This window comes from Euleptes europaea, chromosome 14 (assembly GCF_029931775.1).
Source record: "Euleptes europaea isolate rEulEur1 chromosome 14, rEulEur1.hap1, whole genome shotgun sequence".
In the NCBI taxonomy this organism is placed as follows: domain Eukaryota; kingdom Metazoa; phylum Chordata; class Lepidosauria; order Squamata; family Sphaerodactylidae; genus Euleptes; species Euleptes europaea.
In genome coordinates, this window is record NC_079325.1 from 12,400,895 (window position 1) to 12,543,805 (window position 142,911).

Consider the following 142,911-nt stretch of genomic DNA (forward strand, 5'->3'; position numbering starts at 1 on the left):
ACTCAGACCAGCAGCGGCTCTCCAGGGTCTCAGGCTGAGATCTTTCACATCGCCTACTTGTCTAATCCCTTTAACTGGAGACGCCGAGGATTGAACCAGGGACCTTCTGCATGCCAAGCAGAGGCTCTACCACTGAGCCACAGCCCCTCCCCAAAAATGCTTGATCTGACAATTCCCACATCTCAAGCTGTTTTTGAGGGTCTTTGAATAGGCCAGGGCAATGTTTAGGGTTGCCAACTTCCAGGTGGTAGCTGGAGATCTCTCACTATTACAACTGATCTCCAGGCGACAGAGATCAGTTCACCTGGAGAAAATGGCCACTTTGGCAATTGGACTCAATGGCACTGAAGTCATTCGCCTCTCCAAACCCTGCCCTCCCCAGGTTCCACTTCCCAAATCTCCAGGTATTTCCCACCCTGGAGCCGGCAACCCTAGCAATGTGTTTTTGCTGTGTTTCTAAAACTTTGCCCCGAAACATCAGTGCCCCAACAAATAAATGCTTAGGATGAATTGCACCAACTGTTGTGCTACAGCAGTGTGGCAAAGCATGGCATTACTTTGGCATTTCAGTGACATTCTGACGGCATTGCAGGCTGATATGCTTAGGATGCCAGCACACAGTCTAATAGAGTTGCAGAGAGAATGTCTCATTGACTCCCAATGGTTTGCTACAAGCAAATTATCCTGTGTCTTAAACCCCTTTTGACAAGTCTCTTGACATTCCATTCTCTAAAGAAAAATATATATTCCACAGACCTTTTCAGCAATTTCTCTGCTTTCCAGACTGTTATTGTTGGTAGGGTGGGTGCAGCCAGCTCCTAAGCATTTGGAAGTAACTCCCACTGAGTTACTGGGATTTCAGCTGACTGTAGGTAGGATCACAACCTTATCCTCATCCTCATTACCACTAACATCCAGATCTATGGTAGGCTCAAAATGCCTGTCAACACCCAGTGGAACATGTGGGTTCTTATCCATAACATGAACATGGGAAAGAGGAAACGAATCATTTAACATTTGAACGTTGGAGGTGTTCAGATTTACCTCTACTATGGTTTTTAGTTAACCTTGGGATTGGATCCTGTAGCTTTGGTTTCAGTTTAACCAGCTGCTGGATTTTATTATTCTGAAAGCATCTTTGAAATTTCACCCAGTATTGAACAGTAACAGAAGCATGTGTAAACTGATATGCTGGGATCTGGTGAGTATAAAATTGAAGAAGAAAACGTTCATGATATAGAGGTCCAGGTAAGCGTTCCACACGTCTTGAGATCAATAGCAAATGGGCTCATTTTGAGAAAAAAAGGCTAGGTGATTACTAGCCCAGCATTTGGAGGACCAATTAATGTGTCTTCCTTGATAGGGAAAGATGTTTAACCTTATCCTGAGTTCAGCTCCTTGTAAATTCCATTGCTTTCTGTTCAAATGTTGCCTGTACTGTGAATTGTCTCCATGATGTTAAGCAAGCCAATGTCTCTCAGCTTCTGAACCTGATCTGCAATACGGGGACAAGAATTTTGACCTACCTACCGTACAAGGTAGTTGTAGGGATTACTGAGGTACAGTATTTGAAGGGCTCCATATTTATTATTATTTATTTACTCAATTTATATTTGTTGAATTGCTGCAAATACTCTAACACCCTCTCTAGATGATTATGACACTAAAATTATTATATTGAAAACATGAGCTTCTCTCATCTGAAGTGGGTGCTCAGTGCCCACACACCTTCTGGGGTGCGCAATGTCAGAAGGGGAACATCACTTCTCACTATATATCCTTTATGTCCAGAAGGGGAGCATCACTTCTCACTATATATCCTTTATGTCCAGAGGATTTTCAGTGATGCTCATCCGAATGAAATGCATGGCTCTACGGCACCTTATAAAGTAGGTTCTTCATCCTTCCTCTGCCTCGGAAATCCCTGGAGATTTGGGGGCAAAGCCTGGGGAAGAAAGAAATGTGATGCCAAAGAGCAGGAGTCCCCAACATGGTGCTAGTGGGCATCGTGGTGCCTGCTGACACCTTTCCGGGCACATGTCAAGTATTTTTAGAAAGTGGGAAGGGTTGCCAGCGCCGGATTGCGAAATACTTGGAGATTTTGGGGTCTGGAGAGGGAAGGGACTTCAATGCCATAGAGTCTAATTGCCAAAGCAGCCATTTGCTCCAAGTGAACTGATCTCTATCACCTGGAGAGCAGTTGTAATAGCAGGAGATCACCAGCCATCACTTGTAGGATGGCAACCCTAGGGAGGGGCCTGGTGGGGCTTTTGGCTAGCAAGGCTTCTGATTGGCCATTAAAGATTTGATTGGCTGTCCAGATGTTTAAAAACATTGCTTTGACAACAGCTGCCACCACAGCACAAGGATCTTCACTGTGTGACCGAAGGTAAGCTGCGGCAGCCATTTTATGGCTGGCTCCACCTTAGGGCTGACAACCTCAAGGTGGTGGCGAGAGATCTCCTGCTATTCCAACTGATCTCTAGGCGATAGAAATCAGTTCCCCTGGAGAAAATGGCCACTTTGGCAATTGGACTCTATGGCACTGAAGTCCCTCCCCTCTCCATACCCCGCCCTCCTCAGACTCCACTCCCTAAATCTCCAGGTATTTCCCATCCCGGAGCTGGCAACCCTACTACACCTCCTATGGCAGCTATTCTGTTGCAGCCATTTTGTGGCTGTGCCCACCACGCTGGGCCAGATTTCCAAAGATGCCCTCAGGCTCAAAAAGTTTGGGGATCCCTGCCATAGAGTCTGTCCTCCTCAGCAGCCATTTCTTCCAGGGAATACCGGCCTCTTTAATCTGGAAATCAGTCGTAAACCCTGGAGAACTCCAGGCCCCAGTTGTGTTCAAAGTCCAGGCATGGGAGGGAAATGGGCATACTTTATCTGGACCTAGGGTTGCCAACCTCCAGGTATTCTAGAAAAAACACAAGACCTATGCTGACAAGAACTGAGTAGATAAGAACAACAGCACGTGGCTCAATCACAATAAATACAACTAGAAAAATGTATGGTACAAAAACATTTGTTCATGTTCATATAATAACCAAAAAAATAGTAAACATCAAACCAAATACACCAAAGCAATATTTCAAAAGGAATTCAAGTTCATTCCCAGTTCATAGGAGAATCCAATGTAAAGTTCATAAACCAAAAAGAGTCAAACCCGACTTCCATGAAGAAAAACTCCTATGAAACCCAACTTTCCCACGATGGCCGTGCTTCAGACCGACCGTCTCTCCGGGGAGAATGCAAGGAAGGCTCCAATAATAAATCAAAAGACGACACTTCTAGATAAGTGGTCGTTTCGCCTGATTGGCTTCTTCAGTTGTACTTAATATCCATAAATTCTTCAGTTATACTTAATGTCCATAAATCATATTTTTTCACGGGGCATGTAGCCTCCCATAATATTGTTGACCTGATATGGTTCAAGACCCAAGGTTCCTTATTCCTACTGAGAGGTTATGCAACATTTTTCTAGTTGTATTTATTGTGATTGAGCCACGTGCTGTTGTTCTTAACCTCCAGGTATTAGCTGGAGATCTCCTGCTATTACAATTCATCTCCAGCCGATAGACATCAGTTCCCTTGGAGAAAATGGCTGCTTTGGCCATTGGCCTCTATGGCATTTAAGTCCCTCCCCTCCCCAAACCTCGCCCTCCTCAGGCTCCGCCCCAAAAACCTCCCACCGGTGGTGAAGAGGGACCTGGCAACCCTAGCTGGACCCAGGATTCCAGAGAGAGCAGCCATACATGCTGCAAGACCAGTAGTATGATCAAGACCAGTTTATTCATGTTTTATCAGAAATAACATTAAAACTTTTATTTCATGACTCATGAGATAGTGTGTGAGGAGGGTGTGTATGTGTGTGAGGGGTAGGGTCGTCAGGGAGCTGGAACCGGCAGGCAATTGCTCGCCAATCCAGCAGGTTGCTCGGAGCAGCGTCACATGCATGTGCAACGTGCTTACGTTACTGCCAGGTTTACTTCTGGAAACACTGCATCGTGACCATTTTGTATCAACCCGGGTATGTACTATAAGATGACTGGGGGGGAAATGAAGAAAAAATATATAAGTTGAAAGCAGTTTGACTATAAAATAAATAATTATTCAAAAAGAAGAATTTTTTGGCTACTTACATTCCAAGTGAACTTTGTGCCTTTGATATAAGAATGTTACTAAAATATGTTTTGAATTGTAAAAGCACATATCTGAAGAATGCAGGTTAAATATTTCTTTCTATATAAAAGAACCCCCAAATAGAGCTATTGGAGTAACAAAGGCAAATGCATATTATCAAAACAAGGCCAAATCATAAAAATCCCTTATAATCTACATGCCTGTAGATTACATCACCATTGAAAAAATCCAGGTTCATCTCGCCTCTGCAATGGCAAGTCATTTGCTTGCAGTCTGTTGAGCTGTGTGATAAGGAAACCTGGATTCAAATCCCTGCTTCTCCCCGCTGAACTTGGTTTCAGGTCCCTGTTCAGCTGTGGAATTTACAACATGTCATGTCATTCATTATCTCAGACTAATCTCTCCCCCAGGAATGTTGCAAAGGAAAAAGGAGATGACCCCTGTGTCTCCTGAGCTCCGGATACAAATGTAATAAATTATAATGAGTGCTGAAATGTTTAATCCAACTGAAAAAACAACAACTGTTGATGGACCAAAAAATGTGGCTTCAATGAATTAGGCACAGATTAAAATAAATACAAGTATTCATAAACATTGAAATTGGAAAGCACCATCTTCAAAGAGGCATTTTCCTCCTCTTCTCTCTTACAGGGCTTCTTTGGTAACCCAGCCGGGTTTGACGCTTTCACGTAACCACAAAAAGCATGCATTTTTTTCACCATCTGTGACTCTAAGAGATCCATCAATTTTTAATTAGATTAACTAAGCTTTAATAATATTTTACAGAGCTTTAAAATGATTTTTTTACAAGGAGAGCCAGCGTGGGATAGTGGTTAAGAGTGTGGAACTAGGCTTAGGGAGCCCCAGGTTCAGATACCCACTTTGCCATGGAAGGTTGCTGGGTGACCCTGGGGCAGTTACACACTCTCAGCCTAACCAACCTCACAGGGTTGTTGGGAGATAAAATGGAGAAGGGGAGAATGTTGTGTAGGGTCCCTATTGGGAAGAAAAGGGGGTATAAATGCAGTCAATTTAAAAAAATTATAAGGACTATCAAAATAATTGTGTAGCCCCCCTCTAACGTTATGTCTCATGACTATGCATTACATCACTTTTCGGGCTTTAACTCACATCCCTCCAAGGTAGGCTATAATCTCTTCCTCTCTATCTTATAAAGGTTTAGAGTCCAGGAGCACCTTAAAGACTAACAAAAATATTTTCTGGTAGGGTATGAGCTTTCGTGAGCCACAGCTCACTTTTTCAGATACAGCTAGAATATGAATCCATCTGTCTTTAAGTAGAGGAGAGTGAATTCAGACAAGCATTAGTATGTAAATGTTAACAGTATGTAAATGTGAATAGCAGGCGTGATGGGATTAGGTGTGGTCTGCAGAAGAGTCTGTGATGTCCAGGGGAGAGATGGGTGTGGAGAAATCAGCATTGGTAAATGAGCCATGAATGCACGGTCTTTATTCAGCCCAGATAAATGCATTGACTTTAGTTTGAATATCAACTGTAATTCAGCAGTTTCTCTTTCCAATCTCCCTTTGAAATTCCTTTGTAAGAGAATTATAAAGGCTTGCCAACCTCCAGGTTGAATTGCGCCCTTGAATTGTTTGAATTTTGTTGAGGTGTTGAAAACTCTGTACCAAGGTATGTCAGGCTGATTGTAATGAATTTGAACTTGAATTGTATTATCTTTTAACAGCAATAATTACCTATGAATATTTACAGTATTTATTATATTTATGTAGGAGCTTTGTCTCCCGATATCTGAACGGTGTGCTGATGAAGCCGCCTATGCGGCGGTGAAAACGTTCAGTAAATCCGGACTGCGTTTCATACAACTAGATTCGATTTCTCCACCTTGAATCGATCATTCCCACGCTTGGAGCCTCTGGGACTTGCTAAACAATAACGTTGAAAGCGTTTTTGAAGACTCTTCGTGAGCCACTTAGTAATTTTCCTTATTGTTGTTTAGTGGTGATTGTTGTTTGTTCGGTTGTTGTCTTGCACTATTTTTAACTTGCACTAAATTGTGTTTGCATATACACGTCGTGTTGGTACTCATTTTCTCCCCATTTCCTTGCAGTACCAAGTGCCTCTTTTTCTCAGCAACCTCCAGGTGATGGCTGGAGATCTCCCGCTATTACAACTGATCTCCAGGCCACAGAGATCAGTTCGCCTGGAGAAAATGGCCACTTTGGCAATAGGACTCTATGGCATTGAAGTCCTTCCCACCGACCCCCTGCTCAGGCTCCATCCCCTAAAATCTCCAGGTATTTCCCAACCTGGAGCTGGCAATCCTATGTCGGATTCTGAGAAAAGTGACTTCTGCTATGAAAGCGAGAAAGTACTCAAAATTAAACCAGCGTGGGATTGTTTTCGGTTTCTTGTACCAAACCCCCTGAGCATGCCAATTTATGCAAATCAGTCCCCCTGATGCAAAGACACATCCTTTAGCTCTCCGCACGCGCCCATACGTCACCGCCCCTCCAAGCTCTGCGCAATGTGCGCTTCTGGCAAGAAGCCTCCGTTCCCGTTCCCCTTGCCCCCGATTGGACGGCGTGGAAGGGTGGGCGTGCCCTGCGTAACAGAGAGCGAGGGAGAGAAGGCGGGCCTCGCCCACCTCCCCTCGCGGGGATTGGCCGAGAGGGCTGTCTGCCTTTTCTCCTCCCCGCCTCTCCGTTCTTTCGGGGTCTTTCCCTCCGCTTTCCGACCGGCTCTCGGGATGATAGGCGGGGCTTGGGGGAGAGGCCCCGCCCCTTCCTCCCGGGCCCCGCCCACGAAAGCTCTCCCTGGGAACGCCGCGGAGGCTGGCGCGGCAGTTGCTCCTTGGGCGGCGGCGGAGACGGTCGGCAGGGAGAAGCGCGCGGGCAGGATGGCGGCGACGGGCAGCGGGTGGCTGGGGATGGCGCTGCTGCTGCTGCTGCTGGCGGCGCTCACCGGCCCGGGGGCTGCGCTGGCCGGCTACATCGAGGTAAGGCTGCGTCCCCCGGGGTGGACGGGGGTGGCCTTGATGCAAAAAAAGGGGGGGCCGAGTAGCAAACAACCCGCGGCCCCCATTTTCTCCTCCCACTGGTTGGGCGATGGCCCCGGGGAATCTCAAGTCTTGGGGTCTGCTTTGATGCAGCTGAGCATCTTTACCTGGGCTTCCTTTTGCACGGTTCCTCCCGCTGTGCAATTTTGCTAGTGCAATTTCACTAGTGCAATTTCGCTAGTGCAATTTTGCTAGTGCAATTGCCAGTGCAATTTTGCTAGTGCAATTGCCAGTGCAATTTTGCTAGTGCAATTGCCAGTGCAATTTTGCTAGTGCAATTGCCAGTGCAATTTTGCCAGTGCACAGTGATAGTATATAGTGATAGTAGAAAAGAGCAAGAGTCCAGTAGCACCTTAAAGACTAACAAAAATATTTTCTGGCAGGGTGTGAGCTTTACATATAGTGGTGTTCTAGTCTTACAGCGCAGTGCCCTTATTCTAGCCCTCCAGTCTTGTTGTTATACTGCCTGTCGTTACTGGGGCATTTATTATTGCAAGCCCCTCTTTACTCGCCGTGTAAAAGGGTGATCGCCAGCAGGGGCTGGTGGTTACTGTCATGTTTATGATCGCAGCCATGATCTTTTGCTGCTTTTGCATAAGCGGCGTGGCAGCGGCCGAGGTGATGCTGCCCGGGGTGTGGGACCGCCGCAGTATTGTTCTCTCGGCATGGTGTTGTGATGTCTGCCGGTGGAGGTGGCGATGGTCGTGGTGCGCCAGCCACCGGAGTGGCGTCCTTGGTTGTCTTGGGTCGAGCATCGCCGCCCCAAGCTCGGGCACGCGGTGTTGGGAGCACCTGTCGGGTCGCACTGGGTAAGGAAAGCCTTTTGGCAACTTGGAGGCCAGCCCCACTGAGTTCCCTGGGGTGTTTACCCAGACCTTGGTCTGTTCGGAGGCGCGTGGCAGGTATGCTGTCTTGGTAATCTGGAAAGACCAGGGAGGAGTATTGTTCCTTGTCGCAGATCTGTCGAGCATCAAGCCGGGCTTTGATGGAAGGTAATGTTTTTTAACAGGCAAAGTAACCCAAGATTTATATAAGAAAAGCCTGCAGGTTCCCCCCTCCCCCAACATTTGGATTCTCAGGAGCTGTTCTCTCTCCCCCCCCCCCACACACACACCAAAAAAGAAGCAAGTCCTTCAAACATTGTGCCTAATGCTTGGATTGTGTCCAAATGCTTACATTAACTGTTTTCAGTATCAGTTCCCTGTTCTCTGTTGCCTGCCTATGCAAGTTTTTTCTCATCTGTCCTTCGCCTTTTGTGACTTGCTACTTTTCAACTCCTTGGGATTGCCTTTCTAGATCTCTTCCCCCCCTCCCCCCCAAAAAAATTCCTTTGCTCCCACTCTGCTTCTTCCTCTCTGTCCTCTATTTGCTATCTTCCCCCCTCCCCTCATCTTGAGCACGCGCACTCTCTTTCTCTCTCCCCTTTCTTGCAGTGTTTTTCCAGCAACATCACCTTGGACTGGAAATGTTCAGTTAGAGGTGTCTGACCTCCCCCCCACAAGCCCCTTCTTGCTCCCCCTACTCCCTGAAGGCGGAGGGCATGTGCCTCCTTCACCACCCTTAGTCCATCAATCTCTTACCTCCTCTGGCTGTCATGATGACAGATTCTGAGAGTGTGGGGGAGTGACCCACATGCAGACTTGACACTGGGATTTCTGCGGCGTGGTGGGGAAATTTTCCAAATCAGAAGGCCCCTTTCTCATTTGCCGTTTTGGGTACGCATTTGCTGGTGTTGATTTTTTTTATGTGGAAAGTACCGTCCTTCTATAGCTTCAAAAAAAAAAAAAAGCCCTCAGCTCTGGCCAGAACTGGTGAGAAAAAAATATTATGGCACTGACGGGTGTGTCAGGTTGGATTCCTTCCTGTGCCTCCCTGGGCACTGTAGTTTTCCACTTTCCTTAGGGCTTAAATGGCTTCAGTTCTCTTGATCTGCAAGCTGCCCCCCACCCCACCCCTGTAAACTGCTCGCTTTTAGAGTCTTGTGTTTGACGCCAAACTGAGCCAGTGTGTGTTTTCTTTCTTCTTCTGGTATGTGATTTAATGCGTTGTTTCCCAAAGGGAGTGGCAGAGTTTCATTTGTTACCTCTGAATTTGTGACAGCAGTGTTTAACCAAAGATTGGTATGTCTAGCCTGCTCCTCCTTATACCAGCGCCGTTTTACAGCTAGGACTTGGTTATGTTTGTGAAGGCAGTTTAGTGCTCTCAAAGTATGTAGGGCTTCTTACTTGTTTGGGAAAGGGCTGGCAGTGTGTACTTGAATCAAGCTGGGTTTCTGCCTGACCTTTCTAGAATAAAACCAACCAAATGATTTCAGTTAGAGCTCAAGACGATGGTAGGCTAGGAATTCAGATCACCTAGGAATTTGGATCACCGTGTTTTGGAGTTAACCGTCTGGGTCTTTTGTTTTACCTCTCTCTGTGTGTGCATAGATATGTATGAGCTCCGACCTCTGCATTCTTGGCACAGTAACAAGAAATGTGAGTGTCAGATGGGCCTGGGAGCGTAGGTTGGAAGGCAACTTTGTAGAGAAAAGCATCAGTTTCATCAAGGCTGCCTCATCCTCCTGATCGATCCTGACTAAATCTTCCATTTAAAAGCAGTTCATTGCAATGTCTTCAAGCTTTTTTCAGAGCATTATGGGTGCATGGGTAATTCTTAAATGTTTGCTTTCTCTAATAAATGCACAGGTTTTCAAACTAAGCCCACAATAACAGAAGAATTCCTGTAGATTGCTTTTTTTTTTTTGGCTGAGAAAGGGATGGGGAATGTAATGTGTAGGTCATTCTTGGAGCTAAACCTGCTTTGTTCGAATTGAGGCGTGTGCACCTGTCATGAGCATAGTTCCTCAGCTACACGTTTCCGTCATTATTTCTATCCTTATAGCATCCCTGTAGGAGGTAATTAAAAAAAAGATCTTGCAAACTACCTGGGAATTGCCTTCTTCGTTTTATTCTTGAGTAAAAGCGTGATGCATGCCTGCATTGATTTTGTCCTTTGGTATTCTGCCAGATTGCTGTGACCATATTTTCATTAAACATTAGAGGATTAGTTCAGTTCACAGAACTGTTCAGCTTCATGAATTGGTTTGTAACGTGATGGCAGTTCCGTGACAATAAGCGCTCTTGAATAACCTGTCTGAAATCGTGCTGCCAGGTTGGTAGCAGGGTTCATTGAGGCTGGGGTGAAGGATTCCACCGAAAGCCCCTCTCGGATTACTTGGCACGGGCATGTTGATGGAGAATTTGAGTATTGCTTCCTGATGATAGGATTAATCCCTTGCACCTGTTAGAATATCTTCCAGCTGTAGGGTGCACTTCCTTTCTCATATCTTGGACAAGTTCAGCTGCCTCTACGTATCCTGTCTGCAAGATTCTTCATAAATTAGTAGCGAGCCTCCCTTTTTCTTTCAGTGCTCGTCTGGGTCAAGCAAGGCAGTGTGTTTGGGGAGACCTCTAAATTTCAGGGATTTATTGATTGCATGGTTGTGGCAGGGGTGGAGGCTAGTCGGAGTTCTGCTGTCTAAGCCTGCCATTTTGTATGGATAGTTTGTAATTGGCTACGCTACTAAGTTCTAGCCTCCAGTTGCAATTTTAGTTGTGAAAAGGAAAGGGAGAAAATGCAGCAGTGGTTGTGAAAATCTGCAGGGGAAGTAACATTTCCTAATATTTCTTTATGCCTACTTACATGTCTCGTGTAAAATAATGTAACTTTGCCGTTGAGAAAAGACAATATAGTCCTTTAGTTGATTTGGTGTATATCCATTAGGTGGATTTTCTTTCACTTGATTAACCAGTCTCTGTCCCCAGAAAACCCGGTAATCTGATTACTACAACATGTCTGTTTCTAGTTTGGAAGTGCATATATCTGAAGTTTAATGTGAATCAGATTCTGAATAGATCATTAAGGGGGAACGTCAAAAGTAATTTAACCTCTATTATGTGATCATTTTGGTGTGGTGAGGAACTGATCCTCTGACTCTGTATAGTTCTGCTTTAATTGGCCTTGCAGTAAATAGTTAAGGTAGGGTGAGTTCTATGCAGTTTTATCAAGGCTTCTTTAAGTCAAGTCTTTTGGGATAGAAAGTACATTATAATTGTGTGGAGCCTTGATTAGGAACTCCCTTTCCTGGAGGGCCATGTTATTGTGAGTACAGGTGGTGGATCTAGCCTCTGCTGCCTGCTAGAGAGGAGGCCTGTTATCACAGTTTCTACTTCTCCTTGTACCTATGAGATGGTAGTTAAGGGGCAACTAAGGGACTGGATTTGACCCAGCATTGCATACAAATGGGCAGTTTATTTGTTTTGAGTGATTTGTGTTTTTCCTTGCTTGTGTTTAAAGGTATTTAAAAAATTATACAACCACTAAAAACACAGTGAAAGCATCAGCTTAATCCAGACTGTTTCAAAAAGCCACAATAAAAAGCATCTTGCTGTCCAGAAAATTAAGAATCTGTTTTTAACCTCTTTTGGGAGACATTTTATTACATTGGACCAGCTAATGGACAGGTGTCCTCCCTTGCCTTTTTGTCCTCACAAGAAATTGTACCTTATTGAGAAAGTATAATCTGCTGATTTTCACCACAGTTGGTGTATAGCTTCAGATGGAGAAAGGTGGCCTTTGGGGTTTGTCTGTGTGAGGCCATGAAATATTTTAATAGGTTAATTGTTGCAGCTTGAATTGAATTTAGAAGCAAGCTGGTAACCAGTGCCGTTAGTGTAGAGCCAGACAAATGTTTGTGAAGTCCAGCCTCAGGGCTTTTCTGGATGCTTGAGTTACTCCAGATGTTCTTGGGAGTTGATCCACAAGCACTGGAATCGGTTTGGGCATGGCTGTTCTGCAAGTGTGCCCTCTGTGCATTTTCACAGCTGTGGAGTCAGTTTATTTTCTTCTGCACGTGCCTTCAATAATGAGGATTTTAAAGGGAGGGTACATCCGTCATTGGTTGCATCACAACACGCCCTTTAAAAAAAAAAGCACTAAAATATCAATAGCATTGTAACAACAGGCTTGTGTATGTGCCATCAAGTCAGAGCTAACTTATGGCGACCCTGTAGGGTTTTCAAGATGAGACGTTTGGTGATGGTTTGCCATTGCCTGCCTCTGTGTGTGCTGAGAGAGTTCTGTGAGAGAACCGAGACTGGCCCAAGGTTACCCAGCAGGCATCATATGGAGGAGTGGGGAATCGAACCCGGTTCTCCAGATGAGTCTGCTGCTCTTAACCATTACATCATGCGGCCTCTAAATAGGCTTAGCTTCTCTGAATTCCCAGCTTCCATTTTTAAAAAAATCTCCAGCCCCTAACCTCATGGAGATATGCCTTTTTCCTTATATGTCCATGAGGGAAGGAGATAGACTTTCTTTAAAAAAAAAAATGCTGGGAATTCAGAGAACCCCGTAATCCTATTGTTCCAGTGATAATATTTTAGTGCCATTTTTAAAAAAGAAAAAGAAATCACTCATATTCGTGGTGGTGGTTGTTTGACCATCACAGTCCAATAGTCAAAGAATGGGCTGGAGGTAGGTGGGTGGGAGTGAGTGGAACAAAGAAAACCCGGGAAAAAGCTGACTCAATCAGCTGCAAGAAAAACATTGGGGTTAAAGTGGTCTCAAAAGATCAAGGGGGAGGGGGACAAAAACCCAAAGTGAAAACTAAAGGCCCAAAAATGCATGTGGGGAATCAGGATCAACTGAAGCAGTATGAGGCCTCAACTGAGAGAAAAAAAACCCCATGGGGAAAAAGCCCTCAGTTAAAGAGGTGTGATGGTATTCTGCAGTAATGCCAGATGGCTGTAACTTCTTTTGCACGTTAATGTGCCCATAGAGAATCTAGGTCTCTTATTTGTTTAAATGGAAATTTCTTCTTTTGTATGGTTATTAGCACTGATGCAGGAATAGATAAAGTGAACTATAACTGTATGTTGTTTACCAGCTTGGGCTAATATGTTTGCCTACCCTGAGATAGGTTACACTGAAGCTAATCTTTCTGTTAATGGTGCCTTTGAAGGGGTCAGGCTCAAATGGGTGATTTAGAGCTGCAGTTTCAGTTGTGAATTTGTAGCTTCCTTATGCATACTCTATCAAAGCGCCTACACCGTTTAATTTAACACATGGTCTCTGATCTCTGCAAGCTCAAAGTAATGCTAGGTTCCAGATTAGATACAGCCGGCCATGAATCAAAAACAATGAAACTGTTCTCAACAAGGCTTATTTTGACTTTGCTTGTTGCTGCATGCAAGCAATTTGTCTGGAAGAAATAAAACTGGTTGCACTTAAATGTAAATAATTTGGAATTATAATTTTTATTCTGGTGTTCAAGAGTTTTGTGGTATTTACTTAACTTGTTTCAATAAGTTCCTCTGGGGTCCAATTAGAATTGTTCCAACTTATTGAACAGCCATCCTTGTATTAAAAAGGAGTTGCTTTCTTTGAAAGGCATCCTACAGGTAGTAAAGGCAGGAGCTGGATATCTTGCCGAAATATCGTTTTGATGCAATATCACATTTTGTTGAAATGTCTACTTCCCAGCGTTAATGTCTTCTAAACATGCAATTTGTTTATAGCCCTTAGCTATACACTTTATGCATTCAACCTCTTTATAGAAGACAACTCATTGTGCTCAATTGCTCAATATGTTTTGAGTCAGTAACTTTACCCTTGAAGTCCTATAAGCAGCATATAGCTGCAGTGTGTTGCTTCATTAGTTCCATTTCCCTGTGTGTATTAATTTTAGCCCCATTCTTAAACTATTTCCTTTCACATCTTTTTGTCTTCGGCACACCTTTTTCAGATCATGAAATAGAATACATATTGAGTAGACCATTCTCTATAAATATTTTTGTCAGATTATATTTTCTCAAGCACTTTAATTCTGCTTCAGTGCAGTATTGTGAAATGCTAGCCGGAAAAAGCTGTATTTCCATATCTGCAGGTGTATTAAGACTCCAGTTCTTATCGCACCTAGTTCTAGATGTTTGTTTAAATATTTAGCAGAAAGAAAAGAACATTTAACGCTAAGGTTGACATTAATGGTCTTGTTAATTCTCCTGTGCCTAGAAATGAGAGGTTACTCAATGTAAAGTACCAGCAAATTTAAATCATCCTGAAATTTATATATCAGTTGCCCTAATGTGAGCTGGTGGGAATTTCTTCCCATTTGGACAGTTACCCAGCAAAAGTTGGCCATGACTAAGTTTTGTGTATTGTTTTGATTGGGTCTTAGTTCTTTAGACTAAAAAAACAACTAGATACAACTTTCTGCCTAAAATAAGATTGGCCGCCTTGATCGTGCATAAAACAGCAGGCCTTTGAACACATGAAGCTGCCTTATACTGAATCAGACCCTTGGTCCATCAAAGTCAGTATTGACTACTCAGACCGGCAGCGGCTCTCCAGGGTCTCAGGCAGAGGTCTTTCACATCACCCACCTACCTAGTCCCTTTAACTGGAGATGCCGGGGATTGAACCTGGGACCTTCTGCATGCCAAGCAGATGCTCTACCACTGAGCCACGGTCCCTCCCCTAGAAACTAGTTGAACCAAGAGGTTGCTGCTGTAGTTCTTCTCTAGAAAGTATGTGTGCCAAGTTAAGGTTTATTTTATGCTGTTACAGCATAACATAGCATAGAAGGTTAGCAGCGAGAGACCACTTCACCAAATCAAGGCTGTTCTTAGGAGATCACTTTTGCCTATTAAGGGAAATATACGTTTGCGGAAATAAGACTTGCTGGTGACCTTCTTTGGGGCTTGAGGGTTACACTGCTAGTCCCCTTCGCTCTCAAGGTGGCTCTATAAGAACACTTATTGCTGACGGGGCTTAGGCAGAATCTGAAGTGAAAAAGAATGACAGGGACTAGTAGGGTTTACTTGTGGAAGATTCTTTGAATTTTTCACCTGGTCTTTTACTAGTGTAAACTGGACTGGGGAGCTAACTAACTTGGGGGTGTGATTTATGGAGTCTGCTGTTCAGAATGGTTTCCTTGATAAGACTGACTTGTAACTTATGAGTCTGTATCTGAGGGGGAGTGATAGAGGCTACCTCTACTATCTTTTTTTAAAAAATAGCCTGCCTCCCATATCTCTGTTGGGTAGGCAGGCACAGCTGTGTTTTAAAGTACTACCACTTAATGAAGGTTAGTATATATTTGGCAGGAAGGGTTTTTTTTATTTTATTTTTTTGCTGCTGCCTCTAAAGAGACGACTTTTGGTTAGGAAATGCCCGCAGTTGAAGAATGCACTAGGATGCTGTACAAATACATCTTTTTTTGGTCGTGTTTAGCTCGGCTGAGCTGTTCAGTTCAGTACTCGTTGGCCAACTATTTCAGGGATGTATTTGAGTTATTTGTATTGCTTCCCTGACTGCTGTCTAAAATTTGGCCTGCTCACTGTGACCTTTACAATACATTGAAATGTTTCCCTTCAGATAATTAATATAACGCTACCTGTGAACTTTGCTTTGTTAAAAATACAGTTAGCTTATATACTCATTCAGAATTTTATGTAGTATCTCATGCCTTCTGTGGTAGTATAAATGTGTTTTTTCTGTACTGAATCCTTAACATAATATGAAAAAATAAGGTCTATTTCAAATTACTATATAGGTTGAATTTGAGGTTTGTGTTATATCCATTGGACTTCAGTGGAACTGAAAATTGGAGTTGGGAAGCAAAATCCTGGTTAAGAAAGATCATAAACAACTTCAAACAGAACGTTGGTAACCATTCGTTTCAGATACATTCCAGTGCTATATCAAACTACTATGCCAATATATAGGTAATACTTACAGCACAATCCTAAAGAGAGTTGCACCAGTCTAAGCCCATTCATTTCAATGGGCTTAGACTGGAGTAACTAGGTTTAGGATTGCACTATTAATCGCCAAGTCCCATGTGTTCCCATTTTGGAAAATGATAGCTTGGATTCAGAGTCGGCCATGTCACCGTTAGTGGCATCTCTATGATGATAAACATGTTATGTTTAGAACTAGAAACTTGGAAATCTTGGCATGCAAACTAACTTTTCTAGTTGTAGAGGGAAGCACAAGAACATGTTAGCAATATTTCATGGTCTAAGCTTACATTGCAACAACTAAAATGTGTTATGGTTTCAAATCTCCGGATATTTTGAGCATAATGGGTGATGGGCTGTTCATTTTTATCTCCTTAGTAACCGTACCAGGGCTTGTCTTCATTTAGCTGTTTGTATTCCTTTTATGTGCTATAAATACAGGGGGGAAATGCTATTCTAAACAGTGCCTGAAAGTGACTGAATGTGGTGGCCAAGAGACTGATTTTCAATGTGACCAGTATGATTTGGTGATAGCAAGAAGGTTTCTTTTTTTAAAAGCTAGGGTCCATGATTGCCATGTTGTGTGTGTGTACATGTTGTTGACTTAGTAGAAAAAAATAGAGTAGATGTGTATATTTCCCCATATTTTGTTTTTTATATTCCTTGGTGTAGCATTTGGGCTGGTGTGGAAGATCTTAGTATGTAACCAGGGCTCTTTTGAACTATTATTTTTTAATGTGATTGCTGAGCTAAGCTCTGTCTCCTGATTTTGTTCTATCCTAGGTGTCCTTCACCATTTACATTTTGGGCTTCAGGTGATCACCAGAGATGCAATTCTTATAGTGCAAACATACATAGAGTGAGTTACTGCAGCCTAACCCCAATTTAAATTATTAGGCGAGAATAAGGTTGAGGAAAGGTTGAAGGAGCTGGGTATGTTTAGCCTGAAAAGGAGAAGACTGAGAGGGGATATGATAACCATTTTCAAGTACTTGAAGGGCTGTCATATAGAGGATGGTGCCAAGTTGTTTTTGGTTGCCCCAGAAGGTTGGACCAGAACCAACGGGGTAAAATTAAATCAGAAGAGTTTCCATCTAGACATTAGGAAGAATTTCCTAACAGAGCGGTTCCTCAGTGGAACAGGCTTCCTCGGGAGGTGGTAAGCTCTCCTTCCCTGGAGGTTTTTTAAGCAGAGGCTAGATAGCTATCTGTCAGCAATGCTGGTTCTTTGAACTTAGGCAGTTCATGAGAGGGAGGGCATCTTGACCATCTTCTGGGCACTGGGGGTGTGTGGGGGACGTAGTTGTGAATTTCTTGCATTGTGCAGGGGGTTGGACTAGATGACCCTGGTGGTCCCTTCCAACTTTATGATTCTATGAGTAACACTGTGTAGTGTTGCGTTGCAGATCTGTTAAATGTGAATATCCTGGGGATACACAAAGTAATGGCATTGCTGTATCCTGCACAATTCTTACCAAAATAAGGATTGGTTGCTTACCTGTAACTGGTGTTCTTCGAGTGGTCATCTGTGTAGTGGTCACCAATGGGATCTAGTGCACATAGAGGCCCTGTTCAGAAACAAAACCTTTTCAGCATGAGTTCCTCCATGTACTTCAGTGGCAAACGCAAGCTGTGTTGCCGTATGCTGTACAACTGTTATTAAAATAATCATTTTGTGTTGAAATTAACATGGTACTCTTGGTAACAGTTTAAGTGCAACCATTGTGCATAGTCCAGGTGCTGAAACTTCAGACAATTTATTCTTATACTTGACACTGAAACTCAAATGTTTTTAGTCAGCAGATTGCTCCCCGCCTATACAAAACAATTCAGTTTAGTACGATGTTTCCTTCCTTGGCTCTGGGGAAAAAATAATTAACGTTATTCACCATTTTCCTAGCCATGGGCTGAAAGAGATGTAGAGTTCAGCAGTGTTCTAACCAATTTGCCCTCCAGATCAACTCATTAATTTAGTCAATGTGCGGAGTCAGCACACTGACGTCTGGGTCTTCTTGAAAATATGAATTATAACTGGTATGTTGCTGTATTTCATTCTTTTTAAATGCGATAATTCTGTTGTATGCATTTTTGGGAAAGCATGAGTGCTTCCTGTATTTGAATGGAGATTATTTTTCTAATTCATTCATGAATAGCTTCCCTATGCAGTTTTTAAGTAGCTAGGAAGCAGTTCATGTGTATAGAACATGCGAACATTCAGGTGCTGTTAACACTGCTTTTAGAGTTTATATTCCAAGATCACACGCTTGGATGAACTCCAGGGGGATTTTTTCAGGCCTTGCAGTGAGAGAAGAAACTCAACTTGGAAATGGAATCAGACACAGCTATTAGCCATTCTTATCTGTTTCACCACTTTATTAAGATACCTGGAATGGTTAACAGATTTTGTGCTGTGCCTGAATGAAGAATTGTGATGAAGCTAATCCAGCAATTTCTTTGTAACCGAATAGCTCAGTAATCTTTGACTGCAGTGCTGACCTGGCATGATATGACTACAGTTAATAGTTTCGTCGGTTTTGAAGAACAAAGCAAAGCAAATTCGGCTGGTTGTCCCCTGCTTAGAGTGGAGGCAGGCTGGGAGCGTTTTAGTGACTAATCTTCATTACTCTTCAGCAGGGGGAAGTAAGAGAACAATTGGACAGATAGAAAATATGAGCCGATTCTGAAAAATAGGAGGACAAATGCTAGATTCCTGGGAGGGGGCCCCTTACGTGCTTTTCTGTGGTGCATCCTCCTTCTCTTGGTTGTTGATTTGAGCAGTTAAGTAAGAAACCCCTCCTAATTGGGATGGGCCATCAATACACATGAAGCTGCCTTATACTGAATCAGACCCTTGGTCCAACAAAGTCAGTATTGTCTACTCAGACCGGCAGCGGCTCTCCAGGGTCTCAGGCAGAGGTCTTTCACATCACCCACCTACCTAGTCCCTTTAACTGGAGATGCCGGGGATTGAACCTGGGACCTTCTGCATGCCAAGCAGATGCTCTACCACTGAGCCCTATTTAGTCCATGTGGGAAGGTATCACCAAGCCCTGAACATTGCCTAGTTACTGATGCCAGCTTAACCTGTTAATGAGGCAAATCCATGGCCAGTTACACTTTACTGGAGGGAAGGCAGCATGGTATAGCCTGATTTCAGAAGTTAGGCAGGGTCGGTGCTTGAAAGGGTGACCACCAAGGAAGGCTCTGCAGAGAAAGGCAATAGCAAACCTGCTCTGCTTCTCACGTGCCTTGCTGGGGTCGCCATAAGTCAGCTGCGCCTTGATGACACTTTACACACACACACCCAACGCTTCACTGGTGGAGGAAACCCATCTCTTAACCCCATCCAAAGCCCCTTTAAACTCCTTATTTGGGAATTAGAATGGGGGGCGGGTACACTGAGAGTCGAGTAGTTTTTATATATCTGGTCTTGATCAACCAATTCCTTAACAATTTCATGGAGTTACTTGCTGCTATTATTTGGGTCAGCTTGACCTAGTTTTCTGCTGCATCTCACAGCACATGCCAGTGTAGTGTGGTGTAGTGGTTAAAGTACTGAACTAGGATCTGGGAGACCCAGGTTTGAGTCTCCACTCTGCCATGGAAGCTTACTGGGTGACCTCAGGCTAAGAGTGAATGGCCCAACCTACTTAGCGCTTTTGTGCGAATAAAATAGAGGAAGGAAGAACTGTGTTGTAAGTCGCTTTGGGGCCCTGTTGGGGAGAAAAGAAGGATTTAAATACCTAAGTATGAATATAACGTTCTGGAGATGGGAAGAGAGAGGTAGAATGATAAGCTGAAAACAACTTTCATACAAAGGATCAATACATATACAATGGTCTTGGAGTAACATATGTGTACATTAATGTGGGGGATCCCATAACAATGTGACAGTTGCTCGAGAGTTAAATAGACTGAGATACCTTGGCTAATTGAAGAAGAAGAGTTGGTCTTTATATGCCGACTTTCTCCACCACTTAAGGAAGACTCAGACCTGCTTACAATCACCTTCCCTTCCCCTTCCCACAACAGACACCCTGTGAGGTAGGTGGCGCTGAGAGAGCTCTAAGAGAGCTGTGACTAGCCCAAGGTCACCCAGCAGGCTTAGTGTGGAGGAGTGGGGAATCAAACCTGGTTCTCTAGATCAGAGTCCACTGGTCTTAACCACTACACTACACCACTAATTGGATGGTTTTGAGTCAGCATCTTGCCCTGGCTTCTTTCTCTAGAATCTGAGCCCTAGTTTGTGTAATTAGACAGTTGTTTCATTCATTGAAGACTAACCAGGTGCAGGGGACCTGAGGTAGCTGATGACTCCTCTTCTAGAAGCCCAGGCCAAGAAGTTCATACTTTGGGTCTCGATGAGATAACTAGTAGCCTGAGAGAGTTCAGCTGTGGTAAGTCCCTTTCTCCACTCTCATAGGATCTTCCTGAAAGACTTGTGTGTCCCGAGAGAAAGAAGCTCAAGCAAAGAGGGCTCGTACCATCAACTCCAAGAGGATTTATTCTCTTTAATTGCTTTGTGTTTCAGTATTTTATATTGAGCTTCTGCCAAATGGCTGTAATTAAAAGTAATAAATATTGCCAGGCATCTAGACTGTATTAGGATCACAATTTTGTAGTAAGACTGCAATTCAAAGGGGCAAAAGGTCTTTGAATAAAAATCTAGGTAGTTTCCTTATTGCTGTATAATTGTGTTGAGACTAGAAGTACGGAGGTTAAAACCGGCTTGGAATCTGTTCCAGAAAGCAGATTTCCATTTTTTATCATGTTGGTAACTAAGTACTGATGCAATTTGCCCTAGAGGAAATAATTAAGAGATCTCAAAGAAGGGGTGGGGTGTACATAGGGAGTCCAAAAATTAAATAAATCACATGAAGCAGATTTACATAGCAATTACTTTGTAATCAGTACAAAAGTGCTGGCTGTAGACGCCTATACAAATGGCTTTTCCGGAACCCAAGAAAACCTAGTTAAGCTGGCAAGGACCAGATCTTCCTTTGCCAGACACTATAAATTACTTCTTAATTTTTATAATGCCATTAAGCAGCTTTTCAAAGCAGAGATCTGTATTGCCCTTTGGAAAACCTACTGATAAAAGTTTCAAGAAGTTATTTTAGGTATAATGTGGCATTTTAATGAAATAGAAGTGCATGCTTATGGTGCAATGTGGCAGAAATGCTACTGGAGGAAGTATCGCAATATAAAAATGTAGTTCCAGTATTGAACTTGCTGACAGTAAAACTACAAATTCAAGTCTCTTGACACTAATAGTCATATTCCAGTGGTATTCTGGCAAGTTATCCTATGAACTGCAAATCTGATATTGTTAATAAAGCTGTTTTTGTTTGCCTGTGTTGAAATGAACCTCTCTTCCATACAAACATAACTTCCTTGTTAGGACCAAGAAGATGATGAAGAAGAGATGGTTTTTATATGCCGAGTTTCTCTACCTTTTAAGAAGAATCAAACCAGATTACAGTCTCCTTCCCTTCCCCACAACAGACACCCTGTGAGGTAGTGGGGCTGAGAGAGCTCTTAATAGAACTGTGACTAGCCCAAGGTCACCTAGGAGGCTTCAAATGTAGGAGTGGGGAAACCAACCTGGTTCACCAGATTAGAGTCTGCAGCTCATGTTGAGTGGGGAATCACACCCAATTCTCCAGATTAGAGTCTACCACTCTCAGCCACTACACCACGCTGGCTCCATGCTGATTTCCACATTATAACCTTTCGTGTGTCTCAGCCACCCCTTTTCTGTATTCTGCTGCAAGTGGAATTAAAATAGTGGTTCCATATGGAATTGAAATGGGGATTCCAGACAGCACTTAATAAAGTTCTATATTCTCCATACAAATCCATCGCCCACAGGCAGAATCCTACTACATGTCTAAAGTCTCCTTTAGTAAAAACTTGGCTTTCTTCCAGCAATTTCTTATTTGTTCCATTGTTTTCAAGCAAAATTAACTGCTTCCTGTTTTCTGGGGGCTCCGTCAGTTGTCATGAATAAATGCCTGATGATCAGTCGTTGGTAAAGAAGGGAAAGGGGGTTGACTTTTTTCCCCTAAGCCAAAATTGCTACTCTTTTTTTAAAAAAAATGTTTGTTATTGATAACTAGTGTGGAGTAGTGAGTGTTTAACTAGGATCTGGGAGACCCAGCTTAATCCCTACTCCACCATGGAAGCATGCTGGGTGACCTTGGGCCAGTCACACACTCTCAGCTTAACCTACCTCATTGAGTTTGTTATGAGGATAAGCCAGCATGTTGTGGTGGTTTGGAGCGGTGTAGTCTGTTCTGGAGAACCGGGTTTGATTCCCCACTCCTCCACATGAGCGGTGGAGGCTAATCTGGTGAACTGGATTTGTTGCCCCACTCCTACACATGAAGCCAGCTGGGTGAACTTGGACTAGTCCCAGCTCTCTTCGAGCTCTCTCAGCCCCACCTACCTCACAGGTTGTCTGCTGTGGGGAGGGGAAGGGGAGGTGATTGTAAGCCGGTTTGATCCTTCCTTAAGTGGTAGAGATAGTCGGCATATGAAAACCAACTCTTCTTCTTCTTTGCATCTCCACCAGGGAGAAAGGTGGGATAGAAATGAAATAAATAAATGTTGTTATAACACTGTTATGCAATGATGATCATTTTAAAATGAGGAATCATTAACTTGGGCTGGCTGCAGTGTTTAAAAACTCCTCTCCTTCTGCCCTCTCCATAAGAGCTAGTAAGCATTTACTGAAGATTGCTGAAAGAATGTGCCAGCCCTGAGAAAACAGGAAGTAATTAAACTGGAGGGAGAAGAGGTAGATTTTTTAAAACGGGACAGTGGCCCAGGAAAGTCTTAATAGCAGTTTGTGTGGGACAGTGTAATACTACAATTGTGTTTTAAGTAAAAAGAAATTGCTACGAGTGAGGTCAAGACAGGAGAGCAGCACAAATACTAGAATTAGTAGGTTGACTGCAGCATTATCAGAATAGTCTGAAAAACTATGTGACCGAATCATAGCAATTGCAAATTACAAGTGACTAGTGTGGAACCAGCTTGAGTTACAACCAGGGCTTTTTTTTGGGGGGGGGGGGTCCCTCTTGACTTTGATCACTATGCTATCTAGGAATTTGGTTTTTCAACTGAACCGGGCATTCCGTGGATGTATGTCTTAAGCATCCAATCACATAGAAAAGCTTGAAAATACAGGGTTTTACTTAGAACATTTTGGTCCCATGTTTAAGTCTGACCACTCTTGACATTCACCCAGGGAACCTATGTAATCAGATCCCTTTCATTACTGTCTTTTAGCTTTTCTTTGTTCCAGAATTTTCTCCCTCTATTTGTGCAGGATGGTGTGGTATAGCCTGATGCTGTCAGATCTCGGAAACTGAGCAAGATTGGTCCTTGGATGGGAGACCACTAAGGAAGCCTTTGCAGAGGCAGGCAGTGGCAAACCACCTCTGCTTAATAATTTGCCTTGAAAACCCTACTTATGGGGTGACCATAAATTGGCTGTGACTTGGTGACACTTTACACACACACGCACACTCTTGTGCTTCTTCAGCTGTTGGATACTTCCACTTCGATGTCCCCTCACCCTATCAAATGAAACAAATACTTCATATCATGCTTTGTTTCGGACAACTCTGTCCTTGACTTTTTTAATCTCTTCCTGCTTAATCTTCCATTGTCACCCCACAGCTGCATCACTTCTATCCAAGTCTCTGCCAGCAAATTCATCCACCTCTCTGATGTTGACAGAACCACAAATGTTACCCCTTTAAATTACTAGGTCGGCACAAGTTCTTCATCCTTGCCATAAGCCCTCGATGGCCTCCTTTCCACCATCTCTGTTCTCATCTTCCAGTACATCCCTTTCGGCCTGCTCCTCCCTCAAGGAACTCTGCCCTTTCTTATGCTCCCCTTTATATGTAGACCTACTTGTCAAAGCTTGGGGAAAGCTGCACTGCTTTCACATGAACATATGAAGCTGCCTTATACTGAATCAGACCTTTAGTCCATCAAAGGTAGGGAAGGAGATTGTAAGTCGATTTGAGACTCTTTAAAGGCAGAGAAAATCAAGTTATAAAAACAATCTCTTCCTTCTCCTTCTCTTCCTTCTCCTTCTGGTATGTCTGCTGACAGGGGCATATCAGAACATTATGTTTGGTACCCATGGCTGGATCTCTGCCCAAGCAAGCCAGTGGTGTAGGAGAAGGCAACAAGCATGGCTTGGGTCTTTCACTGCCAACCAGACTGTTACAGCCATCTACAAATTTTCTCTGACTTATATTAACATTAGTCTGCTTACCATGTAGATAGTTGAAATCACTCTTTAGTACATAGTCTATTTTTGCTGCTATTTGAATATGTTTTACATTTAAAAATTGTTCTTACTATCTTACTTATGTCATCCCAAGTATATCCCCCTAGCATTGCCTTTTTGGCTGTTTCAGTCCAGACGGTTCGTTGTGTTCCATTTTTTAAATTGCTGACCAAGACTACCAATACGTCTCCTCTTACACTGCCTGTATTCTCTCACTGTTTAACATGCTAACTGTAGCTTACAGAGCTATTTGTAGAGAACATAGGATCATTGAGATATTTGAGGTTATGTTTACTCTAAGAGTGCGTTATGCACTCTTTCATGTGCTGGTGGTTTCAGGGATCAGACTGCTAGCAAAGATATATTTAGTTTATATATTATGATTGTCATTGACCAGTAGCCATGAATGCATTGAGTACAGAGCCTTCGCTAAGCTGAGAATTTCCTTCTGTCTGTGAAGAAGGAACTGGAGGTCAAAAATATTTGTTTTAGGAAGAAGGAAGGGATCCCTGAGGAGTACATCTTCCCACAACTTAGCCTGCACAAAATCTGCCTAAAAAGAGCTCAGTTCTATCGCAATGCAAGCTGCACCAGTAACTAACTATAAGGGGAGTTAGTGAAATCAGTTGTGAATTTCAGAGCATTGGAACTGATTTGGGGTGGGTGGGAAGGGAGAGATAAAAAATGATAGTTGCCTGTATTAGTTTAGTGACAGAAACTGGGTTGAATACTGTCTCTCTTTTGTTGCCTCTTAGTTTGAACATATTTTTATCATTGTTTGTGCTAGTTAAAACTGAATTTGATTTGGGTTTGGTTTGCTCTCTTATTTTCCACCTCACGGCCTAGATGCACTAAGCATTCAAATTCAAAATATTGTCGAAGGCTTTCATGGTCAGAGTTAATTGGTTCTTGTAGGTTATCCAGGCTGTGTGACTGTGGTCTTGGTATTTTATACCAAGACCACAGTCGCACAGCCTAGATAACCTACAAGAACCATTCAAATTCAGTTTGTCAGACTTCGGTCCTTTTAAACCATAAATATGAGGCAATTTTGCCCGTGTACCTCAGCAGTCTCAGAAGTCCAGAGAGGACCAGGCCACTTCCAGCTTTTGAGGTCCCTGGTTATAATAAAAATATCCAAAATGTGATGCACATAAAAACAGCTTGTGAAGTTTGTCACATTCCCCCCAAAAACTAAATTTGAGGCCCCCACTGGACTTGAGGTCCAAGCCATATGGCCTTTCTGCCTACCCTGTCATGTACCACATGCATATGTATGGGTATTGCTCTAGGAACATGAGTAATTAAGTGTTGGGTGGGATTGGGTGGAGCAGATGTATTGGGAAGGATTGGTTCCTTTTAACAGGAAGGAAGAAGATGGCAAATCTTTTGAATGCTGCGCGTGAACATTTTTTGGAATTCCTAGTTTGTCTGAGTTTCCTGGAAGAAGAAGCCCGGTTGACAGACAACTTCTGAGAGCTTCATTTGATGGCTGAATGTGCAGCCCTTGATAATATCAAATGCATACTGGCTCATAACATATATACAGAATTTAAAGCGATGTTATCTTTCTGCTTGAGATTTTGCCTCTTCGGAACCTACATGGCAAGAGATGTGATTAGAATGAAGCTATCAGCAAGGGAAACCGCTTTGAACAGAAGCAGAGAATATCCGCTGCCCCCTCTGCTCATCTTCTTTAAGAGGAATTAAGGACTGCTCGTAAAAAAGTGTTGTCTGAAACTTGCTTTGAGTGGTCTTGTAAAATGTTCAGTTATATTTGGAGAAGGAGGAGCTATAATCATTTTCAGTCAAGCGCATAACTAGGAAACTGAGGTAATCTCTCTGGTTTCTTTCCTGACTCACACCCATAATTCCTGTGGGAAAGCAGCAATTTGTCATACTATGATAGTAATTACACTGGTTAGGGAAATGAGGACAGGTGGATGCTAATCCATTCTGAGCAATTATGGAGACCTTGAGTCTATCCCGTGGTTTTGAGGCTTAAGCTAATTCAGCCAGCAAAATTTGTCTAGTTTATTTAAATGCATGCACATCTCAAAATCTTACTGAAGTAACAAATGCTTCAATAAACAAACAAAAAAGCAAGTTTAAGGGAAAGGAGGCAACTAGAAGCATCTGACCCTGTTCTGAGAAGGGGTGGCAAAGTAGATGATTAATACAAGAATCAGTATATCAGTATGGTTCAAATTCAGTTTCTGCCAAAACTAGGAAAGCAGATTTCCTCTGAGCTAGATTTCAGGGAGAATGACATGTTTGCCCATAATTCAATGAGTGTGCCTTTATAGTAGACCTAACTGCTAAAACACTTGTATGTTCTTTAAGAGCACTGGTTTATCTGCTCTGTCTGGCAGATTTTTTGCCCAATGTTTTGAGTATGACCATGAAGCTTAATAAAATAGAACCAGTGAGAGAAAAACGGGGCTACGGTTTTCACAAAGTCACAATCTGAAACCTAAAAATCCTTGGGGGCTGTTGGGTTTGTCTAAGGTCTTCCTTATGGTTACAAATGAAGAAAAATCAAAGAATAAACGGTAGCGCTGCTTCCAAAGGTTTTTATAGCTGGCAAACTTTGGGCCTGTGAAGGGTTACTTCCCCCTCAAGGATCTCTAACCTCTTAAGAGCCTAAGGAGGTGAATTCCTTCTTTTCTTTTTTTTTGTTTTAACCAATGCACAGCTGCTGTTTATATTCTGTACCTCCTAGGACATAGCCGGCCCTCACTGTGTGGCTTTTGTCTTCCCTCTGTCATGGTCTCTGACATAATTATGGTATTTTGTGTACATGTGCAGAATTAATTCCATGTAGAGCTTGAACACAACATACAAACTCTGAACCACAAACTGCAGAGGTTTGTGTAATGAAGAGCCTGGCAACAGCTTGCAAAATGCAAATGTCCTTAGAACAGGCTGACTGAATTCTCTCAAGGTCTGAATTCTTTCAAGAGCTAACTAATTTACCCTGGTCTTGTCCTTGAAGGGAGAAGAACAGAGTCATTCTTCACTATCTGCCAGAAAGGTGCATCTGAAATTACCCTTCCTGATTCAGCTGCCAGCTGTCAGCTGCTCATATCTCAAGAGCAGAAAAGTCCTGCTATCCTCAGACCTTGAGAAGGTCTGCTTAAAAACCTCAAGGCTATAAGTGCAGTAAGCTTCTTGCTTTCTGTAACCTTGCTGAAGGCTATTCCCTACTGACCAGATGGTTACATGTTACAATGTGAGCAATAATTGTGTTTTATGATTTATATAGTTATATATTGTATTGTAGATTTCTAAATAGTCTCATTTAATGCGTATTGTACTGACAATGAGAATGGTATTAAAATTGAGTGTATGGAGTGATCATGGAGCTCAGAAATGATTGTTTATACTTTAAGCAAAATAGACTGAAAGGAAGCCCATATTTGGCCATGGGGAGAAGCTAATAACCTGAACAGCTGCAACTAAGACATTATTGCACTGCTCATGTTATCTGAAAGTGGGGAGGAAGATATCCCTCCTGATGGTAAAATCAACACTCTTAATGAGTCTGAAACAGTATAAATACAGCCACATTAAGCCCAGAGAATCAGAACCTTCCAAAGGCTCTCAAGAAAAGGCTGACTGGTATGTATGGCTTAAATACATTATTCTAGACTTTATGAATTAGATACTTTGAACTGAATCAGAATAATTTGACTGTTATATTTTAGAAGTTGGATTTTAAAACTGAATAGTATGTAAGACTTGCTTGCTTTTACTTCAGACATTGTAAATACGTACATTGTGCTTTGACAAGAGTTTTTATAGAAGTGTTAAAGACTTTATAATCTGCATTTACACATATTTTACTAGAAGTATATCAATAAAAAGACTTGCTTTTAAAAAGTAGGTAAAGTTGTTGAGTCCTGCTTACTCGATGACTGGCTGAATAAGATAACTTCACTTCTCAGTAAGTGATACATTCTAAGAGCCTGTCATCTGAACAGCACGACCCACTTCACCTCTTTCTTTCTTTGTTAATTTATAAAGTTGTATTTTCCCATATGCATGCGTGTGTAGACTACTACCTTGTCCGTACCTTGACATTGTGCTTTCATGGCTGCTCCATGAACACAAATTATTAGGAACAGTGAATGCAGTGATTGATTTTGTTCTTTACATGAATTTAGCTTGGGTGGGAGCGCAGATCTGCCTTGGTACTGGCTGTGGTCATTATCTCTGTGGTAGCTCTCACTATAGAAATTTGAAAGGAAACGGAATTAAAGCAAGCCGGGAACTACTTTGCTTAGAGGTGCCATTTAAATTCAGAAGCCAGTATGGGTTAGTATTATCGGCTTGCACCAGATCTGATTTGCAGACAATAATACTTCCTGCCTTGGACCTTTGCCAGTGTGCATTATTGTAATTATCAGCATTTTAAAAAAATAAAGCAGTGAAGCTAGGATGAGATGCTTGTCTATTGCTTGCTGTGTCAGACATTAATTAGTCTTCCTGAGTTCAAGCCACCACGCTGCTGAATAAAAGCAGGAAGAAGTAGGGAAAAACAAAGCATGAAACACAATCTGATGAATAAATACAAAATTATTTTTGCATCAGCAGTGTAAATTTACAATATAACTCTAAAATCAGGTCTGTTTGAAGTTTTCTACTTGTCTCTTCCTACTCTGATAAAAGGTATGCTTCTGGAGGCACTCCACTGGTGGCATGAGTCCAAAAATGAACCTTGTTATTCTGTAAAAGAAGAAGAGGAGGAGTTGGTTTTTGTACCCTACCTTTAAGGAGTCTCAAACTGGCTTACAATCACTTTCCCTTCCTCTTCCCACAACAGACATCTTGTGAGGTAGGTGGGGCTGAGAGCAATCTGAGAGAACTGTGACTGGTCCAAGGTCACCCAGCAGGCTTCATGTGGAGCAGTGGGGAAACAAACTCGGTTCTCTAGAGTCCACTGCTCTTAAGCACTACACCACTCTGGCTACCGTATGAGTATACTGTGAGAACTTAGAAGAGCACAATCGTGAGACTTCTTTGAACCGAAGAAGAGCCCTGCTGGATCATACTAGTTGTCCATCTAATCTAGCATCCTCTTCCACTCAGTGGCCAACCAGTTGCTCTGGAGGACTAGCAATCATGGTCATCTAAGGCTTTCCCTGCATGTTGCTTCCTAGCACTGGCATTCAAAGGCTTACTGTTTCTGAATGTGGAAGTTCACTTTCGTTGTCATGGCTACTAACTGTTGAGTAAAAAAGTGCTTCTTTTAGTCCATCCTGGACCAGTTGTCTATCAACTTTGTGGTTTGTTGCTGAGTTCTAGTACTATGGGAGAGGGAGAAAAAGTTTTGTTAGGTAAGCATTTTAATGTTGTCAAGTGCCAATCTACCCTAGAGAATAGGGAAACTTGCAGTCATATGGAAATACAATGTCCATTGTTGAAATACGTGGCTATAATGATTATTACGAGATGGGACAAATTACTGATAGGCCTCGATGAATTTACTTTGGCATTTTCCAGCCTTTCAGGGCTTTGTATTTTAATGATCAATATTTTCTAATTATTGCTACTACAAAACCTAAATCATAAACTCTTCCGTTTCTTATAATTTTATTAAAGCTGTGGCAAAACTGTTGTAGTATATAAAGTGCAGAATAACCATGCTTGTCACCACCACAACCAAAAGCCTAATCCTACCTAACTTCTCCCCCAATTTCTCATAACTTCATTATTTTCTTTAAAAGGCCTTTTTTATTGAATACTGAAGCCAGTCTAGAAAGCAATTTGTTAAGAAATTAATTCATCTACCACCACTGAATGGGGTAAAGGTAACATATAAACAAGCAGTGACAATAGCTTCATGCACATGTGTTTTTCTGTGTCATATAGCAAAACCTATTCTGATGTGAAAAAAAAGCTTTGTGTTTCTACTGAGGATTACTGGGAGCTACTACAATAAAATCACTTCTGAAAATACTAGGTGCTACAATGAAATTTCTAGGCACCATGTTCTAAAGTGCATACACACGATCCTTTAAGCCAAAAAACAATTTTCCTAAGAATGAGTTCTTCATACCGCAAGGAGTGAATTTCATCAGTGTCATCCCTAGTATATTGAAGTCAGATAAGATACAAAGTCCTGTTGTTGGTTTAGTTAGCTTCAGAATTGCCCTAGATCAACACTCTTATGTGCTAAGTACTGAGCTAGGATGGAAATTCATGGCTTGTTCTGTAGACCAATGTTGCCTGTAGAGCACCTTGCAGATGCAGACATGCCACATGATGAAGAGTCTCACTGAAACTGTGGTTAGTGCCTCCCTAATTTATCTGCAATGTTGCTTCATAAATCTAGGCTCTTTCTTGATACTTCAGGAGAAACACCAGGGATGAATTCTTTTACCTGCAGCTTACATGAAGATTGATCATAAAAGCTGACTCTTCTCAGTTCTCACAAACAGCTGTGTCGGATTTTAAGCCTGCTGCCTACTTAAGGGACTATTTTTGAGATTAGTAGTATTTGATATAAATTTTTTATCATGGCCTTCCTTTAAGGAGCTGAGAGTGGCATATGTACTTCTCCTCTCCTCCATTTTATCTTTCCAGCAGCCCTGTGATATGACAGAAAAATGGGCCCAAGACCGCCCATTAAGTTTCATGGCAAGTTTGGGTTTAACTGGACCTAGCGCAGCACCCTGACCCCCATGCTAGTATCTCTACCTACTATTTTCCCATGCAAATTTGATCTTTCTCTGGCCTGTATGCCAAGAGACTGAAATTTCACTTTCGGTATAAAATGGATGGATTATTGCAGTGTGTGTGTGTGTGTGTGTTTGTGTTTTTTTTTGCAGGAGATTCTAGGTAAGAGGATTACTTTCGGAGGTTCATAGTAGAATCTCTGGATTTGTGAAGCAGTTTTGAAAAGAAATACCCTTTAACTGGCAGAACTGTTACTACATCCTGGTAGGGTTGTCCAGTTACATTTCTCATATGAAGCTGCAGGTATTAGAATCATAGAGTTGGAAGGGACCACCAGGGTAATCTAGTCCAACCCCTTGCACAAACAGGAGATTCCCAACTACACCCCCACACCCTCAATGCAATACTTCATGCCCAGAAAATGGCCAAGGTGCCCTCCCTCTCATGATCTGCCTAAGGTCATGATCTGCCTGTTGTTCAGAGTGGCACAGAAAAAAACACATGGAACTGTTGTGGAGTTCATATGGTAACTTATAGGGAAAAATTCTTACCAGGAATCTCAGCAGTTTAGTTAGATTCGAGTCTACTGCAGCTTAGAGACCAAAAAGATTTTCAGGATATGAGCTTTCAGGAGTCCGAGTTCCTGCCATTAGGTACCTTAGATCCTTGGAAGCTCATACCCTGAAAATCTTGTTTGTCTCTAAAGTGCTCCTGGACTTGAACCTAGCTCTTCTACTGCAGACCAACATCAGCCTTCTGAAACAGAGTAGGATAGGTGTTGGCAGAATCGCCGGTAGAAAGGATCTTCTGCCTTTTGAATTGCTTAGCAGTATAGATGAGTCTGCTGGCCCAATATCAGCTCCATAGTCAAATGCATATTTTTAATGCTCCAGATGGCATTCTGCTACCAAATTATCCTGTGTAAATTGCCCTGTATTTAATAACCTATTCCTGGATCAAGCAGTTCTATGCTTAAGTGGTTGCCATGTGATCTGCTTTCTGTTAGAACCAGTAGCCTCAGTCTTCTCAGTTCATGCTGCGGTTAACAGGATGTGACATCTAGTGTTTGCTTTGACAAATCCTCTTTTGTGTCTCCTGGGTGAATTTGAATCCAAGTCAGTTCTGTTTGGAGTACATGTAACAGAGAAACAATACATGGAGATCTAGGATGCTCATTGTCTAACCTAACAGCTTGTTCATACAGCATATTGCATTCAGAGGTCCCCCATTATTTTCTCTGCTTGGGTTTTGCTTCAGAGTAGTCTGAGATCAGCTTGACTAATAGAAGCAGAGGGTGATCAAGATTATTGTACTTGTGAAACTCTAGTAAAAATTCAGGCTACAGAGTTTGACACTTAGCAGAAAAGTTGCTATCAGGGAAAATTTTGAATTGCTGTTCTCAAGAAGCTACGCCATTCTAGTTCAACACAGCAACAAAAACCCCTACTTAAACTTTTAACAATATTGGGGGAAGTGAGGACACCCTCCTTTAGCATCTGAGTTTCTCTCTTGGTTCCTAGAAGCTTTGCTTTCTTCACAGGGTTGGTTTATGAAGATTCACATCTAAATGCACTTGATTGGAGATTGAGCTCTGAATTAAGAGACAGCAGTCCAATTCATATGTAGCAAACCAACAAACCATGGTTTGTTCTTGGGGGAACAAGCCATGGAAGTGCTCTCCTCCTTTTGTTCACGGCTTGGAAGTCAAAGACTTCAGCATTACCAACATGCTGTAGTTTATAATTTCATCTGATTTTTACTGAATGGCAAACAGTGGGCTGCTTACATGCAAGAATTTGAATAGCTAGATTAATTCTTGGCTTGAATTCTGGCTTTTAGATATTAGATATATGCCAGAATTTGAATAGCTAGATTAATTCTTGGCTTGAATTCTGGCCTTTAGATATTGAATAACTGAACGTAAAAAAAAAGGGGAATGTACAGCAGACAGAGCCTGTGCCTTTATCCTCAGTGCAATGAAATATGGTCAGATAATTCTTCTGGTGTGAATGAGTCAAATAACTCTTCCTGAAGGTTAGGGAATATTATAGAAGTGGCCAGGGTGAATGAAAATTTATTTTTTAAAGTAACAAAAATATACTTAAAATTTAAATTGGATTTTAAAAATACAGCTCCAGCTATGCTAGGTTTCTCTCCTTAAAATAGCCTTATTTAAAATTAAATCTCTTAAAACTGAATTTTTGACTTTGTTGTGAATGCATGAAAGGTTGCTTGTGAAGAAACACTGGTGTTGGAAACAACTTCACCGAGCATGTAGCACAATAGTTCATGTACTTACGGCTTGATACTAGGGCCAGGCACTGGCAACTTACCCCAGAAAGCCAGTGATCTACCTGGATGACCTTTTATGTATAGGCACGAAGGATATAAGAACATAAGACAGGCCATGCTGGATCAGACCAAGGCCCAGCAGTCTGTTTACACAGTGGCCAACCAGGTGCCTCTAAGAAGCCCACAAACAAGATGACTGCAGCAGCATTATCCTGCCTGTGTTTCACAGCTCCTAATATATTTGGCATGCTCCTCTGATCCTGGAGAGAATAGGTATGCATCATGACTAGTAGATCATCGCCCTATCCTCCACAAACATGTCAACTCCCCTCTTAAAGCCTTCCAAGTTGGCAGCCATCACCATATCCTGGGGCAGGGAGTTCCACAATTTAACCATGTGTTGTGTGAAGAAATACTTCCTTTTATCAGTTTTGAATCTCCCACCCTTCAGCTTCAGCAGATGACTCGGTGTTCTAGTATTACAAGAGAGGTAGAAAAGCTTCTCCCTGTCCACTCTCTATACCATGCCTAATTGTATAGACCTCTATCATATCTCCCCTTACCTGACTTTTTTCTAAGCTAAAGAGCCCTAAATGTTTTAACCGCTCCTCATAGGGCAATTGCTCTAGCCCCCTGATCATTTTGGTTGCTCTTTTCTGCACCTTCTCAAGCTTCAATATCCTTTTTTAAATGTGGTGACCAGAACTGTACACAGTATTCCAAGTGTGTTCTCACCATAGATTTGTACAAGGGCGGTATGATAGCAGCAGTTTTCTCCTCTATTCCTTGTCCAGCATGGAATTTGCCTTTATAGCAGCCGCACACTAGGTTGACATCTTCCATCAAGCTATCCATGCCACCTGATTTGGGCAATTTGGTTCAGTATACCAACCTTCTATCTTGTGGAAAATAATGTACTGGTCAGTAGCTGCTGTCCGCCTTTGCTGTTGTTTGGGTGCTGGCTTTTTTCTTTTTTGAGGGATGGACATGGATGGTTCTGTAACAGAAAGGACAGACTAAATCAGTTATCATTTGGGAAAAAGAAGCATCTTCTAGTATTGATTCTGACAAGCACCTTTCTAAAGAGCCCTGTCATGGCTGTAAGTGGTAAAAGAGACCCTATTAGAAGACATGACCTGTTGTCTAAGAATGTATCCTATATAATTATGTAAAACTAAAAACATTAATTTGTATATTTACAAAACTGGCCATTCTCAAATTTTAGAAAGGCTCTCCATTTTTCAATAACTGTCCTGTGGTTATAGTATCCATTTAGTAGGATCTGACCTGCATGCCTTCCCCTGTCAAGTCACATCTGACTTATGGCAACCCCTGGTAGTGTTTTCAAGGCAAGCGATGTTCAGAGGTGGTTTGCCATTGCCTGCCTCCACGTCACAGCCCTGGTACTCCTTGGAGGTCGCCCATCCAAATACTTGCTAAAGTCGACCCTGCTTACCTTCGGAGATCTGACAAGATCAGGGTACCCTGGGCTATCCAGGTCAGGGCTGACTTGCATTTTTAGGAAGCATCTTAACGGTAGATGGAATATTTTGAGTTAAACTGTTGATTTGCCTTTTTCTTGGTGATACAAATTGCTAATTTAAATTTTTGAACCAGCCTAGCATGTAACTGGTCAGTCAGTGAAAGATTTATCTTTCATTGCTGAACACTACAAGTCTAATTTTTGCTGCAGGCAGCTTTACGGCCTAATTGTGCTGAAATACTGTAAAGCCAGAGAGCCGAAAAAGAAAAGGCTAAACTGAATTAAGCTTTCCTTACTCACTCAGCCCGGTCTTTCTCATGTTAAATTCCTTGCCTTGTAATTTAAATTGATTTTGTGCACCAAGGACAGCCTATGATGAATTCAGCATTAAAGGGACTGCTTTCAAGCACCAACTTTTCTCAGCCATCATCATTACCAGGGATAACCTAATTGACCTCCTTTTGAGCTTACTGGAAGGCTGTACTGCATCCACAATTACAAGAGCTGTGCTTGCACAGATTTCCCTAATAAAAAACGAAACCGGTTTGGGGATTAAAAGTTGTCACTGTGAATATTAGAATCATAAAGTTGGAAGGGACCACCAGGGTCATCTAGTCCGACCCCTGCACAACGCAGGAAATTCACAACTACCTCCCCCCTCACACCCTCAGTGACCCCTACTCCATGCCCAGAAGTTGGCCAAGATGCCCCCCCTCTCATCGTCTGCTTAAGGTCATATGATCAGCATTGCTGGCAGATGGCCATCTAAAGGTGTAAAGGTCCTCTGTGCAAGCACCGTGTCATTCCTGAGGAACTGCTCTAACTGTTAGGAAAGTCTTCCTGATGTGTAGACGGAAACTCTTTTGGTTTAATTGTACATCACTAAACCCACAGGAATGGACAATGCTTGCACACTACACTTGGTGGGTAGTGGTGAGAATTTCTTTTTTTAAAGTGTTGAACGTTTAAAACCACAACTGTATATAATAACTCATGTAAAAAGTCTAGTAATGAATTCACCTGATTGGCTGTACAGGTCAAATCAAAACCCAAGTTAAAACTCGTACTTGTCTCTGATACAATGGTGGAGGTAGAGTTGCCAACCTCCAGGTGGTGGCTGGAGATCTCACACTATTACAATTGATCTCCAGATGACAGAGATCAGTTCACCTGGAGAAAAATAGCCACTTTGGAAGGTGGACTCAATGGCATTATACCCCAGTAGAAGTCCCTCCCCAAACCCTGCACTCCTCAGGCTCCACCCTCAAAATCTCCAGGTATTTCCCAACATGGAACTGGCAATCTTAGGTTGAGGGCTTATTGCAGTCACCAGTCTGATATGGAATTAGTTCAAGTGATGCTACAGAGAGCAACAGCGAAACTGAGGTTCCCCGGTGACTTCTGTGGAAGAGATCTGAATTATCCTGAAATAGATGGGTGAACAACTATATCCATGGCATATCATGCATAGTTCTTTGGGTGTGATAAAATTACTGTGATAACAGTTTTCAGTGCCAGTGTGGTATAATGGTTAAGAGTGTCGGAGTAGTATCTGGAAGACCCAGGTTTGAATCTCCACTTGTGCCTTGGAAACTTGCTGGGTGACCTTGGGCATCTTCCTTCAAGGAGATCAGGGCAGTATACTTCTCTTCTCCTTCACTTTATCCTCACAACGTTCCTGTGAGGTATATTATGCAGAAAGTGTGTGACTGGCCCAAGGTAATCCAGTGAGCTTCATGGTAGAGTGTGTGTATTAACCCAGCTCTCCCAGATCCTAGTTCAACACTCTAACTATGCTGGCAGAAGAATAATGCTGAACGATTTTAGTGCACATGAGACACCAGTTTTTATCTTTGTCATTTTTTCATCTGGAGTTGCATGCTTAAGAAAAGAAACCTGTAAGCAGCCTGGCTGGAGTGCGAGAAAATAATTGATATTCAGATCTTGTGTATGATGCAGACTTCTGTAACGCTGGACACACAATACGACTTTACTCCTATCGCTTTGATTTAGGAGCTTTGTGGCTGATAATTCCATCCAATCTTTCTTTCGGTAAATAACATCTTGAGAGCAAGTTAGCCAACCCACTTGTGAATACGAACCTAAAATGTCACTATGGCAACCTCTCTCTCTGGTGACACACAAACTATTTGAACAATCTGAGGGTGTGTGTGTGTGTGTGTGTTACCTTTCCCTGGGTATCTGTGGAGATAAGCTGAGGAGATGGCAGAAATGCTAACACTTCAGCATTAATGTTTGAGCCCTGCATCAGCTTGACTTGAAGATGTGTGTTTGAAGAAGGCTCAGACTGTTTGTTGGAAGAATGTCTAGTGGGAAGCTGTAGGATTAGCAGTGCCTCTGCTTAGTTTCTGGCGTATACGGTTGTTAGTACCGCCAAAGAAACAAACCGCGGTGCCTAAAACTGGTTCTTCAACATAGGCCTTGCAACTTCTCTCCAAACCCTGAAACTCAGAAGCCCGAGACTATTTTTTGCATAATGCATCATCTGTGAGGGCCAAGGTTAACATTCCAGACGCTCCCCGCTGGCACCGAACCCGGTTCCACCCTCTTTCTGAAACGTTTTATTTGCTTGTTAACCTATTCCTTGGAATATAGGCATTCGCGTTTGCCCTCTTGAGTAATTCTAGGCTTTTCAAGGCCTCGTAACTAAAATGTATGGCGTAGATAAAGATCACTTAATGAAATTCTGAACCAAAGTCGGTGGACTCAGCCGCATATTTTTAGTCGTTAAGTGCAATTTTTGTCAGCTATAAACTGATTCTTTTTAATGGAGGAACTGCAGAAACTCAGAGGTTACGCACTCTTTTGTGTTTCTGTCACTTCATAGTAATACTGCTAAAGCACCTTTCAACCACTTCATGCTAAGTGGATTGATAAAAATTAGACAGGATATTCCCAGTGATAAAAATTAAACGGGATATTCTCGGTGAGTACATTTGATCTACAGCAGGGGCACTCAAGTTTTGAAAGTGGGGACTGCTTAAGTCATAGGGATGGCTAAAAATAAAAGCTTTGCATCTCCCCAGTTGGTACGAAACTGTGACTTTGTGTTCAAAGGAAGGGAGAGAACAGTTATGTGAGAATTGCAAAGAAAAAGACCCCAAAGGATCACCACACACAGGGAAGTAGTCTTTGCTACTCCCTGTTGTAAATGAAAAGCAGCACAGTTAGGGTAAGTTTGGAGTAACGGACAGCCCATTGCTGAGGTTTGGGCTGAAAGTGGTGTGGAGGCAGCGTGAACCCAGCGCCAGCGTAAGTACCCACTTATCATGGAATAAGGGGCACTTACGTCAGGACCTAAATCATGGAAAAGAACTGTGGCATCGCTGTTTTCAATAGGGCTATTTTCCCCGTTTTCGCAAATTTAGGTTTTAAAGGGGGTATTTTTTGCCTTGCAGGGGGCTGGGAAACTTCTCTGGTGGCCCCCTGCCACTGCAAGGCTCTGGAATGGGCTGATAGGGTTTGGCAAATCCCAGGTGCCAGTGTGCCATGGTACCTAGAAATTTCATTGTGGCAACTAGGATTTCCAGCAATTATTTACTGTTGTGTCAATCAGTAGAAGTAAAAAGCTTATTTATCATTCCATAACAGAATGCATTTTTATGTCATACAACAAAACATAGGCATGAAGAGTTTGTCACTGTCTATATGTTAACTAACAGTGATCGATCAGTTCACTTCTCACCCAGTTGCTTCCTATACTAGATCCAGTATTTAAATGGAGCTTTTTAAAGCAATAGCGTTATGAGAAATTGGGGGAGAAGTTAGAGGTTAGTGTTTTTTGTTGTGGTAGTGGTGACAACTAGTTACCCCATATTTTATTTATCGTAGCTGTCGTAGCTGTAAAAAAATTATGAGAAGCAGTGAAGAGTTGAGGATTTTGTGGTAGCAATAATGAAAAAAATAATTAAAAATAAATGTGGCTCCCAAATGTTTTGGGTGGCTCCGAAGAAAGTTTGTCAAGGCCTGTCCTAACATAGGCATATGGAGGGCGCGCGTGAATATATAAGTATATATAATTTTCCTTCTTAAGTAGTTAAGAAGTCCCACCTTTCACTTTGAGCATGGGATTGGCCTTTTCATAGGCTGAAAACATTTGATCACGTGATTAGTCAAGCCTTTTAAAGCATTCACTTTCTCGTAACAAAACAGATGTGTCGTTCTTCAACAGGTTTCATATTAGTGCTAATTAAAGATGTTGTGAAACAATGACAAATGGTAATTAATTATTTTACTTCCCTTTTAGCAATGTTTAAGATAAATGAACGGTTCACTACACAGGACACCAGGGACAGCCTGCAGTTTCAGAATCAAAAATAAAATTAGACAAAGTAAAATGATAGCAACTATTCAAAGGCATTGCTGCTAAGTAGGCAAATTCCTCTTGGCCACCTGCGGTAATTGCAAGCATTTCCAAACAGGAAGCAAAGTTTTGCTATGGTGCTAGGTCGGCCGTAACTGCTGTGGGGCATGGGTCACGCAGCCTTTGAAAACAAATTGTACTTTTTTGACGAAGTATATACAGTGATGGTTTTGGCTTCGTGGAATATATGACAATATTTGACTTTGGTCAGATGTACTTAGTTGATAATATTTGGCATGTCAGTTAACTGGTGTACCAGCTTTACTGTGGAAAAAAATAAAGCCAGCATGGACTGTCACACCTGAAAACCATTTTTTGGCATGCCCACTCTTGTGGCTTGTATGTCCACACCTTGACAATGCTCTCAGGGGGATAGGGCGCTCCTTATCCCAGTAATGACAGGGCTGGCTTATTGAGGCGAAAGGCGTTTTATGTCAGTTATGCTTCGTTTAAGTAAAGGTAAAAGTCCCCTGTGCAAGCACCGGGTCATTCCTGACCCATGGGGTGACGTCACATCCCGACGTTTCCAAGGCAGACTTTGTTTACGGGGTGGTTTGCCAGTGCCTTCCCCAGTTGTCTACACTTTACCCCTAGCAAGCTGGGTACTCATTTTACTGACCTCGGAAGGAGGGAAGGCTGAGTCAACCTTGAGCCGGCTACCTGAAACTGACTTCTGTTGGGATCGAACTCAGGTCGTGAGCAGAGCTTTTGACTGCAGTCCTGCAGCTTAACACTCTGCGCCACGGGCCTTCATATGCTTCGTTTAAGTCAGTAATATTCTTCTGGTTTCTGAGAGAATGAAGTCATTGAAAAATATCTGTGCCTGTCATGTAGCCTGTACACCAAGCTGTACTCGTTACGGCTGTAGTTATGCAGCGCCTCAGCCCCTAGTCACGTTAACATAGAGAGTTTCTGGAGACCATTAATTACCTTTTGGTCCTAACATCACGCTTCCAAGATTATAACCGGATCCATAGCTTACTCATATATCACTATGTGGTCTTGTGCTAGTATACTGTAGTGCTAGAGTTAAAAGAAATATATTTGAATCAAATGGTGACCATACTTTGTAATAAGCTATGAATCGTTTCTGTGCCAGTTATTGTGAATTCACTGGGTTTTATCAAGAGGTACAGCTACACGTTATGTCTTCTTCTCTGATTATTTTTAAAGAGCCTGTCCTTTCCAAATGCACCTGCTGGGCTTATTTTTTCGAAGGGAGTGTCACAGGCATTAATCCTATCCTCCCCTGGCTTTTTCGGAGGGGGGGGAACACAGACCCGTGAGACATTCTTCTTCCAGAAGATACATAGTTGCTACAAACAAATGGATAACTTCTGGTTGCTTTAAACATGAATACCGTGAGGTTCAGTTATGGTCATTTTGGAAGATCTTTTTCATAGCATATGGCAGGCTTTATTTTGAACACATGAAGCTGCCTTATACTGAATCAGACCCTTGGTCCATCCAAGTCAACATTGTCTACTCCGACCGGCAGCGGCTCTCCAAGGTCTCAGGCAGAGGTCTTTCACATCACCTACCTGCCTAGTCCCTTTAACTGCAGATGCCGGGGATTGAACCTGGGACCTTCTGCATGCCAAGCAGATGCTCTACCACTTAGTCCCTCCCCATGAGTGTGGGACATTTGTGGACAGAATGGAAACCTTGTTCCAGGGTTCTTCTGCCTGCCTTCACTAACTAGTGTATCAGTCAAGGCTACAGGCTCTTTGTTTCAGTGAGCTAATGCTGTAAAGCTTATTGAACGGTGTTTTTGTAGCTTTTACACACATATTGAATGACTACTTACTCACCACTATTGCCAGTACTGGCCTCCTTTGACCAGTAATGAACTGTATAACGGGTTATGTTTATTCTCGGGGTGGGTGGGGGGCGGCTCTTCATTTCGTAGTCTTCTGTAGCTCATAAGAACATAAGACAGGCCCTGCTGGATCAGACCAAGGCCCATCAAGTCCAGCGGTCTGTTCACACAGTGGCCAACCTGGTGCCTCTAGGAAGCCCACAAACAAGACGACGGCAGCAGCACCATCCTGCCTGTGTTCCACAGCACCTCATATAATAGGCAGGTTCCTCTGATCCTGGAGAGAATAGGTATGCATCATGACTAGTATTCATTTTGTACTAGTAGACATGGATAGCCCTCTCCTCCACGAACATGTCCACTCCCCTCTTAAAGCCTTCCAAGTTGGCAGCTGTGGCTCAGCTGCATCAATATTCACTATTTCTTTGTAGTTCTCCACTGTAACTGGTTGGGAGCTGGATGGTGTTCGGGAGGCGGGATTCTGCGCATAGCTGCCTAGTTCGGTTTGATGCAGATGGTTGCTGTACATACAGGGCCTCGGGTGATCTGGCAGCTGACATCCGCTCTAAGGCTTTGGAAGTCAATACTTGGATGAAAGCAGGGCTGTAGTTTAGAAGCACAAATTACGGGGTTTTTTGTATTGGTTTTTTAATGCTGAAAGACAGGAAGGCGTTCAAGAGCCTGAGGGCTTACCCTGCTTAAAGAATTTATGGTGCAGAAAAGGTTGAAAGCTTCTGCGTGAAATGTAAAGTCCTGTCCTCGATGGCACATTCTGACACTTGGGTGTTGTCTAAATCCCCCCCCCTCCAGATTATTAGCTGATTATATGTAAAATACGATTGGTTTCCCACAGGCACTTGCTGCCAATGCTGGCACGGGGTTTGCTGTGGCAGAGCCGCAGATTGCCATGTTCTGTGGAAAGCTGAATATGCACGTGAATATCCAGACTGGGAAATGGGAGCCAGATACTGCAGGGACCAAGAGCTGCTTTGGAACAAAAGAAGAGGTTCTGCAGTACTGCCAGGAGGTAAGCGACGATTCTTCACACTTCATTTCAGCCATCGTTCAAATGTGCTTTTAAATGTTCAGAAATTTCTTAAGCGGCGTTGCAGTTTGTTCAGGACTTGTCAAAACAGTGTTAGAGGCAGAAAGGTCACCATTCCTGTGCCCTGTTGCATTGTCCTGTTCCTCCCCCCCCCCCCCCAATTTGGGAACAAATTGGAATATACGCAATACTTGTTTTCTTACCAGATCAAAACTTAAACTTGCTTAATTCCGTAGATCGTCTTACAGAGCTGTTACGTAGTTATTTGGAACGAGTAACCGACAGCTGCTGGGGGCGGGGGGCAGGCTATTACTCTAACAACAACAACAACAACAACAATAACGACTAAAAGAATATTGCATAGAATATAGAGAAGTGATATGCACTGGCTCGAGAGCCACATGAGGCTCTGACATCTCAGCTGTAGCTCCTCTGATCACTGAACATAGAAAGGCCATGCTGGATCAGACCAAGGTCCATCATGTCCATCATGCCAACCAGGTGCCTCTAGGAAGCCACAAACAAGATGACTGCAGCAGCATTGCCCTGCCTGTGTTCCAATGCACCTCATAGAATAGGCATGCTCCTCTGATCCTGGAGAGAATAGGTATACATCATGACTAGCATCCATTTTGTACTAGTAGCCATGGTCCTCAACATGGCACCTGCTGGGAAGATGAGCAAGGCTGCTGTGGTTGGCTGGTGGTTCCGGCCTTGAAACACCTGCTGCTGAGGGGGCTGGAGGGGTGGAAAAGCTGCAAGCCTCCCAGGAGTGCGGGCCTTGTGCCAGGGATGGAGGTTCAGGGCCCATCCTCTCCAGCAGCGCCCCCACCTCACCCTTCTGTCTAGCCTCCGCACTCTCATTCCAGCACCTGGGTAGCTTCCAGGAGAGCCAGCTGCCTGCAGAGATGCAATATCATCACGCCAGCCACCCGTGAAAAGAACAAGCAGCCTACAGTGGGGTGATGGTGATTTTACTCCCTTTTCTTGACGCTCTCCTCTGGCAGCCTCGTCCTTCATTCTGGGGAGACAGTGAAAGGGCATGGGGTGGGGGGTGAAGCCCTTTCCCTCTCTTCAGATACACAAGGGCTGACTAAGTTTCAACAGTGGGTGGGGAGAGACAAGAAGAAGAAGAGTTGGTTTTTATATGGCGACTTTCTCTACCACTTAAGGAAGAATCAAACAGGCTTCCAATCACCTTCCCTTCCCCTCCCCATAATTGGCACCCTGTGAGGTAGGTGGGGCTGAGGGAGCTGTGACCAGCCCAAGGTTACCCAGCTGGCTTCATGTGTAGGAGTGGGGAACAAATCCAGTTCACCAGATTAGCCTCCACCGCTCATGTGGAGAAGTGGGGAATCAAACCCGGTTCTCCAGGTCAGAGTCCACAGCTCCAAACCACCGCATTTAACCACTGCACCATACAGGCACAAGCCTGCATGCTCAGAATTAATCCGGTAACGAAAAAAGATTAAATGTTATGTATTGATAATATTATTGCATGCGTGTTTGGTGGTTGATGGTTGATTTCTACTGGAAAAATTGAAGAAAATCTGGGGTGGGGAGGGAGAGGCAGAGGGGAAATAGCATTCCCTCCCACAATTTCTCCAGGTTTCTTTCCACATCTCTGCACTTTGTCCTTTCCTGCCTCTGGGCAAGCAGCCTTTTATTGTTCTCAGACCTTTGGCCTTAAAGAGTGCAGCTGAAGAGGCTGTACTTCCTTGGCTCGACCAGACAAAATTGCCACCTAATCATAGCCAGAGGAGCAGCATCGGCCAGTGCCATATGCCACTCTGATGCCCATGCCAGCGCTTCCAGTTCCTGCCAATCAGTTTGTTAAACGACAAGTCAGCAGCAACTGTTCTCATTCCTGTGGGACCCTGCATTTGTAAGAGAGATGTGATGGTGCCGTCCAGGCGAGCAGAGCAACATGTGGGTCACAGATTTGCTTTAGTATTTCGATAACACAATGGCATTAGCCAAGTGCCAGCAACATTGGGTCTAGTGGCATTTCTTTCCTTTTAAAGGCTGGTCTGTGCACATATGCTATTTTTCAGCATTGAGGGCTTTCATTCCTTGGTAATGTCTAGAATTCTCACCTGCATGTTTACCTAAGAAAATGTCAAGTTTCGGGTTATATTTTGATACTTAACAGAGTTTGATTTTCCTCTTAAACTATGTCTTTATGGGATAACCCAGTACAACTTCAGCTGCATTCAATCAAAAGCTAGGGTTATTTTTTTAATTATTATTACACATTCTGTGGCCCCCTATGGAACTTCTTCCCTTTTATAAAGTGACATTTCTTCTGGTTCCCCCCCCCCTTGACTCTCATCTGGAAAGAGTGAATTGGTTCTTCTTGTATTTACTGTATATTGCTTTTGAATAGATCTATCCAGAGCTTCAGATTACGAACGTGGTGGAAGCAAACCAACCTGTCAGCATTGAGAACTGGTGCAAAAAGGGCCGGAAGCAATGCAAGGGCCATACTCATATTGTCGTTCCCTTCAAGTGTCTTGGTAAGTACATCAGGCTAACGTATTTTAACTCTGCATAACCTTTCCTTTGGTTGTTGCATCTTTAAAAAAAACAACAACATTTGCCTGTTGGATTGCCATACCTGGAGGGTCCTCGTACTGTCACGGTTGGTGCAAACTGATTTTGACATAAGTGTCCCGATCTGTGGTAAACATCTGGTAGAACTGTCCATGCAGCAAGTACATAAACCGTTTCAGGCTAGCTTTAATGGTAAGGATTAATCTGGTAGGACATCAGCATTTATCTCTCTCTCTCTTTAGTTCAGCTGATCACTCGGTCTTCTGCACTCGGTCTTTTAGTATGAAAATCAGATCTGAATGTAGTGCAGTACACCATGATCGCTGCCTAAGGAAGGGGCAGCTGGCATGGCAAAAAACGCTCACCTTGCACTGAAATAAGCTTGGAAAGCATCTCTACATCCAGTATGCCATGACTTTTTTTTTCTTGGGAGAGGCTTATCTTGCTCTGGAGCTCTGAACCTTATGTTTAATGTTTCCAGTGCTAATCTTTTCAAGTCTTCTCTCATTTGGTAAAGGTAGTCCCCTGTGCAAGCGCCTGGTCATTCCCCATCGGGATCGAACTCAGGTTGTGAGCAGAGCTTTTTGACTGCAGTACTGCAGTTTACCACTCTGTGCCATGGGGCTCTTTCTCTCTCATTTGGGTCTCTGATTATTTCAAGAGCTAGATTCGAGTCCAGTAGCACCTTAGGGACCAAACAAGATTTTTGTGGTGTAAGCTTTGACTCTCAAAAGCTTACACCCCCATAATCTTGTTTGGTGTCTTAAAGAGCTACGTGACTCGAATCTAGCTCTTCTACTTCAGGTCAACATGGTTACATTCCTGAAACTACGATTATTTCAAACTGCCACAAATCTCAGCAGCTGAGAAACCCTAATCAGTTCAGAATGCTTTCCCCTGTGTCCATGATGATCAGCTGGGAACTCTAGGTACTCCCTGCTTATGGAAAGATCAAAATCTTGTTTTGCGCCACCATCTGAATAAAGAACTTTGCTTAAGTACTTGACAGTGAGCTCCATCCTGGTGCAGGAGGTGTTCAGAACCTATTGAGCCAGCGTGGTGTGGTGGTTAAGAGTGGTGGTCTCTAATCTGGAGAACCGGGTTTGATTCCCCACTCCTCCGAATTCTCTCAGCCCCATCTACCTCACAAGGTGTCTGTGTGGGGAGAGGAAGGGGATTGTAAGCCAGTTTGATTCTCCTTAAAAGGTAGAGAAAGTTGGACTATAAAAAGCCCACTCTTCTTCTTATAGCGCCCTACTTTGCACCATTGGATTTTTGAAGGCTCTCTGAGAGATGTTGAAAGAACTAATAAGGGGAAATAGTAACTTCATAGGAGGATTTATGATGGACTCCAGCGTGGTGTAGTGGTTAAGAGTGGTGGACTCTAATCTGAACCAGGTTTGATTCCCCACTCCTCCACATGAGTGGCGGAGGCTAATCTGGTGAACTGGATTTGTTTCCCCACTCCTCCACATGAAGCCTGCTGGGTGACCTTGGGCTAGTCACAGCTCTATTAGAGCTCTCTCAGCTCCTCCTAATTCACAAGGTGTCTGTTGTGGGGAGAGGAAGGGAAGGCGATTGTCAGTTGCTTTGAGACTTGTAAAAGGTAGAGAAAAGCGGGGTATAAAAACCAACTCTTCTTCTATACCTCTTTTCTGTGCAGAATTACAAACTGCTTTTTAACGCAAATATTGGTACATAATGCCCGATAGTGGATTCGCAGTCTTCTCCCTTGAATCAGGGAGGATCACGTCCGTAAGAGATCCTACTCATCAGTCTCACTGTGCGTAGAGCACTTTATCCTTCCATATTTTGGAGTGGATTGCATGTATTCCAACCCATGACGTGCGCCCCTCTCTCTAGCAAGCCCTCTGGGAAAGCACAAAATAGTAGCTAAAGAAAGGCCGTGTTCACTGCGGTTCACTTGGCAGTGCTGAAGTAGTGTGGTTGGCTCCGTGGTCTTAGAAATTTCTATGCTGCGTTTATGCTTGTGGCAACTTGGAGGACGGATCAAAGAGAAGCCACGATATGCTGCTCCTGAGCTGTTGTGTATCTCAGATCCCAGAACATACGAAAAGTTAAAGCAGCATACTGCATACCTGAGGAGGAGAATCCAGAGCGGGAGCTGTGGGCGTGAAGCTTTCTTTCCCATTGAAGGTGATCATTCAGCTAAGAACAAAGTTATCTGAAAGCTCACGGACTTCAAATAATACCTGACTAGTAGAGTACCTTTTGTCATATGAGCCCGGGGAACCCAGTATCTCAATTGGCCTGGAATGAGGCTGCTTCTGCTGATAGGATTGCCGCAAGGAAGCCAAGGGAGAACTGGCAGCATTGACGCTTCTTTAATTAGCGGGTGCCTGTAGGCTGCAATTGCCGCTTTTAGCAGCAGCACATTTGCATTCAGTTTTGTGTTTACATTTTATTGTATTGCATGTTGAACCGAGGGCCTAGGAGGGATAAAAATACAACTCAGTGGGAGCGGCCCCCTGTGGCACATTCCCTCCCACCTCTCTCTGACTCATTATGTGGAGCAGCTGCCACACAAAGGCCGCTTCCATCTCTACATGGTGGCTCTGCCACGAGGAGCTACTCACAACTGCAGCAGTCCTGCACGGTTGGCCGTGAAAGCAGCCTGCTTAAAATCACCACTGTAACTAGCGAGCTGATATTATAGTTCTGACATTCTCGGCGGAATGAATGGGTCTTTTGGGTGGCGGAAAAGTGCCGTCAAATCACAGCTGACTTGTGGCGACCCCGTAGGGTTTTTAAGGCAAAAGACGCCCAGAGGTGATTTGCTGTTGCCTCCCTCCGTGTGGGCAGAGAGAGAACTGTGACTGGCCCAAGGTCACCCAGCAGGCTCCATGTGGAGAAGTAGGGGATCGGACCCATTTCTCCAGATAAGAGGGCTCTGCCCCTTCCCTTTAGTAGCTATGGGTGGAGTGTCTAGATCAGTGGTTCCCAAACTTTTCGTGCCACCGACCCCTTGGTTCCACAAATTCAATCCCAGCGCCCCCTACCCTATCCAACAACACTGTTGAAGGGCCCCACCTCTAATGCCCCCCCTGCTGTCCCCTTGCCTCTTAGAGCCCCCTAGGTAATCCCACTGCCCCCCAGGGGGTGGTAGTGCCCACCTTGGGAACCACTGGTCTAGATATACGTTCTATCCACAGTTTCCTCCAGTGTCCTATTTAAGCAGGGAATTTAGGCTTTGGTTTTCTCCAGATTAAAGGGGGAAGGGAACAGGAGCTGAGATGAGTCATTTCTGGACATTGTGTGGATGCTCCCTTTTTACTATGGGGTCTTCCCACGGCTCATCTGGGTAGGGGGATATCCCACGTGGAAGCAGCCTTAAATCAAAAGGTGGGATATAAATGTTCTGAACACACCTGTATGGAAGTCTCTAGTTCCTTGTTTGGTTTTGACCAAGTCAAAGCAACCTCTGCCATTTATTGACACAGACGTCTTGGTCACAAGGCCGTTTCTAAAACGGGTAGGAAGCTCTAATGCAAATATCAACCTGGCTGCAAGAAACCAAAGTTAAAAAAACCTGAGGGTTCAGTTTCTTGTCATTTTATTGCACCTGGCTATAACTTAAGCAATTCTGACTGGATGTGGTCAAAAAGGAAATTTGAAATGTGCAGTCTACAGCATAGTAAAAACATCCCATTGTGAAACAAATGAGGCGATTAATGAAGATTTAACGTGTTCAAAGCCCTGAAGATGTTGGCTTAGCTTCATGATGTCCTTGAATGGATGCTTAATTCATAAGCATCCCCAGAATGATTTTTTCTTTAAAAATGCACATATTTGGATATTGCATATGCTTTTTTCCCTGTCTGATCAGTGGCCTGTGTCCACAAAATGGTTGTTAACCAAGGGAAGGGCTGGGCCTTTTCTCAGTCAGACTGGCATCCCCAGGTACAGGATTAGTGGGTTTGTGTTGCATCTGCCTGTATGAATATTCCACCTGTTTTAATTATGTGCGTTTCCCTAACTGGAAATAACTCAGTGCAAAAAGACCTGCTAAAGGTGGATAGGAGCCCCGTGGCGCAGAGTGGTAAGCTGCAGTACTGCAGTCCAAGCTCTGCTCATGACCCGAGTTCAATCCCTACGGAAGTCGGTTTCAGGTAGCCGGCTCAAGGTTGACTCAGCCTTCCATCCTTCCGAGGTAGGTAAAATGAGCATCCAGCTTGCTGGGGGTAAAGGGAAGATGACTGGGGAAGGCACTGGTAAACCACCCCGTAAACAAAGTCTGCCTAGTAAACGTTGGGATGTCATGTCACCCCATGGATCCGGAATGACCCGGTGCCTGCACAGGGGACCTTTACCTTTTTAAAGGTGGATAGTGGAGTGTCATGGCTTGGAATATGGCTGCTGTGTTGAAAAAATCATCTTGTACACGACAGGGATTTAATTAGTTGCTGGTGGCAGAAAGTGCCGTCAAGTCACAGCTGACTTATGGTGACCCCATAGGATTTTCAAGGCAAGAAGTGGTCAGAGGTGGAGGTTGTTTGCCATTGACTGCCTCTGCGTGGGCTGAGACAGTTCTGAGAGAACTGTGACTGGCCAAAGGTCACTCAGCAGGCTTCATGTGGAGGAGTGGGGAATTAACCCGGTTTTCAGATTAGGGTCCGCTGCTCTGAACCACTACACCACGCTGTAGTGAAACTGAAAATAGCTCCGTTTGCAAGGAGTTCAGTTTGTGTTGCTGTGTGGTTTGTATTCTGTTTTATTTAATCTGTTGCAAAAATAAAATAAAATATATGCAGTTCTGTTGAAGTCAGTATGGATATTCAGTATGGATATTGGACAACCTTCTTAATGCTGCTTGGTATGGATTGCAGTATAACAGATAGGATTGTAAACTTACTTGAAGCTGCCTTATACTGTGTGAGACCATCGGTCCGTCAAGGTCAGTATTGTTTACCCTGACAGGCAGTGACTTTCCAGGGTCTCAGATGCAGCTCTTATCCATCACCGGCCACCTGATCCTTTTCAAATGGAGATTCCAGGGATAGAACCTGGGACCTTCTGCATTCAAAGCAGATGCTCTACCACTGAGCCAAGGGCCCTTCCCAAGGGTCATGGTAGATTTACTCAGGCTGCATTTGCCTGCCCTCCCCTTCCATTTGCAGCCCTGTATTTGGGGTAGTGACGTGGAAGGGAGAAGAGAGCTCTTTTCCTTCCAGTGGCGATTCCTGACCATCTACCCCCAGGAAAGGTTGCAATGGCAGTCTTTTTCGTCTCTGTACTCCCCCCCCCCCATGCCAAGTCCCTCCTTTCTGGACATTCAGCCAGTTTCCTGCAGGCCAGCCAGAACGCCAGCTTCAGCTAGCACAACTATTGGCCATTGCCTCTGCTAGAAATGGTGACCCCAACAAAAGTGGGCGTATCTGTTTTTGTACTGGCTGCAGCTGCCTGGTATTGCTTGGGAAGGGGAGGAGCTGTTGCTGTGATTGGCCTGCAGCTTGGAGAATTGATGCTGCTGTGATGCATATGTGTGTGGACAGATGCAGGAAACACAGCTGCGCTAGTGACGCTTTCTGTTGTTTTCTCTCAATCTTTAAGCCTCAAAGACCTGCGAGCTATAAGCATCTGCTCTGCTTCCCAGTTGGTAGCTGTTGTGTCTGAGCAGATGACAAATTCTGTCCCTTAACTGAAGAACTGGATGGACAAAAGTATGAATTCCATAGCCATGGTATTCTAAGTCTCTAAGAGCCAGCTTGGTGTAGTGGTTAAGAGCGGTGGTTTGGCGCGGTGGAGTCTGATCTGGAGAACCGGGTTTGATTCCCCACTTCTCCGCATGAGCAGCGGAGGCTAATCTGGTGAATTGGATTTGTTGCCCCACTCCTACACATGAAGCCAGCTGGGTGACCTTGGACAAGTCACACTCTCTCAGCCTCACCCACCCCACAGGGTGTCTGTTGTGGGGAGGGGAAGGGAAGGTGATTGTAAGCCGGTTTGAGTCTTCCTTAAGTGGCAGAGAAAGTCGGCATATAAAAACCAACTCCTTGGTGGGGCGGTTGGCCACTGGAAAGTTGATTGGCTATGCAAAATTTTTAAAAATGCTGCTTATGTAGCAGCTGCCACCACAGCACAAGGATCTTCACGGTGTGACTGAAGGTAAGCCTCAGCAACCATTTTGTGGCTGGCTTCTCCCCCTGCCCACCTCACTGTGTCAGAATTCCCACAGGCTCAAAAAGGTTGGAGACCCCTGGCCCACGGGATATAATACTTGGTTTGTAACCTGGCACAGTGTTGCTACTGAACAAGTGTTAAATGGCATTAGTTGGAGGAGTAATGGACATCTTGGACACATAGGAAAACCGTGGAACGAAAACATACACGGTGTCAACTGTTGCTGGTGGTTTTGGTTTTGGTATAGGTTCATCATTATAAAATATTGCTGGTAAACTTGTTTGTGCTGTTATGTATTCCAGGAAGAGTTAAGTAGCTTCTTGCACGAAGCTTTCAGTCACCTTGAAATGTCTGCCGGATTCATTTAAAATTCTGAGCACTAAGAATGAAGTAGGATATCTATATTTGAGCAGCACTCTAAGCATAGAAATGTGTTAACCTAATTTATTCATCTGTGAATGTTTCATAATTCTTACAGAGTCCAATAACAAGCACACCTTTTTTTCTGAGATGAAACGCAGAAGGGCTTTGAGTTAGAAAGCCAGGCTGGCGTGCCTTCATTTCATGAATCTTGCCTCTCCTCTTTTCCAGTGGGCGAGTTTGTCAGCGACGTCCTCCTGGTTCCAGAGAAGTGCCGGTTCTTCCACAGGGAGCGGATGGATGTGTGCAAAAGTCACCAGTACTGGCACACTGTGGCAAAAGAGGTAACTAGCTGCGAGATGAGAAATGGGTATTGGGAGGAAGAAAGTGCCGTTTGAAACTGTAGGAGACCTTGGAATGCAATGTTCAAAAAGGTTTGGTTTTCTTCTAGGAGTAATTGTAGGGGTTCAGTCTAGAGCTAGTATTTTGAGTTCAGCTCAAGTTAATTGAGTTCTGCTATTCCTGAACTACCAAAACAAAGCAGCTGAGATCATAGGCTTAAATAACACACACACACACCAGCGTAAGATGGAGTTGCATTTTCATTCTCTTAACCAGTTTGGTGATTCTGGTTTGTTGCCAGTTCCCTGCAAGCTTTCTTGCTAGGTCAGAGTATCGGATACGTAGCTATGTGGTTGCTTCAAAATCAGGCTCCTTTCTTACTTGGACAAAGTAATCTGTAATTGAGGCTTAAAAACATCTAGATTTGGAACACTTGAGGTTGCCTCTTGAGCCAGACTTTTGAAAAGCAGAGCGATTAAATTTGAGATTTGTTTTTTGGATGGGGGTGGGAATCCTCTTACATGCTCCTGGGGTTGGTTTCTAAAAATGTTAATAAGCAGAAACATTCACAAATTCATGCTCTTCATGTAAAATGTATAATTACTATATGCAGCTCGAATTTGGACTTCTGCATTGTGCCGCTTTCCGTTTCAAGGTAAAATGTGCATTGCAAACATCGATATTAGACTTCATACTGCCCATGTAGTTCTCGGGGGGCAAGCTGCCCCTCACTAGCCAGTTATAATGAAACAATAAAGGTGAGCTGCCATCTACACTGTGGCATTCTTGGCTTTATGGAATATTTGACTGATCAGTTGACTGACTCACATACATGAACCCATGAAGCTGCCTTATATTGAATCAGATCCTTGGTCCATCAAAGTCAGTATTGTCTACTCAGACCGGCAGCAGCTCTCCAGGGTCTCAGGCAGGGGTCTTTCACATCACCTACTTGCCCAGTCCCTTTAACTGGAGATGCCGGGGGTTGAACCTGGGACCTTCTGCATGCCAAGCAGATGCTCTACCACTGAGCCACAATCCCTCCCCTAAGGTAAGAAGTGCTATATGATATGGCTGCCAGGTTTTGCCACACCTGAGTGCGGTACATCGGTCTTAGGTGCATTGGTCTTCATCTTTTGTAAGATGAATGGTGCTGTACTGTAAATACCTGATATCATATCTGGGTTGCTTGGATGTAAGGTGCTTCAGTGAAGCAAGGGGCGCTCTTCTAATATTTGCCAAAATGCTACTCCTAGGCTTGCTTAACCGAGGGGATGATCCTGCACAGCTACGGCATGCTGCTACCTTGTGGAGTAGACCAGTTCCATGGCACAGAGTATGTGTGTTGCCCGCAGTCCAAAATTGTGGATGAAGCACTTTCCAAAGAGGAGGAGGAAGATGAAGAAGAGGAAGAAAACTATGATAGTTATAAAAGGTAGCAGTTATAACCCTGTTTTCTGCTTTTTATCTGTAGTTTTTTCCCCACTGGTTGGGGTAGCAGAGCGGTCACGAGGATTATAAGTGAAGTAGGTGCCGTCTCAGAGGAGCAGAGAAACGTGATGTTATACGCACTGGTGACTAATTATGAATTGTGTATGTAGGAGATGCCTAGCTCAAGAAATGGGTTTTTATTTTTGTTCAGTCTTTTAAAGTTCTGAGTTTCTCTCCTCTTTTCTCCCTTTTGTCGGGAGCCATGGCGACTACTTGGAATCTACTACTGTTAGTTGCTGTTAACTGCATATGGGATGTAGATTTTTTTTTAAAGCCTCACTTTGGAGCTACTTGTATCAAATGCAACTGATAACAAGCATAGATGTAAAAGGGGAGCATCTGGTAGCTGAGGCTGGTTTGGATTATTTGCAATCTGGACGCTCATCCTCTCCTACCACTGCTTTTAAAACTGGCGTAAAGCAAATTGCTGCTCGTTCCCATCAAAGGCAGCCTGCAAAGGAGCATTAACTTCCCCCTTCTAATTGCGACCTTTTTAGCGAGTTCCCTACCGAGGCAGACGCAGAAGAATTCACAGCGGCGGCCGTGGAGGTGGACGAGGACGAAGAAGAGGAGCGAGAGGAAGATGAAGAGGAAGTGGTGGTAGACCGGGATTACTATTACGACGGCTATAAAGATTACAACGAGGAGCCTCCGACAGAGCCGGGCGTTGAAAAATCTCTCTCCGAGAAGGAAATAATGAACGACGTGAAAAGTAAGCAGCCGTGTGACAGCTTTCATTTTGGCCTCCGTCTGTTTCAGCGGTTGCCGATTGATCTTGGCCGTCTGTATGTTGAATGTTCCATTTCCAGTCCAGTAGGCTTCCCGTTTGGATGCTTTTAATTGCCAAATAGGTCAGCGGAGAACACTGTGTGCCGCTCTTTGCAGGTGATTCTCCCCCCCCCCCACTGGAGCTTGGGGCGTATGAATGCCAGCTGACCGACAGTTTCATTGGAAAACGTTCGTCTCTGGCACTCGGCGCAAGTGCCCTCTAGGAACCAGTGCTGAAACGCATCTGTGTGGTCTAATTTTAGAAAAAAATTCCAGAGACCGGGACAATGGTTCGTTTTTTTTATTATGGGTTACCAGAGAAACAAGTTTAACAGATAAGCATCATGAAAAGAGTGATGCACCGTTTCATCCCTTTTGGGGGACACGATCCTTTTAAGCTTCCTTTTTCTTGCGTTAAGAAGCTGTTCAGGTTTCCTCCTGAAGATGAGAAGCTGGATGCTTAAATAAAGCAGTGTCCCCAAAAGGTAAGCTGTCTCATCATTGAAAGGATCCTAATCTGTTTTACACAATTGATCAGACCTCTGCTAGGTCCCGAAAGCAGAGTAATTCAAAGCAACCAGTTCTGTTGCTTGGTATCTTAAACGTTTGTAGCGTTTTGACAGGCAACAGTCTGCCAGATTGCTCTGTACTGCATATGCAAGTGTTTGCAGAGAATGGAGTTCAGTTCAGTACAAACTGCAGAATAGTTAACAGCAGCTCTTGTATCTTGCCGGTAAAAAATTTTTTTTTTCCTAGTTGGCAAAGTGCCAGCATTATTTCAGCAAGTGAACTTATTGCATGAGGCTGGGGGCAGGGGAAAAAGTAGACATCTAGGGATCCAAATGTTATAATACAAGGGAGTATCAAGCCGATTATCTTATTGAAGGGATTACAGCTGGCTTTGGGTTTTGAAGAATACTTGCTTACTATTGACTTATTAGTCCTTTTATGTGCATGTTCTTAAAAAGCACTGCTGTTCTTGGGGTTTGACAGCAGTTCACCATTGTCTGCCTGTGGCTACTTTTGATTCAGTGGAACCAAGCCTGAAGAAAGCACACCCATTTCCATGGCTAATGGTGTTACAGTCCAAGTTATATACCACCTTAGAGTCCCCTGCGTAGTAGGGCCTAGATGTCTCTTTGGCATGGATGGGTTAATGGAATCCATGCAGTAGGATATTCCCACAGTAGTCGATGACTCACATGATCTAATAATTATTCCATATTGCCACCCCCAAACAAACCCTTTGCTTTAGCACAGAGGAAACCTGATCTTTCTCCCTGATAGCCCAGTTGCAAATTTACCACTTCAGTGGCAACTGGGCAGAAGCCCTCAGAAGACATGCAAAATAGTTGGGTTCCCCTGTGGTTGTTCCTTGATAGCAGGAGTAGGACAAATCCCAGGTACTATAACACCTGCCACAATATTGAACATCTCTCTGTGATAATGCTTTAAGTGCTTTAAAGGTTACACTGATTGCAAAGAAGCTGTCACTGAAACCCATTGGTGGGAGAGACAGGCTGTGTGTGTGAAATGGAAGCCCAGGTTGGAGGGATGGAAGCAACACCCACCACCAAAGCTCTCCCTTGCAGGGAGGCACCAAGAATCAAGTCAGTTGCCACACTGCAGGCAGGGCAAAAGATTGGTTATAATATGCAGAGTGGTTTTTGTAACGAGCTGAATGGAAGTTTAGAGACTGCTGCTCGGAACCTCTTCATTCTTGTGAATGTCATAAGGACTAGATACGCTTCTGCATTAAAACCTACCCTCCACCTGGAAAACACAGGGTTCAGGTTCAGTGATAACTAGGGCTGTGCAAAAAAAAAAAAAAAAAAAAAAAATCAGTAAATTTTGGGTTCAGGTTTATTGGGCCTGATTTTTTTTGGGGAAGCCTGAAATAAGCCAAATACCCATACTGGTAAATATGGGCGTTCAGCTTATTTTCCGGTTTCCCGAAAAAATTTGGCCCTGGGGGGGCCATTTTTTGAGGTAGAGCCCCCAAATCCACAGCGTAGCTTGAAGGGACTGTCCTTGCACAAACCCCAAAGTTTGGGTCAGGGGGTCTGATTTTATGGTTGCTCCTCCTCTTCCATAGGCAAGCATTGAGAAGTTTGCAATGGTTGTCTTTGGAGGAGGGGGGGCAGCCCCTTTTGGACCCCATAAAATTGGACCCCCTGACCCAATCTTCACCAAACTACAGGGGTCGTGTAAGGAGAGTCCCTTCAAGCTATGCTGTGAATTTGGGGGCTCTACCTCGAAAAATGACACCCCCCAGGACCCTATTCGGCTTCAGCTTTCTCCCCAGCTTTGTGCATTCTGTAAACCTGAACAGGAAATATACTGAAATGGCTAATTTCGGGTTTATTTTCGGTTTGGGTTTATAGATACGCACACACCTAGTGTTAACACCACTCCTGTTACTGGGGTTATGCTCGGCCTCAGAAAATAGCACCCCCCACTCCCAGCCGTGGCATGGCAATAGGGAAAGTAATCGATGACTGTTGTGGAGTGCCCTGGGCAAACTGCTCAGACTGACCCAGAGCCCTCGTCGCTGTTGAAAAAGCTTAGCAGAGCTGTGCTCCTCGCCACCGGCTGATGCTTTAACCATCTCCCACACAGCTGTCTGCTCCCAGGAGGCGATGACAGGTCCCTGCCGGGCTGTGATGCCCCGTTGGTACTTCGACATATACAAGAGAAAGTGCGTTCGCTTTATATATGGAGGCTGCGGAGGCAACAGGAACAATTTTGAGTCAGAGGAGTATTGTATGGCGGTGTGTAAAAAGATGAGTAAGTCCCGCCTCCCGCTGTGGCCCCCTCTTGCAGCGAGCTGTTGTCCTGTCTGTCTTATCCTTGGCTGGTTCAAGGGAAGATCTGTGTGTGGCCTCATCCTACGGACCCCTGGTGTCTGCCCAAGTCCTGTCTGTCCTACAAAAGTCCCCTCTTGTCTCTGTGCGGCTTCAGATTTTGGCCTCGACTTAACGCTTCTGCAGCCAGGGGAGACTTGCTTTCCTGCATGCATTTGTCTGCCTCTAAAAAATGTAACATCTCACCCGTAAGTGTAATTAAGGCTCAGTTAATCCTCTGCTAGATCTTGTAGTAGGGATTGAGCTTTTTTTGCTATCAAACGGCTGTCTTCATTCACCTCATTCGGGCCCTGTTTTCTTTCCGCATTGCCAAGGTGAAAGAATCATGCATCCCCCTTTAAACCATATTCTCCAGATGGTTGCCACTGATAGGAGAATCTTCCTTGTGCCCTTTTCAAATGCAAAATGTCTTGCTTTGTTTTCTGTAGCGTCAGAATACGGCCCACAACTTGATTACTGTATTTGATAGCTGGAGGCTTTTGCCGCCCTTTTTGCTAGCTATTACAATAGATCCATCCAAAACATTTCTTTTTAACTTACTGCTGAATTCCAGCACTTCCATTTTGGCTGCTTGCAGAGGTCTTTTGAAAGGCTTTTTTGTACTTCCCAGGGCTTGGCAGTCTGTCTATACAAGCAGTAATCCTGTTTACAAAAATGGGCTCCATGCAAATGCTTTTGATTGAGTTGATCCTGATTGAAGTGGTGGAATAAAAGATGCGGATGTCAGGAGCTTTCTGAACAAAAGTTCATCCCATCCCAAAAGGATTTGAGGGTGGAAATTGGGGCATCTCTATTAAAAGCTGGTTCAGAAACATAGAGCAGTATGCCGCACGTCTAATTTGGGCTCCCGTTGACAGAGAGATGGAGCTTTTTGTAATGGCAGCATCCACAGTCACTGTCTCTGAAGTCAGTTCCCTGTTGGGGTAAAAGGACTGAGAGTCAAGTGTCAGTTCCAAGACGCCTTTCCAAGGGTTCAATCAGTGTACAAAATGCATCTTGCGCAATCGTCTGGACAAAGTACAGGAGGCCGATCAGGTTCGATTTGAAATTACTCTTAGTCAGCTTCGAAAATTATTAATCAGGGCCAATTTGGATTTATGGCTAACCCCTTGTTGTTCCTGCAAACGCTAATCCCATGTTTTCCTCGTGTTTACATTTAGTGACCGTCCTTTAAAATATCTGTCTCACCTTTCTACAAAATGTACACAAGGCAGCTAGTAAAGCAATTCAGCCATAAAGTATAAGCAACCCACACACATTCAGACGTTGCACACACAAATCAAACACTGCAAATACAATAACACTTTTTTTAAAAAAGCTTTTATCTTTCTCCCTCTGCCAAAGCTTCAGCAAGTAAACTTGTCACTACGTCCCGCTTGAAAAGTGCAAAGAAAGGCTATCAAAACAGTTATAGGGAGGGAATTCCAAAGTTTGGATGCCGCAACTGTCCTTGGTTGCCACCTGTTACTTAAGGTTATCAGTTTCAGGCGGGTAGCCATGTTGGACTTCAGTAGAAGACCTAGATTCAAGTCCAGTTAGCACCCTGGAGATCAACAAGGTTCTTGGGGTATGATCTTTCAAGAGTCGAAGCTGCCAAGGTGCTACTGGACTCGAATCTAGTTCTTGGAATGTTAGCAGTACCTGAGCTAAGCCTCTAACCTCTCGGTACATGATAAGAAACCTTCAGATAGCTTTAGTTTCAGGCCATTTAGCTTAGCGGTTGACACTTCCTTTTCTGTGCTTCAGCATAGTTCAAGATACGTGACAGCCAGCATGGCGGGGTGGTCCAGAGTGGCGGAGTCTAATCTGGAGAACCGGGTTCAAGTCCCCGCTCCTCCACATGAAGCCTGCTGGGTGGCCTTGGGCTAGTCACAGTTCTCTCCAAACTCTCTCAGCCCCATCTACCTCACAAGGGGCCTGTTGTGGAGGGGTGGGGAGAGAAGGCGATTGTAAGCCGTTTTGAGACTCCTTACGGTACAGAAAGGTGGGGTATAAAAACCAACTCTTCTTTGCACCATGTCCTGCCACATACTAGCAAAGAGGACACTAAAGATGGCTTCTCATGAACACATGAAGCTGCCTTATACTGAATCAGACCATCGCGGTCCATCAAAGTCAGTATTGTCTACTCAGACCGGCAGCGGTTCTCCAGGGTCTCAGGCAGGGGTCTTTCACATCAGCTACTTGCCTAGTCCCTTTAGCTGGAGATGCCGGGGATTGAACCTGGGACCTTCTGCATGGCAAGCAGATGCTCTACCACTGAGCCACAGCCCCTCCCTCTCTTTTTGCTAGTCTGACTCCTAAATATGGACTCTGCAAGTAAAAGTCGTGATCATTTGATAGAGGTGCAGCCTCATCTCCTTTCGCTTTAAAAATGTTTGAAGGACACGTTCCCCCCCCCCCCCCGCTAGCTGTCCAGTTGTGACTATGCAAATAGATTTCCTTGCTGTGCCTCTTTGTTGTATTGTACAACTATGTTATTGTCATATCACTTGATAAGGTTTCTGGGGTAGATGGGGACTTGACGGGTGTGACTTTTCCTAGGGGATTTAACTGTCAAACTACTCTAGCAATTTCATTGATATCTGGGGGGAACACTGAGCAGCTAATCTACTCGTCCATGGATCCCAGCAGAAACTTGTGGGAGGAGAGGCAATCGCCTTATCCATAGTTCAAGTTCAAACAATCAGGATCCGTAGTGATTGAGATCAGAAGATTCTGAAGACATCCTCAGATATCTTGAAACATTATGTCTAATTAAGGTGCTACAGAAAATTGGTAGTTGATAGAAATCAAAATTGAGTTGGAAATGCTAAACACACACATGCAAAGCTGCCTTATACTGAATCAGACCCTTGGTCCATCAAGGTCAGTATTTTCTACTCAGACTGGCAGTGGCTCTCCAGGGTCACAGGCAGAGGTCTTTCCCATCACCTGTCACCTGGTCCTTTTAAACTGGAGATGCCGGGGATTGCACCTGGGACCTTCTGCATGCAAAGCAGAGGCTCTTCCACTGAGCCACACCCCCTCCCCTAAAAGCTGTTCCTGTGAGTAGATCAGCGGGCACAATGTTTTCCCTTTCCCGGCACCGTTATTCACAGCAGCAGCTACCGAATCCAGGGCCCTTGATACTTCCCATCCTGTCTTCTTCCAGTTCCTCCTACTCCTGTGCCTACTGACGATGTGGACGTCTACTTCGAAAACCCTGCAGATGACAATGAGCATGCCCGTTTCCTGAAAGCAAAGGAACAGCTAGAGGTTCGGCATCACAACCGCATGGACCAGGTATGTCTTGCTTAAATTGTAGTGCCATAGTGTTGTTGTTCTGCACATTCAACATGGTGGCCTTATTGGTTGGCTATCTGCTTTGTATGCTGGTTTTCCAATTTGGCCCTAGTATCTGTTTGTTTATTGAAGCTTGAGCTTGTCCTCTAGGGGGTGTTTAAACTTGCATGACTCGGAGCTTCCAGTAACCTGTGATCCTGATTTAGAAACTTCTCTCTGATGCAGGGTGTTTGGCTTCAGCGTTCCTTGAAAACCTCAGACCCCTTCTTGTGCTGTATCCAGATGGCCATCTGTCAGCAATGCTGATTCTGTGGCCTTAGGCAATCATGAGAGGGAGGGCATCTTGGCCATCTTCTGGTCATGGAGTAGGGGTCACTGGGGGTGTTGGTGGGGGAGGTACTTGTGAATCTCCTGCATTGTACAGGGGGTTGGACTAGATGACCCTGGTGATCCCTTCCAGCTCTGTGATTCTATGAATCTTATGTCTCCATATGGTGAAGAAACTCAGAAGTAACCTGGACTATATTTGTGACTCTCTTGCTTTTATATAGGTTAAGAAGGAATGGGAAGAAGCAGAAAACCAAGCTAAGAATCTCCCAAAGGCAGAGAGGCAGACTCTCACTCAGGTAAACCAATACACCTAGAGGGATAAGGAGGGATTCTCTAGTCTGAGAGTATCTGGTTGCTTTGATCTTTCCAGACATGGAGTCTTTGCTATATAATCTGGTCGAAGCCAAAGTGTAGAATAATGTTCCAAAACTAATCCTCTTCTCCGACTAGCTGCTAGAGGTGGCCTATTTCTTGGTTGTGGGATTTTTCCCCCTGTTGTGGCTGCTTAGTATCATCTTTTATGCTGAGCAGCGGGGAGAGATGAAACCTACCACTAAGGTGTGTTGGTTGGCTCACCGAAAGATAACTGTAGACATCCACACTTTGTCTGGTTTAGCTGAAACAAGGGACTGTTCATAGTCGTCTTTAGTGTGATGTGGTTAACGTGAAGATACAAAGCTCTTATCTGTGCAAAGCTAGTAGAAAGCTATGAGGTTGCGAATGAAATTGCCCTCCTGATGGAGTACTGAACTCTCATCTTAAGAATGAAATCTGCAGTGGACTTTCAATAGGGACTTCTTAGCCGTTGATTTATGCCATCTGAAGATGGGAGATCAGAATGGTCTGCAAATAAACGGCCCCCGATTGATTTTTCTGACTTTTAGATTGGCGTGTCCATCTTGATTTGCAGTAGCCTAGGCAAGCTTCCTTCCTGTTCATGCTAGAGAATCAGACAATGTCCATTTAAATTATTTATAAATGCAAACATTATGTACAAGGTAACGACAAAAAAAATCTAACTTAAACCATAACTGTGTAGAAGAATTGAAAGTTGACAATGTTAGAATTGATCTGGGTGTTTTGCAGTAAGGGATTGCAATGCTTAGCACACTTACCTGGGAGTAAGCCCTATTAAATATAGTGGGACCTGCTTCTGAGTGCATTGGATTTCACTACAAGGTCTGTTACTTGTCTTTAAACATGTTTCTGCTTGTGCGTAGTGGGTGAGAGGATTCATGCCTTTCTCAGCCTCTGCGACTCTTTATCAGTTTGTCAAAGGTACATCGACTGACCTAGGGCAGGACCTCAACCTGTTTGCACTCTCTATAATAGGTCAATATGGTTCCCATTATTATTATTAGCATTAAACAAGCTTGTGCATATCTCTGTAAGCCACAAATGCTAAATTATCCAATGCTGCCGGTACACCTGCTTCCCTGGCTACAAGGCCAGCGTGGTGTAGTGGTTAAGAGTGGTGGTTTGGAGTGGTGAAGTCTGATCTGGACTTTGATTCCCCACTCCTCCACATGAGCTGCGGAGGCTAATCTGGTGAACTGGATTTGTTTCCCCACTCCTAGACACGAAGCCAGCTGGGTGACCTTGGGCAAGTCACAGTTCTGTTAGAGCTCTCTCAGCCCCACCTACCTCACAAGGTGCCTGTTGTGGGGAGGGGAAGGGAAAATGATTGTAAGCCGGTTTCAGTCTCCCTTAAGGGGTAGAGAAAGTCGGCATATAAAAACCAACTCTTCTTCTTCTGCATTTCCCTGCTATACTTTTGGACCAAGTTGCAGAGTAAGACTAGATAGGTTTGGATTCTGAGGTTTTGCAGCTCCTGGCTGACCAAGGCATCGCTAATCAGGTTGGCGCTAATTAATCTCCTTGCAGCCTGTTAACATTGCAACGTATCTTCTTGCTCCTGCAGCGATTCCAGGCCATGGTTAAATCGCTCGAGAAAGAAGCTGCCAGCGAGAAGCAGCAGCTGGTGGAGACTCACTTAGCCCGCGTAGAAGCCATGCTGGATGAACGCCGCCGGATCGCTCTGGAAAACTACCTAGTTGCTCTGCAGACTGACCCCCCACGGGTTCGTCCCCTGAATCATTTCAAATGCACGAATGGCGTAAAGAGGGTGGGCGTATCTGAAGGGCGAGTGTTACTGACCGGTGGCAGGCATGGGCTAAGAGATTGCAAAAGCAGACATTTTATGTATGGGTTTTTACCCTGCCTGCCTCCCACAAAGCAGGACCCAAGGTGTTTTAAAGGTAAAGGTAGTCCTTTGTGCAAGCACCGGGTCATTACTGACCCATGGGGTGATGTCACATCCCAACGTTTCCAAGGCAGACTTTGTTTCCGGGGTGGTTTGCCAGTGCCTTCCCCAGTCATCTTCCCTTTACCCCCAGCAAGCTGGGTACTCCTTTCACCAACCTCGGAAGGATGGAAGGCTGAGTCAATCTTGAGCCGGCTACCTGAAACCGACTTCTGTCGGGATCGAACTCAGGTCGTGAGCAGAGCTTTTGACTGCAGTACTGCAGCTGACCACTCTGCACACACACACAAAAGTCACATTAAACGTTTTTCCTTCTTTCAAGCTCTCTTGACCAAAAGGTCTTGAGCAGTATAAGGGGAGCCTTTATTTCTTTAAGGAAAACTTGGTAGATAGATACTTGGCCACCACCAGTGTTGTTCTTTGATCTCTATCTGCCAGCAAAAAGGGGACCGATTTATCTTTTGTTACTGTGGCAGGTAATTTGATTAAGATAAGGGTAATCCATTTATTGCGATAGGAATTATATTGGGGGCATTCCAACATCATATGGGATAACGAATCCACTCTCTTCAGATCACATGGTCAATGCCTGTCTGTATAAGGTAAATTGCCGTATCTTCCATTTAACACCGCTGAAGTCATATTAAACAAAACCGAAAGTCTCATGTAACATGGGTCAGTTGAGTCTCAGTCCAGAGAGAAGTTGTTTGGGAGGCTCAGGCGTGCAGGAGGTTGGGGCTGAGCAGCTGGTCTGTCTCTCTCTCCCCTGCCTTGCAGCTCTTTCTCCCCTCTGGCGGCAGCAGGCTTCCCGGAGGCTTCCTCACCATGCTTCGGACACAGAAGAGGTTAGGGCTGAACAGCTGGGGTCTCTCAGCCCTGTATGGGGAGAGCCCCATCCAGGGCTGAGAGACCCCAGCTGTTCAGCCCTGCCCTCCTCTGTGCCCGAAGCAAGATGAGAACCCCCCTTCCCCTCTGGCAACAGCAGTCTTCTGGGGGCCACAGTTCTTACAGGCGCTGTTCCATTTAGGTGCAGCGTTTTAATCCTAGCATTGGGTACTATGCCACTTGTTTGGAAAAAACAGATTAAATTTGTTTCCATGTATTCCTAACTGGCCTAGCTCCAGTTTTCTGCCCTGTGGGATTCAGCAGCTCGTTTACCTTGCACTCCCTGTGAAACCACATGAAGCTGCCTTATACTGAACCAGACCCTTGGTCCATTAAAGTCAGTATTGTCTATTCAGACTGGCAGCAGCTCTCCAGGGTCTCAGGCAGAGGTCTTTCACATCACCTTACTTGCCTAGTCCCTTGAACTGGAGATGCCGGGGATTGAACCTGGGACCTTCTGCATGCCAAGCAGATGCTCTACCACTGAGCTACGGCCCTTCCCCAACCAGATTTGAGGGGTTAGAATAAGAGTTATTTTTTCCCAGTAGGGTAAAGCGGGTTGGGCTCTGGGACCCACGTGCCCCCTTTGAAACAGTCGGGCCGGCTTCCCTCCTCTGCCCGGCTCACCGGTTTGGTTTAACTTTCCGCAGCCCCATCGGATCCTCCAAGCCCTGAAGCGCTACGTCCGTGCCGAGAACAAAGACTGCCTGCACACAATTCGCCATTACCAGCACGTTTTGCAAGTTGACCCAGAAAAGGCTGCGCAGATGAAATCGCAGGTAGGGAAAGATGCCTAAGAAGCACTTTTATCGAGTATTCAGAAGGACCCGTTCCTAGGTAAGCCTTCCAAACTGAAGAGGGCCCGTTGAAACACTTCACTTGTCAGCTTGGCAGAATATCGTGTATTGAAGAGGAGCCATGCCTTTCTCTTTCACTGCTGCCTTTTGTCACGGCAAAGGACCGTCTGTTCAAATCTGGCGTTGCTTCTGTCTTGATGGTGTAAAGACATGTTTGGTGTTTAGGGTATTGGAGGCTCAACAAAAACGGTGATTGTTCCTATTAGCCTGAGTGAAGCCAGAGGCTTGCTTTTGGATTGCAGCTGCAATTCCGGTCAGGTGCAATGGCATTTCCTTGAATGGTCTTCATACATCCCTACTGTACGCCTTATTTTTGTGAAGCTTATACTTTGCCTGTGTTCTGTCCTGCCAGTATGTTGCCTTTCAGCAGTCTCTTGCCTTTGCCGAGTGACTAAAAGCAACAACAAGGATACAGCTGAATGTGACTTGCCACAACTCACCCCACTGTCTTCCTTAGCTTCGGTGTGGCTTGAGCACTTACCTGAGAAGGTAGTGCCTAGGAGCAAATATTTGTGCCTTTGAACCTGGGCGTGTTTTTTCAATGGAGGGATTTGCTCGACTCCCAGCCCTCCTGCTAATGGACCTTTTTATGCGACTTTCCAATGCCTTTTTTGAGGCTTGTTTTTCTTACCAGATTTGTCGTATCCATGACTGTGAAGAGGTGGGGGTGGTGGGTGGGAGGGAAGGAATAATGGGGTACATAGAAAGGCCTTTCCAAGGTCACCAGCCAAACTGCGACTAGGAGCTGTTTTGCTAGACAGTCCGGCATCCGTTCCTCTCTCTTCTGCCAAGAGAGACTCTTGCAAAGAAAAGCACTGTCAAAGGTAATAAGTAGCTATTTTGTGTTGAGTTCAGTAATTTGCATTGTCTGCTTTTAGAAGCAGGACTGGAGCATGAACTCAATTTTGCAGAGCCGTGCTGAAAACGCTTCCTTTGTAGTTTAGATTAGCTCTGTGTGCTGTGATCTCTGCCTTGCTTCACGGTATCTCCTTCGGTGAATTTTAACTCTGGCAAGTTTATTCTGAATTCCTTCAGTCTCTTGAGCAGCAAATGGTTCCCTATTCCTTGACTCTCGGAATGCACATAGTATTTCTTGGCTTCAGCCCAGGGGTCTTACTCTATCATTTAAGGGTACCCGGTACTGTCTTCTTGCATCCAACTCGGCACCATTTATAACACACACTCCCTTTTGGATCCCTCTTCCAAAGACTGGAGTGAGTGTGCAAACTGGACACTCAACCCAAAATCTTTGAGATCCCTTAATTCCTTCCACAGGCTGCAGCGTCAACCCATCGGCATGCAAGGAACGTGGGCGATAAGTTCAATTCTGTTCGCTTTGCTTTTTGAATGCACTTCAGGCTCTCAAATCGATCCGCTTGATTGACAGGCTGCGACACAGAAAATTAAATTGCTTTCATCCTTTCCTTTTAAAAGTCAGATCACTTCAGTCTGTAAAACTAGGTCTGTTCAGTTCATCAGTGTTCTCCCAATTTGGAGATCCATATTAGCATTCCTTGTCTATTAGGTCTATAAAAATCCCTCAATGTGCAGCACCCTCTGCAGGGCAGCTGCATCGCTGCCATAAAGTTTTAGGAAATGACTCGTGGCCGTGCTCCAAAACAGGAAACCGCACCCGGCTTTTAAGCCCAGGCAAGTTCTCTTTGAACAAGCCTGCTTTATTCTCCAGATACGATTGAATATATTTTTTTTATCCCAGCTTTCTTTGCAGCAGGGATCCAAAGCGGTGGAATCTGATCTGGAGAACCGGGTTTGATTCCCCACTCCTCAACATGAGCGGCGGAGGCTAATCTGGTGAACTGGACTTGTTTCCCCACTCCTACACACGAAGCCAGCTGGGTGACGTTGGGCAAGTCATTCTCTCTCAGCCTCACCTACCTCACAGGGTGTCTGTTGTGGGGAGGGGAAGGGAAGGTGATTGTAAGCTGGTTTGATTCTCCCTTAAGTGGCAGAGAAAGTCGGCATATAAAAACCAACTCTTCTTCTTCTTCAAAGCAGCTAACAAAATACAAAAAATGCAGTTTAATTAAAAGCTAATCTGCATCCTAGGCTAGTCCTAGATTTGCTGTTGTGGCGCTTTCAGGACCACAGGTGAGAAGCCACAGGCGTAGAGGCCTTGGTCCTCTGGCTACCCCCAGGCTAAACACCTGAAGTAGGAGGAACAGCGCATACAGTCAGCCCCGATCTCGTTCAGCTGGCAAAAAGATGTTTCCATCCTTCCTCCCCTGCCTCTGGTTTGAACACAAATCCTCTCTTTTGAAAAAAAAAAAATAGGCAGATCAGCCATTTGTAGTAGAGGCACCGGCAGAGAATCCTTACCTGTGCACAATTGGGGATGTTGAGATTTTCTTCTCTTTTGGGGCAGTAATTGACATGGAACGAATCTAGGCACTTTTAGAACCACACAACTGATAAAGTATCTAAACAAATCTCAGTTTGCATCTTATGCTGGTGGGAAAGAGGTCCTTCCTGACTTTAATATCCTCTGCAGAATCGGAGCATACAACTGTACTGTCAAAAGAATATGAACAGAGCCTGCCAGTCCCCTTGCATTTGGAGAGCTTGTTACAGTTCCCTTCATTCCTTTCATTCACCATTGCTTTAAAAAAAACAACAACGGTTAAATAAACTTCAACCTGGACTAGGTGAAACTCACTGTGCTTTAAAATTGGTGTTTACTGAATAAAGTTGATTTCTTGAAGATCCAGGGCAAACAAAAGCGGTAACATTCCATTTGCATACACAAAACAAACAAAAGAAGACGAAAAGTTGGTTGTTATATGCCGACTTTCTCTGCCACTAAAGGAAGACTCAAACCGGCTTACAATCACCTTCCCCTCCCCACAACAGACACCCTGTGAGGTAGGTGGGGCTGAGAGAGTGTGACTAGCTCAAGGTCACCCAGCTGGCTTCATGTGTAGGAGTGGGGAAACCAACCCAGTTCTTCATGTCAGAATCCACCACTCCAAACCACCGCTCTTAACCACTACACCGCACTGGCTCTCCTGATATATCAGGAATATATCAACATTAAACAATTCTTACAAAGCCCCGAACGTCAGCAAAATACCAAATGCTCAGCATCTTCAGCAATAGGCCCGCTGAAATTCAACCGTCTTCCTGAAAATTGGCAGTATTTGTGGTGCCCTAAACTTGGCTGGCCGGCCATAAACATAAACATGCAGACGAAAGGGTTCACACAACACATGATCATGTGTGTGGTGTTCTGCCACAAGGTGTGGTGATGTCCAAGTTCAGATCTTAAAATTATTAAACATGTACCATGTATTATGGCCATTAGCCAGGACAACTAAGTGGCATTCTGTGTATAGAAGCAATATACTTCTTGGCAAACAGGATGCACTCCCCCCCCCTCTTTTCCTCTTTTTCTCTCTCTTTCTTTTTTGGCTTTCCTTGTGAACTTCTAGATGCATTTGGGCAGGCATTGTTGCTAGGCCAAATGGAGTTTGGCCTGATACAGTAAAGCAATCACATTCTTACCACTATTCTAAAGTTTGGCTTTAGGAGGTTTATTATATATTTTTTTTAATGTAAGGCAAATAGGAGGAGTTCTAAACACCTTGCTCTCCAGAGCAGGCTTATCTGTTTTCACTAAAAATAGAACAGAAACTACCTGTTTGAACTCTGTCCTCTCCGTTGGTAGGTGATGACGCATCTCCATGTGATCGAAGAAAGGATGAATCAAAGTCTGTCCCTTCTCTACAAGGTACCTTATGTGGCTGAAGAAATCCAAAGTGAGATAGGTTAGTATCTTTGACTTGATTTTGTAGAGTCCCCCAATGTAGTTTACCAAAAGCATTTTTGGCCTCTAAATTCAACAAAGGCAGTGGGGTATGAATGCAAAAACATGTAGAGGCCTATGAAATTGCTCTTAAAAAAATGCATCTCATACAAAATATGTGAAAACATATATCCTATATACAAGGAGTTTGGGTGAAGTTTTGCTGGGAAACTTTTTCCTAAGATGGAGGCGTTTTGCTGGAGTCCTCAGGCTGTTGGGGTCATAGTCCGGCCCACCCAGGAATTTCCATCCCCACCCTAAGAGTTTCCTTCTTTCATAGATGAGCTGCTTCAACAGCAGCGGGATGACATGGACCACTTCACTTCTTCCATATCGGAATCCCCGGTGGACGTCCGGGTGAGTTCTGAAGAAAGTGAGGAGTCTCCCCTCTTTGATGGCAAGCCCTTCCGTCCGTTCCAGGTGAAAACGTTCCCGGCCTCATCTGAAAGTGAAGGTATGAAGAACCGAGCATCTGTACACGTAGACAGCGAGCGCTGAACAAGCATTGATGCCCAGTCAGTTAGGATGATACCCTTGTCTTCACATTCGTTGTCCCATCAGAATTGCTTTAAAAGAAGCTCATGGTGTCTAAGCAAGTAGGCAGCTGGGACCTCAGCCGCTAGTTTCATTCGACAGTTTGTCACGCTGAGATGTTACCTTCACAGTCAGGGCCCTGAAGAAGTGAGCTGTGGTTCGCGGAAGCTCATACCCTGCCGGAAATTGTGTTAGTCTTTAAGGTGCTACTGGACTCTTGCTCTTTTCTACTAGTCAGGACACTGCAACTGTTAACTGAAGCATTTAGCATCCTGTATGCATGGCAGCTTGAGACTTTTACTAGTCTTTGCTCTGTCTGCAGGGGGCACTTTTTGGCTTGGCTGTGGATTAATCCTTTGAGGTGTACAGGTCTTTAGCCCAAAGCTTGGTCTCATGACATCCCCCCCCCACACACACACCCATGGCTACAGGCTTACCAGAATTATCTTTTGTTGCATCTGCTATTTCTGTGTTCAGAATTGGGGTGAAGAGAAAAGACTGAACTTTCGATCTGTAATCTAATTGTTGCCCTGGGCCCAAGCCTTTTCTTTTCTCTCCTCTTAATCTCCTTTCTCTGCTATTTTTTGTTTTTGTTTTTCCCCCCTTCTGCTATAGATTCTCAGCCGGACTTGTACCATCCAATGAAAAAAGGTTGGTTCTAAGCTGATGCCTCCTCAAATGCCTTCCATCGTGCCCCCACCTTTTTCAGTGTGTTTCTGCTAGCTTTTGCTTCTAGTTTCATAGCCTCACCCTCACCTGCCTGTCTGTCCATACAAAGACCTTCTTGATCCTTGATGTAAAACTAGTCAAGGTGGCTGCCTCTGGTACATTCATGGTCTGATCGTGGTAGATGTCACGTGAGAGACGTTGGTGCAGCATAAAGACCATGATTTTCATAGCATGCGTAAAGTATCCTTTGTGGTGTTTGTGCAGGCTACACTAGGGTGAAAAATTGGGGAAAGGCCATAGCTCAGTGGTAGAGCATGCTTCTGCTTGGCATGCAGAAGGTCCCAGGTTCCATCCCCGGCATCTCCAGTTAAAAGGGACTAGGCAAGTAGGTGATATGAAAGACCACTGCCTGAGACCCTGGAGAGCCGCTGCCGGTCTGAGTAGACAATACTGACTTTGATGGACCAAGGGTCTGATTCAGTATAAGGCAGCTTCATGTGTTCATCCTTACTTGATCACAGTAGCCATTTTTCTGCCTGTTCTCCATATTTATTAAAAGGAGGGACTGTGTGTTGAGTTGAGCAGAGCTCTAGGAATTCTGCTAACGAGTAACACAAAGCATCTTGAGTTCTGAATATGCTACGCTATAAAGGATTACATAAACGGATTCCATCTGAAATATCACTTTCTCCTTCCGACTTAAGAGGAAGAGGGCTGGAAGTGTTGCAGAAGAGTGGCGAGGGTAACAGGGAAAGAGGATTGGGCTGCCTTCTCAGTAGTTTACCTGGGTTGGTTTTAAAATTCTGTAGTTACTGGAACGGCCCACCAAATACTTGCCAAAATGCCTTCAGTTGCCAAATTTGGAGAATCCCTGTCTATGGTTCATGAGGACAGGGAATCAGGTGTAGTGTCTTTATATTCTCTCAGGTTTTGTGTGTATGCATGTTTTGATTCCACTGGCTCCTGCTTGGACTCTTTCCTATAGCAAAAGCTATTTTTTTAAATACAAGGAGTAACAAAGCCAAAGTATTCTGAATTTGATCGTAGTGCTGTATAGCGCTGGTCAAGTGTTAGAAAAGACAGTAATGCTAGGAAAAGTGGAAGGCAGCAGGAAAAGATGAAGACCCAACATGAGATGGATTGACTCTATAAAAGGAAGCCACAGCCCTCAATTTGCAAGACCTGACCAAGGCTGTTAAAGATAGGACGCTTTGGAGGACATTGATTCCTAGGGTCGCCATGAGTCGGAAGCAATTTGACGGCACTTCACACACACACAAGTGTTGTCGCCCTTTGCTCTTTTGCTGTTAACTAGAATGCACCAGCTTTCCTCAGCCTCTTGAACCAAGGCCAAAGTCCAAAGAACTTGGTAAACAGCAGAGCTTAAATTTTCAAGGCACTTATCTGTAGAGAACAGCTTTGGTAACTCAAAATTCAAGATTATCAGGGATCGTATTATGGCAGGGCCAATGTTCCATTCATTAAGTTACCCTCTTGCAGATGCATGAGGAAGATTTAAAAGGCGGATTGCTTAGTCTTTTTCTTCCTGGATTTTTACCTTGTTTCTGGATTTGGTAGGCTCCTCAGTGGTAGAATGAATATGAGCCTCGGTCGGCTGAAACCAGTTTTCTCCCTACTTCAGTTTATCAGTTCTGTTGAAGAATTTACTGGGACAGCGTAGATGGCAAAAACCAACCGGGGGGGGGGGGGGAGCCGGTAATCTCTTAATGACAGGTCTTGGTTATGTTTAAATTATGGGCGGAAGGGTACCAGTTGGATATTAGGGGGAAATTTTTTTACAGTAAGAGTTGTTCAACAATGAATCAGCTGCCTAGGGAGGTGGTGAGCTCCCCCTCTCTGGCAGTCTTCAAGCAGCGGCTGGACAAACACTTGTCGGGGATGCTCTAGGCTGATCCTGCGCCCCTTCCAACTCTCTGATTCTATGATTCTCACTGACCTGAGCTATGGTATATTTAATTTTCCTTCAAGCCCTGCTCATTACAAAAAAAAAAAAAAGAATACAGTGTGCAAAAACCTTGGATGTTGCTTTCCAGAGATGTGCATGATACAAAGGGCTTTCCTTCGGAGTACCAAGCCACTTAAGGCTGCTAAGAGGTGCAGAACTATCTAATGGTACCTGTCACAGTGGCTGAATTTGCAACCTGGAGTCTTTGCTGTGTTGGCTCCTGAGAATTCAGCCTATAAAGGCAAGAAGCTAACTGGTTAGAAGGGGTTTGAGGGCCAGAGTGGGTTCAGCAGCTGTAAAATCACATACGTGACCTGCTCAAGAAGTCTTGGAAAGCAAGGTGGCACAATCCAGAGTTTGTCTGACATCTGCAGGGGGCTGTTCCTGTTGGCAGCAGAGGATAGGACTCGCAATAATGGGTTTAAATTGCAGGTGGAAAGGTACCAGCTGGATATTAAGATAAAGTATTTTACAGCAAAGGTTGTTCAACAGTGGAATCAGCTACCTGGGGAGGTGGCGAGCTCCCCCTCACTGGCAGTCTTTAAGCAGAGGATGGACAAGCACTTGTTTGGGATACTCTAGGCTGATCCTGCATTGAGCAGGAGGTTGGACTAGATGGCCTGTACTGCCCCTTCCAACTCTGTGATTCTATGAAATAGGTTGTTTGGAGTTGGAAGTGATAGGCAGTAACGCCTGGCCCTCTTTTTCTAGATTGCGTTAGCATTTTAGCATTTTCTAGCTGTAAAAAAAAAATACAGTAATGGTGGCAGCTGCCCCCAAAGCAGAGTTCCCTGCCATTCTTTCTCAGAGAGCCTAACTAATAGAAGGCATTTGTTGGTCTGTGAGCACAGCCCACACAGAGCAGCACGTAATCCATTATGAAGTGGGGCGTGTTGTATTTCCTTGTCCCGTTATGGGTGCATCTCTTGGATGTGCAAGAGTCTCTGGAGAATCCAGTTCCCACCTTGGATCCTTCTGCAAGTCCAAGTAAGAATGAAGATACAGCAGCCTTTATTTCCGGGTCAGGTAGGAGGGGTGTAACCGAGAAGGGGCAGTTGGAGTCAGGTTGCAGAGGGGCGATACAAAAAACACAGCTTGATTAGAGCAAGGAGATATTGCATAGAGGTGAGACTCCAACTGGCCTTCTTGGTAACACCTGCTCCACCATTTGACCTGGGTATAAGGACTTACGGAGCTTCATTTTTACTTATATATTTGATGAAGCGAGCTTTTGAAAGCTTACACTCTGGAAAATGTTGTTGGTCTCTTAAGTTGTTACTGGACTAACACGGCTGCCCGCCTAAAACTACCTTCAGCAAGCCCGTAGTGCAGAATTCAGATATCAGATGCTCATAATAGCTTGTCTCGCTTGCAGGTGTGACTCTGCTGTGGTTCATTCCTGCTTGGTTTCTGCAAGTTCAGATCCCCGTTGTAGCTCAGAACAGTCCCTTTTTTTAAAATTCTCCTCTGTATCCCACGCCAGGTTCTAGCTGTGATGAGCTAGGCAATATCCACAACTTCATTAACTCCTCCTCTGGATTGATTCTGGACTTGAGCCAGGCCACGGGGCAAGGAACTCATTCTTCTCTCTCACTGGGCGACCTCTCTGGATGACTTTGAGGCTCTTTCTTGGAATAGTTGCTGATGCGCAGCGTCTTCTAAAAGGAATGGTGCTGACTCCAGTAAGGCAAGAATGCGGCATCCTGCCTCGCAGAGAGCGGCTGCCTCATGGGGCAGGAGCCGCAACCCCCAAAGACAGCATTCCTGTTCAGGCCTCCCATTGCTTTGTTGCCATGTCATGTTGATTTGGGTAATAGAACAAGCGTGCGCGTGAACGTCCTGGAAAAATCTGACCGTTCCTATACATGTATCTCATTTGCCAGGCCCCCTTTCATTGCCCATCGTCTGTCACGCTCGCGTAGCTCATTGATGTCTTTCCAATACCTGTCTAGAGAAAAGAACGGCGCTGCTTGCAGAAGGGGTGATGGCCCTGCCTGGGCATTGCGCCATGCAGGTCTGATGCCCGGGCTCATACGTCATTTCTTCTATGCAGGGTCTGGCATGGCTGACCTTGACGGGCTGATTGGAGCGGAAGAGAAAGTGATCAACAGCAAGAGCAAGCTGGACGAGAATGTGGTACGTCCCCTGCGCTCGTTTGGCCGCCGGGAACCTTGAGCTGGAGGAACGGCTTTCTGCTTCTGTGGCTTGCTTCTACGCCGTCTGCTGCTTGCTTGACAGTCACTATATTCATTATCCCATATGGTGCAGAGGAGTAGCAGCTTTACTGCTGCTGCAGGGCTACCCATATGTCTTAGTGACAGAAGGGTAGGAGGGTGAAGAAAGCGAAGCCCATGCCCTCATCATGGAAAGCCTTTCTGATGCGTGATAGCAGAACTGGAGCCTTTTGATGCTCTGACACACCGACTTTGCTGGCAGCTTTGCCAGCTTATTTCGGACTGTTGCCAGCAGCTTTGGACAAGCGTAGTGAGGGAAATGGCCGTGCTGTAATTCTGAGCGCTGGTGCCAAGGCCAGCTCGGCTGCAGTGTGTGGCGTGAGCCCTGCTGGACTCTTAATTGAAAGCAGCGAATGTTTGATCGTAGTCAAAGGTGAAAACTGCTTCAATCGGTTAACAATCCTGAACCAGGTTTACTCCATTCAAATGCCTTGATTTTTCAAGAACAGTTTTAACCAACTGGCATCTGCATAAACAAGAAGCCCCCAGGGCGCACTGTAGCAAGCTGCAGTGCTGCAGTCAAAAGCTCTGCTCACGACCTGAGTTCGATCCCGACGGAAGTTGGTTTCAGGTAGCCGGCTCAAGGTTGACTCAGCCTTCCATCCTTCCGAGGTCGGTAAAATGAGTACCCAGCTTGCTGGGGGTAAAGCGTAGATGACTTGGGAAGGCACTGGCAAACCACCCCGTAAACACAGTCTGACTAGTGAACGTCGGGATGTGACGTCACCCCATGGGTCAGGGTGCTTGCACAGGGGACTACCTTTACCTTTATCTGATTAAGCTCAAAGCATTCTCCCCCCCCCCCCCCCGGTCAGGAGGTAGTCACTTTTGAAACACATGCCATGCCTAACTGGTTTTGTGATGGACACGCGTTTAACCAAATTCCATTTAGTTTCTCAGGGTTGAAAGGTACGAAGGGTCTCATAGCGAGTGTGAGGTCTGCGTGTGTGTAACAATGCCGTAGAGTTGACTAGCTGTTGGTTCAGCAGAGGTGTCTGCATTTTGCAGCCAAGTGGGCTTTTATGCCATCCCCATGCCCAGTGATTCCTCCTTGTCGCCAGCTCTTTGTGTAAAATTCCTTCATGACTGTTTTCAGGTAATTGATGAAACCCTTGATGTCAAGGAAATGATTTTCAATCCCGAGCGAGTCGGTGGACTAGTGGAGGAGCCGGTATGTATGTGGCTGCCAACCCGAGCTGCTTGTTAGGGGTACCGGGAGCGCCTGTGTCAGTGTGGAGTGTCGCCGTGTGTCCCATTTTGTTCCGAAGCGGCTGTGAATGTTGCAAGAAGCTACAGACCTGGTATTTTCAATCAGAAACGGCCCCGTTCCCGGGGGGCACAGGGTAATCTGCATGGGTCACGTGCGCACGGTGCACATAGCTGAGAAGGTATTTTGAAAGGTGACCCTTGCCGGGTGACAGAGAGCAGGGCAAGTTCATAACCAGTTGCATCTCATGCTTGTCACAGCAGATGGTCCGAGGGAAGGTGCCTCCTGGTTGGTGTTAGTCTCCAGGCCTCTCACCCCTTCCACGTCTTTTGCTCCTCCTTGCAGGAAAGTGACAGTTCTCTGCGTGACGACTTCAGCTTCAGCAGCAGCGCTCTTATTGGCCTTCTGGTGATAGCGGTTGCCATAGCCACGGTGATAGTCATCAGCTTGGTGATGCTGAGGAAGAGGCAATATGGAACCATCAGCCATGGAATCGTAGAGGTGAGAGAGGCTGTGAAATGCACAGTCAGAGCGTCGTGGGGTGTGCGCATGGTAGAATAAAATAAAGCTGACCGGGAAAGGAATGGCAACAGCTGCTTTCCACTGGGGGGGGTCCCCTATATATTAAGAACATAAGAGCAGCCATGCTGGATCAGACCAAGGCCCATCAAGTGCAGCAGTCTGTTCACGCAGTGGCCAACCAGGTGCCTCTAGGAAGCCCACAAACAAGACGACTGCAGCAGCATTACCCTGCCTGTGTTCCACAGCACCTCATCTAATAGGCATGCTCCTCTGATCCTGGAGATAATAGGCATGCATCATGACTAGCATCCATTTTTACTATATATTGGAGGCCAAGGCATAGTTCTCTTGATCCTTAGAAGCCCTGCCTCTTTTGCTGATGAGCATTCGCTAGTCACTGTCCAAATGTAGTCCAAGCAATTCTCTGCAAGCTTTTGAATTAGTATTTAATTGCTTTAAGGGGGAGAGGTTGTGTCGGTACATGCACAAAATGTATCCATCCTAGTGGCACGAATGAGTGAGCAGAATAGTAAAGTTCCAGACTAGTGACCAAAACTCCATTTCTGCTTAGTCACGTGTGACATGCGCATCAAAATGGGCATATAAGCAAAAGTCTGGAGAGCTTCCCTTATTTATTTGTTTAGATTTTTTTTAGTTGCTGCTCACCCAGGGAAACCTTCAATGACTTACAACATTTAACCAACATCGTCATAAGTTAAAAGCCTACAAAATCAAATAATATATAAAATCTTAAAATACGTGACTCACCACCATACCACTATGAGAGCCAGTATGGTGTAGCGGTTAAGAGCAGTGGTTTGGAGCGGAGGAATCTGATCTGGAGAACCGGGATTGATTCCCCACTCCTCCACATGAGTGGCAGAGGCTAATCTGCTGAACTGGATTTGTTTCCCCACTCCTACACCCGAAGCCAGCTGGATGACCTTGGGCTAGTCACACACTCTCAGCCTCACCTACCTCACAGGGTGTCTGTTGTGGGGAGGGAGGGAAAGGGAAGGTGATTGTAAGCCGGTTTGATTCTCCCTTGAGTGGTAGAGGAAGTTGGCATATAAAAACCAACTCCTCTCCTCCTCTATCAAACCAGCCCAGAGCATCTGGTTAACCTCCAAAGGCCAACTTGAACAGTTCGGCCTTCTAAGCCATGTGGGAACTAAGCAAGTCCTGCAGGGCATGGGTGTCATCGGAGAGTGCATTCCACAGGGTAGGGGCCATCACTGAGAAAGCCCTTCCCCTGGTAACAGCTAACCGAATCATCCTGGGCCAGGGCACCTGCAAGAAGCCCTGAGCGGGTGACCAAAGGGTGTGTGTGTGTGGGTGTTAGCTTGGCCCTTACCTGGGATGCTTGCATTATGTCTCTGGGCCCACTTACCAACAGCCCTCTGTTTTGCAGGTGGATCCAATGCTCACCCCAGAGGAACGGCATCTGAACAAGATGCAGAACCACGGCTACGAGAACCCGACATACAAATACTTGGAGCAGATGCAGATTTAAAAGATGTTGAAACTGCAGCAACCCTGGCCTGGCAGAGGGGCAGGGGGAGGAGGGCCAAAAATGGTCCAGAATTTTGGATCTACTACTGACCAACTGTTGCTTGAAGAGGAAATTCATCTTACATTCAGAACTCCTGGATCATTAAGACTTAAATTACTACTGTAGAGTTGCAATTTCCATTCTTTTTAAATGGGCAAGGAAATGATAATATAACGATATATGATATATAAATGTTAAATGGGAAAATGGATCTATTGCAGATATGAGATGTAGTTTTTCTTTTCTTTTTTAAGGAACTTTAAAGAGGAGAAAAAATCCTACTGCTGTTGTATTGTCTAATAACAAGCTCTCTATATAAACGAGAAATGTTTGTTTTTATTTCTGATACACTACTTGTATACTCAAGGTCATTTGTACCAACTGCATTGTATAAATGGGACACTTGTGGCTCTTTGGTCATTATGGCTTTTATTTTATTTATATATATATATACACACACACATATTTTATATATATCTATAAATAAAATAAATAGCACTATTCTTTTTTTCTAATGAATTTGTTCTGTCATCCGCAAAAAGACAAATAGGGGTTTATGGCCTTTGGGAAAAATATACTGGGAAGCAATCCATTATAACAACTGAAAGATTACACAAATTATCAAATGCCAGTGACCTTTGTGTTTCTGCTGCTATGTGGCTTGGTTTTCAGAAATCTAGACCCCCTCGAGGCAAGGAGGGGAAAGATTCCTGCCGCGTTGGGGCCTTCCAAGTGAAACCTTTTGGCATGGTTTGCGCACGCCGGGATCGCACGCCCTGCCTTCTTGCTTTTGTAACCCAGCCCTGCCGTAGAGTTGGAAGTCTTTAATTTTGAATCGGAACCCCCCTTTTACGCTTGTGGCCAGCCTCCTTTTTAGCACTTCGCCTAGTGTAAGCAAAAATCCCTTCTTTGTTCACCCGCACCTAAAGCCACCTTCCTCCATGATGAATCATGATCACTACAGGGTTTGGGGGCTGACAAGAGAGCCGGGGGCTGACATCTGGGGTGCGTAACTGGGGCCATTAACGTGCCCAGGGGTCACCAAGCAGGGATTGAGGAGCCAGGGTGTGTTGCAGTTGTCGCTCTCTGTGTCGGGAGGCAGGAAGGAGTCACGCCTAAGTTATGAAGAAGAGAAGGGAATCCGTGGGCATTGGAGTGTTTTTTTGGGGGGGTTGTTCATTCACCATTATGTCTCTGTAATGCTTGTATAGTTGGTGTTAATGCTCACAGCTTTTAAAAAAAAATTCTGGAGGGTTCTGGTAACCTGTGGTGTGTTCTTTTCTATTTTCCAGTGAGTTTTCTTTCTCCCTCACACCCCCTCCATGTTTCTTCCCACTATGCACAGATTTACTTAACCTGCAAACTCCTTAGTGTGGTCTGTGGGGAATGTAAAAAGTTGGAAACACATCAATAAACACTTTAACTTCCAGATTGATTCCAGTCTCTGGCCAGAGATGTTTGGTCTCTTTCTCTCATTTGTCCTAGCTGCTGCTCTGGGGATCTGTTTCTCTCTCTCTCTGCGGTGCGAACCTCTAAATCTCATTTGCCATAAAGATCTGAAGACTGTGTGAAGTCTGCTTACGAAGTGTGGTTACTGTTCAGTGTGGTGTAGTGGTTAAGAGTGGTGGTTTGGAGTGGTGGACTCTGATATGGAGAACCGGGTTTGATTCCCCACTCCTCCACATGAGCGGCAAAGACTAATCTGGTGAACTGGATTTGTTTCCCCACTCGTACACATAGAGCCTGCTGGGTGACCTTGGGCAAGTCACACTCTCTCAGCCTCACCTACCTCACAGAATGTCAGTTGTGGGGAGGGGAAAGGAAGGTGATTGTAAGCCGGTTTGAGTCTCCCTTAAGGGGTAGAGAAAGTCGGCATATAAAAACCAACTCTTCTTCTGCAGTGGGGCTCGGAAGGCTTCCGCAGCTTGTAATTAACTTTGGGGGGGGGAGTCAAAGGAATGGCAATAAGAGAAACAACTTTGGCTTCGGTTATTGCATAGCTTGCAGCCCTAATAGCCCCGACTAGCCCGATCTCATCAGCTCTTGGAAGGTAAGCTGGGTTGATACTTGGATGGGATACCACCGAGTAAGACTGGGGCTGCTATGCAGAGGAAGGCAATGGCGAATAACCTTTGCTTGCCTTGTCTCTTGAAAACCCCACGAGGTGGAACTTCATGGGGTGGCCATGAGTCGGTTGCGACTCATCAGCCCACTTGACCTGTATTGTGTAGCTGCCCATGTATTGTGGAGAGCCAGTGTGTTGTAGTGGTTAAGAGCAGTAGTTCAGAGTGGTGGATTCTGATCTGGAGAACCGGGTTTGATTTCCCACTCTCCTCCACATGAGCGGCGGATGCTAATCCAGTGAACCGGATTGGTTTCCCCACTTCTACACACAAAGCCAGCTGGGTGACCTTGGGCTAGTCACAGCTCTCTTAGAACTCAGCCTCACCTACCCTCACAAGGTGTATGTTGTGGGCAGGGGCAAGGGAAGGAGATTGTAAGCCGGTTTGATTGTCCCTTAAGTGATAAAGTCAACATATAAAAACCAACTCTTCTCCTCCTCCTCCTCTTACCATTGAAACTGATGCTTTATTATTTGGCCTATGTTTCTGAGAGTGGATCTGTTTCTGGTGTGTGTTTCCACTGGCTAGTCCAATGTGAAATTTGCCAGTGGACAAAAGGTGGTAAGATTTCCTATGACTATGCCAATATCATTCCAAAATCATCCTGAACTCTTCACCCTTGAGTTATTCTCTCTCATTAGCAGTAAGAGATGTACAACAGTTGCAGTTCCCCACGTAAGCATCTTTGACCTCTTCTCTGGGAATGTTTGATTAATGCTGCGGTGCCCTACAGGCAAGCTTGAACTGCATGCAAGCATTGCTTGATGACAGGGTTGGTGTCAAAGGGCTTGAAATGAAACAGAATATAGCGGAAAGTGATAAGCTCATGCCTAAAGTTAAAACACAAAACCTTAAGCCTTTCTGTAACTTGCAACAAAAAATAAAATTAACCCACCACCAAATAAGCTTAATCCTCTATCATCTTTACTGCTGCCTATACATGATAGCTTTTTTCCTCTCTAAATGGATTAAGTTCAACCTGGAATTCCTTGCGCCCCATGCAACTGCCTAATTCAGAAGTAACCAGCTGGCCTTTCAGTGGAGCCCACCAATGTTTTGGGTGTACAACGGGGCCATGAGTGGAGAGAGGAAGCACCATAGAGGCATAACAGGATGGTGAGCACACATTTTATGAAACCTCTGCTGTACTAAAACTATATTTTCTAGGCAAATTACGACAGCTGCCTGGGAGGAGAAAAAATATTGCTGGTGTGGAAAAATCCTTCTGTTGAATTGCCACAACTTAAGCTGCTTAATCATGGGGAATTTCCATGCCAAAGGACCATGTTCCTTGAAATGCTGATAAGCAGGCTTGTATGCGTGGCTTGGTTTTCAGATTCATCTGTTGGTTCATTCTGAAAGAAACCTTCAAAATATGTCTTTTGTAGACTGGGAAGGGGAACCTCTGTTACTGTACTTTTTCTCAAAGATGGGGAGGGACTGTGGCTCAGTGGTAGAGCATCTGCTTGGCATGCAGAAGGCCCCAGGTTCAATCCCTGGCATCTCCAGTTAGGGACTAGTCTAGTAGGTGATGTGACAGACCTCTGGCTGAGACGCTGAAGAGCCGCTGCTGGTCTGAGTAGACAATACTGACTTTGATGGACCAAGAGTCTGAGTCAGTATAAAGCAGCTTCATGTGTTCATGTGTGTTCATTACCTGCTAGCTGTGTGTAGGAGGAGTTCTGGGAGTATAAAGCATGTGTTATTCTTGTTGATATGCTGGTGGCTGAGCTTGCCTTGGAGTGAGAGAAATAGGTGCAGCTTATTCAGTCTTCCAAAATTGTGCACTAGTTTATCTACATTTAATAGCAAGGGGTTGTGGCTCAGAGGCAGAGCATCTGCTTGACATCCAGGAAGTCCCAGTTTCAGTCCTTGGCCTCTCCAGCTAAAAGGATCAGGTGATGTGAAATATCCCTACCTGAGACCCTGGAGAGCCACTGCCAGTCTGAGTAGACAATACTGACCTTGGTGAGCTGATTCAATATCAGCATCTTCCACCTTATAAATGTCATCTTGATTATTAAAATTCTCTGTAGAGCTAAAATTAGCTTGTATACAAGTCTTTGATTTAGTTTTTATAGAAATATGCACCAATACCACAAAACTGACAAATATGCAGACAAATACAAGGTAAGCAATTAAATTCACTAATCAAATTAATGTTCAGTAAATATTGTGTTACTATCCAGTCCTCCCAAAACGCTGTTTACTTCTTCCTACTAACTAAAAGTTTCATACCTCTATTCTGCTATATTCAATGTACCAAATCAGGTTTTCAAAATTGCTTACAGTTCTCCATAATTTTAGTTCTGATATTTTATCCATTCTGATATTTTATCCATTAGTTTACAAAAGTATTTCAACCAGTCCCTCTTGTGGTAGCACTTTCCCCCAGTATCTTGCAAAAACTAGATGTGCTACTCTAGGTTATTTAAGGGAAAAACCTGTTTTCCTTTGGAATCATTGCCATGTAATTAAGTAAAAATGTTCCTGAAAGTCCTGTACCTAATTATATTACTTTTGACACCACCTTCCCAAACCTTTAATCTCAAACATGCTTCCACCACATGTAGCAGGACAAGACAAAATTACAAAGCAATTACAATTTTTTTTTTGTATAACCATAGAACTAGATGTTATTAATTTGCACTTCCAGGGCATTCTCTCAGTGTAGGCTGATTGAGAACTAAGAACTGTTTGAAGTTGAGGACTTCCAGACATCTAGATTAATTCCGTACACAAGCTTCTTGCCATCTTTTTAATAGTTATTAATTGGATTGTCCTGTAACTCCAGCAACGCAGGTGAAATAGAAGATCAAGTTCCTTTTCCTTTCTCTACTTCTCTGATTTTGCCCTTTTTCTCAGCATTTCACTATTTTGAACACCACCACCAACAAACACTTATTTAAATACTGAAAGACTTAAGGCCCTGTTCTATTTAAGAAGTAAATGAAATTACTTTTATTACTGTTAATCCTATGCAGCCCCATATCTTTTACCACGGAGACCAAGGTGGAAATGGGTGGAGATAGTTTTATGATGGAAAACCACCAGACATGTTCTTGTCAAATTATTTATGATCCAGTTCTCTTCAGTATAACTTTTCCTTTCGGATTTCCTCAACAACCATATTTCCAAACAAAGGATTTGAAGGCCTTTTAGTCTTCAGCACATTCATCAGGAACAACCAGGTAGGCTCTGCTGTCTTGTATAAGGGGTTCAATTTCAATATGTGTGCTTTCATATTTTCTTTTCTTCTTAAGAAGGCTGGAGAAAATAAACACTGGTAATTTAATAGGCATGCATGAACATAAGCATGGGTAAGGTGTTGGACCAGGATCTGGGGAACCCAGGTTGGAATCCCCATTCTGCTATGGAAACTTGCTGGGTGACCTTGGGCCAGTGACACACTCTCACCCCACACCCTGGCAAGTATTTGAATGGGAGACCTCCAAGGAATACCAGAGGCAGGCAATGGCAAACCACCTCTGAACGCTTGCCTTGAAAACCCTACTGGGTTGCCATAAGTCAGCTGTGACTTGACGACAAAGAAAAAACGAGCATAAGAGCCATACTGGGTCACACTAATGTCCATAGATTCCAAACTGACTCAGACTGTAGTCATATGTTTTCAGGAAACCCATAAGTGCAGGGTATGGATGCAATGGAATTCATATCACTGTTTACAGCCCAGTGACTGGTATTTTGTGGCATGCTGTCTCTGGACTTCTGTTAGCTATCATGGATGACAACTGTTCTTTGTCCTTTCTCACTCTCAGTCGCTTGAACCTGTGGCCATCTTCACATTTTGGGTAGGGAATTCCATAAATGTGTTATGTGGACTTAGTTTTTCTCTCTCACCTGAATTCCCTGCCAGTCAGTCTGAGTGGCCAAGCTCTGATCTAGTTTATACATAAGAACAATTTCCAATTTTCTCCCTGCAGTATACAGCCTCTATGCCCTGCTGCTGGACCTCCAGGGGAACTGTTTGGCCACTGTGTGGGACAGGATGCTGGACTAGATGGACCACTGGTCGGATCCAGCAGAGTTCCTGTTAGGTTCTTAAGGGCTATATAGACTGAAGTGGGTGAACAGTGGGATTATTCGCAGAACTGGAGCAATCCATTTTCTGTGGATTGCAGAGCAGTCTGGTGATGTCCTATTAAATCTTGACATCATATATATTTGTAAGTTGCCTCTCAGACAAGCACTTGCCATCTTGTGCTTCTCAAAGCAATTCTGTTACCCCTATGGTTATCAATATCACAAGCCAGCCAAGTGACTGTGGGGGATACAGGGCAACGAACGCACAAATAACCAGTGCACAGATAAATCACAAATTAAAAACAATAGCTGAGAATCTGTCTAGATTATAATCAGATATTTTGTTTCAAAAACTGAAGATTACCAATCGTGCTCTCCTGTCCAAATCTTGGGTTTCACCAGCCAATAGCATATTCTATCACTCATTCTTCAGTAGATAGAATTTCAAGTCCCACCCCCCTTTGGATGCCATCTCAGTTCTAGCTGTCCATCTCTTTTCCTTTATTAAATATAACCTAATACAAAAAGTTTCAGTGCGAGCTCTCGTTCTTTAATTCCCATTGTCACCACTGCCTCCTTCCAAGAAACCCTTTTCAGTGCGCACCTATCAGATATAATTGGCAGGCAGGTTGTGCCCGTCTCCCCAGCAATGATCATTTTGTATTATGTATGTTTGCTTTTTTAGTTGGAGTCTTCTACCACCCATATAGCGTCTTAATTTTAGTTATTCCTTACTTGTTGAGTGTTTAAATTTGCGCCCTGCCGTAAGACAGAGAGAGGCAGTGGCAACTGTTGTGTTCTGTTTAGGGAGGCAGAGACGTGTCCTCTCCTATGACTTGTTCTGCTGTCTTGCATAGTTATTTATGATGTGTTGAGAGTGAATAATAATGCATATAGATAATTAGTACTGGAAACATATTGTTTAAACGAATACATGATTTTTACATACCAGTGAACAATGCCGTAGATGATGGAGATGAGGAAAATGATAGCTAGGTAGTGCCAGGAGAAACATATGGCGAGGAACATGGTGGTTTCAGGGTCGTTTTGGTCCCAAATGGTTCTTTCCCATGGTGGGTACAGTACAAATGCAATCTAAAGTGATAAAAGAGAACATCAACTGGAAGAGAGGGAGCTATCCTTTTTTCTTTTTTTACAACATGTTAACAAATGATTAGGTTTGAGTGTGGCTTTGACTTAGTGGTAGAACACCTGCTTGGCATCTGGAAGGTCCCAGGTTCAAGCTCCAGTTTAAAAACACACACACAATCAGCTGATGTATAAGATCTCTACCTGAAATCCTGGGGATCTGCTGCCAGTCTGAGTAGACCAGGGGTCCTCGACCCTTTCCAGCCTGCAGGCACCTTTGGAATTCTGACAGTGTGGTGAGTGCAGCCACAAAAATGGCTGCCACAAAATAGCTGCCAAAGCTTACCTTCAGTCACACAGCGAAGATCCTTGTGCTGTGGTGGCAGCTGCTGCCAAAGCAATGTTTTTAAAAATCTGCACTGCCTGTCAGATTGCCAACGGCCAATCAGAAGCCTTGCTAGGCAAAAGCCCTACCTTGCCCCGCCCTTTCTCAAAACACTTGGTGGGCACCATAGTGCTCATGGGCACCACATTGAACACATGAAGCTGCCTCATACTGAATCAGACTCTGGGTCCACCCAAGTCAGTATTGTCTACTCAGACCGGCAGCAGCTCTCCAGGGTCTCAGGCAGGGTTCTTTCACATTGTCTCTTTGCCTAGTCCCTTTAACTGGATATGCTGGGAATTGAACCTGGGACCTTCTGCATGCCAAGCAGATGCTCTACAAACTGAGCCACAGCCCCTCTGGAGTAGACAGTACTGACTTGATGGGTCAAGAATCGGATGCGTTATAAGGCAACTTCATGTGTGTTCATGCGAACTGCAGAAGACCATGTGCTTTGCATACTGAAAATGCAAGGCTCACTTGTGGCATTGCTGGTTAAAGGATTTCAGAAAGTAGGTGTTGTGAAAGACCTTTCTTGGCCTGAGATCCTGAAGAGCTGCTGCTGGTTGGAGTAGACAGTACTAAGCTAGATAGACCAATGGTCTCTTGGTATAAGGCAGCTTTGTTGGTTCAGATGTGGCCCTAGAGAAACAATGGGGTAACATCCACTGCCCCCTTTGTGTGTTACAAGGGTTTCCCTTGAATTTGGTCTACAGTTCCATAAGCAATCCCATAATTCAGATGACCAATAACTGCCCCCCCACACACAAACATGAATAGAACAGACCTGAATAGAATATGAATAGAACAGACCTGCCAAAACCACGTTCCCTGAGTAAGGAACATGGAGGTCCTGAACAATGCCAGAATGGGGTGATCCCTAAAATGCACTTCGACAAGCAGGCAGACGGCAGCGCTGAATATGGGGATGAGCAGTAAAGAGTGGAGGTTCTGTTCCAGAAGAGTCGGTGCTATCAGATTGTGGGAAATGAAGATCATCCCTGATGGATTCAAAGCAGGTTTAGTAAAAGAATGGCAAATTAACATTGCAAAATATCATCGATTTCACAGTGTGTGTTGTGGCCAAGCCTATACATCCCATATCTTTAAAATGTCAGAAAACAATAATTGCACGTGTCCTTAGTCTCACTGTTTAAAGTGACTCTCAGACATTCAAAAGTACAGATCCTATCAGACAGCTTGATCTTAAAAAAAAAAAAATCCTGCTTACCTTCGTTGAACAGTGCTATGGAAAGCAGAAGGTGGTCCAGTCCCAAGGGGAGCCTGAATAGACACTGTGTAAGTATACCTCCTAAACTGCTGACCAAGAAGAACAGGTATATGGTTGAATGGTGCCACCTCTTAAGAGCCACCCACTGGTGAGTCTTTTCATTGTAGAGATGCAGGCCAGGGCCATCCAGTGCAAACTGCTGAATTAGCAGTCCTAAAAGATCAACATGGAATCAGTGATATAGCCTATTTGGAAAGGAGAATGTGTTTGCCCTCAGTCATCTTTTGAATGCTTACAATGAGGTTACCATGCTTCACTCCAGCCTGTTTGTGTTCTCAGCATCTGGGCAACCTAAGCTCTATGGCAGGCAGATTTTTTTGTTTTTGGTGTGTGTGTGTGTGTATCAATCCCCACCTTATCCATTGTCTACCTGTAAAGATGTTGAGATTGGGAGGGAAGGCAGCATGGTGTAGCCCGATCTCACCAGATCATGGAAGCTAAGCAGGGCTGGTACTTGGAAAAGAGACCACCAAGGAAGGCTCTGCAGAGGAAGGCAATGGCAAACCACCTCTGCTTCTCACTTGCCTTGATAGCCCCTTGCTGGAGTTATCATAAGTCAGCTGTGACTTGACGGCACTTTACACACTCAAAGATGTTGAGGTGCTGGCAAATGGTGGTAGTGGTGGGAACAGATTTGAGGGTTGTATTTCGCTGGATGTACAGGAAGCAAGTTGAGCGGTTGTATTTGGCTGGATATACAGGAAGCAAGTTGTGTGTTGCTATTAGTGCCTCAGGGCTCACCTAGGTCCCAGCTGATGGTTGAGGAGGTGGTGCTGCCTTCACCACTGGCCCTCAGACGCCTTGCCTGGGTTGCTTGGGTACAGAACCTCTCCTGCAGGCAGAGCACAATGGTATGGCATGCTGCTGTTTGGCATGTGTGCTAGAGTTGCCTATCAGGCAAAGCTGGATTCTGCAAGCTGCATACCTTAGGAAAATCTGGAGTGTTTTCTTCTATTAGCCCGTAATTCTGCATAATGCTATTATGGAGGGCAACAGCTTTGCAGGACTGTGGTATCTTGTCCCTAACCAGTGGAATTCTTACTTAGTGTGTCTGCTACCTTCTGAGACTACTTTTTCCTGCCTTTTTTGGCAGCATGTTCTTTTTCGGCTTTAAAAAAATGTTATAAGATGAGTGCTATAGCACCAACACAATCTGAATGTTGGTGTTATAGCACCATAGCACCAACACAGAGCAATTCAACACATCTGAATGTTGGTGTTATAGCACTGAATTGCTATATCACCAGCATTGGGATGCATTGACTTGCTATTTTGCTATAGCACTCATCTTAGAACATTAAAAAAAAGCTGGAAAAGAATGCATTGCCAAAAAAGGCGGGGGGAAATAGCAGTCCTTTTAGAAGCATTCCAGACAGTTCAAATAGCACACTGGAGTGATTCAGAAGTGCCAAAGAAGAACTGAAAATGAGAGAAAGCAGTTTTAATATAAAGCAATAGAGCCCTGTGTTGCTGACAGGACGTAAGCAGCTTTGTCTGAACAGGCAAAAAAACATCAGCAGCCAGGAGCCAAACAGGTTATGTCTGAATTGTCACAAAAAATCTGTTAGCAATCCGCTGCTCAACCAGATTACAAGGGCAGTTTGAAAGGGGCCTAAGTGTGTAACCCTCCTAATGGGTACTCCCATTACACAACTGGGAATAATCCACATGGAATATTGCCTGCCATGTGCCATTATACCCATCTGTCTGTGTAAAGTGCCATCAAATCACAGCCGACTTATGGCAACCCAGGAGGGTTTTCAAAGCAAGAGACTAAAGCATGCTAAATCAATCACTATATAGCTGGAAGTGTATGCTAGTTATTTCAGAGAGCGGAAGGTGATATGAAAAATAGCTGTCTCAGAGACGTCTGTTCGTCCCATTGCTTATTCTGGTGAAACGGGTTTTGATAAGGCTTCAGCATCTTGATAAAAACAGTTTGACCCAAGTTTAACTAGAGCTGATAATATGAGATTGCAGACAAATGGCTGCAACTTTGGTCATTATGCCATTGATCTCACTCAAGAATGATGGTGTGTTTCCAGCTTGGGCTTGCAGACACCCAAAAGCCGATCTGGTACTTGCCAATGAAAGCAGTGGTGGCGCAGGCCACATTTTCCACACGCTGGGAAAGTAGCAGTTTTGGTGTATAAGTCGTCGGTTTCCGGTTGAAGAGCTTCACGGCGTTTATCACAGCCTGCCACACTCCCCAGAGCAGGAAAATGGATCCCGGCACGGTATGCCCAGCAAAACTTGTCATCGTCAAGACGCTCGGCAGATATCTCTAGACACAGAAATTAAAGAGTAAAACAATGAGTTCCCTATTTAAATGTCCTTTCTTCCTATACCGTCTATAATATTTGCAGTCTCTCAGCAGCGTAGCTTTTGAGAGCTACCTCGTGCCAACAGAAAAAGATTTCCTGTGAACCTCACTCAGTGGCAGAACTTAAGCCAAATATCATATGAAAGCAAAGGTGACCAGGAGCCGTCTTTCAGCAACCCTACTTATTGGAGAGAATACATTTTGGTGGGGATACAGAATTCCTTTGGGCAGGGGCCCCCAAAGCGGTGCCCACCGGTATCGTAAGAACATAAGAAAAGCCATGCTGGATCTGACCAAGGTCCATCAAGTCCAGCAGTCTGTTCACAAAGGGGCCAACTAGGTGCCTCTAGGAAGCCCACAAGCGAGACAACTGCTGCCAAAGCAACGTTTTTAAAAATCTGCACAGCTGAACAACATAATAAGCATGCTCCTCAGATACTGGAGAGAATAAGTATGCATCATGACTAGTATCCATTTTTACTAGTAGCCATGAACAGCCTTATCCTCATTTTTTGCACCCATCACCTTTTCTGGAACCCACCAAATGTTTTTAGAAAAGTGGGCAGGGGCAGGTGGAGCTTTTGCCTAGCAAAGGTTCTGAATTTACCTTTGGAGATTTGTTTGGCTGTGCAGATTTTTTAAAACACTGCTTAGGCAGCGGTTGCCACTACGACATAAGAATCTTCACTGTGTGACTGAAGGTAAGTTGATCAGAATTCTAAAGGCTCCTGTGGGCTCAAAAAGGTTGGAGACCCTTGCTTTTAAAAAATAAATATTAACATATAAATACAATCACAGTTCACAAGCACAGGAACACATAAATACATAAAACAAGCAAAGCAAAGAGACGAAACAAAGGAACAATACAAAAAACATCGAAGCTATTATTACAGCACTAATGGTTGAGGGCTTAGTATTTGCTACACATTCTTGTAAAAATAAAATTATACACACACACACACACACACACACACACTTTTTTCTTTTCCCTGTAATCAAAGGGGACCCTTGCTTTAGTTTAGGGTAAGCAGCGGATCCCACTCGGGGGATCCGGGTTTGTGGACCCGCGGGGGGGAGGAGCGGAGGGAACAGGGGGCCGGTTCCCCTCACCGGCGGCTGCTGCGGATCTGGGCAGCTGTGCCGTTCCAGGCAGTGGGGCTGCGGCCTGGGGGTCCTGGCCAGCCCCCTCGGAGGGAGGGGGCGGCCCCGGGTCCGACGTGCGGCGGCCGGGAGGGACAATGGCAGCTGCCAAGCTCCCATCCATCCCCACGGCTGCCCCCACCCCCCCACTGCATTTGGCGGGCCCCGTCGGCGGTCACCGGACCCTCCCCGGCTATGGGAGGCGGACGGGTTGACCTGCGGACCCAGGCCGAGTGGTGGCCCTGGATGACCTTGTGCGGTCGGCAAGCTGGAACAGACATGCCGGTGGGGGTGCGCAGTCCCCTACACTGGTGGACCGGGTGCGCAGTCCCCCCAAAAGGTGGACCAGGCCAGGCTGGAGGCCACAGCGATGGTGGCTGAGGCTGTGACGACCTCAGGAGGAGCTGTAATCCACCACCCGGACCTTGGCGTGGTCCGTCACGCAGGAATGGAGGTGCTGGTCGGGTGTGCAGTCCCCTAATAGGTTGACCGGGTGCGCAGTCTCCTGAAAGGTGTACCGGGCCAGACAGGAGGCACAGCGTTGGTGGGTAAGGCGGTACGGCCTTGGTTGAGCCGTGACACACCACCCGGACCTGTCTCATCGGATGGGGGCCTGGTTCCGCCCAGACGGGGTGCACCTGCCGTCACGGGGCATGGATGTACGGCTACAGGCCCAGGACATGGTCTCAGCTGGTGGTTGCAGCATTAGGCTTTGGCGGGAGATGCCCGGAGAGGGAAGGTGAGCATCTCCGGTCGCCTCTTGTGGCGGTTTGGGCATGGGGCCGGATCCAGTTTGGGGGAAGACGGCCTGCGTGCCCCGCTTCCCATTCTGGGGACCCTAATGGGTTTTGGGGGGAGGCCAGGAATGGTTAAGCCTGTCTCGGGGGCTGCGGTTTGGCCTCCTCCCAAGTGGCAGCGGACCACACAGTTGGCTGCCGCCCACGTGGGTCCCAGCATGCTGCCATCTCAGGCTGCGCCCAGCAGGCGGGTTGGGCGCAGGGTGTGATCAGCTGACAGGGTGTGATCAGCTGATCCCTGGATCCCGCCCCTCATGCTTGCCAATGCCTAACGCTGTAATCAATAAAGTTGTGGCCTGTTTACTCCAGCTATTGCGTACTAGTCTTTCTTGGTAAGATCACGCCTTTCGGTCACCAGGGTGTGGGTAGCCCCTGGGGTGGCCGTGACCCCCCTTTCCCCCACGTTCTGTACCCCCATAGGGCTGGGGCCGCAATACCTCTACACTGCCTAAGCTACCAATGATAGGTAATTTCAAGTCTTACTGATTTTGAGATTATATATATATATTTAATGTGTAAAAATACACAATCAGAACCAGTAGACAGACCAACAAAACATCTACTTCACAAATTAAAAACAAAGCTACAGTTGTTCCTTCAAATATAATTTTAACTCACTAAAATTAACAAATTAATGCTATTACAAAACATACAGATGCGGCCATTATTCTAGAGCTTCGCTGTCTTGTTTAGACAGAATTGAAAAACTCCATGCAGGTGGGCTGCCATTCTTCGGATCTTTTTCACACTTAGAATTGTGATTTCCGCAGATCTTTGTAAAGTACTCAACATTTTTGGTCCTAAGGGTCATTTCTACTATATGACTCACTCATTTGAAAGGAAACAAAGACAGAAACCAATGCAAAACAGCGAGTGGTAGGATATTTATTAGGTTTGCTTTGTTCTATCCCTGTTAAGAGATCAGCCATTTTCTTGTCTGTATCCAGTAACCACAGGGTTGCTTTCTGCCAAAGGCAAGAGGTATAACCTATTGTCCTCTCTTCCTCCCTTTCCCCAACCTGTTTCACACCACTGACCATTTCCAGGTCCCCAGAAAATGATATCCCCTTTCTTACCTGTTGTAGGTGCTCTGTGTTTGTTTATCCCAGTGTTCCTCAGATGCTTACTTTCTGAAGCTTTACATAGGCAGAAGGGAACTTTCTCCAGTATTTTCTATGTAGAAGATGCTCCAGAGTCTGCAGCTACACAAATATAAGCAGTACTGAGCATCGACAATAGTTTTTATTTTAATAACTTGGACGGAACAAACCCAGAGGCTCACACCCATCCCACCAGTTTTTTTTTTTTAATATTTCCAACAAATTAGATAGGGCAGAACAAAGAGGTTCACAGCCATCTCTAATTTCAGATGAATTTTCCTTGAGGCTACTAGCAACCACTTTCAATATGTAACCCACAATTTTACATTACTGTTTCATGCAGCACACTGCATTGAAGGATGAAAGCAGTTTCTATGCAGGAACAGCCCAGTTGGGCTAGAGAACAATGCTAATTTTGAAGTGAAGGAAAATGTCATCAAGTGAAATTTTGGACCCATGTATGTTTTGTTATGTTGATACGTTAGGACTAAAAGGCAATCAAAATTATTGAACATATTACATGAATGGTAGTGGGGCCAAACACAACAGTATGGCTGCAGGGGTGGAGAGGCAGGGGTACTGAGAGTAGGGTTGCCAGGTTCCTCTTCGCCATCGGTGGGAGGTTTTTGGGGCGGAGCCTGAGGAGGACGGGGTTTGGGGAGAGTAGGGACTTCAATGCCATAGAATCCAATTGCCAAAGCGGCCATTTTCTCCAGGTGAACTGATCTCTGTCGGCTGGAGATCAGTTGTAATAGCAGGAGATCTCCAGCTTGTACCTAAAGGTTGGCAACCCTAATTGAGAGCCACCATAGGCCCATGGACAAAGATCCCACCTGGGCTGCCCATATGACCCTGATCCACACCAAATGTCTTAACGGAACAAATCTCATGGCTTGCTGTTACTATGAATCTATAGTAATAAAAGGATTGCTGTGTCTGTGTCCACCTGTCCATTTGGGGCAGGCATAGCTCATCAGAGAATAAAGCTAGGAGTCTCAAAATGGGCCACCAGCTTCAGGATGATTGTGGGAGGTTCAGACTGTGAGCATACAAACCTTCTTTAAAGATTATGGGAATGCAAACCTTCTTTAAAGTTTGCTTTCTCCAGTTTCATTTGTCTTGATTCTGGATTCTTGATCCAATCCAAAAGCCATACTAATCCTGCAGCATAATAATGTAGTTTAATGTTTGGTAACGCCAAACTATCTCTCTCTCCTCTTGTAGTATTTTAAATCTAATCCTCGGTTTCTTGCCGTTCCGTACAAACTTGTTTAGTCTCTGTTACCATTTGTTAAGCATCTTCTCTTCCAAATACATTGACAGTATCTGGAATAAAAAGTTAAGTTTGGGCAAAATGTTCATCTTTATTGTAGAAATCCTGCTCAACCATGAAATCTTGAGTTTTGCCCACCTATCGAGATCTTTTTCAGTTTTCTCCCATGTGGCCTTATAGTTGTCTTTAAACAAAGTGTTGTTCTGTCCTGAGATCCTTATTCCTAGATATTTTATTATGCCATCCGTCACTGTGCATCCTGTAGTTTCTTTAATTCCATCTTCCTCTTTTTTTAAAATATATTTTAAAAATATTTTTTATCTTTTGTTTGTTTATTTTGTATCCAGAGTGATGTCCAAATTTTTCAATTATGTCCTTTAAATAACCTATCGAATCTTGCTGGTTTCATCTGCATACCTCTTCATTTTAAATTCTTCATCCACCTTCAGCCCTTGGATTCTTTGATTCTTCCCTACTGTATTTGCCAGGACAAGGCACATCAAGTCCAGCAGCCTGTCCAGCAGCCTGTCCACCCAGTGGCCAACCAGGTGCCTCTAGGAAGCCCACAAACAAGACAACAGCAGCAGCATTGTCCTACCTGGGTTCAAAGCACCTAATGTAATAGGCATGCTCCTCTGATCCTGGAGAGAATAGGTATGCATCATGTCTAGAGAGCCAGCGTGGTGTAGTGGTTAAAGTGGTGGTTTGGAGCGGTGGAGTCTGATCTGGAGAACCAGGTTTGATTCACCACTCCTCCACATGAGCATCGGAGGCTAATCTGGTGAACTTGATTTGTTTCCCCACTCCTACACATGAAGCCAGCTGGGTGACCTTGGGCTAGTCACAGTCTCTCAGCCCCACCTATCTCAGAGGGTGTCTGTTGTGGGGAGGGGAAGGTGATTGTAAGCCGGTTTGATTCTTCCTTAAGTGGTAGAGAAAGTTGGCATATAAAAACCAACTCTTCTTCTTCTTCTTCTTCTTCTTCTTCTTCTTCTTCTTCTTCTTCTCCATTTTTACTAGAAATAGATCGAACATTTGCACACTGAGTATGGTCTTTGCCTGGTGTAGGAATCATTGTGGCAATGAGCCAGATTCAAAAATCTCATTATACAATTGATAAAGTTTTGGAATCAAGTAATCTGCAAAGATATTCAATAGGCAACCCATCTGGTCCTGGAGATTTGCCATTATTCATATTCATTATCACTGCCTTTATGTCGTCCATGCATAAAGGTTCAGCAAGAATCTGTTGCTGAATAATATCTAAACATGGAAGATCAAAGTGAGCGGAAAATGTTTCCAAATCTATTTCTGTTCATTCATTACTATACAATTCAGAATAATACTTATAGAACAGTAATTTGTTTCACCAGATGCAGTATGTATTATATTCTTCTCATCTTTGATCAAAGGAATATAGTTCTTATTATTTTGATGTCTTAAATGATATGCTAATATTTTGCTTAGTCTCTCTCCACTTTCCCAATATGTCTGGCGCAAGTTATGGCATATTCTGCTTTCACTGATGATATATTATTTAGTTCATATTTAACTTCTTGAGGTTCCCAGTAAAGTTCTGGTGTGGGAGAAGTAGCAACTGGCTTAAAAGATATTTCAATTTATCTATGATCATGGAGGGTAAGAGATTCAAAACTGATAAAAGGAAGTATTTCTTCACACAAAGCATAGTTAAATTGTGGAACTCCCTGCCCCAGGATGTGGTCATGGCTGCCAACTTGGAAGGCTTTAAGAGGGGAGTGGACATGTTCATGGAGGAGAGGGGTATTCATGGCTAATGGATACTAGTCATGATGCATACCTATTCTCTCCAGGATCAGAGGAACATGCCGAATATATTAGGTGCTGTGGAACACAGGCAGGATAATGCTGCTGCAGTCATCTTGTTTGTGGGCTTCCTAGAGGCCCCTGGTTGGCCACTGTGTGAACAGACTGCTGCACTTGATGGGCCTTGGTCTGATCCAGCATGGCTTTTCTTATGTTCTTATTTCTAGGGGTGTGCATTCAGCTGAAACAGAGCCAAAATATATGCAAAAAATACCTTATCAATATTTTCTGGGTATTTTTGGCTTGTAGTTCTGCTGGATTCCTGGGTTCTGGGTTGGTTCTGTTGGGCTTGTGTTGGTTCTTGATGTGGGGGGCATTGACCTGTGGTTGCTCACAGGCATGCCTCTTTGCTTTTTCCCAGGAAGAAAAGAGGCTCCCCCCAATTGGAAACAATGAAGGATGAATGGGGGCACCTTCTTTGGGGGCCTATAAAATTGGACCCCCTGACCCAATCTTAACCAAACTTGGGGGTTCATCTTAGGAGAGGCACCAGCAGCTGTGCTGCAACTATTGTGCCTCTACTCAACCCCCCCCCCCAAATTTCCCATAAGGTATAAAAGCTGAATATATTCGGATTCCCAAAACCCCTTCGAAAAAACTCATTTGCCCGCCTCCAGTCGTCTGGCACCTCACCTGTTCTCCAAGAATTCTCAAAAATAATAAACAGAGTCTCAGAAATTACACCTGCAAGTTCTTTAAGTACCCTTGGATGCAATTCTTCTGGCCCTGAGGACCTTGTTACATTTAAAGAAACTAGGGGTTTATGTACTACCCCAATGCCAGTCCTCTGCTGCAACTCCCTTCCCTCATCATGTATTCTGTTTATGCCATGTTGAGCACTGTTTCCCTCACAAGAAAAGACTGAGGAAAAGTAGGAATTGAGCAGTTCTGCCCTCTCTTCATCTCCTGTTATAATTTCACTTTCCGGTTTGATTCCCCACTCCTGCACATGAGTGGCGGAGGCTAATCTGGGGAACCAGGTTGGTTTCCCCACTCCTCCACATGAAGCCAGCTGGGTGACCTTGGGCTAGTCACAGCTCTCTTAGAACTCTCTCAGCCCCACCTACCTCAAAGGGTGTCTGTTGTAGGGAGGGGAAGGCAAAGTGATATTAAGCCGGTTTGATTCTTCCTTAAGTGGTAGAGAAAGTTGGCATGTAAAAAACAGCCTTCTTCTTCTTTTGAAAGTTATTTTAATAAATATATAAAAAAAGAAAGTATATGCAAAGCAGTTTCCTAATCCACTAGGAAATGCAAAGTGCAGTCCTTGATAATGGGCCAAAGGTGACCTGTGCCGGAATATCATTTGTGCTAAACCAACCCATTCAAGTCCTTATGATAGTTAGCCGTGGAGTTATTCTTTCTAGTTAGCAGTTGGATGATGTACAGCAGTTTCAATCACCCAGATAAGCATCTTTAACCTCCACTCCAGGAGAGTTTGATTAATTGTATAGATGCTGTACAGACAAGAAAGAATGTGCTGTGAACCAAACAAGATGTTTATCTTGTTGAATCCAGAGAGGTCAGGGCAGATTGTAACCTAGCTCAAAGAAAACATTCAAAATTAAAGCCCAGATTCCATTTCTCCATGGTTCCTAACAAGATATAAAAGCATACTTCTTTTTTATCATCTACTGCAGGGGTATCGAACTCGATTGTTATGAGGACTGGATGTAACATAAATGTCACTTCGTCAGGCCAGTCCATGCCTTGCCAGCCCAGATCGAGAGTAGGGGCAGTGGCACATTATGTGACTAGCCCAAGGTCACCCAGCTGGCTTCATGTGCAGGAGTGGGGAAACAAATCCAGTTCACCAGATTAGCCTCCGCCGCTAATGTGGAGGAGTGGGGAATCAAACCCAGTTCTCCAGATCAGAGTCCACCACTCCAAACCACCACTCTTAACCACTACACCACTCTGACTGCCTCTCTGCCTCTGCCCTTTCTCTATAGCAGGTTCATCTCTTTTGCTCTCTGACCTTCCTATTAGGCTCGGTCATTTGCAGCCTTTCATAGGGTTTTCTAGGTGGTGGCGCCTCCGCTTTTGGAGGATAGACTGCCACGTGAATATCTCTGTAGGTAGGGTTGCCAGGTGGCTTGGAGTGGTGGGCAATTGTCCACAAATCCATCTGCAGGCTGACAGCAAGGATCGTGGGAACGCACAGCCGCAAGCAACGCGATCCCGTTACTTTAGGTTTACTTCCAGAAAGCTGCAGCGTGACAAGACAATTTACCACTCAAATGGGGGTTCGAGTGGTAAATCGTTCTGTTGTACTGCAGTGCTTCCGGAAGTAAACTGGAAGTAAATCGGAAGGTTCATGTGATCCCCACCCCAAAAATCTCCTGCTGGAGGGGGGGGGGAACCTGACAACCCTACGTTTAGGTGAACTTGCATGGCAGTGCTGTTTTGGAGGGCTTTCTGCTGACTCTTGGATCTTTTATTGTAGGCAACACTATTTTGTATGCGTACTTATAAAACTTCGCAGGATGTTCTGTCTTAATGGATTTCCCTGGAGTCTGTCTGCATGTGGTATGGGAACCTGCCTAAAGGGAAAGGCAGGTTCCAAGACAATTAATAAATAGGGACTGTCTCTACAGTCAAATCTATGCCAAGAAAATGCAAGCACAAAAAGCAAATATTACCTTTATGATCATTGTGCATAACAGATATTGGGGGGGGGGTCTTAAGGAATGGGGCTATTGCCAGTGTGGTGTAGTGGTTAGAGTGTTGGACTAGGAGGCAGAAGACTCTGGTTCAAATCCCCTCTGTGCAGTGAAAGCTTGCTGGGTGACCTTGGGCCAGTCACACTCAGCCTAATCTATAGGGTTGCCAACCTCCAGGTTCCTCTCCAGGTACTAGCAGGAGACCTCCTGCTATTACAACTGATCTCCAGCCAATAGAGATCAGTTCACCTGGAGGACATGGCCACCTTGGCAACTGGACTCTATGTCATTGAAGTCCCTCCCCTCCCCAAACCCCGCCCTCCTCAGGCTCTACCCCAAACACCTCCTGCCAGTGGCAAAGAGGAACTTGGCAACCCTACTAATCTACAGGGTTGTTATGAGGATAAAACAGAGGAGAGGAGAATGATGTCAGCTGCTTTGGGTCCTCATAGGGGAGAAATGCAGGGGTTAAATGAAGCAAATGAATTATTGGTTTGTGCTTTAATAGGTCAGCTTTAACATTCTTCAGTTGCTGGTCAGGGCCAAATTACTACAGTCTTTTCCCTTTGCAGTTCAAAGGTCTGCAGTAGAATTCAAGAAACCGTTTAAATCTCTTACAAAGTTTTTGTTTTTTTAGAGTGACCTGAACCTGTAAGACCGGCAGACCTGAGCCCCAGAAACTCATTCCAGACATTTGGTATGTCAAAAAACCACCAGGCAGAGGAGGATTACCAGTGCTACCCTGAAGTGGAGTTACACCCTTCTCATCCCACTGGCTTCAATGGAGTTGGAAGGGTGTAAGTCTAGTTAGGGAGCCACGTGGCGCAGAGTGGTAAGAGCTGCAGTACTGCAGTCAAAAGCTCTGCTCACGATCTGAGTTCGATCGTGAGGGAAGCTGGGTTCAGGTAGCCGGCTCAAGGTTGACTCAGCCTTCCATCCTTCTGGGGTCCATAAAATGAGTACTCAGCTTGCTGGGGGTAAAGGGAAGATGACTGGGGAAGGCACTGGCAAACCACCCCGTAAAACAAAGTCTGCCTAGGAAACATCGGGATGTGACGTCACCCCATGGGTCAGGAATGACCTGGTGCTTGCACAGGGGACTACTGTTACTTTTTAAAGTTTATTTAGGGTGGTGTGAATCTAACAGATTATGGCAGAAGCTGTCATGGGTTGGGGCCTGCGTTGTCAGATGCTTCTGTCTCAAGAAATGTAAGTATTTAAGCTACTACCAGACTTTGCTGTAATGGACTGGCATGAGTGTTCCTCTCGAATTTGCCAGAGCAGGGTTAAAGCCAGTGCACCATGGGCAACACCTTCACGTTGATTAGATATGCATGTATAAAGGGGGGGAAAGTATATAATATATGGGGGGTGTCATTTTGTACTTTTGCCAGCATTGTGTGGGACGCTCTAGCACATTCCTCCATCAACTCTATGGAAACCACAGAGTTTTGGGGGAGAGTGCTGGAGCATCGTGTCGTGATGCCGGAGCTTCCGGGGTAAACCCGGAAGGGACGTCATCGCACCACACGCAAATTGCCCCCCCCCTTCAGTTGGCCTGCTTCCACCCGTCAGCCAGCTGAGGGTCGGTGAGCAGCCCTGTTAATTGGTGATCAATTGCCCGCGATAACTGAGCATTTTGCAACCCTAGTCCCCTCTCATTTTTGCCATGCATTCATGAAATTCAGACACCCCCACCCTCAAAAAAACTCTGCCATTCTGTTTCTCAAGCTCACTCAGTGTTCTCAGCTGTCTTCTTGGCAATATGACTTCGATCTCAAGCAGCTTGATCAACAAGTTGAGGGCATTCTCCAAGATCCACTTCTCTCTTCATGCACTATCTAGGGCACATCTACCCTACAGACCCACTTTGCTTTTTCACCCCTGCAATTATCATGACTTGTCTTATAGGGCCAGATTGATGCCCAGAAAACAGACCCCTAAAAACACGGGAACCCCCCCAAGCACACTGTGAGAACACTGCTAAGTTTGGTCTCCTCCAGGAAGGGGAAGATACGTGTAGTGGTGGAGATGAGGTTCCAGTAAAATTCCAGTAGCCTGAAGGCACTTCTTGTATGTCAACAGAAAAGCAACCCATTGTATGGAAAAGAGCCTCTTGGATGGCAATCATATCAGCCATCTCCCCACTTAAAATTCCAGCAATGTTTCATCAGTTAGTATTAATAATAGCCTAATGTACGGAAGGATTCGTTAGGTATTCTCCTTTATCACAGACCATATCAACCTCCCTGGACACAGCCGTCCATCACTTCCCGTCCTTTGTCCTCTAAAGCAATCATGCGAACCGTCATTTCGACACTCATGTTTCTCACGTTGGGGCAAGCACAATTAGGCTGCTCATAATTTCTCCACCTGGCAGTTAAATCCAAACTGCCCAATTAAATCCAGCCCCCCCTCCCAGGTCCAATCCTAGTCAAGAAGGGATAAAGCACCCTAATAGCAGGAACTTCAGTATGTATAAAAGTTACCTCAGTTCCCACATAACTTTGCTGGCAAGGTCCCAGGAGAGCCAGCATGGTGTAGTGGTTAAGAGCGGTGGTTTGGAGATGTGGATTCTAACCTGGAGAACTGAGGTTGATTCCCTACTCCTCCACATGAGCGGCGGATACTAATCTGGTGAACTGGATTGGTTTCCCCACTCTTACACATGAAGCCAGCTGGGTGTCCTTGGGCTAGTCACAGCTCTCTTAGAACTCTCTCAGCCCCACCCACCTCACAGGGCATCTGTTGTGGGGAGGGGAAGGGAAGGTGATTGTAAGCTGGTTTGATTCTTCCTTAAGTGGTAGAGAAAATTGGCTTATAAAAACCAACTCTTCTTCATCATCCCCCCCCACCTACTGCCTTTGTGACTTTCCACAGGACCCTTCAAGGTGACTTCAAGTTGGCCTCCGTCTCTGCTCCATTTTTACTTCTTTTCACTCCGTGCCTAGATTGTTGCCTGGGATTGCCTAATATGTAGTGTTACTGAGTCCTTCGCCTCCTTTCCTCTGGACTATCCTGGACCTCCACCCTAGACAGATCAGGTTTGTATGTTTTCTCTATCCCTATCTTACTGCCCCCTTTCATGAATTCCTAGGAAGTACTAGGTAGCCTTGTTTTATTTATCACTGTATTTCTGTTTGTGTGTATGTGCACCTGTTTGATTTGGGCAGCCCATTCCTGGAGGGGAGGGTTGCATCCACGCTGTGGCCGGGAATAAAAAAGGCGAAAATAGGAAAAAGGCCCCCATTGAAAACAGCAGGGCTGTGACACCAAAAATGGTGTTGTAGCCCCACCACAGCAACGAGGAGCGTTTTCGGGCTGGAAGAGGTTAAGAAACTGCCCAAAGTGAGCTCTGCCCCATGGAATGCTCCGGGACCATCCCTCCAGAGGCGGATCTACTGTGAAACTAATGAAGCTTAAGCTTCAGGGCCCCTAATCCTGGAAGGGGCCCCTGAAGCAACTTTTTTTTTTAATGAGTGAATTTCTCAACAAAATCGATGGAGTTTTTTAGTGATAGAATCATAAGCCAATGGGTTGAAGTACTTAATATTGACCTTAGAATGAGCTCTAATACCCATTTCATATGGCCTCAAAATGTCCCTGTAATTGGTCAAATTTCAAAATTTTCTGGGGGGCTTGCAGAGCCCGAACCCCCAGCTGTAAGGACTCTCTGAGCTCACCAGAATCTATTCATAGCCTACATTTTGGCATCTAGATCCTCAAATCCTTCGCTGGTGCACGGCTTAATAGTTCTATAGTTTTATTTCATCACTGTATGGCCCATTTTCAAGGACTCCACCCCACCACCCTGTTCTCTGCCATTTGGGCCTCGAGGTCCTTGCAAGGGCAGCAAAGCCCTTTGGACCTTGTTGGATGTTGCCCTGTTGTTGCTGGTTGCGAAGGGGGCCCTATAACAGTTCAAGCTTCAGAGCCCCAAAAATGTAGGTCCGCCACTGCACCCCTCCCCAATGCTGGTGCCACCATTCTCTTCTGGGATTTAGTTCCCGGAGAGGCTGTGCGCTGACGGAAATGCCCCTGTGCCAGCGTAAGTGCCCCTTATACAATGATAAGAGGGCACTTACGCTGGCGTGGGGTCACGCCACCTCCAAACGACTTTTGTTCCCCCCCCCCCGAATATGTTCTAAGTGTGCCTCTTGCTGTTTCTACTGACTAATTTTTCCCAGTGAAGGTTTTGCATTTTGGTTGATTTTCCGCCTGATTATTTCTGGGAATCTCCCTATCCCCATAAAGAAGCGTTACTCAGACTGGGACACAGGTATACACCAGAGAGTGATCTCTTAATACAGATTTGCCCACAAGTGGAAATGTTTGGACCTGACACATAAGGGGGACACTCCAAATGTTAGAGACCCTACAGGTATACCCCATTCCAGGTAACAAGATCAGATAGTGCTTGTGCTGATACCTTCCTTACCTGCAGGGAGGGCCAATGGCATACCTGCTTGTGCCTCTCCCCTAAAGCTGTCTAGGATACTTTTCAACTTAAAGCCCTCAAGAAGCCTCATGACAAAACCAAAATTAAGAACAGACACAATGCCAAATGAAACAGCTGGAAGCATAAAACAAGTACAACAACTGAAAGAGAAGAATATCTGATAAATTAAGAATATAAATTAAATCACCATTAGGTAGTTGTGATGTTCCTTGGCCCTCAGCTCAGTGGAAATAGTTTTGGTTAGACTTCAACCCAAGGCACCCAGCTTAATATCTTTGAATGCCAGCATTGTGCTTGCTGCCAGCATATTTTTTAGATATACTGATGTATCTCCATGATACACCAGAGTAGAGGTTAGTCACCATCCGAAGGTCTTGTGAGGCAGGGTTTATGATTGGGCTGTTAATTATTTGATACAAATTACACAATGTGTCTTCTTTATGAATCAAAAGAGTTTCTGACTAGACATTAGGAAGAATTTCTTAACAGTTAGAGTGGTTCCTCAGGGGAACAGGCTTCCTCGGGAGGTGGTAAGCTCTCTTTCCCTGGAGGTTTTTAAGCAGAGGCTAGATGGCCATCTGTCAGCAATGCTAATTCCATGACCTTAGGCAGATGATGAGAGGGAGGGCATCTTGGCCATCTTCTGGGCGTGGAGTAGGGGTCACTGGGGGTGTGTGTGTGGGTGGGGGGGAGTGAGTTGTGAATTTCCTGCATTGTGCAGGGGATTGGACTAGATGACCCTGGTGGTCCCTTCCAACTCTGATTCTATGATATTTATTGTTATATTTACATGATTTCACAAGTAATGACACCCTATATTCTATGCTCCCACACTTGGTTCTGTTTTAAATTACTTTTAATCTTTTATTTCTAGTTTGTTTGTTTCTTTTTGTCTTAGATGTTTTTGCTTTCTTTTACCATGGGAACATAAATAATAATTCCTCCATAAATCTGCAAAGCATAACTCAATCTATAAAACTCTTGGAAAATAAAAAAGCATTTAGACATGGCATAGGGTTGCCAGATCCAATGGATGGAGCCGGGGGGGTGGGGGGACAGGGACCTCAGTGGGGTACAGTGCCATAGAGTCCACCCTCCAATGCACCTATTTTCTTGAGAACTGATCTCTGTAGTTTGGAGATGAGCTGTAATTCCAGGGGATCCCCAGGTCCCACCAGGAGGCTGGCATCCCTTACTTGGCACCTAAATAAGAATAAAGTAAGTGCCTTAAGAATGTGTTTCAGGAGGGCTCTCCAGAATCAAGATGCTGTTATTGAAAGGCCCCTTTCCAGGAACGACTGATTTGGTCTCACATAGCAGACACCTTTCCAATGCAGATGTCTAAAACCAGACTAGTTCACATGAGAGAAGTCACTGAAGTTATAGATACTCCCCTTTCACATGTGACCTTGATCTTCCATATCATGTAAAGAATACATTTTCTATAAAATGGCAGCTAAAATCTTGTGGTTTTCAAACATTTGAAGAGTAGGGACAGCACGCTCTGAATCATTTAATTTTTCATTTTTCCTCGGAGAGATTCTCTGGTAGAAGGACAGGTTCCAAGGTTTGGTTAGCCTTTCTTAAGCAACATCCCAAGTCAAGTTCCACATCGATAGTTTCCAAATTTACAGGACATCCATTAGAGCAGCTGCAGAGATTCAGAATTCATAAAGCTTTGTTAACATTTTTAGCATTAGAAAAAATAAAAACAACTCCCCAAAATGAGCCCCTTCCTCTCCTCTTTCCCCACTTTCTCCTCATTTACCTGGATGAAAAATGAACTATGAATTTATAAAGATTAAATATCTGTCAACAAGGATAATATTTAATGATTATGAATATTGTTTTTCTTCTAGGTAGTTTATACCAAATGAAGAGACTTACTCTTCTCAAACACAATTTTTAAAATTATTTTAATTGTTATTGTTAAAATGGAAAATCTCCATAAAATGCTGACAAAAACCAAGCAGAATCTCAATTTAAGCTAACACACATTCATACACATCCTCCCTTGCTAGGGTTGCCAGGTCCCTCTTCACCACCAGTGGGAGGTTTTTGGGATGGAGACTGAGGAGGGCTGGGTTTGGGGAGGGAAGGGACTTCAATGCCATAGAGTCCAATGGCCAAAGCGGCCATTTTCTCCAGGTGAACAGATCTCTATCGGCTGGAGATCAGTTGTAATAGCAGGAGATGTCCAGCTAGTACCTTGAGGCTGGCAACCCTACACCTTGCTCAATGTACTATTTTTGTTTCTGTGACTTCACATTTTTATGATTATGCAATCAGCTATCACTAGCCAATCATGGCTTGGTACTCCCCTAGGAAGCACTCTCATCGATCTTGCATCTGGCTAGAAGTGCCCCCCCTTCTCACTTGGGGATGATCACTCACCAGCGGCTGGTGGAACTATTGACAGCCATCACGAGTAGACCAACTGCATAGTGCCAGAAGAAGCACATGGTCAGGAAGTTCTTGTTTCCAGCATCTGCTTGGCTCCAGCCTGGACCTCCCCATGGTGGATGCAGGACAAACCCAATCTGATAGAAAGAAATCAGGTAGACTGCAGTCAGCATTTACCAAGGACTTTATTGGAACCACATCGGGCCAGTCCTAGTGCCTATCCCTGTAAACTAAAATTAACAAAAGAAGAAATGGGATAAAGTTTAACCAGAGAGTCTGGAGAGATTTTCTCAAAATTTGGGCACTCTCCAAAAAGGGAACACCAAATTCCCAATCTCCTACAAGATATAACCCCCAAATAATGTATTGGGACATTTTTACCCCACTTTTCCCTGCAGTGGGGCCCCAAGTTGCTTACAAAATACACATTTAAATAAACAAACTGAAAAACCCAAGTACAAAATGCTATGTCCTGGATCTACTGGGCTAGCTTCCTCCAGGCCATGGGCTGTGAGCCATGAGCTAAGGGGCAAGATTCCTTTGGCTCTTGTCCTTTGACTCTCATCAAATGTCTCATACCCCTGACCACACCCAGGCTTAAATACCTGCAACAGAAAGGAAAGCAGAAGCTCAGCTCAGATTTTGAGCTGCTTGACAGCCATGCTCCCAATAATTTCCCTACCTTGCCAAGCATGTGGCATGACTCTGCTGGATTTGCATCTGTTGCAAATGATTTTCTGAGTTTTTGCCCAATACTAGATGCTACCAAACTCTGTGTCAGCTTTTCACTGCTTTTTAAAAGGCACAGACCTGTCATTCCAGGTCCAGAACATATCTGCTACTCCTGGGGGCCGTCATTCCATTTGGGGGGCTTTTATTCCAGGCCCAGAATATATCTGCTACTCCCGGGGGTTGTTGTACCCCTCTGGTGGCTGTCATTCCAGTCCCAGAATTGTCTATCTGGGCCCAGAGACCTTCATCCAAAATCCATTCCGCATTTTCATTGCAACTTTTTTTGTGCTGTAATGTATTTCAGTGGAGCCCATGCAAGTCAATTAGCATTCCTGGCTCCCATTATAGCCAATGGGCCTTCAAGCCTCCCCCATTGTTCCCAATGGGCCATCCTGTCCTTTGTTTTTGTACATCCCCAGCAAATACATCAAATCCGACAGCAGACTGCAAGAGGAAAGCTGGGGAGAGGAGAGGGAGGTGGGGAGGGGTACAGTGGAGCTGGGAAGGAGGCGACCCTGCCTTCAGTTAATTCCGCCAGACTCCTGGTAGCTCTCACTGGTCGGCAGGTGACCACCTAGGGCCTACCCATGATGCTGGCTGTTTGTCACGGGCATCCTCTTTCCCTTCATACAATCCAGCCACATCCAAGAAAGGAGCAGCAGAATTTTCCCTCTCTTGGCAAAAGCTGATTGGAAGGCTATAGCTATGGCCAAAACAGCAACTCATGCAGAGATGCAGTGAGCAGCCTCATGGCTGGGCTCATGGGAGTAGTTAGTTGTTTATTTCCCCTGGCATACTAACTGGTCTCGTGGAGATGACTTATTGAAGGGTCCCTTGACTCTGGGCTCTCATTCTCTTTCCTCCTACTTCACTTTCCTTAGATGTAAAGCCAGTGTGGTGTAGTGGTTAAGAGAGGTGGTTTGGAGCGGTGGACTCTGATCTGGAGAACTGGGTTTGATTCCCCTGATACTAATCTGGTGAACTGGGTTGGTTTCCCCACTCCTACACACGAATCCAGCAGGGTGACGTTGGGCAAATCACAGTACTTTTCAAGCTCTGTCAGCCCCCCCTACCTCACAGGGTGTCTGTTGTGGGGAGGGGGAGGGAAGGTGATTGTAAGCTGGTTTGAGTCTCCCTTAAGTGGCAGAGAAAGTCAGCACATAAAAACCAACTCTTCTTCTTCTTCTACTGACCTGCCAAAACCAGGATCCTTGCAAAATGAAAAGGCTTGCTCTGAGGAGTTCTAGGAGGGTGTGATCTCTCAGGAATGCTTCCAGCAGGGTGCCGAGGGCAGCTCCAAATATAGCAACGCTCAACAGAGTGTACAGGTGTTCAGTCAATATGGCGCCCTGGTAGTCATGGAAATAGAACAGGAAGCCTGCCGAAATCCAAAACAGAGTTGCCGATGATTCAGAAGCATTATCAAAATGGACGGGTTCTTCAATCAATAAGGACAAGGGAATCCGCCTGTATGTTAAACAGAGGTTTTCCTCCGCTTTGTGTAGGTGCAGCCAAAGGGAATTTCGATACATCTGCTTTGGTGGGGGGAAATATTAAGCAATTTTTAGATTGTGGTGGACCAATTTTTAGACTGTGATTCTCAGGCTCTGAAGGTGGAAGATAATATTTGGCTGGTCTTTCCCTAGTTTCTCATTCAGCATATCATGCTCTGTCTGTGTAAACCCAATCAGGATCTTCTGATCATTGAGAACGATTTACAGTGTGGCTTTCAGAGCTTCAAAAAGCATTTAAGCACATAATGTCGGGGAGTATCCGGAGATTGGCTCATGATTGCCAGCACTGGGGTACTGCAGGATGAACACTGCACAGGTTGATGCGCATAGCATCATCTGAAGTATATCTGCCTGGTTCATGTTGTCAGTAAATAAGGGAAATGCAACATCTTTTCACATACAGACGGAGCTTAGGATAGAAACAAGATTGGAAAATAAATCCCCCCCTTTTTTTGCTAAACCGTAATTGGCCTCTAGTGGCTGTAGAACCCAGTCACAGTTTCTCCACTGCTGTGTGCTGAATTTATCTGATCAGGATTGCAGAGCTGTAATGGTAAACTCTTCAATACTTCCCGTCCCCCTCCTTCCAGTTCTGCATTCATAATTTCTAATAGACCTTAGAAGTGCCACTCAACACATGGGCACTAATTGAAAGAGAACAAGAAATCAAAGCTTCCCCCTTTCCTTAAACAAAAGGGAAAGGTTTTAAAATAGGTAAATGAAATAGTAAATGTTTATAAATGTTTGTAATAATACTAGGATTAGAATCTTAAACAAAGGAGATAACAAATAAATGACAAGATTGAGGGAGGTGTAGGAAAAGTTTTTATATTTTATTTTTTATTATCTTTATATGGATGTTTTTTCAACAATTATTAATTAGAATCTATACTCTGATGTTTACTTATATTGATTGTTGAATACTCTGTTTGATCACTATAGAAAAATAATAAAAAAATTATTTTAAAAAAAGGTAAAGGTGCAAGCACCAGGTCATTACTGATCCATGGGGGTGACGTCACATCACGACATTTACTAGGCAGACCATGAAATTTTACCAAAAATTTTGTTAGTCTTTAAGGGGCTACTGGACTCTTGCTCTTTTCTACTGCTATCGACAAACTTTCACGGCTACCCAATCATGATCGAATCATGATGTATTACTCACCTTCTGTAAACAATGCCAGAGCCACCAGGAGGCGATCCAGTCCCACTGGCAGCTTGAGTGGCGTATAGGAAAGAACATCCATCACACCGGAGAAACCATAGAACAAGTACATGGTCATATGTTGCCAGTTCATTAGCTGCACCCAATTCTGGGTCCCTTCATCGTACAGAGACAGGTGGGGTCCATTAGGGACAAACTGCTCTGCCAGAATCCCTGAAAGACAGGAAATGTTTAAGAAGGGTCTGAAACAAACACAAAAGGAAGAAAGATGAAGATGGAAGGCATACACTAGTTAGGGTTGCCAGGTCCCTCTTCGCCGGGAGGTTTTTTGGGTGGAGCCTGAGGAGGGTAGGGTTTTGGGGGGGAGGGACTTCAATGCCATAGAGTCCAATTGCCAAAGCGGCCATTTTCTCCAGGTGAACTGATCTCGATAAGCTGGAGATCAGTTGTAATAGCAGGAGATCTCCAGCTAGTACCTGGAGGTTGGCAACCCTAACACTAGTGGACACAAGGAACAGTGGTGAGAGAGAGCTTTGCCAGCACAGTCGTTAAGGAATTGTCACGGCATTCATATTGTAAGCCCAGCTGCTTGAAAAAGAAAGGTGCCCCACTGGAGTTCCTCGAGCCACTTCTCAAATGAAGGATGAGCCAGCTTATTGTGGGGCGTGACTGCACATTGAAAGATGCCTTTTGATTTATGTATTTTCTTACTTCATTTATACCCTGCCTTTTTCCTCCTTGAGGACTGGGGTTTCCAGCTCTGGGTTAGGAAATACCTGGAGATTTTGGTTGTGAAGCCTGAGGAGGGTGGGATTTAGGAGGGGAGGGACCTCGGGTATAATGCCATAGAGGCCACCTTCCAAAGTGGCCATTTTCTCCAGGGGAACTGATTTCTGTTACCTGGAGATCAGTTGTAATAGCAGGATACCTCCAGCCACCACCTGGAGATTGGCAACCCTAATGGGGACCTAAAGCGGCTTACACCGTACTCTGTTTTATCCTCACAGCAACTCTGTGAGGTATGTTAGGTGGAGAGTGTATGGCTGGACAAAAGTAAGCTTCCATGGCAGAGTGGGGATTCAAACCTGGGTCTTCCAGATCCTACCCCAACACTAACCACTAAACCACACTGGCAGCAAAGCTGAAAATGTGGACAAGCTCTGCTTTCAATTGAGTGCCATAGGATGTTGTCTAGAGTTGCCAACCTCCAGGTTGTGGTTGGAGATCTCCTGCTATTACATTTGATCTCCAGGCGACAGAGATCTGGAGAAAATGGCTGCTTTGGATGGTGAACTCTATGGCATTATACCCCACTGAAGTCCCTCCCCTCTCCAAACCCCACTCTCCTTGGCTCCGCCCCCATAATCTCCAGGTATTTTCTAACCTGGAGCTGGCAACCCTCATTCTGCCTCATCCTGAGGCTGGGGAGATTCCCATACATGTTGCATTTAGCATGCATTTCTAACTGGCAGAGAAATAGCAGCTCTGGAGAGCGGACAATATGGTATTACATTCCAGCTGAACTCTGCCCCCCAACTCCACCCTTCCCAGGGTCTGCCCCAAATCTCCAGGAATTTCCCAACCTGGAGTTGGCAACCCTATGAAGGGGGGAATATGCCACGGAAACTCACCTCCTAGAGCAAAGAAGGCTTTGGCAGTTCCTTCTGTGATATCCATGCACTGGATCCAATGGCTGGCCTGGTTATTTGCATTCAGTTTTTGAAGCACGTACTTCATTGGGTATTTGACAGACCACCATAGCCCAAACATCAGGAAGAAGCTGCCCCGAAGGGCATCACCCAGGAAACTTGCCATCGTTGCACTGGATACTTGGGCCTTATAATAACAACAACAACAATTATAATAAAGTAAAATCATCAAACATTTTCATCGGCTTATAGACTTAAGGAATGCAGAGCTACATACCTTTCCAAAGTCAAGTCAATAGACCCAATCACTGGGTAAAGAAACAGAGAAAATGATCTCTGGAAACACACTAAAAGCACTGCAGTTGTTTAGAAAGACCGTGTAGTGGTTAGAGTGTCGGACTAGGATCTGGGGAAAAGTTAAAGGTCCCCTGTGCAAGCACCGGGTCATTCCTGACCCATGGAGTGACGCCACTTGCCGATGTTTACGAGGCAGACTTTGCTTACGGGGTGGTTTGCCAGTGCCTTCCCCAGTCATCTTCCCTTTACCCCCAGCAAGCTGGGTACTCATTTTACCAACCTCGGAAGGATGGAAGGCTGAGTCAACCTTGAGCCGGCTACCTGAACCCGACTTCCGTCGGGATCGAACTCAGGTCATGAGCAGAGCTTGGACTGCAGGACTGCAGCTTACCACTCTGCGCCATGGGGCTCATAGGATCTGGGAAACCCTGGTTCAAATCCCCACCCTGTCAGGGAAGCTCGTTGGGTGATTTTCAGTCAGTCTCACACTCTCAGAGTAACTCACCTCACTCACAGGGTTGCTGTTGTGAGGATAAAATGGAGGAGAGGAGAGTTATGTAAGCTGCTTTGGGGCCCCATTGGGGAGAAAGGTAGAGTATAAATGAAGCAAATAAATAAGTTCAGATTTATCTATACGAAAAGGGTACATGCTTTTTAGTACCAAGGAAAGCACACCCAAAAAAGCAATTAAAACAAAAACAAAACAAACAAAAAATAGGGCAAGGCCTTTTTGGTTTTGGCATCCCTAACTCTCTCCCCAGGGAGGTTGGTTTGTCCCCTTCTGGTGCCACCATCCGCCAGTGGGTAAAGACTTTTCCATTTCGTTTGGCATTCTCTCCTCCTTGACCTGTGTTTTAATTGTCTTTGTATGACCATGGAAGGTAATGAAGTGGGTTTTTTTATATTTTAATGGTTTTAAAATGTGATTTTAGCATTATGTTTTATTGTGGCCCTTGCGAGAGCAGAAAGGCAAGATATAAGTTTTGTAAATAAATAATAATGATATGTAATGCTGGCCACATGGGGGGAGCATAGCCCACTCATATCTGGGTTTCTCCATTTTCCAGTAGTGGCCCCCCTCCTGCAGGATTTCTCCCATTATTCAGGCCATGTGGGAAACAGCAAGGGTGCCACATCTCCCACACCACCAGTATCAGGCAAGCAGGAGAGTCATGAAGGCCAGGTTTTATGAGATGAAGTTTATACCGGTTAGTTCAGTTGGCAAACTCTGTTTTATCTGCCGACCAAATGATTTTTTCCCATTCTTACTAGCATCAACCCACCTGTTTCCTGTCTCTGGAAATATGAAATGCCCTCTTGTCTCTCACCTAATTGGACCTTGCAGTTTCTTTGATATGCTAGTTTGTAGGAGTGTTAACATTCTTTGCAAGGATTTCCTCCTTCCTGCCAATCCTTAACTTTGGTATGTAGTGATTAATCTAAGATTGAACAACTCAACATTAGAGGTGTGTAACATATTTTTTGGGTATTTTTTGGGTTCGGGTTTAATAGACCCAGAATTTTGAAAAAAAAGCCGGGGGAAAGCCGAATCCCCATACCAGTAGGGTTTTTTGTTTGTTTGTTTTGGAAATTTGGATTTTTTTGGGTCTATTAAACTTGAACCTGAAAAATTCCAGCCACTTTCGAAGTCCACATGGGTCTTGGTGGTGGCAGTGCAGAGCTGAACACTGACCTTGGCTCTGCCGCGCCCAGCATTCAGCTCTGCGCTGCCTGCTGCCTCCGATCCCACGTGGACTTCGGAGGTGACAGCTTCCTATGCATCAGATGCCCACACCTCGTTTACATCCTCAGTGGACTGACTGGCTGGCTATCATCTCACGTATTGGGAAGTGAACCTTTACCTCATCCAAAGGGAGCAGGTTACCGGTACATTTTTACAAAGCAGTTTTCTGAGCCCTCTGGGTACAATTCAAGTGTCCAGCCACCTTGGTAGACTTCCTGTTTCCTCATTCTGACAGACACCTGTGCTGCCTTGACTCCATATGGATGTCAATGATAATAAGTGAACGTGCCAGTGATAATAAATTGTGTATAAATTGCATAAAGGGAAAGGCAACTTGGCCTTCTATTCCCAAACAAAGCCAAAGGTGCTTTAAGCAACCACTTGAGCTAGTTCTTAGTGACTTATGTAAAACTATCAAACCAGCATAAACCAGAAATAGCACTTATCTGTTATCTTTTATTGATGATTTCACAAGATGTGTTGTTTGCTGAAGGAAAACTTGCAAACTGAGCAGAAGCCGAGAGGAGGAGGAGGAGAAGAAGAAGAAGAAGAAGAGTTGGTTTTTATAGGCTGACTTTCTCTGCTACTTAAGGATGAATCAAACAGGCTTACAATCACCTTCCCTTCCCCTCTCCACAACAGACACCCTGTGAGGTAGGTGGGGCTGAGAGAGCTCTCAATGGAACTGTGACTAGCCCAAGGTCACCCAGCTGGCTTCATGTGGGGAAACAAATCCAGTTCACTAGATTAGTGTCCGCCGCTCATGTGGAGGAGTGGGGAATCAAACCCGGTTCTCCAGATCAGAGTCCACCGCTCCAAACCACCACTCTTAACCACTACACCACGCTGGCTCAACAGGAAACCCCAAGCCATCTAGTTTGACCATGGTGGTGTGAGGTGTTCACAATCAGTGCAGGAGTTTCTAAGTAATTCACCATAGACTGACTGTTCCCCACTCAACAGAACAGAATGGGGTTGTTCAGATCTCCGTAATGGACATGGTTATATGCATTTTAATTGATTCAGGGCTTCCCTACAGACACTAAGGAGAAGCTGTATTGACTGCAGTTTACTTGCAAAACAGATTACCAACCAAAGCCGCAGAGAAAACCCCTTATGAGTTATGGCATAACAGAAAGCCAAGTATAGAGTTGAGCTGCCCCATTCCAACACCCTGATCCCTTTTTTTGGCTGGATATGCCAGGGATCGAATTTTCTCCAGGGGAACTGATCTCTGTTATCTGGAGATGAGTTGTAATTCTGGAAGATGCCCAGGCCCCACCTGGAGGCTGGCATTCTAGGGTATGAGCAAGTCTACCTTTCCACTACACCCCTCCCCCTTTTGTTTACTAGTAAACAAGATGACTAAAGGGAACTTCCATATCCAGAGGCAGCAAACCTCTGAATACTAGTGTGAAGAGACAACATCAGGGGAAGGCCTTAGTCTCTTTGCCCTGTAGGGATGCCAGTGTGGTGTAGGAGCCAGCATGGTGTAGGAACCAGTGTGGTGTAGTGGTTTAGAGTGGCGGACTGTAATCTGGAGAACCAGGTTCAATTCTCCACTCCTCCGATGAGCGGCAGACTCTAATCTGGAGAACCAGGTTGGTTTCCCCACTCCTACACATGAGGCTACCTGGGTGACCTTGGGCTAGACACAGTTCTCTTCGAACTCTTTCAGCCTCACCTACCTCACAGGGTGACTGTTGTGGGGAGAGGAAGGGTAGGAGATTGTAAGCCGGTTTGATTCCGCTTAAAAGTTAGAGAAAATTGGGGGATCTTGTTCTCTCAGAACTCTCAGCCCATGCAGAGGCAGGCAATAGCAAACCACCTCTGAATGTCTCTTGCCTTGAGAAAGAAGAAGAGTTGGTTTTTATATGCCAATTTTCTCTACCTTTTAAGACAAATCAAACCGGTTTACAATCTCCTCCCCTTCCTCTCCCCACAACAGACACCCTGTGAACTGAGAGAGCTCTTAACAGAACTGTGACCAGGTCAGGGTCACCCAAGGCTGGCTTCATGTGGAGGAGTGGGGAATCAAACCCGGTTCTCCAGATTAGAGTCCACCACTCTTAACCACTACACCACGCTGGCTCTCAGCCCTATGGGGTCACCATAAATCAGCTGTGACTTGATGGCGAAATCACACACACACATACAATCATCTTTTGTTTGTATAATTTACAAATCCCTTTGCAATCCTTGTTTCAGTCATCACAGCTATGGCTTTGTTCTTTAGGTGAGTTACTACTACTCCTTGTTTAGAATGGCTTGCATGAAACTTCTGCAACACTATAATTTGCATAACAATAAGTCTAATTCTTCTTTCACATGGACTAATCATTCAGGCATTTGGAAGAGATAGATACAATCTCAGGCCTCTTTGTATGTTATAATTTTAGACCCCATTATTATTATTATTATTATTGTTATTTAAAACATTGTTGTGCCACCTTTTCCACTCTACTCAGTATCCCCAAGGTGGAGAACTTTAAAACAAAACATTAAAACATATGAGACATTTTAAAGCATTTAAGATGCATATATGTGCATATAAAATTTATTTAAAACAATTAAATTAAACACAATGTAAACATATAAAATGGCAAATGTGTGAAAGGGCCCCGCTGAAGAGATATAGATAGGCAACCAGTATAGTGTGGTGGCTGCAGCATCTGAGAGACCCAGGTTTGAATCTCCACTCTGCCATGGAAGCTTGCTGGGTAATTTTGGGCCAGTCACTCAGTGCCTGTTGTGAGCATAAAATGTAGGAGCGGAAAATAGGGCTGCTAAGTCCCCACCACTGATCAACTTGTAGAAGCCATTTTTACCATAGAGTTTTTGCTCAAATACTAGAATGTCACCGTGTCACTGGCGATATGACAATGCCACTTGTGGTGTGTTCCAGAAGGGACATTGGTGTGCCAGCCATGGCCATGTGAAGAAAACCAAGGCTCAGCTTGTGCATGATCACAATAGTACAGCATGCTTACCTGCTGAAGCTGTGCATCATAATGTTTACAGCACCCTTTCACTAATCATCAAGATATCAAATTTTCAACATGGTCAAATCTGCAGATACTTAAATCCGGAAATTGTAGCCGTAAATAGACATGACAAAAAAAAAATCAAAAATGCCTCAAGTTTGCAGAAAAATCTGAAATCTGATTGGAGGTTAACCCCCAAATAATAGAAGCAGCACCTATAGCTTTAAGGAATGAATGCCCTCAGTGGCCACTGATAGGAAACTACATAGTATTGCCAGAGATACCTTCTTTTACTGTTAAGACTCTTGACTCTGGTCGTCAGAAGAATCACACTCTTCTGAGCTTCCTAGTTTGCATGGTTTGCTACACTTTGCTCCATATATTGGAGACGGTGGCACAGTTTTTAAAGGTTGCTATAAAAGTCCGTCAATCAGTTAATTAGATGGTGATATCAATTAACAGCACTATTTGATTTAATTGTCTTTTAACTATTTTGTAAAGGCTACATTATATTTCCATTCCTTTTTGTAACCTTCTGTACTGTGATTTTATGCCAACGAAGGAATGATGATGATGATGTTTGCTACACAAGTAACATGGTCCCTTCCCAGAGTACATTATAACAGACAGACAATAAAGGGTAGGAACAATCACCAAGGAGAATTTGCCCAGGAGGAGAGGGTCCTTCTTGTAGGGTTATAATCCAATACCCATCCCTAATCTAAAATGGAGAGTCGAGGGAGTCAATAGCCACAGCCACTTTTCTTTCCTCTCTTGAACACTTTTCCTTTGTCCTCTTGCCTCCCCTGTTGAGTGGAGTAACTTGCACTGTGTTTAGTTGCTGGGAGTAGTGGTGGTGAAAATGCCTTCAAGTTCACAGCCAAATTATGGCTACCCTGTAGGGTTTTGAAGGTATGAGATGGTCAGAGGTGGTTTACCATTGCCTGACTCTCTGTAGCAACCCTAGACTTCCTTGGTGGCCTCCCATCCAAATACTAACGAGGGCCAACCCTGCTTAGCTTCCACATCTGATGAGATCAGCCTAACCTGGGCTATCCTGGTCGACCAGGTGAGTTCTTTGTTTCCAACTGAAACTGTCCTTCTGCCTCTGGAAAGTTTACAAGCAGGGAACAGACAAGAGTCTAAACAGCCAGCAGCAATAAATGTAAACATCAGCAGCAGAATTAACCGCGTACTACCCTGGAATCTACACAACCCCTTTTCTTTTTTCCTTAACTGGATCTTGGGCAACGTTGTCTCAGCACACCTGTGGATGGGGAGGTCTGAACACATCCACAGCAGGAGTTGGTACTTACTTTTGGTGATGTTCTCTAAGGTCCAGCTGATCCTGTCTGCATCACACTCAAAGTGTGAACCACAGAAGCCAGATTCCTGTAAGACTAAATCTTAGGTAAGGGAAAGAAAAGTACAGGGAGGATGCTAACCAGGTGGCTACTCCACCCTAAACATCCTGCAAACCAATTGACACACTTCCATAATTACAGGTACCTCTAGATAGCTGCTGGGTTGTCTTAGGGCTGTGGACTGACACATTCCCAATTGAAGAGTCACCCAAGTATTCTCTCCTTTGACATTTTCCCATGCCCCACAACCCATAATTAGCAGTGTCAAGAGTGCTGAAATATAAATGTTCCCAAAGCCAAGGTGGCCTTTTTAATTAGTTCACCTTCTAAAATTCTAACCTTCTCCCAGAATTTTGGTGCTACTTTCCTTCTCCTGTATGGAATGTGTCCAAGGAACTTACTTCAGCATCCTAAAATTAGCAAATTGCCTAGCTAGGATAAGACTGAATTCCTGTCGGTAAAGATATGGTCCTTGATTCAGCTGTGGTCATCTAATACGCAATCAGCCATGACCACTGCCGGTCCTGCTGGCGGAGGAGCGTTCGTGCCCAAAGATGCATGCAACCATATATCTGCTGTGTTCGTTGTTTCTTTAAATGACAAAAGATGATATCTGCAGGAAAGGATGGGCAGTGAAAGGCATCTCTTTTCATATGACTTGAATTCAGCATTCTCAAAAAAAGGTCCTTTAACATGATAAATGTTATTACTGTTTGTGTTGTTGAAGATGAAGATGGCTCTTCCTCTCTTGCAACATGATGCCAAGCACATTATATCAAATAGTATCTGGGAATTAATCTGAGTTCATAGATTTGGAACGATGGACCCCCCCCCCCTGGACTGAATAGGGACATAAGATTCTTATCTCACTACAGATGTTGAATTTATGCCCCTAAGCATTTCTCCCCTGCTTTAACAAAGCTAATTATATTTCTCATTGTACCTCTACATCCTGATTCCTTTCTTTGCAGCACCCCTCCCATCTCGAGACTGGGATACAGGGACTCAGGAATCTCCATTCCTATTTGTATCTGACGAAGGGAGTGCTGACTCTCGAAAGCTCGTACCCTAAAAATCTTGTTGGATTCTACAGTGCTGCTGGGCTGGAATTTATCTGGGAATGTTTGTCTTCTGTATCGGTGGCTGCTAGATTTGCCATTTCTAGGTAACGGAATTCAAAACAAGGTCCTTCTCACTGTGTGGGATTTCATCATTGCTGAGGAAATTATAAACCTGCTTAGAGTAAATAAACACAGGTAAATTTTTTCTTATCTGGAAATATCTTTCATATGTTATAAAATGATATTTTAGATTGATGTGATGAAGAAGAGGAGTTGGTTTTTATATGCTGACTTTCTGTACCACTTAAGGGGGACTCAACCTGGCTTACAATCCCCTTCCCTTCCCCTCCCCACAAGAGACACCCTGTGAGATAGGTGGGGCTGAGAGAATGTGAGTTGCCCAAGGTCACCCAGCTGGCTTCATGCGTAGGAGTGGGGAAACAAATCCAGTTCACCAGATTAGCCTCCACTGCTCATGTGGAGGAGGGGGGAATCAAACCCGGTTCTCCAGATCAGACGCCCCCGCTCCAAACCACCGTTCTTAACCACTACACCAAGTTGGCTCAACCGTTCTGATATGAAGTCTAGACCACTAGTTCATCTGGCTTGGTCTACTCTGACTAACGGCGGCTGTCCAAGGTCTTGCCCAATATCTGCAAGCTAAAATAGTTTTAAACAGAGTTGACTGCGAGTGACTCTGAGACCTTCTGAATTCAGAGCACGTGCTGTACTTCTCAGCTCAACCCCCTCCCCCTGTGCCACGCCTAGGTCTGAATTCTTCTCATTCCTTGGAACAAAAATAGGGACTTCCAGATTATCAAGTGGTTACACGTAATCTGCATTGGGTTATCGCAGAGTAAAAACATGAATGGCCACGTTGGTAACTGATCTAGAAACAAACCGCAGGAGGGCCAGATTCACTTCTGACACTCTTGGGAAGCAAATGCATGGAATTCAAACATCTTTTTCGATTCAGCATTAACAGTTTTTGGCAATTATCCCATCTTATGTATCATCCTTGCCTGTCAAGCAGAAGTCCTGGAGGAGGGTGAATTAAATCAGAGACCGGTCAAACAAGCTCCAATAGGGGACCGTCATTATTTCTGTTTGCATGATGGCAATCATGAATCAGCGCTACCTTTTATTCTCAGGCTGCCTGTTGTTTGTTTTTAATTATCGCTGCTTTGTTAGACATTTTCTCTGGACTGTCTTTTATTAATTTTTTTATTGCTGAATTTCCTGGTTATAGCGAGCAGGCCTAAGCAGGTGTTTATAGGATTGCACTGTTGTAAAAGGTTTACAGGTTGTGAGTTTTTTTTTATGCGGTCGCTGCTGATGCTCATAGCTTTTCATGTGTGCCTTTTAACATGATGTCTTAATGTTTTTGTAGTCTTTTGTAGAAGGGGGAGGGATATAAATAAATAGCATGTACCTGTAAAATAAACATAGGCAGTGAAATGTGTGTGGGCGGGCATTGTTCTCTATTGTATTTCAGATTCGTGCATAACAGCAGACAAGTGGAGAAACCTGTTGATGAATAAGACGTCAGAATTGTCTAGTCTAGCTGAGATCAACAATCTTCAGAATTTCTGCCTGTAGTAGCAGCCAGCCAGAACTGTTCAAGGCATTTATGCTACATGCATGAAACTGCTTTATGCTGAGTCAAACCATTTGGTTTCTCAAGGTCAGTATTCTCTACTGCAACTGGTCGCAGCTTTTCGGAGTCTTAAGTAGGAGGTCTTTAACATCACCTATGATCTGATCTTTTTAACTGGAGATGCCCGGGACGGAACCTGGGGCTTCCTGCATGAAAACCAGGTGGTATACCACTAAGCCACAGCCAGCAATTCATGACTGATCTGCAATGGAAGCTTGCTGGGTGACCTTGGGCCAGTCATACACTATCAGCCTAAGCTACCTTACAGGGTTGTTGTGAGGATAAAATGCAGGAGAGGAGAACGATGTAAGTTTTTTTGGGTCACCAGTCAGGGTATAAATGAAGCAAATACATAAATATATACTAGTGGGGGACCCACAAGGACTTGTGGGGAATCACTTTCCCCCCTCGCCACTATTTCCAACTTTCCTTACTCCGAAAGGACCCATAGCCTCTCCCCTTTTCCTGCACCCCTTTCTCCTTTTCACCCTCCAGCCGACCCATCTTTATCCATAGGGTTGCCAGCTCTGGGTTGGAAAATAAATGGAGATTTTGGGGGCGGAGCCTGAGGGGCGGGGTTTGAAGAGGGGAGGGACTGCAATGCCATAGAGTCCAATTGCCAAAGCAGCCATTTTCTCCAGGTGAACTGATCTATCGGCTGGAGATCAGTTGTAATAGTGGGAGATCTCCTGTCACCACCTAGAGGTTGACAACCCTGTCTATCCACCCATCTTCACCTTTTCCTTCTCCTTCCCACCAGCAGCCTGAGATTTCACATTTTCTGCTTTGTCTTGTCTGTTCATTGCTCCAGTCTCTGGATTTAAGTATTTACAGATTTGGCCATGTTGAGAATTTGATATGATTCCTCCTCTCCTGTTTTGTCCAAGGCATCTCTAACAAACATGACCACAAGACCAAGCATTACAGTTAAAACAGTTAAAACAGTTAAAACAGTTAAAACAGAAAAAAGCATCAAAGTACTGCAGTCCATTTAGGCTTGGGATAATGAAGTCGCAGAGGATGTTAACCATGTTTATGACATACCCATATACCTATGGGTATATGCCCCCAACCCCAAATTTGGATAGCCCAGGCTTGCCCGATCTTGGAAGCTAAGTACGGTTAGCCCTGGTTAGTACTTGGATGGGAGACCAGCAAGGAAGTCTAGGGTTGCTACATGGACTCAGGCAATGGCAAATCACCTCTGAATGTCTTGCCTATGGGGTTGCCATAAGTTGGCTGCACCTTGACAGCACTTTCTACAATCCATATGGAAACCCACGGTGCAAATTACACACACACACAGACACACACACACACACACACACACCTTTTCTCTTTTGGCTAATATCAAGTGTAGTATACATGGATTTTTATACATTTCCCTCTACCTCAGACAAAGGTACAAAGTGCATTTCTGCTGGCAAACTTACCGGGTGAAAGAAAATTATTAACGAATACAGATTAGCTCTATGGACATGCTGTTGCTTACGACAAGGCAAACACAGGAAAAACAGACAATCAAAATGGCAAGGTTTGATCCGATATAGTTTTATAGGGCAACAGAGACGAGTCAGGAACCCCATAAAATATCTTGTTACATCAGTGCAGATAATCATAATTATTTAAAAAGAATGACTTTGTTTGCCAACGAAAAGTTTTTTTAATGGGTACCCTCACTTTAAAGGGTGGAGAATTTTTAGTTGAATTCTTATTTTACTCATATCTAGCTTGAGTATTTCTCTTGCAGGCATGATGCTATTGGAATCTTGTAGCTGGTAAACTATGGTGACCTCATAGCAAGGTACAAAAGGCTATGCCTAGAGAAATCACTGAGTGCGTTCAAAGATCTCAAACTTCCTGCAGCCTTCTGTAAATAGATCGGGGGGCCCCTACTTAGGGTTGCCAGGTCCCTGTTCAACACCAGTTGGAAGTTTTTAAGGTGGAGCCTGATGAGGGGGGGTTGGGGAGGGGAAGGACTTTAATGCCATAGAGTCCAAATTTTCAGAGCAGCCATTTTCTCCAGGTGAACTGGTCTATATCGGCTGGAGGTCAGTTGTAATAGCAGGAGATCTCCAGCTAGTACCTGGAGGTTGGCAACCCTATCACTACTGGACCCAGAGGGATAAAGGTGCTTCCATGAGTCAGCTCTTTCCAGTCAGGCATACATCCACTGTGGATGGACAGTGAAAAACTGAAATCAATTCCCTACAGGTAACTTGGGTGTAAACTCAGTGATGAAAGTAGATTGGGTTTATTATACATAATAATCTTGCCCTTCCTCCAAGGATCCCCAAAGGGCATCAATAGGCCTATCCTGTTTTACCTTTATAATAATCCTGTGAGGTAGATTAGGCTATCCAAGGCCAACGGCGCTTTCACACAAGCTGAATAATGCACTTTTAATCCAGTTTCCACGTACTTTAACAATCATTTGCAAGTGGAGTTTGCAGAAGAAGAGTTGGTTTTTATATGCTGACTTTCTCTACCACTAAAGGAAAAATGAAACCGGCTTACAATCACCTTCCCTTCCCCTCCCCACAACAGACACCCTGTGAGGTAGGTGAGGCTAAGAGAGTGTGACTAGCCCAAGGTCACCCAGCTGGCTTCATGTGTAGGAGTGAGGAAACCAATCCACTTCACCAGATTAGCATCTGCCACTCATGTGGAGGAGTGAGGAATCAAACCCGATTCTCCAGATCAGAGTCCACCGCTCCAAACCACCGCTCTTAACCACTACACCACACTGGCTCTCATTTCACACAGTAAAATCCATCTGCAATGTGCATTGAAAGTGGATTGAAAGTGCATTATTTGGCATGTGCAAAAGCACCCCAAATGAAGCTGGCCTGAATTTTAGTCTCTCTGGTCCAAGACCATCATTCTACCATGTGGTTTTCTGCAACTCCCATAATATGCTTGACTTGTACTGTAAAAGGCCTATTCACAGAGTTGCAAACGATGCTTCCCAATATATGTCCCTGTAGAGTAGAGCTGCCTGCAGTCAATCCCAAGTGCATGTACGTTTATGATTCCTATAACTTTGCATTGATTGCGTTTTTTTTTACTATATCTCTATCAGTCACATGGTTTGAAAGTTCATAATAGTATGCCAGCCCATTCTCGACCTGTCTCACTAATGATGCTGCAAACTCTTCTTTCCCTAAACCAGCTTCATTAGATCATCTAGACAGTATCTGCATTCCTGATTTGCCTTTCCAGAAAAAATATATATAAGAAGGTAGGCAGCTGTAATATATAAACTTCAAGATAAGCAGATTTAAGAGAATTTGAGGAAGTGCTGTCTTCATCCCTCTGAGGCAGTAGAAAATATTTTGGAATCGCTTTTTTGTTTCTTCTTGTTAGAGTTTTCTTTCTTTGGGGTTGCAAGAAGGTTTGATGCTTCTGGGAACAGAAGAAATCAGCTAAGGAGATGATCTTGACTCATTCTTCATCAGATCCATTTAAGAGGGGATCACGAAAGCCCTTTTCACAACATTGCTTCCTTGTGCCAAGCCTGATTTCTCTTTCTCCACTGTTTGCCCAACGCTTCTGGCCGATACTGAAATGTAGGAACAATGACAAGCACAGTTATTATCAAACACATGTCGGTGCTGTTCAAATAACTAGTAATGCTTATTTGACTGGGTTGAGGGAGAAGTCTTAAATACCTCTTTGCACACGCATATCATAATTGTGCATGGTTATTGTGCAGAATATTAAAGGAACATCCTTTCATCCCTCTTAAAATTGGCATGAATGGATTGGAGCAACTGGCAAAAAAGTTGCCATCTTAGAACAATGAAATGGATTATGAAGACCTGTTTTGCTAATGGCAGCCTTTTCTTCCAGTGCAAGGTAGAAGAGCAGCAGAAGAAGAGTTGGTTTTTATATGCCGACTTTCTCTTAACTTTTAAGGAGGATCAAACCGGCTTACAATCTCCTTCCCTTCCTCTCCCAACTCCCCTGTGGGGTAGGTGAGTAGGGTTTCCAACCTCCAGGTAGTAACTGGAGATCGCCTGCTATTACAACTGATCTCCAGCCGATAGAAATCAGTTCACCTGGAGAAAATAGCCACTTTGGCCATTGAACTCTATGGCATTGAAGTCCCTCCCCTCCCCAAACTCCTCCCTCCTCAGGCTCTGCCCCCAAAACCTCCCACCGGTGGCGAAGAGGGACCTGGCAATCCTATAGCTGAGCTGAGTTAGAAAACAACTATGACTAGCCCAAGGTCACACAGCTGGCTTCATGTGTAGGAGTGGGGAAACCAACCTGGTTCACCAGATTAGCATCCGCCGCTCATGTGGAGGAGCCAGGAATCAAACCTGGTTCTCCAGATTAAAGTTCGCCGCTCCAAACCACCACTCTTAACCACTACACCATGCTGGCTCTCATTCTCTTAGCAGAATGGACCCATGTCATCCAAACCATAGTGCAGTAAAATCTCATAGCCACTGATGCACTGGTTAATGTATATTATCATGACTAGGGATACTCAAACACATACCAGTTTTGCTCCCTTCCTGTTTCCCAGTGATGACCAGGCAGCCAATTAATCAGTGGGCAGTTCAGCTGTTTGCAAGGCTATCTGCAACCTGTTCATGTATATTGGCAGGAACAGGCTACTCACAGGCCCACTTTTCATGGAAGATTTTGATGCTCTCTTGCCGCGGAGCAACAAAAAAAAAAGCGATTTAAATTTATTTTTCATGGGCGCGATTTAAATTCATGTTTTTATATCCCCGTCAATCTAGAAGTAGTTTTGGTTTTTCATGGGAACAAAGCAAGCAGTATTCTACAACAGTTTGGTCTGTCCCCTTCTGAAAAGCTCATGGTTTATGCCCGCCCCAAACTCCGCCCAGCGGATTACCCAGTGCAGTTCATCTCTGTGGACACAGCCCCAGCCAAAAAAAGCACCAGTCCCTCCAGTTTCCTTATATAACTTTTCTATTTACCATGCTCCCCGTCCCCCCGTCCCCCGTACTTGGCCACCACACCCCTTTCCCAGACTTTGACAGACGGTCATCATTGTGCCCCCCCCCCCCCCGTAGAGCTCCGGCCATCCATTGCCAGGAACTTCCATCCAGATAGAGAAGGGAGACCCAGAGCAGACTGGCTGCCCCTCTTCAGAAGGGTGACGGGAGTTTTGGCTTGGATTTGCAGGAGGGAGATCTGTCCTGCCTTGGAGGGAGGCTGTCCCCCGGGCTTGAAACTCTCCCAGCCAATCGCTGTTCACAGGGAAGGAGAAATTAGCCGACATGGGCGGGGACAATTGGTCTGAACCCAGGAACGTTTTTCATGGAGCAAAAAAAACGCGTAGCAACCACAAAGAATGGACCAACACAGGTTTGAGAAGACATGGAGTTGACACGGTTTTTCTGCTAAAGCTTGAAGCATTCATGAAAAATCAAAAATTTGATGCGGGCCAAAACAAAGGCAAAACCATGCCAAACCTTTGTGAAAATATGACCACAGCCTTCAGAAGCTGACTGATGATCCCTCATCAGCTGGGAATTGGCTTCTGATTTCCTGCTAGGGAAATTTTGTCCTGTACCCAGCAAAGTATGGGTGAAAACGCCTGGTCGCTTTAGCCTCCTTTATTCCTTGTTTAAGCCAGGATTCAGCCAGGATCAAACACACGTTCGGCAAAATGCATGCGTTCGATCCTGGCTGAATCCTGGCTGAAACAGGGAATAAGGAGGCTAAAGCGACCATGCGTTTTCACCCTATGTGTGATGTGTGTGGAATCAGAAGCCAGCTCCCAAGACAATCAGCTCAGAGTTGGCTTCTTCTGATATCTCATCCTCAGCACTTTGCTGCCTCCTGCATTTGTAGAGATGCAGCAAATTTAGTAAGCTGGGGTGAGATGGGGGTAGGGTTTGATCAGAAGACCAAGTGATTTCCCTTCTCTACCCACCCCAACCTGTCAGGGTAGGAGGCAGAGAAAAGGAAAGAAATAAACTCTTTCTCCTCTTCTTTTTTGTGATGGGGAGCTCAGAAGTACTGCTTCAGTCTCAGCCAAGTTTGAATGCAGGGAAGAGAAAGGAGCTGTTTCTCCTCTCCCTTTTGCAACACAGAGATCAAAAATATTGCTTCTTACCCTGCCCAGTTTGAAGTGGAGAGGAAGAGAAACAAGCTCTTTCCTTTCTGTAACTTCCCTATTAGCTATCTTGCTGGTGTGTGTGTGTGTGAATCTGATCCCCCATCAGCTATGAGTCAGTGTCTGACCAACAGTTGAACCAGCAATGTCTGACCAAACTTGTTTAGCATCTGCTCAAGCTGGTGGATTCAATATGAACATTTAGCTCACAATCTGATCAGGAGTGTTGAACAGGGTAAGTTCAACGGCTGAACAGGATTTGCTGAGAAATTTGACGCATCTGTAATCATAATGTCCTACAATGAGTGACGCCACAGAAAGTCTGGTACTTTAGGTTTTCTGAATCAAGTTATGTTTGGGGACTGGGTTTAGGTTTGCCGAAATCCTGGATATTTCACAAATTGAGGCTCTCATTCTGAACTCAGACTCTTAACTGCACCAATCTGTCTAGCATCCCAGTGATAGCAGTCAGATATGTTTGTTTTTTTTAAAAATGTAGGTCTAATCTCTGTTTGATTGGGTCAAAAATGCCAGGACTGATTTCTCCTTCCCAGTATAGCTTGGGTTAGTTAAATGTCATTCTGTGGGCCAAAAACATAGTCACCAGCAAAGGCTTATCTTGTACTGTATTATTCTAAACAGTTATTTAATCAAGGGGATTGCACAATATTTAGTTTTTTTTCCTTCAGAGATTTTGAAATGGTGGCATGCGTCTATTCTGCCTATTGATAAGAAGAAGAGTTGGTTTTTATACCCTGCTTTTCCTCTACCTTTAAGGAGTCTCAAAGCAGCTTACAACCACCTTCCCCTCCCCACAACAGACACCTTGTAAGGTAGGTTGGGCTGAGAGAGTTCTGAGATACCTGTGACTAGCCCAAGGTCACCAAGTAGGCTTCATGTCGAGGAGTGGGGAAACAAACCCAGTTCACCAGGGCCTTTTATGCATGGCTGTTTCCCTTGCGGGCACCCCTCTGAACCCCCCTGACAACTTCATGTCTTTGTTTTGATTATGCATACAGTTTCTAACCATCAGAGGTCGCCTCGCTCTGCCCCTGAGTTTCCCTGCATTTTGCCCACGGTTTCAAATTCGAGATAAAACAGGTCCCTGAAAATGCGGGCAAAACGGCACACATAATCAAAACAAAGACCCGAAGTCGTCAGGGGGGTGACGGCTAGGGAAACAGCCGCGCATAAAAGTCTCAGATTAGAATCCGCCGCTCGTGCAAGAGTGGGGAATCAAACCCAGTTTTCCAGATTAGAGTACGCCGCTCTAAACCACTACACCATGCTAGCCTAGATACTATTTTTGGCTTTCTATCAGAAATTGAACAGTAGCATTACATACTTCTCCAGCTTATCATGTGCACTGCACGCAAGACTGGCCATCTCCTCCCACTGTCTTATGTAACTAGCTGTATGTGATGCCTTCTTGCCATGACATGAACAGGGCCAATAAAACGACTGGTCCATAAAACTCACCGGTAAGCCAGGGCGTAGTTTACAGCCAGAATGAGGATTGCTAGGGCATAGTGCCAGCAGAAGCACATGGTGAGGAACATCATGTTGCTATGATCATCTTCATCCCAACCTGGGCCTCCCCATGGTGGGTACAGCACAAAACCTATCTGAGTAGAAAAGAAATATTCATGACCTTCATCGTCAGAGGTCGGAAAACGAGGTAGCAAAGTTTTGTAAAAGGGCACAAACTGGGGAGGTGGTCATCTGAAGATACTCAAAAAACTGGGGAGGGGCTGTGGCTCAGTGGTAGAGCATCTGCTTGGCATGCAGAAGGTCCCAGGTTCAATCCCTGGCATCTCCAGTTCAAGGGACTAGGCAAATAGGTGATGTGAAAGACCCCTGCCTGAGACCCTGGAGAACAGCTGCCGGTCTGAGTAGACAATACTGACTTTGATGGACCAAGGGTCTGATTCAGTATAAGGCAGCTTCATGGGTTCATGTGTGACACGAACTGTTGGTCATTATTAATAATGCATCTTACTTGGGGTGCTTTCACACATGCTGAATAATCCACTTTCAACCCACTTTCAGCGCATTTTAGCGATAGTTTGCAAGTGGATTGCCAGGTCACTAGCGTTGCCAGGTCCCTCTTCGCCACTGGTGGGAGGTCTTTGGCGTGGAGCCTGAGGAGGGCAGGGTTTGGGGAGGGGAGGGACTTCAATGCCATAGAGTCCAATTGTGAAAGTGGGCATTTTCTCCAGGGGAACTGATCTCTGTCGGCTGGAGATCAGTTGTAATAGCAGGAGATCTCCAGCTAGTACCTGGAGGTTGATTACAAATAAACCAGCAGAGTTGCCAATCAAAAACAGGTATGGTAAATATGCTCTATTGTTAGTTACTCCCATATAACATAATAAAGTTATACATCTTGTTACAGATTACAAATTTCAAATTGCAAGAGTGAAGCGTAATAAATCTCCTAAGGATAGGATAATAGAATTGGAGACATTTATATGCAATGCATTTTTTCCCCCACTATGTGGCGATCAAGAATAAGTTGATCCCATCACATTCTTCCATCACCAGGACAATGTTGAAAATACTTGCTGTAATTGACAAGTCCTTTCAGTGCGGTTCTTCTATGCTGTTTTCTACCCCTTTGATGATAGGGGTGTCGGGGTGTAGGTGAAAATCACTACAGGGGTCCGGTTATCACCCTGTTTCGACCCCAAGTAAGTCTTCCTCAGGGGACCACTATAATGCCATATAAATTTTTGATTAATACTGAACATGTCTATGTATTTTTGGCATAAAGGCATTTTACATCAAGAGACTGTATAGTTAGAATAATTTCAACATTTTTTAAAGTAAGGCTTTTTAAGCCATTATTAGTTGTAATTCTAATAAAGCACAATGTTATAACAATTGCTCATAAGTAATACGTATGCCACAAAATTACATACTGGCTGTTCATTGATAAGCTCGTGTATTGGTCGAGGACCCAGTCCTTCACTGAGTAAGGGGAATGTGGCTAAGCCATATATCTTACTCATTAATTACTTGCAGCCGTGTGCTTGCTCTAACATTGTCTGTATTTCTTAAAGGTATAGTATGTAGTCATTATACACAATTACAGATAGCAAGTGTCTAATGTTGTGTTGTGACCTTCTGGTTGTATTGTATGGAAAAAGTGGATATATTTGCATTCTTGCTGACTAAGCAATAAATCCACATCTATTCTGTCTGAACTGAACTTAGTATAACGCCATAGTACAAAGAACACAAAATCTTCATCCCCATGATTTTTCTCTGCAATGTGCTGTGTCATTGGTGCATCCAGCACATGATTTTTAATTTGTGAGTGGTCTTGCCTATATACCATAATTGGCATGAACATTTTACTGCATAAATCAAATTTTTTGAATCACAATTGTTAAAACTACTAATTTGAAATTTATATCCAGTTACTGGATTGGTAATTTCTTTAACTGGTAGGAGAAACTTGCAGAAGGAACACTGGGGTCGAACAGGGTGATAACCGGACCCCTGTAGTGATTTTCAGCTACACCCCTGGTGACGGAAGAATGTGATGGGATCAACTTATTCTTGATCGCCACATAGTGGAGAAAAAAAATGTATTGCATATAAATGTCTCCAATTCTATTCTCCTATCCTTAGGAGATTTATTACGCTGCACTCTTGTAATTTGAAATTTGTAATCTGTAACAAGATGTATAGCTTTATTATGATATAAGTGAGTAACTAACAATAGAGCATATTTACCATACCTGTTTTTGTTTGGCAACTCTGCTGGTTTATTTGTAATCAACATGCTATACAGCAGGCTAACTAGTGCATACAGTACCTGGAGGTTGGCAACCCTACCTGTCAAAGCCAGGGATGGAGGAGGAAGCAGCCACCTGACTCTCCTCTAGGCCAGAGCGTGAAATTGAGGGGGCAGGAAGCCCAACAACCAAGGGAGGAGGAAGACCCAGATGAAGAGCATCTCTCCTTGTCTTAGCCAATGGGCAACAGGGGCAGTTGCTGCGGACTGTGTGCTGGAGAGGCCTCAATTGCCTGTGACCCCCACCCTCCAACAGAGGGGAGTGGTGGAGTGGGGAAACCAACCTGGTTCACCAGATTACAGTCTGCCACTCATGTGGAGGGAGTGGGGAATGAAACCCAGTTCTCCAGATTAGAGTCCACTGCTCCTAACCACTGCCCTTAACCACTACACCATGCTAAGATCAGCCCTGCCCTATTTGAAGCCTCTAGAAGAGTACCAAGAGAGGCAATGCCCCCCTCCCCGAAAATATTAAGTGGCAGTGAAAAACTAATTGTGTATGCTTGTCCAAACGCCTGGTGGCACATTCCATTTGCTCAATGGGGGGCGGGGAGAGTAATTCGTTCAGCTAAATAAATGAAAGCCAGCATGATGTAGTGGTTAAGGTGTCGGACTAGGGCCTGGGGAACCCAGGTTCAAATCCCCACTCGTTCCATGGAAACTTGCTGGGTGATTTTGGGCCAGTCACACACTCTTGACCTCGAGCTTGGCTAGTATTTGGACAGGGGGCCTCCAAGGAATTCCAGGGTCGTCACGTGGAGGCAGGCAATGGCAAACCACCACTGAATGTCCCTTTTTTCAGTCTTGTCAGGAAAGCATCCTAATTTCAAATGCATTCCCAGAGAGAGGCTGCCAGGGGGATAGAAGGAGTGGAAAGTAAGAGCCAGTGTTGTGTAGTGGTTAAAGTGTCAAACAAGGATCTGGGAATCCCACGTTCAAATCCCTACTCTGCTTGGGAGCTTGCTGGGTGACCCCTGGGCCAGTCACTCGCTCTCAGCCTAATCTATCTCACAGGGTTGTTGTGAGGATAAAATGGAGGAATTATGTAAGGTGCTTTGGGTCCCTGCTGGGGAGAAAGTTGGGGTATAAATGAAGTAAATAAAGTGGAAGACTGCATGGTGTGAACAAAGTGGAGAGATATAGATATAACTTTTTCTCTGTGTCCCATAATTCCATCAGGAGCAACCAATAGCTCTGATGCACAGTAGATTCTGCACAAAGCAATTCTTAGTGAGAAATAAAATGTGGAGTTCATTGCCGCAGGTTGTAGGAATGGGCACTAGTTTAGATGGCTTTAAAGGGGCTTAGACAAATTGATGGATGATAGATACATTAATTACCATTAGCCAGGATAACTAAATGGGAAATACATGTTCAAAGGAAGCAATTCTCTGAATATGGAGAGCAGCAACAGAGGAAATTGTTGACCTCTGTGCCTTGCTTGTAGGCCTTTAAAGAGCATCGTTGGCCACTTTGTGAAAGAAGGCGCTGGATTAGATGAACCACTGGTCTCATCCAGCATGGCTGTACTTATGTTTACCCACACCCTTGTATCTCATTCCTTTTATTTCCCAGCTCTGCAGATCAGGCAATCCATATAACTGCATCAAGTTGTGTGTGTGTGTATGTGTGTGTGTGTGCCATCAAGTCACAGCTGACTTATGGTGACCCTATAGGATTTTCAAGGCAAAAGACAAACAATGGTGGTTTGCCATTGTTTGCCTCCATGTGGGCTGAGAGAGTTCTGAGAGAACTGTGACTGGCCCAAGGTCACCAAGCAGGCTTCATGTGGGGGAGTGGGGAATCGAACACGGTTCTCCAGATTACAGCCTGCTGCTCTTCACCACTACTCCATGCTGGCATCAAGCTAGAATCATTCAATGTGCAGTCCTATCCTCTAATCTACAGAGATGTGGCACAATGTGGCCCTTGAGACTTCCTCAGTGGCAACTCTAACTAAAAAAAAATCCAAAAGTAGCCAACCTGAAAAAACCAGGTTCCTTGTAGGAGGGCAAGGCTGGAACGAAAGAGTTCCAAGACGATATTATCTCGCAAGAAGACTTCCAGTAGAAGGCTGGCAGCCCCACCAAAAGTGGCAATGAACAGCAGAGAATGAATGTGTTGATCCACCAATGGCCGGTGCATGACATGGAAATAGAACAGGAAGCCTGTTGAAATGTACACCACATTCAATATTACAATCCGACTTACAATCACCTTCCCTTCCCCTCCCCACAACAGACACTCTGTGAGGTAGGTAGAGCTGAGAAAACTGTGACTAGCCCAAGGTCACCCAGCTGGCTTCATGTGTAGGAATGGGGAAACCAACCCAGTTCACCAGATTAGAGTCCGCTGCTCATGTGGAGGAGTGGGGAATCAAACCCGGTTCTCTAGATTAGAGTCCACCGCTCTTAACCACTACACCACACTGGGTCTCAATTCCAATAGAAAAATACCTGGGCTAAATATCCCACAGTATTTATCATATACCGTTTGAAATCATTTTGCAGTATCTTTTTCTGTCCCTCATTCTCATGAAACATCACAAACTTTCCCATTGAGCTTGAGTTTACCATACTATGAAACGTGTGTGTAAAGCACCATTAAATCACAGACAGTTTATGGCAGTGATGGCGAACCTTTTAGAGACTGAGTGCCCAAACTGCAACCAAAACCCCACTTATTTATCGCCGAGTGCCAATGCGGCAATGTAACCTGAATACCACCCCCAGAGGGGGCCCAGAGGGAGAGGCTAGGGTTGCCAAGTTCCTCTTCGCCATTAGTGGGAGGTTTTTGGGGTGGTGCCTGAGGAGGGCGGGGTTTGGGGAAGGACTTCAGTGCCATAGAGTCCAATTGCCAAAGTGGCAATTTTTTCCAGGGGAATTGATCTCTATTGGTTGGAGATCACCTGTAATAGCAGATCTCCAGCTAGTACCTGGAGATTGGCAACTAGTTCCTTAGTGTTTTCTCTCTACATATCAAGACAAATGGAAAGGTGTTTGGAGGATAGCTTGTGGGCACTTCAAAGGTGGAATAGGACTGCACGCCCCTCCACCCGCACAGACCCAGAGGGTGCCGGAGAAGCCGCTGGAGGGAAAGAAGGAAGGAAGGAAGGAAAGAAGGGAAGGGAGGGGGAAAGGGAAGGAAGGGAGGGAGAGAAAGAAAGAAAAAGAGAGAGAAAGGGAGAAAGAAATGGAGCAAGGGAGAGAAAGAAAAGGACAGAGGGAGACAGAAAAAGAAAGAGGCCATTTATACATGGGAGGTTTTGCCTTGGATTTGCCACTCGGTGGGGCGCGGCGGCAGGCTTGTGAGAGGCGAGCAGGGTGGGGCAGAGGGCGCCTCCTTCGCACCCACCGACCAGCCATGCCCCTCCGCCCGCACAGGCCCAGAGGGCGCCGGAGAAGCCGCCGGCCATGCCGAGTGTGAGCGCTCAGCTTCTGTTCCCCGCTCTCCCACCAGCCTGGCTGGCCGCGCACGCTCCAGCGGCGGCAATGGCGGCAGCTTCTGTGGGAGAGTCCGGGGGCCACTGCCAATGATGTCGGAGGTTCCCCACCCCTGGGCTACAGCTTCCCCCATCCGGGGTGGGGCAGAGCCGGAAAGGCCAGCGGCTTGGAGGAACCGTGCGTGCCGGCAGAAAGGGCTACGCGTGCCGGAAGTGGCACCCGTGCCATAGGTTCGCCAACACGGGTTTATGGCAATACCATGGGGTTTTCAAGGTAAGAGATGAACAGAGGCAGTTTGCCATTGCCTATCTCTGTGTAGCAACCCTGGAATTCCTTGATAGTCTCCCATCCAGGTACTAACCAAAGCCATCCCTGCTTAACTTCCAAGGCCTGATGAGATAGGGGTAACCTGGGCCATCCAGGTCAGGGTGTTAGAAAATTGTCCTACTCTGTAGTTGCGCAATCCACCCCATTCCTCTTGTGTGTGCGTCTGTGTGTGTATAAAGTGCTATTAAGCCAATTTATGGCAATCCAGTAGGGTTTCCAAGGTAAGAGACAAACAGAGGTGGTTTGCCATTGCCTTTCTCTGCATAACAACCCTAGAGTTCCTTGATAGTCTCCCATCCAGATATTAACCAGAGCCAACCCTGCTTAGCTTTCCAAGACCTGACAAGATTGGGGTATCCTGGCCCATCCCGGTCAGGGCACACCATGAAATATTTACCAGCAAAACTGCCTGTCTTTCATGCTGATTTGCTTGCTTGGCTGAAGTGGAGTCTGAAATGTGGGATCCAGCCTTGCATAGGAATTAGTAGAGAAAGTGACATTATTCATGGTGTGCCTGTCAGCCAACATGATGCTTGGATCTGAGACAAGAGGTGAGAGCAGGCAAGATGGGTATTGCCTGGAGAGGCAATAATTGTTCCCTTGGGATAAGCATGACATGAGAAGGGAATTCGACAGATGTAAGACATGAGAAACCTTTGCTAGCCATTTATTGTAACATGACAAAAAAGTTGCAGCCTTACCTTACCGGAGGGATCCGTAGCAGTTGGCTTGCCGCATGTATTTAAACCTCCTGCCATTAATTAGGAGCTAAAGGAAGGAGATCTGGCTGTCTTGAGAATTTATGGTCCTTGCTAGTTACAACCCGATCATTTGCTGATGCAGCTCACCTGCCCAAGGCTGGAGAACAACCATCATTTTTAATAGAGGAGAGGGAAACTATGTAAGCTGCTTTGGATCCCCATTGGGGAGAAAGGTGGGGTAGAAATGAAGTAAATATATAAAGTTCAAGATAAGATAAAGCTGCTGGAGAGAGACTTTGCTTCCTTAGGGATGTACACACATATTTCTTTTGACCCACTATAACTCCTGGTCCAACAGGTTTCGAAATGGTTACATAGCAGTACTGAAACCCTTTGGGTGGGAAGACAGCGTGGTATAGCCCAATCCTGTCAGATCTTGAAAGCTAAGGGTGCTTTCACACATGCAGAGGAAGGCAATGGTAAACCACCTCTGATTCAGCCTTTCCTTGAAAGCCCCTTGCTGGGGTCATCCTAAGTCAGTTGCGAATTGATGGCACTTACGTAAGTACATGCTGAAACCTTCAAAGCCTCTTAACCAGAGACAAAAGAGATACGAATCCATACCACAAACACCATCTTTGACCATGAACACCATCTCTTTCAAACCATCGCTGACAAAAGCCATCCTCAGTTTCCAGCTGTACCGACAAACTCCATATAAAGCTGAGCTCTGTGAGCAAATGTGGTGATCGGATCATAAATAGTTTCAGATGGGTCCCTTTAGCCAGGTGCTAGACTGGCAGCAGCTCTCCAAGGACTCAGACAAAGATCTTTCCCAGACCTGCTACTTTCCCGCCCATTAGAGATGACTTCGCTGCCAGCCCTCACAAATCCTAGACCTTCCCATTCCTCTGTTAACTTGATTCTTTCCTCTCCCCTGAGTTTAGCCCAGGTGAAATCTCCATGCTTAATGCAAAGCATGGGACACCGAAGCTTGTTTTCTATCACAGAAAGCATGCAGTCAATTACAAAGCGGTGTGTATAGAGGCGGGGATTCAAATGCTTCCTGCTTCCTCGGAGCTCTTTCTGAGCAGAAGGCTTTTTAAAAACGAGGTTTGGATTCCCCTCCCCTTTCAGATTGCTCCATTTTTTGTTTTTTTTTCTTAAAAATACTTTTTTATTTGGCAATTGGTTTCTTTGGGGGGGGTTTCCTCACACAGTAAGCACTACAAAGTAAGCCAATTACAAAGCTGCATTTGATGATGTGTAGATCTTTAAGGGCTCAGCAAAGTTGATCAGGTCCTTCATCATTTTCCATTACCTCTGAGTGCAGTTGTGCAATTTTCCAGGTTGATTAGGGGCTTGAGTGTGCGACTTTTAGAACTTTTATGACAGGAGGCATCTAGAATCCCACCTTCAAAGGGAGACCTTTCCCCAGCTCCCATTAGCAGTGGTTTCCTGCCTTCCTCCTGAAAGGTCCTGATTGATCGAATCCTGAATCTGGCCAAAACATTTCTCATCCGCAAGAGCATACAGGGGATGATGGGTTGTTTAAAAGAGAGGAGCAACCTTAGGCCCCGTGAGGTTTTTACAAAGCAGCATTTAAAGGGGGGGGGGCTTGATTTGAGCTTGGAGACTGCAGGTGCATAGATTCCCAACAGGAAAGTGTGGGTCCAGTGAGCAATGAACCTCAGGTAAAACTCCCATGCATAAGTGACCAGAAAGATCTGGGCTACATTCACTGAGCAACGTTCTACATCTGATAGCCTATAGCATCACCAACCTTCAACAAAGAGGGCGACAGAAAGAACCAGGCGATCCAATCCTATGGGCACTTTGGCAGAAGTATAGGTGAATACATCCACTATCCCTGAGATGCAGAAGAACAGGTACATGGTTGTGTGTTGCCAGTTCATCAGCTTCACCCAGGCACTGGGGTCCCCGCCATAGAGATGCAAATGGGGACCATCTGGAACAAACTGTTCAGCCAGCATCCCTGAATGACAGGAGCAAACGATACAGAAGGACATCCAGGATCCAGGAGTGAACATCCGTCTGTTTCCTGGGCAGAGCTCCAGAGCCACCATCTCCACCAAACCTGGGATTGAGCTCTGGTCCCCAGATTAGTATACATTATTTACAGCGCATTACTGAGCTCTAAGGGTGAAAGCCCTTAGGAGGTCAGGAAGGTGCTGCGATGGCGTCTCCCCCCCCCCCACACACGCTGTCACAACTTATGCCAGCATTAGTGGCCCAAACGCCAGCGGGAAGGCCTGGTCGCCGGTCACTACCACTGCAGCACCGCCCTGGGACGCCGCCGGCGCCATTTCAGGCTCTCAAGTGCCTAAGAATTTAAGTGTCAATTTAGGGCACTCCCAGCACACATCTGCTTGACAGGTACCAAAAATGGATCTGGGAACAGCATATTGTGCAGGTAGGCCTGGTCAGTCTCCCCTGCTCGTGGTGTAGCGCTTAAGAGTGGTGGTTTGGAGCGGTGGACTCTGATCTGGAGAACCGGGTTTGATTCCCCACTCCTCCACATGAGCGGTGGAGGCTAATCTGGTGAACTGGATTTGTTTCCCCTCTCCTCCACACAAAGCCAGCTGAGTGACCTTGGGCTAGTCACACTCTCTCAGCCTCACCTACCTCACAGGGTGTCTGTTGTGGGGAGGGGAAGGGAAGGCGGTTGTAAGCCGGTTTGATTCTTCCTTAGGTGGTAGAGAAAGTCGGCATATAAAAAACAACACTTCTTCTTCTTCTTTGGATTCAGCTGTTGTCACAAGGGCCAGGGCTAGCAGGAAAGTTGGGAAGCTCCAACGAATCACTATCATCCATGTCAGGAAGAGTCTGAGTGCTAGTTGTAATTGCAGGGGCATCAGTTGTTGGTTTGTTGATATATTTGGATTGTGGATTCTGAGAGCCAGTGTTGTGCAGTGGTTAGAGTGTTGGGCTAGGATGTGGGAGGCTCAGGTTCAAATCCCACCTCTGCCATAGAAAGTTGTTGGGGAACCCTGGACCAGTCACGTGTTCTCAACCCAACCTAATTCATAGGGTTGTGGTGAGGATAAAATGAAGGAGGGGAGAATGATGTAAGATGCTTTGGTCTCCAGTGGGGAGAAAGGTGGGGTATACATGAAGTAAATCAATAATAATAATAATAATAATAATAATAAGAGTTGGTTTTTATATGCTGACTTTCTCTACCACTTAAGGGAGAATCAAACCGGCTTACAATCACCTTCCCTTCCCCTCCCCACACCAGACACTCTGTGAGGTAGGTGGGGCTGAGAGAGTGTGACTAACCCATGGTCACCCAGATGGCTTTGTGTGTAGGAGTGGGGAAGTAAATCCAGTTCACCAGATTAGTGTCCGCTGCTCATGTGGAGAGGAGTGAGGAATCAAACCCAGTTCTCTAGATCAGACTCCACTGCTGCAAACTACCACTCCTAATAATAATATTATAATAATAAATTATTGTTCTGTGGTTTTAGACTGTTTCTGTTTTTAATGTCCATAAGCCTCTTTGAGTTTTGTAATCCAGGAGAAAAGTGGGAGACAAATATTTTAAAATATGGATGCCAGTCTGGGGATCCCCTGGAATTACAGCTCATGTCCAGACTACAGAGATCAGTTCCTCTGGAGAAAATGGATGCTTTTGAGGGTGGACTGTATGGCATTGTACCCCAGTGAGGTTCCTGTCCTCCCCAAGCCCCATCCCCAGATCTCCAGGAGTTTCCAAACCTGGACCTGGCAACCCTACCCCCCATCCTCCACCTTTGGCCAGGAGGGACCTGGCGAACCTAAATCCAAATAAATAAATAATGCACACCTTACCTATTACTGAAAAGATTATTTTGACAGCCCCTTCAGTGACTTCCATATAACTGAAGCAACGGTTTCCAGGTCCGTTTTTCGATCTCCTGCTGTGATATTTCAGTGGGTATTTAACAGACCACCAGACGCCAAAGAGGATGAAGAAACTGCCAGGAAGAGCATGTCCTTTAAAATTTGCCATTCTGGTCTACTCACGGAACCTAAGTGGGGGAGAAAGTAATCATTGTGAGCACCAGATAGGGCCTGGGGGTCTCCCAGAATTGCAACTGATTCCAGTCTTCAGAGAGCAGTCCCCCTGTGAACTCACCCACTGGATCCAAGCCAACCTCTATGAGATCTTTAATTTTGAATGATACTGCTCATTTAGCCTACATGACTTGAACAATGTCATATTAAATAAAACCGCATCAATGTCATTTGAATTTAATTACATGAGTAAAAGGTACTGCGTTCCAGTAAGCCATACTGCAAAGTTTCTGTCCAGAAGCACAAAGTCTACCCGAGTACGCAGTCCTTTGCATTCGACCTTGCAACACTTGGGAAGGGGTAGAGTGTAATCCTGCAAGCATAAATGCTTTCCTGTATCAAGCTATGGGATGCCATGTTAATGAGGGAACTAGCTTGTTCTCTGTTGCTTCAGAGACTAGGACACGGAGTAATGGATTTAAACTAAGAGAAAAGCGATTCCAACTAAACATTAGGAAGAACTTTCTGACGGTGAGGACAGTTTGACGGTGGAATGCCCTGCCTCGGGGGTGGGGGTGGGGGGTGGAGTCCCTGTCTTTGGAGGTCTTTAAGCAGAGGTTGGATGGCCATCTGTCCGGAGCACTTTGATTGTGGGGTCCTGCATGGCAGGGGGTTGGACTGGATGGCCCTTGTGGTCTCTTCCAACCTTGTGTGATTTTGTGATTTGAGGAACAGTTAAGAATTCTAAATAGGTTTTCAGCTGAGAGCCAGTGTGGTGTAGCGCTTAAGGTGTCAGTATCTAGGAAACCCAGGTTCGAATCCCCACTCTTCCATGGAAACTTGCTGGGTGACCTTGGGCCAGTCACACACACACAGCCTCGACCCTGGCAAGTATTTGGATGGGAGACCTCCAAGGAATACCGGGGGTGTGACGCAGAGGCAGGCAATGGTAAACCACCTCCAAACGTTTCTTGCCTTGAAAACCCTATGGGGTCACCATACGTCAGCTGTGACTTTACCGACCCCCCCCAAAGTGTACACACACACACACACACACACACACACACACACACACACACACACACATAACTAGTGCCTTAACATCATTTCATTCATTTATTTATTTGCAAAATTTATACTTTGTCATTCTGCCCTGATCAGGACAACCAAGGCTGCTAACAGATTAAAACAAAACAAAACATAATAAAACACATAATAAAAACATACATAATAAAACTATAGATATATATACCTACTAAAGGTAAAGGTCCCCTGTGCAAGCACCGGGTCATTCCTGACCCATGGGGTGACGTCACATCCCGACGTTTTCTAGGCAGACTTTGTTTACGGGGTGGTTTGCCAGTGCCTTCCCCAGTCATCTTCCCTTTACCCCCAGCAAGCTGGGCACTCATTTTACCGACCTCGGAAGGATGGAAGGCTGAGTCAACCTTGAGCCGGCTACCTGAAACCAACTTCCGTCGGGATCGAACTCAGGTCGTGAGCAGAGCTTGGACTGCAGTACTGCAGCTTACCATTCTGCGCCACAGGGCTCCTATATATACCTACTACTGATTTAAAATAACATGGCCAAAACAGGTGGGGGAAATGAGGAGCACAAGGAGGAATGGAGGGCAAGCATGGGGAATACTTCTGTGTTGGAGCCCCTGTTGCTGCTCTAAATGACTCAGCATTCACAGAAGCAATGAAGGAGTTGGCTTTTATATGCCGACTTTCTCTACCACTTAAGGGAGAATCAAACCGGTTTACAATCAGCTTCCCTTCCCCACACCAGACACACTGTGAGGTAGGTGGGGCTGAGAGTGTGACTAGTCCAAGGTCACCCAGCTGGCTTCATATGGAGGAGTGGGGAAACCAACCCAGTTCACCAGTTTAGCCTCCGCCGCTCATGTGGAGGAGTGGGGAATCAAACCCGGTTCTCCAGATCAGAGTCCACCACTCCAAACCACTGCTCTTAACCACTACATCACGCTGGCTCTCATAACTGAGAATTTCCGCTGTGTGGAAGCAACCTACATAGAATCAGAGTCGGAAGGGATCACCAGGGTCAATCTAATCCAACCCCCTGCTCAATGCAGGAAATTCACAACTAACTAACTAACTAACTAACTCCCCCACACACCCTAGTGATCCCTACTCCATGCCCAGAAGATGGCAACAAACTTCCTAGCATCCTGTGCTTCTACCCCCCACCCCCCACCATGATCACACAACACACCACAGAGCCCAGAGTATACACCCCGTTTGACAAAAGACACCAGGAAGATATGCAGCTTTCTCACACATCGGCATGTGTTGTCAAAGAACTGTGAGACTGATTTCCAAGATGGTGACCTGAGCAAATACCCAGAAGCAGGGCCGGTGCTACCATTAGGTGAGCTAGGCGGTCGCCTGGGGCGCAGACCTCAGAGGGGCGCAGAACTGGTCTGAGGGGCACAGTTTTAAACAGATTAGTTTGTTGGGGGAAAATGCAACTGACAATTTATATTTTTTGTTTTAAGATAAGTACCAAAACAGTGCTATGGAATATAATTAATTATAATGTCTTATAAAAGGTTTTGTGCTTTTATTTTTTCTTTAAGACCTGTTTTTGAAAATTGGTTAGCAATGGGGGGGGGCACAAGAAGTTAGCCTTGCCTAGGGCACAACAATGACTGGCACCGGTCCTGCCCAGAAGCAATGCTCTCCTGTGTCTCTGCCCTTTGAGAAGTTTCTTTTCTTTTCCTGGGTGACTTTTGATAAAGCCCACCCTGCGCAAGGCGAGGAAAATGTTCAAGAGTCTCCAAGAGAGCGTTACTATCCTTAACATCTTTTACATCACAGAAACCTCTTCAATGTCAAAAGGCACATGTACCCTAGGCACATGCCAGTGTGCATGTGGCATACTTGCCAATTGGCACCCAAACCCACACTGAAATAGCCTAAGGAAGAAAATATTTTCCCTCCACCTGTCAAGCGGAACTGCTGGTTCAGTTTCTGCAATTAGTTTGAAGAAACCCTGGGACGCTGGCTCATTCAGCAGCAGTCTCTGACTAATTGGTGAGGTTCTTGTTCAAGCTTGGGATGAGAATTGAGATCTGGTTAGAGGGGAAACGAAAATAAAATTCATGACGGGGGATAACACCATTCTCTGGGCTACCGTTGCTAGAAAGGTTTCCCGGAAGATCTAACAAAATTAGACTTGAATATCTTCTGCCAGATAAGGACCACCAAACAACACGATTGGTTGCCTGGTTTTGCACCCAGGTCTGTAATCACAGAAAAATTGAGAAGAGAGGTAGCCATTGCTACTGATTCATGCAGATTTGAGTAAAGATCTGTGTCCGAGGCAGGGATTCAAGTCTTTGTCCAGCAAATAATCCATGAGGCAACACATAGTGCCGAGTAGTGGTTAGCTCATTGGCTGAGGATCTGGGAGACCCGGGTTCAAATCCCCAGATGGACGCAAAGCATGCAAAGAGCGACCTTGGGTCCTTCACAGTCTAGGGTTGCCAGGTCCCTCTTTGCCACCGGTGGGAAGTTTTGGGGGCGGAGTCTGAAAAGGGTGGTGTTTGGGGAGGGGAGGGACTTCAATGCCATAGAGTCCAATTGCCAAAGCGGCCATTTTCTCCAGGGGAACTGATCTCTATCGGCTGGAGATCAGTTGTAATAGCAGGAGATCTGCAGCCACCAGCTGGAGGCTGGCAACCCTATCACAGTCTCACAAGGTTGTTGGGAGGATAAAACGGAGATGGGGAAAAAGGTACGCTGCCCTGAATTGCTTGTAGGCTGGGTGGGATAAAAATGTATGGCATAAATAAATGTTGTGTGCCAATGGATGACCAAAGAACATAAGCCAGGAAGAAGTCCTGGCCAGGCAATAACTCACTTTGAGGACAGATTCTAGCCTACATTCTTCTGTTGGAGGAAGAACCACTTAAATTGGAGGACTGCTTCATATGCTGGAGTGAGGCTTTGCAGACTTTGTTGAGTGGAGTATCGGATTCAGCCATTATTTTGCAGTGTCCATGAGACTCCAGCCAGTGTGGTGTAGTGGTTAAGAGCGGTGGACTCTAATCTGGTGAACCAGGTCGGTTTCCACACTCCTACACATGAAGCCTGCTGGGTGACCTTGGGCTAGTCACAGCTCTCTTAGAGCTCTCTCATCCCCACCTACCTCGCAGGGTGTGTGTTGTGGAAAGGAAAGGAAGGCAATTGTAAGCCAGTTTGAGTCTCCCTAAAACAGTGGTTCCCAACCTTTTTTTGACCAGGGACCACTAGGACTTTTTTGTTCAGTGCAGGGACCCCAAGGTTCAAAATAAAAATTCTGAGAATTTGAAAATAAACTTTAATCATAACTGTTAGTTAAACATTAAGCTTAGAATAATATTTGAATATATATATTTATAATGGAGAACTTTTAATTGAAAATATTAATTTATTATGGGTTTATAACTTTGTTTCGCGGACCTTAATTTAGTTCTCGCGGACCCCTGGGGGTCCACGGACCCCTGGTTGGGAACCAGTGCCCTAAAAGGTAGATAAAATTGGCATATAAAAAACCCAACTCTTCTTCTTAAGAACATAAGAAAGGCCCTGCTGGATCAGTCCAAGGCCCATCAAGTCCAGCAGTCTGTTCACACAGTGGCCAACCACTACTACTACTACTACTACTACTACTACTACAACTACTACTACTACTTCTTCTTCTTCTTCTTCTTCTTCTTCTTCTCAAGTCATTTGATCATTTCGTTTGCTTCAGAAGTTGACAACTCTAAGAGCAGCATGAGCTTTCTTGGAATAGTTTCCCTTTGTTCTTTTGCCTTGCCATTTTTCTGCATGTTCTCTCCTGGCATTTTTGTCAGAACCCTAGAGATTGTTAGCTCTTTTGGGAAGGTACTTGGTGTATTGTTTGCTCACAAAGCCAGGAGCACAATGGGCCCTTGTTAATCTCTTTTACAAGCTCTTCAATGGTGCTGCTGCAAAGGGAAACAAAGAAACAAAAGGACATGGGCTTTTGTGACCCCTATTTGCCCCCTTCCTTGAGCATGAAGCAGCCCCAAAAGCATAGGCTAATTTTCAAGAGATGGAGGTATTTTGATTTCCAATCCATAGCCTGATCTATGTCGCAGGGTGCAGCTTCTCTGCTTGTGTTTCCTTATGTGACTTTGAACTGCTGTCTGCTCGACACTGTGCCAGGCTGTGCATTTGCTTAATCATTGATCTTCTGTTGTTAGCACTACAATCTAAATTCACTTTTGTAGCTTAGGAACAGGGTTTCATTCCCAGCGGGAGCTGTGTGTACAAGCCCTGCCCTTCAGTCCCAGTATGCAGGAGGCAATTATAGTTCTCACAGCAGATAGAAATGGACTTTGCAACACACTCACATGTATTTTCTTCTCCTAAGGCAGATCAGTGGCATTGAATTTATACAATGGGCAGTGAAGCAATGTTAAAAGAGAAGAAGCAGGTGACAAAATAGACAATACATTTGAGAAGCCATAAAAGAGAGAGAGAAAAAGACGTCTGTTTTCCTTGTGAACTTGGGTTGGGAGTCGAAGATGGTTGATGGTTGATTCTGAGGATCTGGGTTGCAGCTAGAAAGATCCCACCAGACAATCCTGAGAATTTCTTTTACACCCCTGTTCTTAATAACAAAGTGAGCTTTGACACGTGAAAGCTTATATCGTGGAACATTTTGTTGGTCTTTAAGGTACTATGTGCATATGTATGGGCTGTCAAGTTGCAACTGACTTATGGTGATCCCAGCAAGGGGCTTTCAAGGCAAGTGAGAAGCAGAGGGGGTTTGCCATTGCCTTCATCAGCAGAGTCATCCTTGGTGGTCTCCCATCTATTGACCCTGCTTAACTTTGAAGATCTGATGAGAGCAGGCTATACCATCCCGCCTTTGCTCCCCTTTAAGGTACTACTCGATTCAAATTTTGTTCTGTTGTTAAGTAGCAGCAAGTCCTCCTGTTTGCTGGCTATTCCATTCTGTAGTTAGGTGCTGTCCATGTTAAGAGTGGCAAAGAGTTCACAAAAGGACTATGTAGTTAATAAAGTGTTAATCGTCAGAAGAGAGACAATCTGCTTCCTGGTAGATTCTGGGAGAAACAACCAGTTAGGGCATCCAGACCTAAATTGTATAATGTGTAAAACAAACACAGTGGTTTCCTTCAAAAGAGGTCGGGATCAGTTCTTTTGGGAACATTGGATTTTTCCCTAACTCCATTACTACACTAAGCATATGTGCAAAAATCTTTTGCTTGTACTTTCTTGGAATCAGATAACACTGCAGACAGGATAGGAATAGACGCAGCAGGATAGGCAGGAGGCCTGCAGAGGGGAAAGGCAAATGTTTGCTTGTACCCCCTGGAAGGCAGGCTGGCAGGTAGTGCTGCTGCAGACAGGCAGAGATAGAGGTTTACATGGAAAGACAGACAGAGTTAAACTGGATGAGACATGGAATGAGGAAGGAGTTGAGATCTCTCAACAATAGAGAGCAGTGATGAGGATCATTTGTAAGGTCTTTGGACATCTTCAGTTTATTTAAAAATCATTCTTGGGATCGGGGCTTTAGGGCTGGGACAATCTGATTGCAAGGAAGACACACATCTTGCTTCTGTTTGAGAGCCCAAAGGGGAGATCCTAATGTTATTGATGTACAAGTCCTCCCCTACACATGTTTAACAAATATAGAAAAATAGGGTACAGGGGTGAAGGGAACTAAACCATGCCTATTCTTACAACTTACTTTTCTACAACTGGTAATTCACAGTGGGTAGCCGTGTT

At 44.8% G+C, this 142,911-nt stretch overlaps 4 protein-coding genes and 1 non-coding gene across 11 annotated transcripts; 1 reads left to right on the top strand and 4 right to left on the bottom strand.

The window, feature by feature from the left end:
* The first annotated feature begins 7,076 nt into the window (after positions 1–7,076).
* Positions 7,077–76,875, top strand: APLP2 (amyloid beta precursor like protein 2). Of its 7 annotated transcripts, XM_056860000.1 has the most exons (18): positions 7,077–7,126; positions 41,793–41,966; positions 44,371–44,500; positions 51,270–51,382; positions 52,637–52,815; positions 53,369–53,583; positions 56,259–56,426; positions 59,658–59,788; positions 60,340–60,414; positions 62,040–62,198; positions 63,917–64,045; positions 67,806–67,905; positions 68,224–68,397; positions 69,093–69,128; positions 73,166–73,248; positions 74,443–74,517; positions 74,899–75,054; positions 76,487–76,875. In XM_056860000.1, exons 2-18 carry the CDS (start codon positions 41,847–41,849, stop codon positions 76,586–76,588), a joined length of 2,145 nt encoding a protein of 714 aa, XP_056715978.1. In that variant the 5' UTR covers positions 7,077–7,126; positions 41,793–41,846; the 3' UTR covers positions 76,589–76,875. The 7 variants fall into 7 exon arrangements, with proteins under 7 accessions (XP_056715978.1, XP_056715979.1, XP_056715980.1 ...); XM_056860001.1 differs by lacking the exon at positions 69,093–69,128; XM_056860002.1 differs by lacking the exon at positions 56,259–56,426.
* TRNAG-GCC (transfer RNA glycine (anticodon GCC)) lies at positions 58,706–58,777 on the bottom strand. Its single transcript has one exon. It is a non-coding gene; the product is annotated as a tRNA-Gly (tRNA).
* A 4,982-nt stretch (positions 76,876–81,857) lies between the features above and the next one.
* Positions 81,858–89,303, bottom strand: LOC130487378 (transmembrane protein 45B-like). The gene is made up of 6 exons (XM_056860870.1): positions 88,993–89,303; positions 87,645–87,841; positions 85,500–85,712; positions 85,082–85,269; positions 83,744–83,889; positions 81,858–82,017 (listed from the first exon to the last, which is right to left on the bottom strand). The coding sequence occupies exons 1-6, from the start codon at positions 89,301–89,303 to the stop codon at positions 81,909–81,911; spliced, it is 1,164 nt and encodes a 387-aa protein (XP_056716848.1). The 3' UTR covers positions 81,858–81,908.
* A 13,374-nt stretch (positions 89,304–102,677) lies between these two features.
* Positions 102,678–108,788, bottom strand: LOC130487288 (transmembrane protein 45B-like). Its single transcript, XM_056860767.1, has 5 exons — positions 108,605–108,788; positions 106,974–107,186; positions 105,485–105,669; positions 103,551–103,696; positions 102,678–102,807 (listed from the first exon to the last, which is right to left on the bottom strand). The coding sequence occupies exons 1-5, from the start codon at positions 108,786–108,788 to the stop codon at positions 102,678–102,680; spliced, it is 858 nt and encodes a 285-aa protein (XP_056716745.1).
* Positions 108,789–123,476: 14,688 nt separating this feature from the next.
* On the bottom strand, positions 123,477–136,117 carry LOC130487379 (transmembrane protein 45B-like). Its single transcript, XM_056860871.1, has 5 exons — positions 135,937–136,117; positions 133,886–134,098; positions 129,615–129,799; positions 125,309–125,454; positions 123,477–123,552 (listed from the first exon to the last, which is right to left on the bottom strand). The coding sequence occupies exons 1-5, from the start codon at positions 136,115–136,117 to the stop codon at positions 123,477–123,479; spliced, it is 801 nt and encodes a 266-aa protein (XP_056716849.1).
* Positions 136,118–142,911: the final 6,794 nt, after the last annotated feature.

Excerpts from the sequence above, each read along its gene's own strand:
- APLP2 (XM_056860000.1), top strand. The coding sequence starts at position 41,847 with ATGTTCTGTGGAAAGCTGAATATGCACGTGAATATCCAGACTGGGAAA. Across the intron at positions 56,427-59,657 it reads GGCGGTGTGTAAAAAGATGA|TTCCTCCTACTCCTGTGCCT; the intron begins GTAAGTCCCGCC and ends GTCTTCTTCCAG. Across the intron at positions 69,129-73,165 it reads GTACCATCCAATGAAAAAAG|GGTCTGGCATGGCTGACCTT; the intron begins GTTGGTTCTAAG and ends TCTTCTATGCAG.
- LOC130487378 (XM_056860870.1), bottom strand. The coding sequence starts at position 89,303 with ATGTCTGTTCCAGCTTGCCGACCGCACAAGGTCATCCAGGGCCACCAC. Across the intron at positions 85,713-87,644 it reads CGCCACCACTGCTTTCATTG|GACTGCTAATTCAGCAGTTT; the intron begins GCAAGTACCAGA and ends TTGATCTTTTAG. Across the intron at positions 82,018-83,743 it reads ATCTACGGCATTGTTCACTG|CCTTCTTAAGAAGAAAAGAA; the intron begins GTATGTAAAAAT and ends TATTTTCTCCAG.
- LOC130487288 (XM_056860767.1), bottom strand. The coding sequence starts at position 108,788 with ATGGCAAGTTTCCTGGGTGATGCCCTTCGGGGCAGCTTCTTCCTGATG. Across the intron at positions 105,670-106,973 it reads TCTGGCATTGTTTACAGAAG|GCTTCCTGTTCTATTTCCAT; the intron begins GTGAGTAATACA and ends GGATTTCGGCAG. Across the intron at positions 103,697-105,484 it reads AAGGATCCTGGTTTTGGCAG|ATTGGGTTTGTCCTGCATCC; the intron begins GTCAGTAGAAGA and ends TCTTTCTATCAG.
- LOC130487379 (XM_056860871.1), bottom strand. The coding sequence starts at position 136,117 with ATGGCAAATTTTAAAGGACATGCTCTTCCTGGCAGTTTCTTCATCCTC. Across the intron at positions 134,099-135,936 it reads AATAATCTTTTCAGTAATAG|GGATGCTGGCTGAACAGTTT; the intron begins GTAAGGTGTGCA and ends CCTGTCATTCAG. Across the intron at positions 125,455-129,614 it reads AAGGAACCTGGTTTTTTCAG|ATAGGTTTTGTGCTGTACCC; the intron begins GTTGGCTACTTT and ends TTTTCTACTCAG.